Source organism: Falco peregrinus, chromosome 7 (assembly GCF_023634155.1).
Source record: "Falco peregrinus isolate bFalPer1 chromosome 7, bFalPer1.pri, whole genome shotgun sequence".
NCBI classification, from domain to species: Eukaryota; Metazoa; Chordata; class Aves; order Falconiformes; family Falconidae; genus Falco; species Falco peregrinus.
In genome coordinates this window covers 59,592,086-59,736,264 of record NC_073727.1, presented here as the reverse complement: position 1 = coordinate 59,736,264, position 144,179 = coordinate 59,592,086, and the positions used below count along the sequence as shown (strand labels likewise).

Here is a 144,179-nt window from a genome sequence, read left to right as displayed (position 1 = left end):
TGGAGGAATAGAGGAAAAGCTGTCAATCTGTTTCAACACCTTTGGCTTTTAATGGTTCAAATGTGTCTTTTAAGATCTTTAAAACTGGCACAGGCACAGCCTTTTCATTGCATGTTTGCATCACACACAGCATAAGAAGAGTGTCTTTGAAGCACCATGACGTCTGCAACTCTTGCTGGAGCAGTGCAAGATCAAGCCTGGGCCTGAGCCAGCCATGCCTGTACCAGAAGTGTGGGTACAGTGTCTATGTAAGTGAGAGCCCCTGCCCAGAGACCTGGCTTGCTCGGGACAAGAGCCATCAGGGAGTTCGGGCTCCAGTGCAGACTAACTTGACAAGAGAGACTTCAGGTGAGGTTTCACAGCTGCTCTGTGTTAGTCGACCCTGGTGCTGATGGGCTAATCCTGCTCTCTCCCTACCCCGCCTTCTTCCCACCCAATCCCTTGTGCCAGTGCCTCTATGATATAACCTACATTCCTTGTTTCAAAATTTGTTCTCACTTAAAATAAATATAAAATATAAAAAGTAATTTCAATTTCTTAGCCTTTGCAAATGCAAACCCATGGAGCCAAATGCATTATTCCTAACTGACACCACTATGGTTGATAGCAAGTAGGAGCCAAAAGGGCCCATGGTATTGCTGTTTTTAGGTGAAGTCTGGCTTATTTAAATTGATCTAATGTGGTCAAATTCTACATTTCTTTAGCTTCTGCAATTTCAGGGTCTTTGGCTTATATTCATAAGATCTAATTTCAGTAGACTGTGTAAATCATTGTTTTACACAAGTAACCATTCAGACATTTCCCAAAGCAGCTGTATCAGAACTCTTTTAGTTTTTACATGATTTTATCTAGAAAGATGGAGGATATCTCTTCCAATATATCTTGTATCCAAATCTTTAATGGAAGAGCATTAGTTTACATCCCAAAATAATTCATAATTGAAAATGAACACTGCCTGCAGCATGCCACCCTAGTTAGCCCAATTTATGGCAATACTCCCTAAATTGTGCTGAAGATTTATACAGTACAAACATACACCAACTGAAAAATACTGGAAAAGGTGGAATTTTTAAGGTCATTTCACCAAGAAAATATTTCAATATCACTCTTTAATTGCAAACTACTATGGTTTTCCAAATCAATAACCTTTAATTTAAAGATCCTTAAGTATGCTGTTGTCAGATGGGGCAAGTGATTCTACAGGCGCTGGGCTCTCCAATGTTTATTGTTTCAGCAGTGGGCAGAAAGAGGGTTATAAGCAGGTTAGGCAGGATTCTGACTATTGAATCCTCCTATAAATCTGAATCTAAAAGAGCATATTCCAGAGCAAGGGAGCCTTGTCTGTGTTGAGAAGGTCAGTCACTTGTAGTTGATCTCATTGTTCTTCTGCTCTTGAAATACAACCTGCTCAGTGCTTCCACTCCAGCTGGGCTGAATCAGGGTCAGGGCACTCTTTAATCCTTCACCCAAACCAGCTTACAAACACACAGATTTAGCTGCAGTGCCTTCTGGTTGTGTAGTTTTCAGTCTTCAAGAAAACAACACCTTTAGGGAATTTTAGGGATTCTCCTGAAAAAGTCACACGTTCCCAGGATGTATGTGAAGCTGCTATTATTTCTCTGAGACGCCTGGGTTAGGGGGGAGCTCAGTTGGATTAGAAGCCATTTACATTGTTGCAGCAAGGGCATTTTTTATACCTGTGAGCTTAACATTACTGGCATTTCATTTTTCTCTTAATCAGCTTTCAGTGGAGTTGATCTTGACTTAAAACAGGGGATGACCTCTCAAGGTCATACCCTTTTTGTCATCTGAAAAGCATTAATCATAGGCCATTCTAGGACTTTTGTTTTTTTTTCTTTTTCCTCAACTGGCAGGCTTCGTGTCTGAGAGCAGAGTTTCAGATTTGCCCTGTTAGTACTTTCTATTATGGAATTTTTTTTGCTTTACAATTACTTCTATACAGATTATATTCTTCTGCCCATGAGTATAAGATTTCAACTTCTTCCAGTTTAAAATCGGTGTTGGCAAGCTGATTGTTCTGAACAGTAAACAAAAATTGCTACCAGGCCACCATTCTTAAAAGCAGTAATGAGAAAGTTATACAGTGATTTTCACCTAGGTCTCACGGAAATTGCCACCCCCTTTTGCAAAATTATATGCTTCCAAAAGCACAGACGTGACTAAAGCTGGCTCGATAATTTCTTCCAGTGATGTGCATATACTAACTATAATACATTTTAACTCAAATGTGCATGTCTCCAACTTCCAGACATTGGTTCTTGTCCCTTCCTTCCTCCTAGATTGAAGGGTTATTTAATACCCATTATGTTCTCCCTGTGAAAGTACTGTGATTGTGATCAAGGGCAAAACTATATCATGCTGGCAGAGGCATCCAAGGCATCTGAGCAGTCTCAGTTTATACTAACCAGCAGAAAGGGAAGTGTAGAGAGGTGCAGTACAGAGACACCAGAGCTGATTGCATGCTGAAGAGCCTGAATCCAGAGAACAGTGTAGTTGCATTTGCAGGCAGGCTACAATTAGAGGTAATTATCAGCACTTTTACCATGCTGAGACCTCACATTAGGTTGCTCCTTCACTTTGATCCCTAGGTCTTTTTCAGACTTCTGTTTATGAAAAGATCCAGATCATCTTGCCTCATTGCTTTATCCTGATTTACTATTTTACCAGGTTGGGGTTTCCCCCCGCCCCTGTTTAATTACAACTGTTATCATAAGTGATTTATTATTTACTTTCAAAAATAATCAGTGAAGTCGTTGAATTGTATCACGTCTGCTACTGATCCCCATGAAACTCCATTATAAGTATGTTCAGCTGTTGATAATTTCCTGGAGACAATCTCTTTTAAGATCTATCACTTAACCAGTTCTTAATTCATAAAACATTTGCTTTATTAATAGTATATGATGCCAATGTTTAAATCAGAACATCCTGTGCTGCTAAATTCAAATATTTTACAAAAATCAGATTACTGAAACAAGCTTGCAATTTCATCAAAGAATAAAGTGAGATTTCTTTGACATGATCTGCTTTTCATAAAACTGTGTTGTCTGGAATTAATTTTATTTCTATCCTTTAATTATTTTTCAGCTGATTCTCTTCCCAGCTTTTCTGTTATATTTTCTGGAACAGATATGAGATTAATTGACCTACACTTACTCCAGTCATCTTGTCAGACTTTTTGGAATATTGGCACACTGTAAGTTCACTGCCACTCTGATGGAATTTTCCTGGTATTCCAGAATTCAACAAAAATGAGGATTAAACATTTCCTAGAGCAATCTGTGTGCAAACCATCTTTGTCCACTGAATTAAAAATGTTTAATTCTACTTAAAGTTGTTTTGTATTTCCCTGAGATGAAGACAAGCCAGAAAGAAATTTGCTGTTCTCACATGGTAGAAGTACATCATCTGTATTTTGTTTCCAGGAACCCAGCTATTTTATGGATTTTAACTATTCTATGTCTTGTAATAAGAATATGAGGATCTGTTTCTGACATCAGGAGAATTACCTGTCAACATACTTTTCTCCCAATATACATTAAAAACCTACATTTTATCATGCTGATATTTCCCCTCAATATTTTTAGTTTCTCACATCCTCTTTTCTGTATTTCTTTTTTAACTTCCAAGTTCCGTGCATAGGTATTTCTACATGTTGTATATCATTATGGGTTTCATTTCTTGAGTGTTGATTTATTTCTTAAAGTAACCAGGCTTTATTTTAATAAACAATTTAGAGACTTGGATGTGAATCATTGGAAGGTTTAGGTAGGTAGCAAATATATGTTAAAGCAAAACCTACTGTCAGCATAGCTTTCCTGTCCAATCCCTCCTCTCCATCAGGTTTTCCAAACTGGTTTTGCCTTACTAAACTGAGACTTTCTGAAGACATTTTGAAGTAATTAATAAATAGAAAATAATTAATATTTGAGATACACCTTCGTTTTTATATATATATATAAATATAGACAAATTGCAATCAAAGGTCTTTAAACAGCGCATTTCCAGTCTAACACCACTCTTACCTTTATCCATCACTTAACCCCTCCTGTTACACTTTTGTGGAAGCTTGAAAGCATGGAAAGAATCTCCACTTGTTACTGAAGAAATTTAGCAGCAAAGCTGACTTTTATGATCACAGCAGCCTCTGTCCTGAAGAACAAAATGAAGTTGTCCCCACTTCAGTGGAAGTGTCCCTCCTAGTTTCTCTGCTGTTCTAAAAATTAAATCACTTTGCAAATACATTTGCTGTGACTGACTATACAGCCAATTTGGAAAAGGTTTAACAACTTCATATGTAAAGGACCATTGAACGAGTGTCCCTAGAGAAGGAAAAACCTGATTTCTCATTGGAAAGGCCAGCCTGCATGCAAAGGCAGGCTTTCCACTGAGTATCCTTCAGGTTTCCGCCAAAGCCAGTTAGTAGGGTAATTTGCAAAATATTACAGCGATTCATAAGATGCTTAAATGAACTCATTACCTCTTCTACAAGCATGTCACAAGCTTTGCAACACTCCTGCAAGACAGATTTTTTTTCTGTCTTTTACGGTAGTTTTTAGCTAAAGGAAAACTGGGATTCAAGTGAACAGTTCAAGATGATACACGAAACATGCAGCAGAGCTAGGATTTGAACACTGTTCTCCAAAAGCTTAGAGACATTAACCCATGGGCTGAGCTCCCTTTCTGTAAAACTACAGCTGTTCTTTGACTGAACAAGGAATTTGCTTCCTGTGCAGTCAATTCACTCCCCAGCAGCTCTCAGATTTACTTTCTTCCAGTTCTGTTATACAACTTATTAGCTTCTAAATCTGAACAGCAGATAAAGAAATGGGCAGCTCTGGAATGAGGCTTATGACAAAATGAATTATGATATTGCCAGATAGCCCACTAAACTGTTATCAGTCTAAAATAACAATAAGCTTACAATAAGCTATATTCTCATCTTCATCTGTCATTGTTCTAGTTAGGTTGTTTATTTAAGCCTCATAAGCTAATTACTGAAATTCATTGTTCTCATTAGTGCCATTTGTCACAAAAAAAAAAAAAAAGTTTTCCTGCCAGAGTTGGAAAACTCCCACAGTATGCAGTTGGCTCCAGCACTTCGCTCATTTTTGCAAGCTTAGGCCAGCACAGAACATCTTTGTTTTGCAGTTGTCAAGGCTCTGAGCAGTTGTTGGGGTCTCTGCACACAGCCCATTTGCCATCACTTATGAACAATAGAAAATATATTGACAGCAACATGGGTATAATTCCCAGATGAGATTACTAAAGGTAATTTTTCAGGAAATGGAAGTGCTGCGAATTGATGTTAGCATAAAGGTTTAGAGGAAGAGAACACAAACAAGCAGGCTTTTCTGTGACAAACATCGTTCTTGTCTTGTGATAAACTTGTAACTAGATGCTGCCAAAGGAGTTTGCAGGAATTACAGTTTGCATTCCTGGCCATCTCATTCCAGTTCATTGGCCCGACTCTTTTTCCCACAGTGCATCTATATTCATGACTGCCTTTTTATATGAAATTGTTTATCCCAGAAGCTCCCCCTCTACTTAATTGAAAATATGGGAAAAGTAAGGATCCTTGTTAGCATTTCATCAGTACCATCCTCAGGCTCTAGTGTTTGACTTTTCAGTAGTAAGCCAACTTTTACTACAGAATGTGGACATGGTCAGATAAAATTTCAGTTGGAAGTGCAATTTTTATTTGCATAGCAGGTGCACTGAAAATATGTGGTGTAAACCCTTGGAAATAAGATTGGAGTGCATGTCATTTTTTTGTGTGTGACATGACTGAAAAAGTGTGTACTTGTTCTTGTACACAATTTGAGAACTGCCTCGTAAAAAAATCTGCCTTTTCAGGATGACATCAAAGTTTTCTAAACTTTCTGAATTTCAAAAGCTTTAAGACATGGGCATTTAGGCAGCCAAACCACATGTGAGAACCTGTTTCTAAAATACTGAGTTGTTACATCCCCCACGTTTGCACACAAAAATGACCTGGCATCTCTATTTGACAAGTCTGTAATCTTTATTTTTCTGAAGCTACATTTTGTCCTCTTCGCTTTGTCCATAAATTATTAAACACACTGCATCTTATACACAAGCAGAAGTAACCACTCAAATTACCTAACATGAAACCATAACATGGTTGATTCAAAGTTTATTTTAATGAGGCTTGAGGAATTGATTTGGGTAGGAAGAACTTTAAAGTAAAACTTTACCTTAAGCCAACAGGAAGGCAAGGAAAGGGAAAGAGGAGGGAAGAGATACAGAAGTCTGTTGCAGTTTCTGTTTCATTTTACACTTCTGCCCCTTATCACAGAACAAGCAGTGCATGGGGATTAAGAGTCAGAAAACCAGGTTTAATCCACAGTCCTGCCAACTTGCTGTTGTCTGCCCATGTCCCTGCCCAGTTACTTCAGCTTCAGCTGTTTCTTCCCCTGAGATTTGTCCATCTAAGTTATGGCCACTACTCTCTTCAGCAGTGTTTGGCACAGAATTAGTCCTGAATCCTACTCAATAGCATCGTGGCATCCAGTAGGTCGTGTACATGCTATTTAATGTTCAGTATGTAAAATTACACCTTGATCCTACCTGAAAAAGGGAAGGTGCCTGTGCCAGTTATTCCACACTGACAGATTGTACCTAAAATGCCATTTTTTATGAGATGACCAGCATCAAAGCATCAGCAATGTAAATACAGACTAAAAGTATGAAGCAAACTACCCTTTTTACCTCTCCTCTTCGTCCCTTCCTTCCGCCTCCACCTAGAGATTAGTAGTAGAAACAGTTTCTTACTTTCTATTCCTCAGACCCTTTCTTTTTCAGATCACAGGTCATAAACAACACCTTTCTTTCCTGACTTTTTTTTTTCTTCTGCTATAGTGAATAACCTGACCAGTTCTAACAGTGACATTCCTTCCTGACATCATGATGAATCATGAATTGCTTAGGTACAAATGACACTGAGTCAATTTAGAGGGGAGAATCCAGAGAACCTACTAGTTTCTTTCATTTTGTAAACGAGGCCAGCCCTTTTAGCATTTGAATAAAATATATTAGAAAAATCAATTAGTAACCAGTTTCAATTGAGTATACCTGCAGAATGTGCTTTTATTTCCTTTGTCCAAAAAACCCACCACTGAATATGTTACCACTGAAGTATGTTGCTGAGCTATTGTTATTTCAAAGAGCTGAGAGACATGGAGGTAGATTTCTTCAATATTACGGACTGAAATCCTAAATTCAGAGGATCAAGGGGACAGTGGCATTTATTTCAATGGCACTGAGATTTCACCTTCTGTAGCAAACTCAGCAATTCTCTTTGCTCGCAGAGTACTTAGATCAAGCCTCTAGGACACTGCAGACACCAAAGCATTTTCTTCTTCAGAAGTTTTTCAAAAAGCCCTTTTGATTTGGATGTGTCTGTAGAGTAGATTCCACCAGGGCAGGAAGGTCACCCCTTCTTCCTTCCTGGAGGTCAGGGGAATGTGAAAAAGAGGATCACCTGAGCACATGCAAGTCTCCTTCAGTAATGAACCACGTCTGTTGCTAAGTAAGCGTAACAATTATATTACATCCACGTGCAGCTTTTTATATCTGAATTAACTGAATAGCATGAATGTATTATTTGATTAATTTTACATGTATATATATAAAATTTCAATTTCTTGGGCTAGGCTTCCTGAGTTTCAGTATTTTATGTTGAATAGTTTTTTGTTGTGACATGGAAACAACGTTGGCACCAGTAAATTGAATGTGGGCCACGTTGTTCTCTGTCACTGAGAGAACATTGCACTCATTGTGAATGCCCAAACGGAGGACATTCATCCAAAGTTCCTGCTGGAAAGGGTATTCACCCCATGATAGCTTCTGAACCATTTCTGAGGCGTTTGGAGTAGGGAGGTTGGCCCCAGTTAAAGACATGTCAAGGATCCTCCTAACAATTTAACAGCACAGATGATGATGTTCCAGTCACTGGGGTCGTTAAGTGGAGCTATTCAAAGCACAGTAATATACAACACAGTTGAACAGCTGCAGGATGAGGACTCAGAAGAGCACACCCCCAGTGAGGCCATCCAGCAGTACCCTTGCTGATGTCCTCTGCCATCACCTGCAGGATTTGAAGGTGCTAGCATACGGGGAGGAGGAGAATAGAGTACCTATGATAGGTGCACCACTAAAGCCAGTCAAGTGACTAATTTAAGTGGTTCTGTGACTGAGTAAGAAGTTGACAGCTAATCTCTGACTGTAGGATGGGATGTGGTGTATTTAGCACTCAGAGCTAATTTCATAATCGAACCAAGCAGGTGCAAATCCTCTGCAGTTCTCTCTTCTGAGCTAATTCCTTGACCCTTGATTAATAAGACTTCATGAAAATTAGGCAAGCTTAGAGCATCAGCACAAACTGAAAATGCAATCTAGTCTCAAATCATGTGAATTAGCATCTTATCTACATTTCCTGCTTTTTACAAGTGCCGGTATTTAGCTTACCACACTGACTTCAGAGTGTCAGTGTATTTCACAATGCAATTAGTCATTCCCAAGTGAAGTATTGTAATGGATTCTTTTTTGGTCTCCGTTGGTGATAAAGGTAATGGATGTTTTTGTCAAGCAAATGGACTTCCTCTAAATATCTGCTTCTCCACATCACTGCCTCTGAAGTAAATGGTGAGATGTATTTCTATAAATAGACAAGTAGCTGGCAAGAGAGGGAAAAAAGGAGAAGGGAAAAAAAGAGTGGGGAATCATATATTTCCTGACATTGCAACTTTCATGACGGTTTAATTACCACAAACGTACATTCTTGAACCACCCTTATCTTAGGGAGCATTGCAGGAAGCAGAGAATAATTTGGATGTTAACAGATACTGCTTAAAATACAAAAGGAAAATGAATCAAATGCCCCCATACAGTGTCTGTGGTTTCATTCTGGGGGAACTGATGTTCTCAGAAAAGGCTGAAGTAGCACCTCGGTACTAAGAGCTGTGGCTTACAGCAAGAACTGATATACTAATTTCCAGCAGCTGGTCTGCACTTGAAAAACAGAGCAAGCAAAGCCTGAGAAAAGCAATCAGTCAGCTGCATTTGTCACAACTCTATGAAGTCTTCAGTTATGGATATCATTAACTGAATAACAGTTTCCCTGCATGCAGTGAGGGGCAACAAGCCAAGACCAGGGGTAGAGTTACCTCAAAAAACACCATTGAGTGCCAGGTTTTAGGGCCTTCCTCTTCATAACGCTTCCTTTTGCCACCTAGAAAATACCCGCTGGCCAAAGAAACATCCTGGATCGCATTAAAATCCCATCACATCCGAATGCTCTGGGAAGAATTTTTTCCTCACGGAAACCAAAACTGCTGATTCCTTGGCTTTTCGCCAGCTCTACAATGTAAGAGAACAGAAATGCCTGGCATTTTGCCAAGAGCATGCACATGATTTTGGGAAGTACACGAGTAGCCATCAGAGGTAGAAAAATATTATCATTTATCTGTCAATAGTGGCCTTTCCCTTCTTGACATCCACCCGCAGACCTTAAAAGGAGAAATTTTGGTATTCTGAGATTTTCAGGAAACTGAAAGATAATAGGTACCTCCCTGGATACCTCAGGGATTCCTGGTGGGCTGCTGTAGTTCTGCTTTTCTATTTAGCTGATTTTATGAAACAAGAGCATGCATCACACATGATGGAATATGTTCCACTATATTCACCAGTCCTGCCAGATCTATAAATTAAATCAAGGGCTTCTAGAACTATACCTAGAGGAGAAATATTTCAGAAAAGTCTAATGATGCTTTCCCTATATTGTGTTAAAGCCCTCCATGCTGTTGCCCTTCGGTGACATATAAAAATGTGACCAAGTCCTTTGCATATCCCAAGGCATACTTTCAATAGCCAAAAGATAACTAACCTGCAGCCAAACTTCAGTCTTCTGAAATTTCTCAGCATTCTCAGTATGTTATAGCTTTACTCCTAGAGCCTGCCTTAAAATCTAGGGTGCTACTGTCATGCACTTGTAGTATACTGCAGAATTTTATATTAAAGATGGATAAAGAGGTCCATATTTTAAATAATAATTAGGAAATGAATCTGAATAAAAAGATAGGTTAATATAAAATAGGATTTTATTATAATCTGAGATGAAAGGATTGATTAGATTCCATAAGGGTATGACATAGCTCTGAAAAAAACATTAACTGTTGTGTTTCCATTTCCTAGTAACTTAGGTAAAGTGCCTGAGCAGTTGGAGGACTTTAAGAACCTACTGGTTAAAGTAGGCCATTTGATTTGAGCCGAAGGATGACAGCTTCAAGGTTTCCCTTCTTCCACAGGTGAAGAGCACTACAAATTAAATGTGAGGGGCCAGCTAACATCTCTGTGAGTCTATGGTCATCATGTGGGACTGTGTCTCATTGCCTGCTTCTTGGCAAAAAGAATGCAGAGTTCACATCCAGGGTGGACACAGCTTGACTTCACTAGCATCTCACACGTTTGATCTGGTGTTAGAACAGCCCTTAATCTACAAAACAGATATTTCCTTTTTAGAATTTTTTTCCCCCCTCTAGTATGTTAGACTTCACAAGTGTGTCAGCATTTCTTCCCCTGCTGCTGGAGGAGATGGGCATAGAGAAAGGATGGCAACTTGCTTGGCTCTTCTCAAGAGCACAAATGCCTCCTTGGCATTTTCTATTTAATGAAAATAAAGTAACGTTATTTAAAATTCATAGCCTTAGCTGGTGTTTTGTTAACGTGATCTTATTGATTGTGATGGCTGCTGCTCCCAGTTTATTTCAAATGCGGGCTGGGCTGTCATCAAAAAATCACTTAACTTGCGAATCTCCTTTCTCAATTGGATACTGTGTTCTACTTTATCATGGTAAATTATAGTCCACCTATTTTGAATAAGATTTTGTAACACTTTTTCAACAATGTTCAAGTTTAGGTACCTAATCTATTCTACTTATCCAGATCCACTCTGTATTGGTAAAATATACAGGTGCTGCCAAAGAGTACCTATAAAAAATCCTTAAAAATAGCTGGCATGAATGTCTCTCTTCAGAGATGCCTGCCTTTCTCCATAGAGGGTGATCCTCTAGGCAATTAACAAAGACAGGAGAATCTGGAGTTTATGGAGACAGGAAAACCACTTCACTGATAAAAGGAGGTTGCACCAAGTTTGTTCAGATGACTGGAGTTAGTTTAGGGATGAAACGTGTTTGTTCCAAAACCAACTCACTGGCTTCACTAGCCAACACTGGGAAACTGGAGGTGGTGTTTTTGCAAAAAGATGACAAATAAAGGAGTTGCAGACAATTTTTTCCCCTCATAAATGAAGAGAGCTCTCTATGCAACCTTTACTGATTCACAGCTGCATTGCGATAGCTCAAAGCACTCCGAGATTGGAAGGGGCGTGAATGTGGAGGACTTGCACAGCACAGCACCAGCACTGGAATGGCACAAGCAGAGTTTGCCAAGCAAGAGTCAGGGACCTCATACATCTGTTCCTCAGAGCTTAGCAGGCCAGCTGAAATGGAGAGAGATTAGCTCAAATGAAACGGAAGATGAAAAGTCTGGCGAAATTGCCATAAGTAAAGTAAAGAGTGATTCCTGGAGAGACAAGCAACTCCATCTGCAGCAGAACTAATGAAGCTTGGGGGGTTTTATGGATTTGTGTCTTGTGGTCAGATTCTCTGGTGTGAGTACCAATTAAAACTTTTCCTGTGGTTGGGACAGACATAATAGCTGTCTTCTGTGTGAATTCTCTAGTGGGTGGAGAGCCTGCTGCAACCTTGTGATCAGAGAAGGTCTGACTCAATTAGACCACTAATGACATCTCTCTTCCCTGTTCAGCCACCTATTCCTACAAAACTGGATATTTAATTCCTACTAACTTCTGTTATACTGGGTTGAAACTAATTAAGTGATTATGAATTACTGGGAATGTAGATGGACATGATGGCAGACCTATGTGCACAGACTCCTGTGTATGCACAAATGGAGTGTAATCTCATATTGCTCACTCTCCAGGGAGCATCATATGCTGCAAAATGTATGTATATGGACCTATGGTATCATCTCCTTGGTAATGTTGGCTTGTTATTTAAATAATAGAAGCTGAAACATTCTTTCTGTGATGGTTCACGCTACAAGGTGATGATGTTTACTAAGATGACAGTGGGTGCAGAAGTGTTCTTCAAGACACATGCTTTTTGGCTTAACAAGTATCAGTACAGGCTAGTGGGTAGATCTCTGTGTGGGACAAAGGAAACATGAAATCTAAATTTATGCTTTATTTGGAAAAGCAGCTTAGCTACAATTCCTATTTGTAAGAGGAAAATAGTGTTCCTTTCCACCCACATTGTTATCCTCTTTTATTCCACATCACATTTTCATGGACTGACACCTCTTAAGCTGAGGAATGCCTACCTTTTTGATGATGATGGTGATGACTGCTGATTGTTGACTGTCCTACTTGTGTGACCAGGGAGCAGCTATTTCAGGTAACAGCACTTTCATTTTTGGAAAGCAGAAGTCACCTTCAAGAGAAAGTCCACAGCTCTAATGTAAAGGTCTGCAAAATCTGAATGAATTTTCCTGACACTCAGTTCTTGGCACTGGAACAAGTGGACCAGTTCTCGGAGCTACTTACTTAGCTTCTATTTTTAGTAAACTTTAGAGTGACAATAAAATAGGAAAGATGGTTTTATATTTGGCATTACCTTGGCTTCATTTCCTGGCTTGTCGCAGACTTTCTGTGTGACTTGAAATCTTGAACCATTTTTCACCCTGTAAAATTCTTTACTAACAGGGTCATTGTAAATTACTACTCCTTTCTCTTTTTAGGTATAGAGGTACTAAAGCACAAAAGCCTATGTACATCTACATGAACACTAAATTAATGTAGTTCCAGAGCTACTTAGTAATTCAGAGACAGGACAAACAGCTGAATTCAGAAAACAGGCTAACTTTTTATAGATTACAGAAAACTACTTGCAGGATTCTTATTTTGATCCATAATTTTAACAAAAACAAACCCCCCACAAACTAGTTCTTTTTATCTTTTTTCTTCCTTTTTTTTTCCTTCAAAAATCTTCCCCTAGCTAGAGGTTTATACACTAAATAGAACACTTTGGTTAGGGCAATTATTCCACATTGTGTCAAGTTACTATATTAATTATAATGCATTCCTTCAGAACCATTGGCCCAGACTTATTGCTGTGGATTTTGTTGTAATAAGACTCAGAACAGGACCATTTCTATGGTCCAGTCAAAATGGTGATCCCACCTGCTTGCTGTCAGAGCTGGAATATAGACTAAAACCAACTCTTCCCAGATGTCAGCTGAGAATTGCCATATACTTCTGGATCTCATTCTTCAGAAAAGTTATGCCAAGGACACCCCCACTTGGTCAAGGAAAGAAATGGAGTCAGAGAAAGATTACCACATCTGAAATGTATTGCACAAAACCTTACTATTCTGTGCTTATTTTTTTGGAAAACTGTTGTCCATGAATGTCAGCATGAGCAAAATTCTACAGGTTATGGAGGGAGAAAATGAAGTTACAAATACCATTTTTCAGCTTTTTTGTGTTGCTCATTGAAAAATTTTCACACAATCCCTATGTTTCAGATTTTAGTGTAAATACTCAAGGTAGCTTGCCTGGCATCAGCAGTCAGGCCTTTACAACATCCCTAATAACAAAGTAGTTTCATTTGTACTAAGGAACACCAGTTTTCTTAAATAATAATCCTAGCACTAGATATGGAATTCCTGTGCTTATAGGAACTATACCATACTGCACACATTTATTATTGAATTCTTTACATATGACTGTTTATGTTGCCATTTTTTAATTCACAATTAAATCTTACTTTCCAGAATCTAATGGAAAGTACAATATCCATAAACCGTTTCAATCCTCATTGAAATTCCCTATGAGATTTTCAGTGTTACTTTGATGCTTGGACTGTAGCTTGGTCAGATCCCATTGGGAAGTTAAAGCCAACAGCCTGGTATAGAAACCAAAGAATTGAAAAAGTAATGGAAATTAAGCATATGACCAGACTTAGAATCTTATGAAGGAGATATATATATATACACATTATATATATATATGATATTATATTTTTTTTTCTACCGCTCCTTTTAAAAGAAATGTTTCTACCACTCCTTTCAGAAGAACTTTTAAGTTAAAGCTGGGTAAAGCAATGGTGTTTCTACCCTGTCTAAGTAATAAGCCCAGGCGCATCCGTTGAAAGAATGTTGTGAATTTGAGGAATTTTTTTTCTTTTTTTTAGCAAGATTTGTACAGCATTGAAGACTCCCAGAGAGGGGCCGCCTACATACAGCTGTGCACAAAACACATCAACACAAACGTTTTTCCTGCAGCCACTCTCAACTTTCCAAGAAGAGCAGAAAAGATAATTAAGACCTCTTTTATTTACTGTAGACAATCAACTTATAATCATCCCTAATTCGGCTTCCAACAAGATGTTTGGTTCCAGTCCAGAAGTTCTTAATTAGCCTATATAGCCATCGATTTCAAGGGGAGTTTTATCTGAGTCAGGATTTTGAATGAGGTCATGAGAAGGGAGCCTCGAGGAAGCAAACGGAGCCTCACCCTTGCCAGGTGTGTGAGTGAAGTTGCAAGGAGCTTCTCTAGTCTCTGTAATCTTTTTGGTCCCCTGTAGGGAAAAGGCTGTATTTTTAGTGTGGTACTACAGGAATTTAGAAGCATCCAGATATGGTTAAATGTGCTTTAGGAAAGGAAAAGATCCCAGAAAAAAAAACCAAGAAAAAAATGTAGGGAAAAGAAATTCACAGTAAATTTCAGGAACAGCAAAGCTTTAGAAATATGAAATGGGGAGGCTGAACTTGGCAATTGGTTTCTGTGAAAAAAAAAAAAAAAAAAAAAAAAAAAAAAAAAGAAAAGCTTGTGGCAGGAGACTGGGAGGAAAATGTGAGCAGGATGTGAAGATCAGTGCCGGCAAGGAGCTGAGGCTGGACAGAGAATCAAAGGTCAAACCAGCTGCCTGGGAGAGGGCTTTGGGAGGTCTCTGGCCAAACTTCTGGCTCAGGCACAAAAAAGAAACTTGGCCTGAGAACTGGCGGGTCTGTAAAAGTGCAGACAATAAAATGAGAAAAAAGGATGACTTTACAGAGAGAATGGGGTGACATGTGCTGCTCTGGGAAGACAAGGACTGAGATGCTGTAAAAAACATGGTGTAGTCCTTTCAGATGTCCCATCTGTCCACACACACACACCACACACACACACCAAATTTAAAGCCACATAGCATGTGGATAATTGGAGTATTTATCAACAAAACCATATAGTTTTCTTAAAACTGATGTATTAGTTTTCTGAAACAGCTCAAGAATTTTGGACACAACTTTCTATGCCCATGCACAGAATTCCACGCACAAAGCAGATGCTTGGCTTAAAAATAATAGCCCAGAAAATAGGGAAAGTTCTAAACAACTGAAAATGGATTCCTGTATGCAGTAATGCCTATAACCTTAATAAGATACAGGTCCCCCCTAAGCTTTAGATTAAGAATTGAAAGATTTTGCAGACTGTGTGCACGTAACAGTAGGTAGATGATGAAGTCCAGTAAATGTAATTGTAGCAATCGATAGGTATGTATTGGCTTTGTAATTACCTTCCTATTAAAGCTAAATTAGCTAAGGTATATTTCAGGCACTTTTTATAATTCAAAGGACTGCCAATAATTCTTATCTTATTGAAAAAAAGATTACTCCTTATTAGAAAGGACGTAAAGCAAACCTGAAAATCTTTATCCATGGGGTTTGTCTCACATCTCATGGACTGCTCTGCAGAACTGTGAACTATTAAGAGTAATAATTATTGATAATTTTTTGTCCTGACACACCCCAACATATGTTTTAATGTTGGTATTGCTCATGGATCATGTCTCACTCCTTTAGGACATGTCAGTTCAGCACCCAGCAGACCTATCCAGCATTCCTAGCATACCTTCAGTCAAGCCCGGTGAGCCGATATCCATAAAAAGCCACTTAAGCTGACAGAAAGGGTACAATACCCTGGTTTCAAATGCCTACTTTTAAAAATCTGCTTCATAAAACTCATTTGCGCTTGGGCCACCCAGCTCTGTTGTTCTTTTAGCTGCTTCCCCTGGAGCCGTTACCAGAGGGTCTGAGGGGGCAGAAGGCAGCAGTTAAAACTTCTCACACACGAATGTTAACTCATAAACCACCTGTGGGGGGAAGAGTCTGCCTTTGCACGTGTCCTTCTTACACATTCTGTGCGTGCTACAGTTTTCTTCTGTACAGCCCAGTTTTATCAGGATTATGTGGTTTACATTCTGCATAGCTCTATGTGGATCCATACCTCTCTGCAGGAGTGTTGCTCACAGATTTGCTGTACCAGCCAGAGGCCAGGGTAGGATCTGACATTTTTTTCTTACTTAGATGTGATTCACAACGAAATCCCAAGGACAGAACAACCCCTGGCTGCCACAGGCTTAAACTCCTGGGAAAATCATACCTGTCCAAGGTGGAAGTCCTTTCCAAGGCACAATCCCTGCCTGAGACTTTTTAAAGGAGCTAAAGAAAACTGAGGGCTCTGACATGTGACCAAGCTATTGAGGGCTCTGACACACGATCAAGTTATTGAATATTAATGAGTTACCATGCATCAGCTGAACCACAGCAGCTCCTGCGTACTTACTCATAGCCCCTTGCTAATGCCAATGATAACATAAAAGCAATACGTTTTTCACTGAGGTCTGGTGTCACTCATTTTATCTACATTTGCTACAAAATAAAGCACACACACAGAGCTAGCTACTGCCACTCAGCTGACATGCGGTACATCATTAGACTACTGTCACAGGGGATATAGGGAAATCAGTAGTCAGGTTCATCAAAGTTGCTCATGCACTTCTGTAAAGCCATGTCAAATGTCAGTATGGTAGAAAAAGCACTAGCAAATATCTTCTGACTTAAAAAGAGACATCCTTCAACTGTCAGGAGAAGTGATATGCTGAGCGCTACTCTGAATTTGCCTGTACAGTGGCTCTGTTACTAAACTCTCCCTCCACCCTAGGAGCTTGTACCTCACCCCAAAAGACCTTATTTCTCACCAGAACTCCTTTGCATGGCCACCATGCTTCTGATAAGAGGATGAAGAGCTGGTTTGCAGACCACTGCAGCCCCATCTCAGTATGATATCTCAGTCTGGTCCTTTCTTATGACTATGTAGCACAGCTCAGCTTTTAAATAATATTTTTTCAAGTTTATGCACAATAACAAGCCTTATAGGTTGTTGAGAAAAGTGGCCTTTCTGACTTTGGACGTTGGGGGTTTTTTTTGGGTTTTGGGGTTTTTTTTTTGCTAATGCAGAAAATGGTGCATAAGGTCTACCCACAAGGGATGTTTTGTGTTTAGATAATACCAGCAAGTTGGAGGTGGTGGTGTAAGAACACTATTAGGCAATTAGTATTTTGCGTGATTACACGGGGCAGAACCCACTGAACACAGAAGTTTCTACGAGCCACCAGGTGTAGCAGTGTAAGACATGCTGGATTGCTGCTATCAAAATTCCTTCCCTGAAGTATATGGTTCAAGTACGGTACTTCAACATGACTTAAAGTTATTTATATTTGTTTCTTTTTTGATACTGTGCAGTTTATTTAATACAATTCAGCCTCAGTATTCTAAGTGAATTGAGTATTCCTATGGGCCTGCACCCAAGAGAGATAAAATCTCATCTTGAGCTTAATTCAAGCTAGCAGCATGCAAACACAACACCATGTGCTTCTGTGATGCCTGTGCATCTAGACCTCCTGTGCACAAATCCCAAAAATTTCCTTTGGTAGGGTTATTTTATGATGAGATAACTTTCAGTGTAGAAAACTCTTTGCAAGGCTTATTCCCTACTTCCTGTAAAAGCTGATTTAAGAAAAAAAAAAAGCAGATTCCCTTATTATAGATGCATCATTAGCATTCTGGCAACCTTACTGATGGTTTCCCATTAAAATCTGAATTTTCCAATGGCTTGTAAATGGACATTCTAAGGTGGGATTTCAAAAAGCATGTCAATAAGTGAATTTTGCACGAACCAAAGTCACTGGGAAAACTCCAGAAAGAGTAGAGTTACAGCAAAGCTAGCAGATTTTCGGGGGTTGTTGGTGGTGGTGGTGGTAGGAATCAATCCTAAGAATCACTAACCAAGAAGTCCTTTGCCATTGTTACTGCAAAATGACTTCACTAAGTGAGACAACTCTGTTTTGACTGGTGAAGAAATGATATTAAGAGGTGAATGTCAATGTGTGCTTCTTTTCATACCATTTACATTCCAGTACTGATGTACGTACCATACCATACTGATGATAGACAGGAGTAATATCTATTGAAAACATTATTTGATTTTATTTCCAGGACTCAGCCCTCTGAGAACTTTATGTCTTTCCATGTAAGATAGATCAAGACCTCCTATGAAGGCATGATTTTTGCCAATAGCTTTCACTTTTAGTACATCGGTATATCAAAGGACTTTTTGCAGCCTCACTTTCTGTCCCCTGCTCATGTGTGTTTCTTGGAGCTGTGGATCCCAGGAGCACAAAGGAGCCCTGCAACTGTCATGCCTGACAGGCAGTTCTAAGGACCTGTCTCTAGTGGCTGCTTCTAGGCGGAAACACTGACCATGCCCACAGCATGTGGTGGCATTCCCACCGCCCTTACATCTTGTCAAGGATGTCCAGCTCCCTCCATGAACTACATATGGAATAGGAATGCATGGTATTCCTGTGATCAGAGGGCCTAAAATTCTGTGCCCCCTTTTTTTTGTTTTTGTTTTGTTTTGTTTTCTCTTTTGAACTAAAGAGTGTTTATACTTAAAAATTAAACCATGCCAAACCCTGTTCCTTGGCCTCCCAGGTCAACTGGCATGAGCTGACCGCATCCACAGTACTAAGCTCTTAGACTCATAGAATCATAGAATAGTTTGCATTAGAAGGGATCTTAAAAGGTCATCTAGTTCAATCACCCTGCAACGAGCAGGGACATCTTCCACTAGATCAGGTTGCTCAGAGCCCCATCCAACCTGACCTCGAATGTTTCCACAGATGGGGCACCTACCACCTCTCTGGGCAACCTGTTGCAGTGTTTCATCACCCTCATAGTAAGACATTTCTTCCTTATATCTAATCCAAGACCACATTCCTTTATCTTAAAACCACTACCCCTTGTCCTATTGCTACAGGCCCTACTAAAAAGTCTGTCCCCGTCTTTTTTACAAGCCCCCTTTAGGTACTGGAAGGCTACTATAAAGTCTACCCAGAGTCTTCTCTTCTCCAGGCTGAACAACCCCAGCTCTCACCCCTTCCTCACAGGACAGCTGTTCCAGCCCTCTGATCACTTTTGTGGCCCTCCTTCAGACCCACTCCAATAAGTCCATGTCCTTCTCACGTTGGGGCCCCAGAGCTGGATGCAGTACTCCAGGTGGCATCTCACGAGAGTGGGGCAGAGGGGGAGAATCACTTCCCTCAGCCTGCTGGTCACGCTTCTTTGCTTCTTTTGATGCAGCCCAGGACACAGTTGGCTTTCACTGCTGCAAACGCACATTGCTGGCTCACGTCCAGTTTTTCATTCACCAGTACCCCCAAGTTTTTCTCTGCAGGGCTGCACTCAGCCTGTTAATCATCAGCCTGTATTGATACCACGCGTTGCCCTGACACATGTGCAGGACCTTGCACTTGACCTTGTTGAATCTCATGAGGTTCACACAGGCCCACCTCTCAAGCTTGTCCAGGTCCCTCTGAATGCCATCCCATCCCTCAGGCATGTCAACCACACCACCCAGCCTGGTGTTGTCTGCAAACTTGCTGAGGGTCCAGTCGATCCCACTGTCTATGTCGTTGATGAATATATTAAACAGTACTGGTCCCAGTACAGACTCCTGAGGGACGCCACTCATCACCACTCTTGGTGCTTCCAGAACAGGTTGCTTGTGTTCAAATTGCAACTGGGACAAGGTGTTCTTGCAGAATCAAAGATGCTTCTGACAGACTCAGGTCTAACTGAACTTCAGCACTCAGACAGAGCTCCTGATGGTTTAGTACATGCCTAATTTTCAACTTTTTTCAAGTTTACCATCTGCTTGACAGACAACAAACCCCCAGCACATTGTTATTTATCTGCGTCACTATGGTATATGTCTCGTCTGCTAACAAGTTAAGAGAGAAGAAAAAGGCCTAAACCGGTTACTAAGGCAGAGGTCAGCATTTATGCAACTACAGCTCCTCCATAACACTGAGCTTTGATTCTCCAAGGCTGAGAGACTCTATTTTTTAATTAAGATTCCCAAGATAAAGATAAAGTTGCCAAGCTTTTAGCGTTAAACATCAGGTAAGTGGGAAAATCGCATGCCCTAGGAAAAAAAGATGCTGTGAGGCAGAGTGGGTTTGTTTTTTTTTTAAAGAAGCAAGATAAAAGCGCTCAGTAAAAGTAATAAATGTAAAGAGGGATGTAACAGGGAGACTACACGTGCCACGTAGCGAGGCAGTGACATCCATTTCTCAGAAAGGGACCATTTGCTGTAGGTTGAGAGGCTTAAAAGTTGCCCCCTCCTAACCTTGCGGGAGGTTCCGTGCAGCTTTTCGCAGCCCGGGATTTCGGCGATTTTACCGAACGGCGGGCGCTGGCCTGGCGCCCCCCCGGCTGCGTGCGGGAAGGGCCCGGGCCGGCCGGCGGGGAGGCGACAGGCGACGCCGGGCTCGCCCTCCGGGGCTGCCGGAGCGCCCGGCAGTGAGGGACGGGCGGGCACCGCCGCGGCCCCCGGGCCTCCCCTGCACCGCCCGTCACCCCGGGCCGCCCCCCGCCGTGCCGTGCCACCGCGCTGGCCTCCTGCTGCGGGGGGGGGGGGGGGAAGGGGGCGAGTGGGGGGAGGGGGCGGGCGCAGACCGGCCGAGGGCTGCGGCCGGAGCGGTGGCGCGGCCCGGCGGGGCCCTGCATGGGGGCTGCGCTGCTGCCGGGGGCTGCGCTGCTGCCGGGGGCTGCGCTGCGACGTACCGCACGCTGTGTGTGAGCCGCACCGGCCTGCCTGTGCGTGGCTTTGCTCTGTGTGTGCGTGTGTCATTGCGCTCTGCGTGTGACGTTGCTCTGTGTGTGACGTTGTTCTGCGTGTGACGTTGCTCTGTGTGTGTGTGACATAGCTCTGCATGTGGCATTGCGCTGTGTGGCATCACTGTGCATGGCATTGCTCTCTGTGTGTGTGACATTGCACGTGTGACGTTCTGCGTGTGTGACGTCACTGTGGAATGTTGCGCTGCATATGCATGATGTCACTGCATGTGCATGGCATCACTGCGTGTGTGTGGTGGTGCTCTGTGTATGTGACATTGCTGTGCATGTGACATCGCTGTGTGTAGCATCGCTCTGTGTGTGGCATCACTCAGTGTGCATGGTATTGCTCTGTGTGTGTGACGTTCTGTGTGTGTGTGACATCACTCTGCGTGTGTGTGATGTCACTCTGCATGTGCGTGGCATCACTCCATGTGTGCGTGGCGTTGCTCTGCGTGTGACATAGCTCTGCATGTGTGACATTGCTCTGTGTGTGCGCGACGTTGCTCTGTGTGTGCATGGCATCACTCTGTGTGTGCATGGCATCACTCTGTGTGTGTGGCATCACTGTATGTGTGACATTGCTCTGAGTGTGATATCGCTCTGCACGTGACATCACCGTGCGTGTGCGTGGCATCACTCTGTGTATGTGTGGCACCACTGTGTTTGCGTGACATCGCTCTGCGTGTGACGTCGCTCTGTGTGCGACATTGCTCTGTGTGCGTGATGTGGCTCTGCATGTGTGACTTTGCTCTGTGTGTGCGTGACGTCACTCTGCATGTGCGCGGCATCACTCTGTGTGTGCATGGCATTGCTCTGTGGGTGTGTGACATTGCTCTGTGTGTGATGTTGCTGCCTGGGTATCACAGTGCTCTTGTGTGTGTGTGTGGCCAGGGCACCCGAGCCTGGGGACCTTTCAGTGATCCTTGTTCTGAGTCATGGCCACCATCACCCCCATCATGCTTTTAGTCACCTGAGGCACTGAATGCCCTGCTCAGTACTCTGTGCTTTGTGGTCGTAATTACCATCAGATGTGAGCACTGCACAAATGTTATGGAATACATCCCTCAAGGCTCCCAGAGGGAGGTATTTAGAGAGAAACAGCAGCACAAGAGGTGCATTCCTCCTGCTCCATCCTTCCCTGGACGGCTGAATTCAGCCCTTCACAAGTCTCCACTCTGGAGGATTTTAGCCTGTGCACATGGTGCTTGTCCAAAAAGATAAAATGATCGAACCTGCTTGGCAGGTCAAGACTTTTTGGTATAGTTGCTTCTATATGTGGAAACACCCATTATGCAACTTCACAGCAGCTTGTTTAGCTCTCAAGTGGCATACACATTTAACTCAATCTCTTCCCTCAAAATTGTCTGAAGTCTAAGATGCTCTACAGTATCTAAAGTCCTCTGTGCTTCAAACTCTTACCAATAAAAAAAAAATCAAGCTTTAAAACTTCTGGTAGCATAGCAGTAGAGCTGCTTCGTAAGCTAAAAAACTGATCTCTGATTAGAAAGCAGGAAATTCCCTGCAGTTTAACCTGGATTTTTTCACTCACTTTCCATTATATTTCAGATAATGAGACAAGAAGGATCACGAAGGATTAAGTGCAAACATTATAAAAGAGATAATAGTGTAATTAATTGGGCTGGGTAGGGGATAAGGCATAAATAAAGAATAAGTGATCTTTAAAAAGAGCTCAATTTAATGGAGGGTTATGTGTACAAAATTTAGAATATTTATATCTGTCATCATTAACACAGCTTTAGAAATATCACATCCATGGCCTTTTCTATGCATCAGCACAAGGGTGTGCTCTCCCTGCAAACACAATTATTTAGCATAGCTAATTTTAACGCTGTTTTTTCTTTTTTTTTTTCCCCCGTCTTCAGGGATGAATCAGAGAGGACTAAATTTTTGTCTTCGATGTGCACGTACAGTCAAGTTGTCGTCTCTGTAGATGATGATTCAGAGACATAAAAAGAAGCTGGGGGAAGCAATGAGACTGTCTGAGCTTGCTCCTGATAGACCTTGATTGATGTCCCCCGTATTCCCTGCGTTACTAGTCAATACACAAAACCTAATACTTCAGTGAAACACAGCAACACAGATTAATATACAGGCCTTTGAGTCCACAGTGTTACGAAGCTGACAGTTTTATAAATTCAGACTTCAGGTGAGCAATGAAGAATGCATGCCATTAAGCTGAATAATACTACTATGACGCTGAACGAGAAAGCATTAATATAAATGACAGCTAGATGGACTAGAAATGCAACAAGATAGAAATTTGAAGTGAACTGTTGAGACATTTGAAGGTAAAAAGGTAAACCTGACTGTCAGCTTTTGGATTGTTTTGCTTCTTAAGACTGGCAATTTCCTGACCTCACAAAACACAAAGACCTGTTCTTACTAATTTCGTGGTGCACTTCATGTTGCTGATTAACAGATTTTATTTAGGTTTTTGTCAGCACATAAATAGGTAATTTAAAAAGCAGAACAGTAAAGCCATTTTAGGCAGTGATGCTTCTATTTTTAATTAAAAAAATCTAGATTTGATACAATGTTAGAGAGACCTTCAAAAAATTCAAGCTCTGTTTGGCATTGATTATCAAATGTTACCCTTCTAATTGAATACTCCAGCTGCAAGCTGTATGGACTTATCTAAAAAACAAACCGACACAACCCTCCCCCCCCGCCCCCCCCCCCCCCCCCCCCCCCGATTCATTTATTTCTATAACTTGCAATGGATGACTTCAGATTGCTAGTAAGGTTTGTGCCAGCTTTCAAACCATTGCTGGCATTTCCACCACGCTGTTAGATGAAATTGGTTGATGCAAACACTCTCTTCTGCTCAATTTAAGGCATGAACTGGTGGTATTTACAAAAATTTTCTGTGATACTTTACATAAAGTGGAATTGAATTAATAAATGCTTTAAACATTTTGTATTTTACTATGATTAATAAATAGAGAGGATTTTGAGACCCAGGCAAAGTTCTCTGTTACCTTACAGGTTCCCCTCCCGCGTCCCCCTTGAACTTGTTCATTTTCTGGTGCTGCAATTTCTGCATTCCTGAGACCAGCTTTCATAAGGCTGTAGGGGTGGTGGAGCAACTTGTTTGCAAGCACAGAAGTTTTGCTTTGAAATTACAGGTGATCTTGACATTTCTAGCAGGCAGAACTTCCCCTTGTATAAAGCTGCTGGACTCAGTCCAAAGAATTTGGCTTGGATGAATGAATACAGCTGAACAGAAATCCTGGGAATACTTCTCTTCACTATGCCTCAGAGAGGCACTGCTGGGCATAGTCAAAATCTTGAATTAAAATTAAAAACCTGCTTGCTTTGTCATACATGTGTTTCTGATTATTTTAATGAAACTATTCACATAGGGAAATTGTGCAACATTTATCCCATTTTCCGAGGAACACTACTGTATTATGTAACATAATGCCATTCATGTCTGGCTATCTGCACTGATAAAAGTTAGCTGTGTCACAAGATTCATTTTAAATTGCCCCGATAATATGTTTCCATAAATTATAGTATCTGATCTTTCTATATACACTCCCTGTCCATGTGTTGAAACTTCAACTTGTTCCCTACTGTTCTTTCTAATGAAAAACATCGCTATGAGCAATTTTCTAAACGCATATATTAATTTGGGATTACTGAGATTGCCTAATGAGGTTATAATTCTCAATCAAATATTTCTGACAGAGAACATACAGTACAGAATTTGGAAAACATCTTTATCTCATGATGAAACCAACTTACACCAGGTTTTGTCAGAAATATTCCCAAGAAAGCTTTCACAGTTCTGCAAGAAATTATCCTGCCCAGTGCTAATAAAACAGAACTAGTTCAGGTTGCTGCTGACAGCAAAAAACTTGTCAATTGTTTCACCCTATCAGGCTCCCACGCTCGGAAATTATTACAAGCAACTGCTAGGAACAAGAAAATGAATATGGAAAAAAGTGGAGAATTTTCTTTCCTCTGATTACTTTTGGCACTTTGGGATAATCATCCTAAACCCAGTCATCTGGGTGAAACTGCCTCCAGTGGAGCACCTCTCAACACAGAGGTAAAAAATTAGGTTTGGTTTTCTATGAATTCTAATTTTTTACAGGACTTCTGGATTATGTTTTATTATGCAACACAGAAACAGTAGGGCTTTAAAAGGGGAAAATTATTTTTCTCAAATTATTCTGAAAGATGTTGTATACCAGTGTGCTTTACTAAGTGATGTTCACAGGCAGGAGGAGTTCAGCTCACTGGAGGGAAGGTGGGTGCTCCTAGTTTTTGGTTTCGTGTTCTGGCAGGCTTTTTTTTTTTTTTTTTCCGGTTCCTGTTTGAGATGCCGCAGCTCTGGTCAGGCTGATACAAATGTTTTCTTAAGGTGAATAGCTACATCTTCCTACTTTTGCTGGGAAATCAGGGAAGATGCTGAGCCTTTTACCACCATGTCCTCCTGATTGTGGTAAACATCATTGCAATAAAGATGTGTATACCAAAGCTCTGACTAGCATTAAATGTCAATTAATTTGGCCCTTTCCTAGTCATAATGTCTGTACTAAATAGAGCCAAAGCATGAAGTCAAAAAAAAGTTAACTGATCATCCTCAGGTTATGTCAAATTCAAGAACCTGTGTGGCCCAAGAGGAATGGATCTGTAAGGCAAAACTCTTGGTGCTGACATGATGTCCCCTGTATACCTATTTTGGAGGTTTTACTTAAGGCCAGATCTCCTCTGGTGACACAAAGTGAATGCTCATTAGCAACTAGAGCTGTGAAGGGGACTTGTGGAGCACATCTCCTGGTTTAGTGTCAGGGGAAAGGGGTAGCTTCGTGTGGTCCAAGACAGCTCCACCCATGGGCAAGAGTTGCTTCAAAAACTCCATTTCCCTGATCTAAATTAAAAAGCATAATGCTAACACCCCCAAATATATTGCTTAATTATTACTATGGAGCCTGCTACATATGGATGGAAACTCTGCCATGTCACTCGCCCTCAGCTTAAATCCAGCCATGAGCTACAGTGTTTGCAAAAAAAGTTACAGCCATCCTGTCCCCGCTGCACACACATCTCATTTGCAAGAGAAAGAGATGGTAAATGCAACTCAGATAAATTTCCTCCATTCAATCTGCAGATTGGATATTAAGGAAGTGGGAAATACATGTTAGATGACCTCAAGCTATGTTTATGCTTGAAAATAAAACATGCCAAAGATCATAGCTTGGTTCACACCCACACATGTAAGTTCTCTCCCCTCCAAACCCAAGGTCTCCTCAGGTCAAAGCCTTGCTTTCTTGTAGTAAAATCACGTCTCTCTCATCCACTTCCTTTTTTGTTTGTTTGTTTTGTTTATGCTAATGTTTTTAATTTGAAAATTGGATTAAAAATTCTGTCAGAGCCAGATAAATCCTCCCTTAAAAGAGTGGCACTATCGTGCTACTACAGCTTTTTCATGGGAATGACAAAACTTCCTGAATTTATTGTACACACTGGCAAAGACTGGTGGAATAGGAGATGATGCAGGAATGAGATTGCTGTTTGGGAACTTGGTGCAGTGTCCCTATCCCTCATTTTACCATTCTTACTCTGAGGACCAGACCACAGAGCATGCAAGCACACCTTAAGTCTGCAGCACTTCACACTTGACCTCAGAGACCAATGCATCTAAAACCCTCCACACTTTGCACAAACCTGGTACAACTAAATCCCATCCTGCAGATTCTGTATAATTTGCAAATTGCCTTGCTTTCCTGGCACTGATGAAGCTGCTGCTGATGCCCAGGGGTCCCAGCCATCATCACTTCTAGTGCTGGCAGTTCTGTAGGTGCTGTGGTATCTCTCTTAGGTAAAAATTGCCTTTTATCCTCAGCTCACAAAAATCTTCCTGGTCTTCTACTAATTTTGCTTTTTTTTGTTTGTTTGTTTGTTTTATAACTGAACACCAAAAATAGGAGCCTGTGTTTCTACACAGACCATGTAGCTAAACAAGGTTCAAGCATAAACTGCTAGTATTTTGCCTCAGAATGCAGTGCTTCGTAAGACCAAGACACAGCATCCTTGAAGACTGATGAAGGAATATATTCCTCGTATTTGGTACAGACAATTTCTTGATTTAAAATATCTGCACCTATAAAACTCGTGTCCATGGATACTCTAAAATTGCACATCTAATACTTGTCCACATCAGGAGCATTAATTCCAGACAGCAGTGAAGGCTTAAGAACTACCCCTTTAGTCTAACATCTGGATGTACAGGGGGATGTATTTCTTTCAAATCCATTGTCTAGTGGAGACCTTACAGACTATCAGCTTAGCATGAACATGGCTGTATACAAAAACTTGTCTATAAAAATGAAAAAAACTGCCACACCCCAACCTAAAAATCCACATTAATCCAAAATAATTAATTTAAATGATTCTCACAAAGGAAAAAACATTATTTAATCATCAGCAGTTCACTGACAGAAGGAAGGTATGCATCAAAAGATTTGCAAAGGCCTTTCTTAATGCCCAGTGTTCTTCAATATATAAGTCACTGACAATGGGCTAGAGAATACTTTCAATACATTTGTAGATAATACCAATGTGGGAAGGACTGAGAATGCAACAAAAAGACTCAGGTACAGCTTGCTACTGAAAAATGGTCCGATTTCCCTCAGCCACAATCATTCATGTAGCAGTTGGAACTAATGTAACCAAAAAAACCCCTAAATGATCAGTTTTCAACTGCATATTGCAGACTGTGAAGTGAGATGACACCTGGTTCCGAACAAGGAATAGGGAATAGGGTGGGAATGTGTAAGCAGAGCTGGGGGTTGAGGGGGAGCTGCCCTTTTCAGCCACAGGCATTGTGAAGAGACCCTGCAATTGCACCCTGGTAATACACTGAAGGCCAGAAATAGAGTTCAAAGTAATCTTGACAAATGGGAAATTCAATGAAAATAGGATTAAATAGGATAGGAGCAAAGAACTGTACTTAAGTAATATAAATGGCCATTGTAGGTGGATTACAAGATTGCAGTTTCCCCTTTGAATTTTCTTTCCCTGCTGACTTCTGAGTGCACCATCTTGTTCCTGTGCCTCTGTGCTAGCTATGAGAATTTTGGGATGCCTTTCCAGTTTGGTTATGATTAAGTATTAGGGCAAACCAGAGAGAAGGCTGTTCTACAAGTCAGTGAGCTGATATTCAACCTGCTGCCAATGCTTACTGAAGATAACACCTGTATTAATCCCTCTGTCGTACAACTGTTTCAGCTACAGCCTCCAGCTTCTGTCTTTTCAAACAAGGCAGGAGACAAAACAAACAAAAAATCTGCTCCCATAAGCAAAAATCACAACTTAAATAATACAGTTAGAAGGCTTCATGTCTCTCATGGTGTATATCCGCAGCTAAACCCAACACTGAGGTCTTTACTCAGTCTTCAAGTAGTCCTCACTCAGGTGGAAACCTTGTTGGAAGGGTTCAGCACACCAGAGCTCTCAGCTGCCTTCTCTTATATTTAGGCTACATATTAATTTGCTTTTATAGACATGCACCCCAAAGATGTACCTGTGCCCTTCTACTTCAATGGGGTACAAGGCCTATATAGTTTCCTATATTGTCCTCGTTATCTTTCCACTATGAATAGAGCAATACTACATATATCTAACAGGTGAGATGTCTTTTCTAAAGCTTTTACGAGAAGATAATTTATTTTCCTAGCATTTAGATTAAAGGAAAGCCTTTTTTCCCCCTCGCCTCGAAGAATTACCTTCTGGTGTCATTTAAGCTAATGGAATTACACTAGAATATAAACAATATGCAAAAGAAAAGTCTCAGGCTCCTAAGCCATGTTTACATAGGCGTCTGAGTGAAGAAACCCTTTTTCTGAGCTGCACACACATCATTCTCCGTGGAGCGTGGTTTATATAAAGCTGTATGGTTCCCTTTTCCAACTCACTCAGAGACCTTTTTGTGTTTTTGCTGCTCCCCCCGCCATGTCGCCCCCTCTCCCAGCCCATTTTTCTTTTTATTCTTACTGCTGCTGTGTCCTGCTTCCTTCTTTGGCCTCTTTGCAGGATGCAGCAGAGCTCAGACTCCTGCCTCTCAGCACATGAACACTCTCTCTCTCTCTTAAACCAGCCTTAAACCAGGAGCTACTCTAAACAGATCTGAGACCCTCAGCTTCCAGCAGCAAAGCGAACTGCAGGGTGGGGAAGTCCATGGCTCAGCATTTAGCCTGTGTCAGCCATAAATCACACACCCTGGTTTTACTCCACAGGCATATATTAAAAAAAAACCAAAACAAACAACAACAAAACAAACAAACCACAAATGCGTAATACAGGATTCAAGTTTGCTTGTAAAACATTGTTCTCAACAGCTGATGCTGAAAAGAGAGAAGGGTCTTTTCTTCCCCAGGTAAAATCAAGGAGCCATAGAACTGAGATAATGGTTCACAAAATTCAGCTGTTGTTTGGCACCCATGATCATTAAATGCATCATTATAACTATTATATTTTCTTTTGTTCTTTTCTTACTTATTTTGACTATCTGCTGGTAATAATTACATAGCAGCAATAAGAGAGGGAGAGCAACGTTCTACCCACTTTCAATTATGCTACACTTCACCTTTCTCAGATTGTATTAATTATAATTCATGGCTTTAGCAAACCACTCTTACAGTTAAAGGGCACTTAAACAAGGAAGAAAAACAAATGTAATCTCTGACTCCAGTGTACTCATGCAAGCCCTCTTACCTCAGTGGTTAAATGATCTAGCCTTCCAAAATTATCCCTGTTCCATGACCTGGTAAACACAGGCAAAAAGGTGGCTCTCCTAGTGAGAGCCAGCACAAAAATATCTCATCCCTTTATTCCCATTGAAGCTTTAAAAATATTATTGTTAGAATGTTAGTGTTTTGCCTTAATGTTCACAAACTTCTATCAGGATAAATTCTTACATTTGAAATCAATTATGGTGTTTCAGCAGGGGAGGAGAAGTGACATGTAAGTCCCTCATATTTTAGATGGAATGGCAGTTTGTATTTCATCAGCTGGCTACAGTTTTACACACCACTGAACATTTTCCTTAATACCAATGAACACATTTTGGTGTCTGTTTAAAGGAATATATATATATTCCTTTATATGTATACACAATAGGTATGGTGTAATACAAAACAAATGGCTGCTGAACCATTTTTCTTCCCCACCCAACATCTCTGTCTTCTTGAACCAGTTACCCAGAGGAAGATTTGAAGTGCCTACATAAAAAGGCCACATCACTACTAAAAATTGAACAGGTCTAGCCTCTGGCTGGTGGGCTGACTGGCACCATCTGGCTACAACCATACGCTTATTCTTTCTCTGCCTCCAAACCAGCACTGTCACAACTGACAGAGCAAAGGCTCGAGATGCAGGTGGACCTTCTCTGGTACTGGGGCATGGGGCGGGACTGAGGCATGCCAGGCACCCAGATACCTGGCGGCCACCCCCCTGCCCTGGCTCCATACAGTTGTACAGCTGGAGTCTCTGTGTTCAACACGGGGCTTTTATTCACCCTCTAACAGATTTATCTAGACTACGTTTCTTTGGCTACTTATAGGCGATCAGCGTGGGGAAGTATCAAAAGCCTCACAGAGACAAATAACTTGGTATTGCTGCTTCTCCTCTGCTACTTCTTCCTGTTAAGGAAACTATACTGCTTGACATGGGCTGTCATGGCCCGGTACCTAACCGGGCTCTTATGTTCACATCCCTTCCAGCTTTCTAAGAGCAGGCACTTGCCTGACCTCCTTCCCTTTAGAACTAACCACATACAACTACAGTCTGTGCTGAGCCAGTTCATCAGCTACCTTATGATGAAGTTCATCAGACCCACCCTATGCCAAAATACTGAATTTAGCTGAGGTTGGGGCACTGAAGCACAAACCCGATATTTAAGGATACACTTGCAACATACCTACTGCTTGCTATGGGATAACGGTGAAAAAACACTGGCTAACAAACCCAGCAGCAAGTTGCACTGCAAGCCCCTAGCCATTTGTATTTGCCTCTCATGTTCTGATTTCACTGCTTAAAGGGCAAGGAAAGTTTGCTGAATGGAAAGACCTTGGAGTCTACAATATCAAACAGCAGAGTGACCTCAAAGGAAAACATATTTCATTAAAAAGAAAAAAAAGTTTCCTTGCAAATCCAGCTTGTTTTACCCACCCAGATCTGTCTTCTTGCTGCCTCTGTGGTAACACATGTTTTATATGAATCTATATTAAGATGAATTTTAACCTACAAATAACTAGATACAGCTATGCAGTAGGAGGGAATTCCTACAAGATGATGTAAAGTTTTTTAAGCAGTAAAATTAAAAATAGCATATAAAACCTGACCAGTAGGTTTGGATCTGAACCAAGGCAACACATTTGGGAAACATTATCAAGTTTATCAGGGCTAACATATCACAGAAAATCTGCTTCTGTTTATATACCATTTATTATTCATTTTTGACATTTCCCTTTTTTCTTCAACCTTTTTTACCCCTGAGCAAATATATGTTAGACTTGGCTGAAATGTGAGATAACAGACTGGTCTTTTAATTTTCTTTCCCTGTAAGACAAAAGCAGATCTGACTAGAAAGAAAAAAAAAAAAAAAAGTTCTATGAAATATAAGTACAGGGAAAAACGTTGCCAGAGTAGCACTAGTAATAAAGGAGAAATCTGCCTCACAATGAAAACCAAGAAAAGTTAAAATGCCTAATAAGATTAACTTAAGGACCAAATTCTGTCCTTCCTTATGCTGTTTTGCATTTCATGATGTATAAATAGTACATTACAGACTTATGCCTCACGCAACACACTGTATCTGGGATAAAAAGCTATTTTCTATGTCTAGGACACCTATATTAATAAGGTTATGCCAGAAGAGAATTTTTTGCCCATGGTTATCAGAATGTCTGCAGGTCAAAACACTTTATGGTAACCAAGTCTGACTCAGGGGAAAATACAAACAATGAAAGCAAATTCAGTCTTGGTAAATGATCCAGTCCCTCTGTTTTACTCAGATAAATCCTCACTCATATCATCACAATAGACATGAAATGAGAAAGAGCTGTAACTTTACTTGCTTTTGATCTGTCTTCCAAATAAAGGTAATCATTAAAAGTCGGTTTAAACCTAGTCCAAAGACTAAATCCAAAAACCCCAAGATTCATGCAGTCTTGCATACTTACATACTGAATGCAGTTCAAGTAGAAGGTCAACTTTGAATTATTTTGTTAGTTGTTTGCCCGTCAGTAGTTTGTTACTTTCTTCAATGGATTCAAATGCAAACTATCAACATCTTTGAAAGCTGTTATTGAACAGTGGCTTATTCTGATGCTGAGATTTCCAGCTGAGGTGAATGTTTATTATTCTTTGATTGGGTGAGCAAAACTTTTGGAGTGGTTTCAGGAGCAGATCCTTCCTCTGCGTGTTCTAGAGTTTCTAGAATCCACACTTAGACCCCATCCTATCAGCAAACACTCCTTGTATCTCAAATACACAATAACGGGCATAAAATGGTGAGGACATTTACTCTGAAAAGCAAGCAACCCCCCAGAATGTAATAATATAAATATATATTCTTTACTGTTGATTTATTCTTCAATTTTAGTAAATGCTGCAGTTTTGTTAAGTAGAGACTTTTTTTAGAATCTATGTGATGAAACAGCTCAGTGATATTATCAGTTGTTGCATACTGTTGCTGATGTAAATGCTTTCAAGTAACTATTGAATATTTCCAATTGAACAATTATTTATGGTAATAAAAGGTAACTGTGAACATTCTTGTAATTACAATGTACAGTAAGTTTGCAGATTCACACCCAGATGTTACTAAGGAAACTTTGGGTAACTCTCCACGACTGTGGCAGAGCATGAAACTCATGTTTTGGCAAGTAAATGTAAGCTAACATGTCTTAAAACATGGTATTTAGAGCATGTTTATTCAAAGTGGATACAGAGGAAGACCAGAAAGAGTAAGTCAAAAGGAGACCCTAGTAACCCAGTAAGGTTGAACTGCTGAACCCTGTTGTGGCAATTAGCATCACTGGTGATGCTGTCAGGTAGCTGAGTGTTACTAGACAGAAAAGATGATTTTTTAGCATATGTGAAGAAAAATTTACAACTTTTCATAATGAAGAGGTTTTGTTTGGTTGGGTTTTTTTGTTTATTTGTTTGTTTTCAGCTTGGCAATTTGAAGGTAATGACTTGAACAGGCTTTGAATCAGATCCTCAAAGATAAACTAAATGAGACTGAAACCCAAGTAATTTATTCTGTACTGCTGCTTGCATTGCCCGTCTTTTGATGTTGCAAAAATCTCAGTCCAGGATAGTACTAGACACTGCTCAAAGCAAAAACCTGCAGATACTGGGAACACTTAGATGCTTAGTTGCCTCTCCAAGATGAGTGTAAGAGATGGCATTTTACCCAAGGTAACAACCCAGGATCTCCACAGTCCACAGTGGAGAGACAGAGGCATTTCTGGGGGTGATTCATTCCACCCTAATATGTAAGTTGAAGAAAGAATGATAGTTTTTAGTGATCTGTCTCTCTGTACTCTTTGGAGGACTGCACATAGGAGGACATAATTTGCTACCTGAGGCAAAGCCCATGGCTGTTGCAAATTGTGTCCCTTGAAATGTCAAATGAAAATTAAGATTGTAAGACCTGCCACCTGTATTTTTAAGATGTCTGTGGCAGGTAGGACTCAAAAGTCTATGCTTCAAACAACATAACAGGTCAAGATGAACAAAGCTGTGGAAGAATTAATCTACTTCAAAGGGAGGCAAAAATATATTTTTTAATTTTGGAAAGAGATGATAAAAAAATTAATTAATGCTATTAAAAAGAAGGTGAGAGGATGTCATTTTAGCAGCTCTGATACCAGTACCTTGATCATTAATTACTTTCATTCTCCTTTCAAGAACAGGGAGGTAAATGACCCGTCACTGCAAAGTCTAGAATGCTATCCTTCATCTTCATGCCTCTTGACCCATGAAGTCAATAAAAGATGTCTCAGAGAATTCTTCCAGCAGAAGTTTCTAATACAACTGTGACACAATTGAATGAACACCCCAGGAGAAATGAAATTCACAAATACACACAAAATCCCAGACTGATTTCCCACATGAGGCCAAACGTGCTATTTCATGGGCCTTCTGCTTCACACCACTACTACCTGGCATAAAAATAATCTGAATTAAACTGAAGCCTGTACGTCTCAGAGCTAAAAACTACTAATGTTTGCTTGTTAGTCTTTATTGGCTGATTTTTATTAAGTATGGCATTTCAAATTGCTCTTGGGGTCAGACAGGACTTTTTTTTAAAAAAAAAACCCCAAACTTATTCAACATGAACAGTGATCAGTGGCTTGGCCACCTGTGTCAAACTCTACCAAAACTGTTCTGTCTTTTCTGAGTTCAGTTACACTGTGCCTCTTGATTCAAACCAGCATACTCATGTAATATCTGTAACAGTAACCCTCCCAGTTTCTATTTGGAAAATACCTATAATAAGGAGGACTACTGATCCTTGTTTGAAAAATAATCTTGTCTCAGAAATAGTATTTTTCAACAAAATAACTTATTTTCAGATAGCATGCATTTGAGTACTTTGCTGAATTCATTTAACCTAATTTAATTAATTTAAAAATCTGGCCAATTCTACCATGAATGACAAAAATAAAGAAAAAAAATTGGTCTTATTTGCATATCCCAATTAAAGTAATTATAGGTGTACAACATACAAACAGAGTAGCAGGTCTCCATGTGAATGTGAAACCACTGAACAAAAGGAATCTTCATTAGGTTTTTAAGCTTTCAAATTTAATAAAGCAAATGTCACTTTGACAAGCTGTGTAAAACAAATGTGGCACTCACCCTGCTGTTTTAAAACACAGCTAAGTCAGTGGTTACAAATAATCTTTTATTGTATAAATTTCATAGATATTATTATGAATGTATACCAGGGTATGCATAATCCAAAATTAATCAGAACATGCATATTTCATTTGATACACGTAACAAAAATCTCTACAAAATCCTTCAATTATGTTGGCTAGACAACACAACTTTTTTTTCTCTAAACTAAAAAAAAAAATCAGATGTAATACTTGATTCTGTCTTACACTGACATATTCAGTATCTCAGTAACTAGGACCATGTAGACCTGTTTGGCGAAGTTCGTCTAAGAAACCTAGTTCAAGTCCACTGTACGGAATCTTGTTTGGGAAGGTTTCTATTAAAGAGCCTTTGAGCTCTGATGCTGCATGCTATTTAAGACCGAGTTGAATAGTTAAAATGCCTATAATTAATCACAGCCTTGAGTACAATACAAAAAAAAAAAAAAAAAAGGGAAAAGAAAAAGACAGGAAATGAATTTCAGTATATTTTTTCCCAGCCACCCTAAACTAAATCAAACACAAAAGATCATGGAATTACCCTATTTCATTGTCACACATTTCTTTACTGTAAGTTTATAAAGACGCAAACAGGAACTGTATAGAAAATGCTAGTGAAAAAAATTAAAATCATATAAAACCATAGCATTTGATTTAGAAATATATCTGAAATTGTCAAATATTAATAAAGTTGAAAACCCAGTACGCGACCACTTTTTTCAACAACCTTCTCAGAAATGTTAACAAAATGAGGTTCAGTTCCCATCCCGCTGAATTCACTGGGAAGACTCCATTTACAAGAGCAGAAGGTAGGTGTAGGCTGCACACAGGTGAGCTAAGGTGAGCCAGCCTGCACTCCCTGACACTCTATGTTAACGGATAAAGCCGAGCATCAAAGAGCAGAAGTTACAGCCTGAGGTGCACCGTCAGGCAGCAAGCAGGGTGGAAACTGAAGCTCCACACAGTGTTGTGCTGCTGCCACAGACAGGGAGGCAAGGTTAGTAAGAGCCCTTCAGCCTCCTCCTACCATGACATCCTAAAATCGTGTCTGTAAAGAGACAAGTTTCTTCATTTTGGGTAGAATCCTTTCCTGGTCAAAGCCCTTCAGAAGTTCTCTGTCCATCTAACATGATCTGATCTTCAAACGTTGTCACGTCATATAACCACAGGACAAGGGAGTTACTGACCTGCACAACGAGGGCATCCATGTCAAGCCTTGTGTTTTGCCCTCTTTACATTATGGAAGATCTAAACCAGTTGAAGTTGATCATCTTCCACTGTCCTCTTCTAACTTCTTTGTGTATCTAGACAAAATAGGCAAACTCTTCCACAATTTTCAAGGCAGTAAGAGAACAGCTGTTTGACGCATCACTAAAATCCATGGAAAAATTCTTCAAAGCCTAGGACGTCACTGACATGGATGCAGAATCAGAATGAGAAAAATCATGAGCTGAGCTGTAACAGCAATTTTGATCCAAGGCAGATACAAATATTCTAACCTTTAAGTTCTCTCAGCCATTTCAAAATGTCATATTTAACTGTCCACAGCCCAAATATCCAAGACAAGAGAATTATATTAATTCCAGCTGGACACCAAATTAAGATCTGCTGAAAAATTATGATATCTTTTCCTCTTAAACTAGGGATTAGCACTTGGTTGGTCTACTTTTTAACCACATACTTCCAGATTTTCTACAATGCCTACTGCACTGTTCATTTTAGTTTTAATTTCAAAGCAGTCAAGCGCCAGAGATCTCTGCAAGATTATCATGTTACATCATTGATCTGCACTAGCAGAAGACTCAATTTGCTCAGTAATAAGCAACTGAGGTCAAAGGCCGTGACTGAGAAAAGACGTAGAGTATTGTTTACACCTGTGTCAATCAGAAACAGCTCCATTGAAATCAATTGAGTTACATTTGTCTCAAATCATTCTGTGTTTGCAGAATTTGGATTATGTGGTAGTCAGGAATTCACCTTCATTAGTCTGTATCAGGAAGCACTGCAGACTACAAAGTTAAAATACTCAATCTGCTATAGCAGCTTTTTAACTAAAAAGAGTTTTATTCTCTTATTGGCAAATCAAATTCACGTCACTGTTTCAGCTCACTGGCTTCCATTGTGTTATCTAACCTGTTTCATGATACAAATTCATAGATTCTGTAATTTTGCATTACAGAATTCATCCGATGTAAGAGAACAGTAATTAGTGTCATTTTTTTTCAAAAACAAAATAACTCTTCCAATTATTTGCAACTTTTAGCAAACTTTTGGATATGCAAGATTTTATATTTCTTCACTTTTGATGTTCATAGAATCACACACTTCTGAAAGTCTTAGAACATGCCATTTTAAAAGCACATTCCTGACTATACAGCCACAAAATCAGGCAAGATTTAATTTGGCAATCTTAATTTGGCTTGTTCAGGGATCTGGTTGGAAGAACTGCATGGGATACAGACCTGGACAGAAGAGGAGCCCAGGAGAGCTGCCTTACTTTCAAGGATGACCTCCTCCAAGCTCACGAATGGTCCTTCCTGATAAGCACGAAAGCAAGCAAAGATGGCAGGAGGCCTGTGTGGATGAACACAGAACTCCTGACTACACTCAGGCACAAAGAGGCAGTGTGCAGTAAGAAAGACCAGGGACAGGAGACCCAAGAGGAATATAAAGGCACCGTCTGAGCATGCATTGTTGGGTTTAGGAAAGCCAAAGCCCTTCTGAAGTTAAATCTGGTGAAGGATGTGAAGGCCAACAAAAAGGGCTTCTACAGATACATTGGCAGCAACAGAAAACGCGTGCCTACTGCTAAATGGGGTGTGAGACCTGGTACAAAGAATGCAGAAAGAGCCAAGGAACTCGGTGCCGCCTTTGCCTCCAACTTTAATGGTAAGGTTATTCAGGAATCCCAGGCTCCTGAAAGCAGAAAGTCTGGAGCAAGGAAGACTTACTCTTGCCAGAGAAGGATCAGGTTAGGGAATATTTAAACAAACTGGACACATACAAGTCTATGGGTCCTGAAGGGATGCACCACAAATGCTGAGAGCATTTGTGAGACCTTGACAGCCTGAGAACTGGACAGACAAGAATCTCAACTGGTTTTGGCCAAAACAAGATGTAGCATGAAAAAATGATGCAGTATATCCCAAATGTGCATCCACCTAACTGGCACTGTATTTTTTAGGAATATATTGATTCTCAAGAAGTAAATGGGTGAGGGGGTAAAGGAATAATTTCATATGAAGAATTTATATCCTACTTTGTTTCATTTAGAGTAAATGTAAGGATGCAAGTCATGTTATATACTACTCATGTCTTCCAGTTTAAATTTATCTGAAATACAACACAGAAAGCAACACAGAGAAGATGTTTTGTTGCTTTGTAAATTTTAGCAGACATGGAAAACAATACATAATTTATTTGAGTGATGTGGTCTATTACATACCAGTAAATATAATCTTAGTAATTATCCTTTGTGACAGCCACTTAGTAGCAGCAGAATGTTTAGGAGTCATATATTATGTTTCAAAACCATTCACTTGTTTGCAGCAGAAAATTCTAGTCTTTCAAATTTATACCACCTTAAAATAGTATTTTCTTCCACCACAAAACAAGCAAATTTTTTAGGGCTGTTCTGACCCAAAGTAGTCACGCTCACATTCTGAAATGTTGTCTTTATGAGGCTTAAATATTTATCATATTACAAACATGTATTCTTACATTATGGTGAGCCAAAATAAGAAGAAACACTGATGAAATGGAAATCAATAACTTTGACCATCAGTCTACACAGCTCTTCTGAGAGCAATTAATTTGTACTTATCTAAAGATTAACTGAATCATCCTTTGGTGGCCTTACTGATTATAAATGCAATTTGAGATGGCCACCACAGCCTAGGATGATTAATGTGAAGATACAAAAGTCATAGAAGGGAATTCATGCCCTCTACTCTGTATAGCAGTATCAACAATTTCCCATGGTCAAGATGGCAGACAAGTGCCAAGAATTGCCAGAAAAAACCAAATTGTTTAAGTGACATAAGGTTATATTGCTGTGGCATACAAGTAAAACATTTTAAATGCTTTTAAAAACTATAAACTAGAAACATAAAGGTGAGCCTACTATATCTCAGATCCAAAACTTTAAATGAGATATTTCTCAACCTGTTTATGTTGTCTCTAAATATAGACAGTTCCAATGCTTGCTGTACCAAACTTTTTATTATTTCAAACAAACTTCTGTACAAAAACATCAAAGCAGGCAAAGAAATTCAGTGACTTTGGCAAACAGCACATGACAACTCACAGAATGCTTTAAGGTTTACATTTTTATTATACAAGTGACAAATAGCTTTCCTCTGGGCTACTTAAAGATAAGACTTCATTGTTTGACAAATAATTGCAGGTAAGCATGTATTAACTTCAGTTACCAAAGCTCAACAGAAAGACCTGCCATCCACCTAGATTCACCTAACTGGAAGTGACTATGAACAAAGCAGGATTTTCCCTAATAAACACTTTTAAATGTCCCCCCATTAAAAATGGAGCCTGTAAACAGTGGATTTACTACTGTGAAAAAGCAGTGTGATCAATGCTTCCAGAAAAAGAAAAAAAAACCCTAGCATGATTTCTAATTCTGTTCCTGACAACATACAGATCTGCTGCTACAACTGCAGATGTGTGACATGAACACTGGAGCTGCGAAGCTGTCCAGTATCACGACACATGTAACATTGGTGCCTATGTGTTCAGATCAGGCTGGAGAAACCTCATTCTGCTCAGAAATAAACTCTAAAGCAAGCCCGACTCCAAAGAACTGATGATATTAATACCGTTTAAGAACCGAGTTCAATGACTCAATTTGTCACAGTGCAGCCGAGCTTCAGCAGACCAAATGCATCTTCAAAGACTTCAGGTAATGTTTTTAGAAGTGATATGCATGAAAATTCCAGTGAAAGCACACAAACCCTGATTTAAGTACACAGGAATAAGCAAATACAGATCTGAATCTGTGCACAAGCACTAGAGTTTTCACACATACATGCAAGCAAAGTACACTAAATCAAACACATTTTCAGAACATGACCTCTGCAAGAATATGTACAGCAACTGCAGACCACTCCGAAGACACACTTAACAAAGCATGAGCACTTTGCTGCTTTTGGCAATGTATTTCTATTCCATTTATTGGAAAAATGGCTAGAAAGTAAGAACAAACAACTCAGCAAGGAACTCAACTCCTTGAAGAACCAATCCCATCTCAAAAAACAATGAAGAGCAGTCAGCTGATAAATATTTCTGTGTTGACTCTGAATCACCTAATGAATAATACCAGAACAGCTCAGCTCTTAAAACTTATTTATATCATCCCTAGTCTGATGAGGCCAATTTGACACTAGGGAAGTCTGCTGCTGCAGAAGTGTTGTGCTTTATACTAGTATCAGCAAAACAATTACTTACCAGGAAGAGATATCCAAGAGATAATGTTCATCATGATATATTTATGCTGACAAACCCTTTTGAGTTAAGTCAAGGCATTAGCATTTTGTCTTTACTTTCTAAATCTAACAAAATTTTACAGAACTTTCAAAATCTACTAGTGGTCTTAAAACATATTTTCTGTTTACTTACACTGAATCTCAAAAAGGATATTAATTTCCTCAATTGTTGAAAGGTACAGGTTAAACTTAATAGAAAAGGTAAAATTACCTCTTTGCAATAAATTTTTGAATGTCAGCCAGCACATAATCCTTAAAATTTTGTGGATCTCCACTTTACAGGAAAGACAACATATTTTATGAAAGTGATGAACATTCAGGTATTCTCCTATTCATACAAGTTTGATGAGATTCTAAAACTGGCTAAAAAACTGACTGTGCACATGTCCTTAAAGCTTATCCAATGACTTTTCTCTTACATTAACTTTCTCCTTCTTTGAAGTTCCTTTTCTGTGGCACGTTTGACATTTCAGTTTATTTGATTTCCATTTTGTCTTCACTACTACTTACTTCTTTGATAGAAGATTTTTAAGGATTAAAATGCACAGATAAATTGTCATAGCTGAAGTATCTAAGTAAAAAAAGTATTTTAAAAGTCAGAAGATAAAGGCTAGCATAAAAACTTACGCTGCGCTATACAAAGTCAGTCAGGTTATGAACAGATTCATGTACTTTAGCAATGTGAAGAAAATGGTTATGTAAATAACACACAAGTATTAACATCAAACTGTATTAAATTATGTAAACATACACATCTTCTGTGATCAATACAAACATCTACTTGTCCCAGGATACTACTGCAGCATAGCTCGGATTTGTTTTGAAGTAGATTCATCATTCAGGTGTTTTGTAGTGAACCTAGAAATTACAAGTTAAAACAGTATTTTATAAAATGAACAAGAAAAGTCTGAAAACTTCAGTACCTGTTTTGAAATCACTGCAGTACAATTCCACAGAGGAGGAACTTATATGTTCCTCTGTCACTGATCACTGGAATTAACTGCTAATAGTCTGGTGCTCTTTATCTTCTAAATGCGCCTTGCAATAAATTACTCCCTCTTAATAGGCGGAGAATTGTGGTTAAATCCTGGCTAAATCCTGTTTGCTATCCGTCTACGACATCGTCATAATTTTGGGCTGAAATTATTTTTTTTCCCAATTAAAAGCCTTGAAAGAAGTAAAATCAAGGAAATACATAAGAAATATGGTAAATGTTAAAAGAACTTAGGAATCTAGACTTAATTTTGGCATAATCTATAAGCCTAATTTTAAGCAGCTTCCTTAAATATCCTGGGAGTACAGAAGAGCTTTAGTGTGTTTTTTTCCATGTAAGCCCAAACACTCTCCACTGCTTATATTCAAAGGGAGCTTGATTATCATGGAAGCTGAACATATACCTAATACCTGCAGGATTTAACTCCACACCAGTTTTAATTCAAAAGACATGATAAGCAAATATGGAGGTGCAGTTCTCACTCTCCCCAAGCATTCACTAGCTAGAGAATTCAATACAATACAGCTCTGAAAAACTTGGTAGTGACTCCCTTCTCAGCTTCAGAGAAGCGTCAGACCATTGCATCTTGTTTCCCAAGACAGCACCTTAAACACTTAGCTAAAGGACTGGGATTTAGGCTGTTGTTTTCTTGAAGTTGTATAATTTAGCAAAAAAAAAAAAAAAAAAAGAAAGTGTAATTAGAAGGGAAAGAGAGAAGGGAAGTATTAAGGGTCTGAGAAGTAAATTCTACTTTTTGCTTTTGAAATGTTGTAGTTTCTAGGGTATTTTATGCAACAAAGCTTAGATACATTTTTTACTTTTGATGTATTATTTACCTTTTAAATTGCTAAGTTTTAGGTGATAAACAAGTGTCTCTGAAGAAGGACGTTGTAATTTCCAATATTAATAGTCATTGTTTATCAAAGTGAAATGGAATTGAAAGAAATTAATATAACTTAAGAAAACTCCAGGTGATGAAGGCAAACCTAAAAGGACAATCTTCTTAATAAATCAAAGCTTCTATGGTGAAAAGTCTATAAAGAAATTGGAAGAAAAACAAAGAGGAATTTGTTAAAGCTGATTCAAACAATTATTCCACACATACCTGAGAGCATTCAGAAGTCCTTCCACAGTGTCAGGTGGCTGTTCCTTTAAAACTTTTATGCATCCCTTCATCTGGGAACAGAAGCATGCCACTATTGAACAACAATATATGAACTGCACTAGCTGAAAACAAGGAAAAATTTCACCATAGGCAGGTTTTTTTCCTACTGAGTGTTAATGCTGCTTTATATGACACAATAAAAGCATTACAACTTATTAAATATTACCTTAAGGTAAAAACCTAACTTTCGAGAAAGTAACATCTACTTTAATGCTTGTAGATAGTAAACTCAATATTAAGTGTATATATTTTAACTTGCACATGATTTCTCCAATTACAACTTAAAAAATACCAAGAACAGCTAATATAAACTAAAAAAAAAAAAAGATATTCTGGAAGAGAGTTCCATGTCACTGCTGTTCGCAACTATCAGAAGTTTCAACTCTGACTTATTTTAATGCTTGCACACAAGGAAGTAATTTTCAGTGTTCATTTTTTAGTTGTAAAACTAACTGGTGTTAACTTATGATTTGTTTCATAATTAGTGTTTACAAATTTAATCTATGATAAGAATAACACCATGTAGATTTTAAATACTATACTGAATTAACATCTTTGTGGAGGCTATAAAAAACAGGCTGAAACAAAAGGGGAAATGAAGCAAAGAAAGCAGAGGTAGAACTCATTTGACCCATTATACAGACTCCCTATCCAGTCAACAGAGAGAAATAAGAAATTCCTCTAACCTGTTCAGAGTATACTTTCATATGTAATGAAACATCCTCCAGAAGTACCTATTTCTTCCCACTGCTATGAAGACATCTAAAAGCTATCCAAAGATTAGTTTAGATTAATCCCATCTTATTTGAAGTGACAGATAAAGACATGGCAGAGTCAAGATTTGAACCTTCTAATTTTCCAAGTGACATTACAGTGCTAAATCTACATTCCAGTATTTTCTTTGCAGCTGAAGAGCAACTGCCCTATTATGGAAATGGATGATGAAATATTTAACTGAAGTCACGGTCCATGTATTTGCCAATAAAAATTATTTGGAAAATGTAGTTCAGCCTCCTGCCCAAGGACTAGTCCAACAGTCACCGGTCACTGCTCAGCTAGCTAATTTCTACCTTGACCATAAAACTAGCTTTGCAAATTGCAGAATTCTCAGGGTAGCAGCACATGTTTTGAAGTGACACAGTTACTTTTCCTGAACTAGAGAAACTCAAGACTATATTCACATAATTCAGTACAGTACATCATATCAAATCAGATAAACTCAAAGGGGATAAAAATTCAAACCATTCTTTTCAATTTTTGTTTGAATCCAAATCCCTAAAACAGTCAAAAAACAGAGGCTGTTAGGATGTCTAAGCTAGGAACAGCTTGAAATAGTGTCTCCAGTCTTGAAAAAGTAAGGAAAGGCTAATTTGTTCCACTGTCCCTCCCTGAAATTCTCTTAAAATGGCTCCGAAGAAATGAGTAGTTTGGAGAAAATAATTTTTTATCAAGTAAAACAAAATCACCACCTGAAATATTAGATTTTTACATTAGAATAAAGATTTGGGACCATATACTCATTTTTAAAAACTGAGTCACACATCTCCTGCCTCCCATTTACATCTAAGCTAACTTTCCTGTAAGATTACAGGGCTTTAGAGTAAGTGTGAGAAACAAAGCACTCAGATTGTATATTTGGTTCTATCAAAATTTTACTTGTGTACTTGTGTTGTCTCTGTAGGCAAGAGACTGAATTAGCAGTCAGGAAGTCTGCATTCAATTCCCAGGCTCTTTCTGCTGCACAACCTTGAGCAAATCAATCTACCTCTTTGTGATGTACCTTTCCCTCTATAAAACAGAGTCAAAGAGGAGATGTGGTAAAATACTGTATCTGCAGATGAAAAATGCTAACAAAGGTGCAGTATCATGGAGCACAATTTTTTATATAAACATGTATATTTTCTTTTCTTTTGAAGTAGCCTTCCTTGTAACGGGAAAGATCTAGCATCTTTTTTCATGAATAACAGCTTATTTCTGCTGAAAGATGTGGCGCATGAGATTTAGGTTTGTAAAAACACGTAGCAAAACTAAGTACTTTTTTGTGTGTGCTTGCAGTACCTCAGATGAAAAAATGTTGATTTCCCTGTGACTGGTCACGTCAAAGCTAAACAGAAGGCTCATTATCGACATCACAACAACATTTCAGTTCTGCTAATTCAGAGCTCAGACAAAGCAGAGAAATGTCAAATACCTGCTTATTTACAACAGAACTACTGCCAAAGATGAGCATTTTAGCATAAATAAATTACATGATTAATGAAAAATTATGACCACAGCACTTATTCCAGGGTAGGTGTAATACAAAATTATTTTAGTGTAACCATACAGGTGGAAGGAAAGCAGAGCTAACAAAGAAAAATTAGTAACTGTCTGGAAGAAAATACGAGGAAAAAAGGACTTATCCTTATTTTAATTTCAAACAAGATGACATTACTGAAGTACACAGGTGAAGATACACTCTAAATTTTGCCGTTTAAAAGTGATTAAAATTATTTATATAAAGTCATAAGCTTGTGCTGAAAAAAAGCTGCAAACTAGTATTCCCAAACCTACAGAGTATTAAAGAAAAGTCACTCTTACATCAATCTTTGATGTCTTTGAGAAAGCTCCCACAGGATGAACGTGATCATACAGAATAATAACTCCCACCATTACTCGCATGCAGAACATGAGAGTCTCTTCACTGGTGAATCTACTCCTGTACTCTCTGGAAAACAGAACAAAATAAATAAACAGTCTTTACTTTTTACTGGAAAATTTTGCAAACTGGACTACAAGCGCATGAAATCTGAACTAAAGTTGTAGTTTAAGGTTTTAAAGATCTCTGAATTGCATAAATCCTTGTCAATTTAGAAGAATGGTTCGAAAGCAAAGAAAGATATCTAAACGCCTTCTAATACCCCCTTTCACAATTCAGATATTCACTTCAGTAAAATGCCTATCATGATGGCTTCGTAGAAGACTTCCACAGGTTCATGAAATATGATGGAGACTGATCATACTTCTGTTTAATACTAGAAACACAACATATTGGGACCTTTAAAGGAAAGCTACTCTTCTTGCTTAAAATCCTACTTTGAAAAAGTGACGTAGGATCTAATTTTGGCAGCTAGTAAGTTCAGGGCTTCACCTAGGTGGATCATAGTCACTGCACCCTCTCTCTCTTCTAAACCCATAGGCAACCTGAAGGACCCAGGTTCACTGAACATCTAAAATGCAGAGGCCTATTAGATAGGACTGGACTGAACTAACTCCAAAGAATTTTTCTTTGACTTTTCAATTGCAAAATAAGAATACTGATGGCACAGTTAAGACAGACACTATCTCCTCTAATCCCTGAAACCATGGTCAGGCAATGAAAAATTAATTACAGAAGAGAAGAAACCCCATTTACAGTACAGAAAAACAAAAAATTACAGTACAGTAAACCCGAAAAACAGACATTATCACAATTTTCCTAACAAATACTGAGTAAATAATATATTGTATTGTTGTATACTGTCATTCACTGATTTTCAATATAAAAAATTATTTTTCACTTAAACATACCTTTAAAATACTAAAATCTGTATTATACTGCCTCTCAGTTTATAACAACTTTAACTTTTACTCTTACACAGCATCATAACATGAACAGATTTAAAGGCCACAGACATTTTGATGGGAAAATGCTTGACTATCCCTTAATTAGAAATATCAGATAATCTTCTGGTAGATGACTCACAACATTCTGTTTCTCTACTGCCAAAAAATGAGCTGACACATAAGGTTACTCTTCAATTATTACTTTGTATGTCTCAAGATTGTGAGATGAGTCCCAACACCTACCTACACTTCTCCAGAATTTTCATAAACAAACACAATAACCTCAGGAATTCAACACTTTACAGGGAATGATTCAAAGACAGGAAGACTACCTTGACTCTAATCTTGTAAGTGTTTTCCACTCAAAGAGGCATCTAACCTAAAATATACTCAACTAAATGCATAGCTAAACAATAGCAACCCACTGTCTTGCACATTTTTCATACAGCTGAACTTTCTCATATCCAAAGTAAGATGGCTGCATCCAAAAAAGACCTACTGAAATGACTGTCAAAATAGTCCCTGTGCATCATTTCCAAAAGTGCTACTTGGAAGAGCTAATATTTTGCACCTGTGTGGGCTGATAATTGAGCAGCACGGGCAAACAAGAGGCAGTTGTTGGCCTATGGCCTTGGTTAGACGAGACACAGGCACTGAAGCCTGTAAGTGCATAAGATTACATTTATATTTTAACCTTTTGTTGAAATGCAGGCTGACCATGTAAGCTCTTCCTAACAAAACTCAATGCTGATTCATTAAAAATATCGTAAGGTGGTTAAAATAAGAGGCAAGGCTTTCCAATACCAGGTCATGCTTTGTATACAAAAGTGGTAACTTAAGGCAAACATACAGGAATTCATTTGGAAAAGCTGTGTTTATCCTAGGTAACCACTTAAAATACAACACACATTCTCTCATACAAGAAAAACAAGATTTAAGGGAAAACTTACGGTGTTTCCAACATGACTTTACATACACTAGCCATAGTACTTAGACAGTCCGTTGTATTTTCAATTGGTAACGTTTTGTTCTAGAAAGGTAAAAAACAGTCAACATTCAGTAAACTTATCTTGTAAAATTAAGATCAAGAATGTCTGTGTTAGACCTTTTCTCCCCCGCTACCTACTTCTGATACAAAATGTGTAGTTGCATTACTGAGCGTTTTCAGCATTGGTGTGGCTTCTGCATAGAACAGGGACATCCTATTGGCCATTTCATTGTTTACTTCATTCTCAATGTCTAGCTGATGAAAACACAAGAAAAAAATAAGTCAGTAAAATTCTTTTAAAATCTTGTTGGCAGCCAAAAAAAGATACAGTACATGATCATGTCAGCAAGCAGATTGTTGCATGAACAGTTCCACTCTAATCACTTAATCTGGACTGCTGATTAACTCTCAGTGTGAAGGAGAGAACACAACGGCTAGCGAATCAAAGGAAAAAACATTACCATAAATGGTATAAATGCATACTAATAAATACCTCAGTGTGAACAGTAAATCAGATTTTATTTACTTACATGCATGTTATTTATTCTGTTGCGACTTATTGTCCGCCTGTAATAGCTGAAGTCATTCTGAATTGCTGGGTTCCTCATCTTCAAGGAAGACAAACAGGAAATAATCAGTTTCAGTTCAAAATATACGTGAAAAAAAAAATCAACATGGATTAGAAGACTCTATTAACCTTAAGTTCATCAAAACGAAGAGTAAAATGTAAGATTTCAGCAAACTCTTTCGCTAGAGCCTGTTCCCGTTCCAGGTGCTGAGTTGGAGTATAAGGTGGGCATGTCAAGGACTCCAATAAGCTCTGCAGGGCTTTCTCTGAATAAAAATCAGAAGTACAAACTCTATTCAGTCCACATTATGATAACAATTTTAAGTATCTAAATATACTTTGTTCAAAGGGAAGGAACCCTTCAAACATGCAGACCCCTAACAGAAATGCTTTTTCTTACTATTCTAAGGTGAGAAACATTAGTGAAAGACATCTGCCTCTTTAGGCGCTCTGCCATTTTCTCTCTATTTTGTATCATTGAGCTTTTTTCCCTTTTTATCACCCTTTACCTGGGGTCTTTATCAAAAATTCTAGAGAAAGTGTTTTTCTTGCATTCAACTCTTTCATCTTCCCCAATTAGCTATCAGCTCAGTATAGAGATTATTCTGGCATCTCTGTTACTGAAAGTGTACTCTTAGACATTGATAAGAATGTAATTCAGCTCCCGTAGCTATAATTACTAGCCTCACTCAAAAAGTGAAAGACATACTTAGCAGGAAGTTGTAGAAGAATCCCCTCGCACTGGGAGCTTTCCCGCGTCATATATACATTTTTGCACACCGGTTCTCTTTCAGAGTTCTAATTCAAGGAACAATTACATCATTTTGGGGGTTTGTAAGGATGACAAATCAGTGTAAAATATGCCCAACTTCGGATTTTCACCCTGTGAGAAAGTACACTGATATACTTCTCCCCCTTTTATCCTTCATTTTAAAAAGTCTCAAAAAATTATTGGTCTGCATTCCTTTTAAATCTCTGAAGGATCCAAATTACAAAAAAGAAATTTCATTAGTACAATATGGACCACTGAAAAGCAGAAGAGTGGCAGGCACCAGAGTAAACCTTTATACAGTTTTATCATGTTCTTTGCTTGTACTACTCCATTTAGCTAATACAGATTTATTTAAAGCGGCAAACTAAAAAACTATGATAATTTGGAAATTAAATTAAGACTAAAAACATGCTTTGATAAACATAATTGCTGCTAAATGTCTGTTGATATTAAACAGAAAGAATAATAAACCTTTAAGAGTCTGTGGGAAAAGAAACTTCCTATTTCTTTAAATATAAAAAGTAGCCTAATAAACAGACATACCAAATCAGGGCTCACCTAATCTGAGTGAAAACTCGTAGAAGCGCTTCAGCCTTACGACCAGAGGACATACTGAATTCCATGCTTTTTCTTGTAACTGGATATCATTGGGATTTTGTATTGCCTGAAATGAAAACATTACTGTAAAGAACTGTGATATGCAAATATCAAGCAAAAGGTAGTCTGGAATTTTTCTACTATACTATTTTAGAAAGTATGTACTGTAAAACACAGAATAATCATGCAAAATTACATTGCACAGGAGTAGGGAACTAGTTAGTCAACCCCCCCCCTCCCACGTAGTAGGAAATTAGTAAGTAAAAAAAATACCATGTTTTCTACCATCCCTCTCCCCCATAACATACTGATTTAAAATTATTCGTTCCAGTGCACCACTGACATACAGAAATGTTTTCACATATTCTCTGGGGAACAAAACTATTGTAGAAGCATCAGGTAAGACCTTTTGCATGACTGCTGGTTGCAGAAATAGTCTTTTTTTTTTTTTTTTTTTTTACAGTTTTGATGCTTTTGAAATCTTCCAACATATTCAGGTTCTTAAATAACCAACAGCTCATGTGAACAGTAACTGCGACACTGCTGCAGGAAAAGGTTTAGTCAGCTGAGAAAAAAATTAAGTTACAGTTCAGAATTGTACTTTGGGACCAGTTTCATAGAATAAGATGCATCTGAAGTAGATTTAAGGTTATACTTTACTATGGTTCATTATTTCACTTTCACAGAAGAAAAACTATTTTCAACTTTTTGTATAGTTTATTTCTGACATGTGAGTATTATTTCTTCTGTGTCCTCAACTTTGACTTACACCACGATATATATGTAATGGTGTTACTTGAAGTGAAAAGTAATTACTAATAGTAAACGTAAAAGAAGTTCCAACAGCCATCTTTTAATGGTTTCACATTAGAGCTTTATATTCAATGTTACACATAATCTGTAATGTATTTTCTAAATACAATTTTAATGAAAATTTTTGTATCATTTCATAGAAAGTGCTTGGATACAGAAGAGAAGCAAGGAACACATTTGAGTTTTGCTTGATTTTGCTTCCCAGGAACTGTCATTAACAAACATACATCTCTAATTTCTTGTCCAGCTCCTTTGTAAGCCTGAAGGTCTGCAAGCATACTTTCCGAGTCCTGTAAAACTGCACTGATCTGATTCCATACCTCCCTTTCTCCATCTGTGGGCTGTGCATCTAAGAAACAGAAACGCAAAATATACAAAGTCAAAAGGTAGCTGAAGTACAAAGGGCAAGATTTCAACGTTCTCAACATTATATCCAGCTTGATTATGTGTAGCTCCATTCTGATGTGTTTGTTTTTTTTTTTTTTTTAAATACACAATTATACTGCACTGCCATTCTGCTAGCATCCAAGTTTCTGCTTTTTATAGCAAGGAAGAAAAAACAGTACAGTTTTTGTATGCTTTAGCTCATAATGCCTCTTCTCAAAACACAGCATTTTAAAGTGAAGCAGTATCGTAAAGTAATATTATTAGAAAATAGGATAATGCATCAGTCCCTCAGTAAAAATGTCCCCCTCCTTCATGAGCTCCACAGCTCAATTACGAAGAATTGTTCACTTTTCTTGCAGCTTGGGGATAAAATCAGGCCTTTCAGTGGATGGAGCAGAGGGATATTAAGCCACTTTTACTTTCCTCCAGGCTTCCTTAACCAGGGTAATTTATTTCTCCTTTTGTAAATAGAAGAAATGTAACAGATACAGTACACTGTTAAACATTTTTCTTATGTATGTTAGAGATCAGTCCTGCTACCAAAATGAATTCAGCTCTGTCAATGATCAGTTTTCAGAGTGGGAGTTGACCTGTAGACCTTTATTGTTCAGAGAAATGGCATTTGGAAGTAGATCAATTTTCCCATTCAAATCCCATCCGATGGGATCTTCACAGAAGTGTGACACCAGGGAATGGTGTTATCCTTGTAACATCAACACATTAGACAAGGTAGAGATCTTCTGCCTTCTTTTGCTTTAGAACACAAAGACAACTGGAACTGACTAAAGACGGGTTAACCTATATATAGAATTGTAGTTGGTATTTGCAGAAATAATTACATTGTCCCAGCAGATTCCTACAGGGACACAAAATTTTTTGTTTTTCTTAAATTTATATTAGCTTGTGAAGATAGAATTTATTTTTTTTTTTAATGGAAGAAAAAAACAACTTGGAAGGTGAATCTTAGGACTTAAGGACTACTTGTTTCAATTTAAAGCAGTGAGATGCCTTTGGTTCAAAACTCACCAATTAGGAAGAGCTACTGTATAAATCTCTACATTAATAGGCAAAAAAAAAAATTTAAAATAATTTTTCTATTTAATCTTCTCACTCTCCTTAAGAAATGAGACAGAGTTTTCTACCCATGTATCAGTACAGGGTTCGTTTACCCACCCCCCACTAGAAACAAATGAACTGGTTCACCTTGAGGAGTATGGAAAGAGCAGGCATTCTCCCCATGATGTTTCAGGTTAGAATAATTTGTTTGCATGTGTCAAGTTGTCTACGGACCTTGCACGGATGAGACACAAATGGCTGAGCTTTACATGTCTGTAGGTCTGAAACAACAAATTTTTCCATATTCTTATGTCACCCTGAGCCCCATGAGACTGGGCACATGAAAAAACACCTATTTGACTTTCCTTTTATTCTGGAAGTTTTCCCCAATCTTTTTAAAACACATAACAAGTGAAAATAAAAATAAGATGGGCTTACTCAGCTGGGTTTTGTATCCAAAATACTTGACATACTATCCTTCAAAAAGCAAGGAAAAGTAGCACCAAAGGGAAAAGCTATCCTAAATAGGACAATCCCAGATGGGACACAGCTGTTGAACTAACCTATCAGTCACATTAAGTTTTACAGTGTTACCGACTGGTTCTTTCCCCAAGCTGCAAGAAATCTCAGGTATACACTGTAAGGGGTCTGTCACCTTGTGATAAAGAAACAAAACAGTAAATGCTTCGGAGTTTAACTAAGAAAGTGGTAATCTTGCTAAACAGTTACATATCATAGACCAACAGAGTAGGGGGAAGGTAGGAGTCACCTATAAATCAATATCTGTATTTTAATAGTTAAATAGAAATTAATTAAAATAACATTTTCAGTTAATATTAAGACACAAAAGCAAGTAAGTAATTTATTAGTGCAGTTCATGAGTGTAAAATTTGTATGTTCAGGTCACCTGGAAGCATGGGTTGGTCAACAAGGTACTCCTATGTTACTTTTTACAATGTATTTGCTTTAAAAATTAGCCTCTAATAGAAATGTAAAAACTATAGACTGCTCAGCACTTTGGGACTTTAAAATGGCCTTTAGTATTGTTAGCCTTTTCCAGATTTTCCTAATTCATCTTTTGGAAGCTGGGGGAAGGCTGAATATTTGAAACCTATTGAGCTTTCTGTAGTGTCCCAGCACCTGGGGATGTAGGAGTTGGAGGAAAGTAGGTGGGTAGAAGAGGGAAAGAAAGGTAAAGGAGAGGAAGAGGGCTGCAAAGGCTACAGAGCAACAGGCTTAGCTTGCATTTGCAGAAGCAGTTTATATTTATGCTGAAAGTGTTTAGCTTAAAAATAAAGGTAGGGAGGATGATTCAGGCTTTTTTTAAAAAACAACATGCATCTTACTTATGAAATATATGTTATGCAAACAGATGTTCTGATAAGACCATGGCCATGTTTCAAAAGGGATTTTACGTCAAGATCTTGCCAAAGATGGTCAGCTAAAGTAACTGCAATCACTCACTTTGAAAAAGATTTCATATTGCTGTCAACAACAACAACAATAATAATAGCAACAACAACTAAAAGGAATACAGACTTCTTCATGACAGATTGTGGCTTTTAAAATTGGTTTTCTACTCCAACAATACCACAGTTTGTTTCTCTGTTCTGTGTAAAAAAAAAGCCAACTCTGAATCACAACGTAGGATCACTGCTGGGCAGTGCTTACCTCTTGCCCCCATACCCCCAGAGAACCAGCATGCGCTTAAGCTATTTGAGCCCACTTATAAATAAAACCATAGCCACTGACTAATCCACACTGAATGCAAGCCCCCTCAATAATAAGTCACCATAATCACCCGATTTACAGCATTTCAAGCCTGAGTTTTCGGAGTACGCGTGATTAGCATTCAGAGTACGCTGTCTTTAGTAAGATGAAATAGGAAACGCTTTCACTTTCCTTTGCCCAAATGTTTCTAATGTGAACCCTAAACCTGACAACTAAATGAATCCTCTATCAAATCAATTCAAGAGTCAGACCAGGCTTGACTCTTCCATATATTCTACCAGCAAATCTTCATTTAGAAAGCAAAAAATTTAGCTCTGGAGAGAAATGTCATTTCATTGGCTCCATCAGAAATAACCAGGATATGGCAATTCATCTATTCCATCAACAAATGCTGCTTCTCATGTTTACACATGATCTATTCCACGTTATGGCTGGGGCTTCAGACTTCATTAAAAAAAAGGGGAAAGCTGGACTGATTACAGTCCATTTGTGGATGCATTACATATTTCAGATGCATGGTGGGGTGTGCAGATGGAATCATTATTATTTTCTTAGAAAAATATCTGTCATTCATTTAAAAAAAACCCTCACAGCGCAAAGTATCTCTCATTCTTCACCAAGTGTGCACTAGAAAAAACATAGAAACTGCTATGTAGGTAAGACATCAGTACTCATATGACAAGACTAAATATGAAAAGGCTATGAAAACTTTACCAATACAAAATCAAGTGTAACAATATCCCAGTAATTAATCTTTATGAAGTGGTAAGACAATACTAAAAAGCGCTTCTATCCCACACACCTTTGCTTAATCTGAAATGCAGACCAAAGCACAGAACTTTATTCTACCTTCAAACTGATCGCAGGTTAAGAGGATTCCCGCTGAAGCTGTTTAGTGCTTGCACTTCAGTGAATATGGAATCATATTTGTCAAAAAAATCATCATACCCTCCTGGCCTTACAGTCTAGCAAAAGAATAGCGAATAAAACAAGATGTCTTGCAGGCTCTGTCTTCAGCTTTTCTTGTCCTGTCCGCTGCTGATGGCGGCCAGTAATTCCACCAGCCACCGACGGCAAGTTACAGAGCAGTACATATATTTTACCGTACAATGCTAAAGTCGTGTCTCAGGTTTGTCATCATGACAATGATTTTTCCCATTCCAATCTGGGACAAAGTTAGACGAAAAGCTAGTTTTATGTCCTTAGAAAAGATAAAAGGCATTATAACCACAGTGAATAATGCATTTTAGAGGGTATCAGAACCTGCTATACTCCATAGACTAAAAACAATTGTATTCGGTAGAAACAGCACCCTATCCAGTGTACACTGGATTTCTGAATTTCATCCTTTCTAAACTAGCTAGAACAAAGTGAAGCTCCCTAAAGTGTAAATACTTGCTATGGGCATGGTGCTGTGCCAGGGATATCAGTGCCAGGTATGGCAGACACAGGGTGGACAGCCTCTCTCTGACTGAGCCGTAGCTTCTCGCCCAGGGCACTCTGCAGTGGGAGACAAGAGTTTAACCTCCCACAGGCTGGATACACATTACATCTCCAGCCTTGCCGCCTGTGGAGAGAGGTTATTAATTAATATCCTATTAAGCAAAAGGTGGGCAGTTGCTCAGCTGCCAGACATGTTCTAATAATTGACACTTTTAATCATACATGAACAACAATAACTGCAAATTTCATGAATCTTTGCAGTACTGGTGGTGGTAGTGAATCCTAGAAAGTAAGTCCCTCATTCTTAGGGGGGATGAGGGGGATTAAGTCAGGATCAGGTAATGAGCCCACCTACCTAACATTTAGGAAAAAAGGGAACCTGCTCAGGTTAAGGTTAGAGAATTTGGTCTTACAAAAGGTATTTGTTTCTGAGGAGAGGATGGGACTGAAGGTGTCACTTAAGGACGCTTCCTCCCAATAATCTATAAGCTTTAGTCCTTTAGATCCAAAACAAACTGTTGTTACCCCAACCTTCGAATTATTTCCAAGAATTTATGTGGAATTATTTGTTTACTTTGCCTGGCAGCAGTAATTTGACAATAGGTTTTCCACAACAAAGAACACTTGTAAGCTGCTATGGAGAGAGCCTCAAATACCCAGAATTCATTTACCTGTGACTAATTTAAACAAGGTCAACATCTAAAGAACAACAAGGTCAACATCTAAAGAACAAAACTGTTCTTGAACTGACAAAATCCATTTCAAGAGAATTTGCCCTATGGGCTCGTGAAATCCTGAAATCCAGACTCTTAAGACTTGCCATGTACTCATTCTTCCTAACTTTATTTTCAAGTTGAGAGCCAAGAAGGAATTAAGGTAAAGTAAGTGGTATATAATCAAATCCAATATGAAGCAGTTTGATTAAGAATACCCCCACCAAGATACACCAAAATACAGTACACTTTCTGGGAATGAAGAGAATCTCATTTATGTAAACCTTTCAGTAGACGCTAAAAGAAAGTAATTTGGATGAATGCCTATAGGTTGTATTTCACCTCAAAGAAAAGACTTTTTCACCTGCATAGGAAAACACTATTCTCTGTATCACTTGCTGAAGTTACCATAGTTACCATTTGTCCCTGTTTGCTTTCAAGGCCGGACTGAATGCATCTTCAAATCGCTTCTCCTTGCACAGATCCAGAGTAACTGCCTCACTCTAAAATGATTACCAGGGAGCATACAGAACTGCTTTTGTTACACAACATTAACTGAAATCAACGCTGGATTCACCTTTTTTCAAGTATGACCATATTGTTACGAAACTAGGTTGTCAGTTTGGAATGAAGAATAGTGCCAGTAAATGGTGTCAAAAGAATTGCAACTGATGATACAGATAGCTGCAGGAACTGGGGGGGAAAAAGAGATTATTTGAACAATTTTTATTGTAGCCTAAACTTTTCTATAAACTAGCTAATAAAAAAATGCCACCCCCATGCCCCGCTCCCCCCCCCCCCCCCCCCGAAAAAAAAGGCACAATTTGACCAAAAAAATCGTAACTTTAAATTAGGTGAGAAAACTTCATTATTCTAACTGTCCCTGCTTCTACTTGCCCATTTTTCAAGACCTCAACAATTGCAGAGAAGAGATGTATTGGAGGGACTAAGGCTAAATATGAAAAAATCAGGTTGGTGAAAAATATGTAAGAGAAAGGTGAGCATGCAACTGATGGAAAGTAACTTGCAATTAAGTATAGTTTAAAACAAGCTAATAAAAAATCATGGATGTTTTCAAACGATGCAGTACAAGACTGTCCTCCTCAAATTTTTCATCAAAACAGAATACTGCCCTGGATAATAAGAACTGACAAGAAAATAAATTTGTTTTTGTTGCATGGAACAACCCTATCAAATGTGTATTAATCAAGGATAATAAGGGAAAACAATAAAATCAAAACCTACTGTGCTGATCTTACTCTGTAGCTTCATGACTGACCTAAGATACCTAAATCTGTACAACTGCTTGCCATCCTCTCCCATTTCTGTTCCTATTCATGTGCTGCTGCTGGGGCTCTTCCAACCTTGTTATCACCCACATCACCCTCACCTGACTGGAAAAGTACTTAGGTGGTGGAGAAAGGTAAGGTGGTAGTTTGGTGGTGGTGTTTTTTTTTTTTTAACAGCTAGTTTGTAGCAAGTTCAGTTTCCCACATAGCTATCATTCACAATGGGTGCAATCGTGTGTTTGTACATTTCAATTCTAGCATAAGGAATTGAGACTATGTGGCAAAGCATCACCCATAGATGACCCCTTTTGGAGCAGCACAAATTACATCAACTGTCAAATGAAGTTAACACCTTAATGTTCTTTTCGCATTTCCTTTATATAAACACTTGTATTCCTTTTTGGCCAACATCAGCCCATAAAGCCTCTGATATGTGAGGCATGGAGACAGACTATATCTGTTCTACTCCTGTGTACGAGGAAAAAGGCTGTTTCCGGTTTTTTAAGCAATATTTGTGTGGCACATTATACACATAGCAGGAAGAAGTATGTCACACACTCTCCTTTCCTTTCAGGTACAATAAATACCAAATGAGTAGCAGGAGGGGAAAAAAAAAAAAAAAAGCCAGGGCAGGAGTAGCCGAAAACTCCATAAACATTTTGGAAGTAGCGCTGACAGACCTGAGATTTCGCTTACAGCTAATGAAAACCTGCACAAAACCTAGAAAGCAATATGCTGCTGCAAATCATGAAATACATCAACTCAACACACCCCTCATCCTCTGAATGGCTGACTGTAATGACTATTTTAGTCCACGAACTCAAACTGAGAACTTAGGCCACAAAGTCACACGTCCAGTGAGCATGCAAGCAGGCTCTTACCTACGCCCACTAAGACTGCCCTTTGACACTACACAATGGTTAATTAAAGGAGACCACAGCATGCAACTACAGGTGTCTTCAGTGACATCCTTTCACCACAATACAGATTTCATGCCACAGAACTCTCCAGGACTTTATTTCACAAGCAAAATATTTTAAACAGTCACTCCAGAGTATCAAACTCATGGAAATTTGGAGATGATAGTTTTGTTTCTCTCTGGGTAGATGTGCCTGCCTAGCATGCCCATGTGCTTGCACTAACCACTGGTCACCTCCTGTGGGAGAAGGTGCTCCGGCCCATTCAGTTCTTGGCAATGTACCTTTGGAAAAAAATCCAACCTTTGCTGCCAAGGCAATAAAACAACTATTTTCTCCTCTTGCCACCACCTCCACTCCACCAAGGCTTCCCACTGCCAGACCACCTGTTTCCCACCAAGTCTGCAGCCTGGGTCAGAATTACTTTCTTACCATCCAGGTCATGATTGGGCTGATTAAACCTGGAAGCTCAGAGCAGCTGAAAACATTCGTAATAGCTTGGCAAAGCCACAGAGCGCTACTGAAGCCTAAGAGAAAGTCTGACAGAAAAAAAAATTACTTTGTGGTTTGGATGAAGGTTTGACATCACGGCTATACAATAAATTCTCAAATTATATAGTTAGAAGAGAAAAAGGAATAACGGCTTGCCATACCTTCTCCTAAACCAAAACTAACCAATAAACTTTTTTTCATCATTTAAAACTGATCCTTCATAATGAGGTAAATAAGATCTAGATGAGAAGACTGAGATATTTGCAAAGTTGCAGTCATAGACTCTAGCTTTCATCCAAGAAAGCATGTCCGAACAATTTCATGAGATTTAAGTATATGTTTGAATGACTTTTTGAATCAGTGCTTCAGACTGTGTACATGCACACAGTCTCATATATCAGTAACTTTATTTCCAGAAAAATAATTTAGGAATAAATGATTCAAGAAAACTATTTCAAGGGGATAAAATGTGTGTCTAATCACCTGCAATTCTCTCTTAAGCTATGTTTCAAAACAAAGTTATTTTAAAAACACTGGCTTCTCTCAAAACTTGTTTGTTGGATTTTTTTTTTTTTTAGATTAAAGGTATTAAGAGACAAAACATCACACGCTTTTAGGATTTTAAATAAAAAGCATTTCACGTAATTAGTGAAGTAAGATTAAACCCATTATTTAAGGATTTGATGACCAGTTCTCAAGACAATGTCTAGAAGTACATGCAGGGAAACTAACCAGCAAAAGGGAAATAGCTTTGAATCAGATATAGATGTGACAAGGGAATTAGAATGTGAAACGCTGTTTTGCAAACCAATAACCATGCAATTAAGAGAAATGCAATCAAGCACATACACTTTGACCACTTCACAACTTTTTAGAAACTGCAATAATCTGTTAAATCATCACTGAACCAGGCAAAAATAGTGCCACCTCCACTGCTTATATTTCTTCAGCTTCTTATTTCTAACATGTATTTCCATTCCAAGAAGCATAGAGAAATATTTTAGTAATCCTGATTCATTAAATAAAGGTAAGGTCAAGTTCATTCACATGTAAACTTAACAACAGGGTAAGGTTTTACTTGCTTAACTATCTTTCTGCCCCCTTCTCTGCTCAGAATGAATTTAACTAATTTTATATGGCTTTATAAATATCAAAATGCAATATTCAACTGAAGTGTAATTTGATTTGTTTGCAAATCCCTTTTGAATTGCTTTATGATGCATAAGCGCATGCAGTTCATTAGGAAATAATAAGCAAAGAACGCAAGCCAGGCAAGAAGCTTTGCTCACTTTCAAAGTCAAGGAAAAAATTTGGCCCCTGATCAAGCTCTGTGCAAGTGAGTACTTTTAAAAGATTTCCCATTTGGTTCCTGAAAAATAGAAAAGGAAGAGAAAAGGAGTCCTGAGTGAACAAAGGATTTTAGAGACAAGGACTTGGACAGACTGGTTGTACTGGAAACCACACACCGCAAGCAATCAGATTTTAAAAGTTTTTCCTCAGTTTGCTGTTAAGTTAGGGAAAAGATTCTCTCATTGTCTTGTAATTGTTTGAACTTACTTTCAAAATCCAGGAAAAAATGTGGATAGTTTTCAATTTCCCTGGTAAGGACCTTAAGAAGATTACCCATCCCAGCAAACCTAGTAAATGCAACAAAATCGTAAACAGTTATATTCGTAAACTTAGAATACTACAACTAAAGGCTTGACAGAGTCTGTATCATATATTAAACATTTTGGCAATTTCTGGACCATGAGAAACATTTTGATGGTCAATGTTGTCATACTTATGCATGGGGACAGAGAGAGTAAGACCTTGGATAAACACAGAAGTAATTCCATTTGAACAAATTAGAATTTAAACACCAGTATAACATCACAGAGTACAAACAGAAATTTATGAGTTTATTTGCTTAGCCAAAGAAACAAACTCAGAACTGTATCTGCATTTTTAATTCCTGTAGATTACCGGACTTGAGATTACTGAATACCATTGCAGAGAAAAAAATGAGGTTTTAATCCTTGGTTTGGAAACTTTAGCATAAATTAATTTTATTTCATGAATCTAACACAATTTAAGGAAAAAAGAAAAACTAATTGTTTCTAATCAGTAAGCTGTTTTAAAATATTACCATGAAAATCTGTCAGAAAGAAAGCTAAAAAAATTGCTCTTTTTAGCTTTCAAAAATTTATGCATCTGGGGGTAGGGCTTGGGGGGGGAAGAGGTTCAAACTATCTTATCTGTTATTCCTATCTTTATCGTCTTTAAAAACCTTTAGATTTCAAGTTACTAAAAACTCCCAAAAGGAAAAGTGACCAACTCTCAAAAAAGCAAGTCTCTACGGAAGACAAGAAGGAAGGAGATTTGAAGAAAAGTTTAGCAGTACAGTCCTTAGGAAGATACATTATTCTAAAACTATGTAAAAGTATAGCTTTCTTGGGCAAACTTACAACTTTTTCTCAGAAGAGAGAAAAATTAAATCATGAAAAGCACATATAAGGTTAAAGAGGTCTGCCTGGAGGGATGTAGAAAACTGTAATTTTAAACTCAGATTGAAAACTGATTTTTGCCACAAAGATAAATATTCTCAGTACTCTAAACCATGGCTCTTGGGGCTTACATCTGATGCTCATCTGTTTTTCAGTTTAACTCTTTTCCCACTTAAGAAATCAGACCACAAAAAAATTATTCTAAGTATGTACATGGCTGATACTCCATATGAGGAGACAAGTTTTTTTTCAAATTCTACCCCAAGCATTCCAGAAGAAAAAGTATCATCAACCCTAACTTCTACATGCATGTAAGGGATATATTTCTGTAGCAGGAAAAACTAGGAAGGTAATGTAAGGCCTGGAGATTTCAAAGCAGTCATAGTCATTCCATAAAAAGATATAAATTTAACCAGTAATCTGTTTAGAACATACAGCTTCATGTAAACCAGGTTTTTGTTAGACAAATGGCTTTGTTTCGCATTAAATATTTCAAAATCTTCTCTCCAGAACAATTCCAGTGAGCAGACTGTCAAGCCCTTTACAATTAGCAACATATCGCATATACAATATCAAAACATGAAGAAATACTATTATTCATAAAGCTACATCGGTTTCTATGCAGGAAAAAAAATCACTTTACAGTTCTACTTTCAGAAGAAGAGCTACACTGTATGAACAGAGTCTGACTTTTGAGTAGCCTACAAAGGGGAAAAACATGCAAACAGAGCAAAACAGGTTTTATACAGCATTAAAACTTGTATCTTCAATAATTTAACATTTTCATCACACTGGTATAATACATTTATCAACATCAGATAAAAGGGACAAGCTAATGTGCACACACTTATTTTCCTTTTCATAAACTTGAAAGAAACCATTTATATCATTATGAAATACTATCACAATCTAAATTACTGACTCAGTCTGCATTCTTCACCTTCAAGCCGTATCTTACCTCATTGCCTTCAATCTTCAGAGAATATCCGACCATTTCTTCTACTGCCAAGTTAGCAGTGCATCCAGAGACTAGTTTAGTTGATAGCATGCTTTGAACAGTGAGGAAGCCTTTTTGCCAAAAACCTGAGGATATGCTCCCTCATCTGCATTGAGTAGCTTGAGGTCATGTGCCCAGGCTCTGGTTTCTGATCCTTCTTACAGAAGTACAGCACATTAAGTCTCTGGAGATTTCTGAGTATTTTTCCTAAACTTTTAATTATATTTCTAAGCTTGTTTTTAATTTTAATCTCCTCTGTTTCAACCCTGTGTTGAAACTGATTCAGCTATTTAGGTCACAAGTATGAAGTAAGAACCCTGCTACGAAATTTATACACATTTTCATGGTCAGCCTGCATTTTCCAGGGATCTTGAAGGCACTGGTTTGACACCATCTATTTCCGATGTACATCAACCCATAAAATAGTGATCGTCAACAGAAAGTAAACATCAACATCTAGAAGATATGGGTCAGGCAACTGCTAAACATGCTTCACTTCTCTATGATTTGAAATAATTTCTTTATGGTTTCCTGAAAAACAAAACTAAAAGCAAGGTCTAGTTCCAAGAAACTTTCACTTTAAACTATAACTCATCATTCAACACAAAGTTTTTAACTCCATATTAAAAGGCCAACCTTCACCTTAATGGAAGTGCTAACAAACACAATTCCTTGGCCGAAACTGAATTATTTTATTCTGTATAGTTTGCTGCTTCCCAGTACCTGCATCTTCCAAAATGTCCTTCCCTGAAAACTCTAATAAAGTATTCCAAACTTCAGGAACAGCAAGTCACTTCCAGGATAATTTTAAATGAGATTTCAAAGTAAATAATGACATAAATTCTGAGCAGGTCAGTATACATACTGTGGTTGCAACAGGAATGCAAATGAACAGCTGATGCACAGAAGCAAATCAGAAAGGTTTAACTTAAGAGCATAAAATTCCATTTCATTAAGCTGGAAAGCATTTCATTTTACTTACTGTAAAATCAGTTTAAATGTTGAAATAAGACTAAATGCATATATAAAAATATTGCTGTTGCAGCACTCCTAAATGATAGCAGCTCCTCTTTAGTGTCTAAATCCCTTAAAATTCCAACTTTTAGCAGTATGCTTCAAAAATGGTGACATGTTGACATGACAATGATGTTTGTATTTTCACGTTTTCTACTGTCTTCCAAACCGTTAAAGCTTATCCTAAGACATTACATAAGCACATAGAAAATACCTTCTGAGCTACTGTTGACAGTTTAAAGCGCATTACTGATTTTTGATGCCCAACATTCAATTAGTGGCACACAGACATAATAAACTGTAAAAACAGTACTGAACAAGAAAGTATATTTAGCATTTTGCATTTTATATACCATTACCTAACAGCTTATTTAAAAATGTTGAACACTGAACAAAATAACAGAGGCTGGTTTTCTAACACATCACTTGGTTCATCAAATTTCATTAATTTAATTTTGACATTCTGGAGGCATTATCTAGAACGGGAAAATAAATTCTTTCTCCCTCACTAAACCAATCAGTTTATTCTTGAATTGTGATAAATAAAAAAACTACCCCCCACAAAACAAATCAAAATGCAACTTTCAAATCTGCCATGGAATTTATACACGTATCCTAAAAATACACTAAAATATACATTTATTATATACTGAAATCCAGTTCTGAAAATTTAGTAAATGTCCACAAATTGGGTATTATCAACTAAATATTGCATGTCCAAAGCTAAGCATCATGTTATTTAAATCTTGTTTAAAATCTTTGTTTGCACAATGTTATAAGCGATTCCATAATTTTGAAGTGTGGAGTTTCATATTATTTTTAAATGACAGCTACAGTACTATATAAATTGCTAGAGAAATACTAATTTATTTCTTCTTCCTTTGCAGAACTCATTTAATCGGTACCAGCTCAAAACCATCAGCAGCACTGTAACTAAACTGAAGGTATTACATACAGACAAAGCCTTTAAACCTTGTGTTAGTGAAAAAGGACACATTCACCAGCTCAACACTCTGCTGCTCATCGGTGCTCCCTTGCCCGATACTATATCCTAAATTTGCCTGCTTACATAAACATGACTCTAAAAGGCTTTTGTCAAAACCAGCTGGATCAGCAAATACCTACTGCTTAAACTCATTAAGATCATCCTAACGAAGTGGGGCTGGGAGTGTTCTCATGAGCAGCTCCACTGGGAGTTTCAGGAGAAACAGAAGCTGCCATGTTCAGGAGTGGCAATGAAATATTAGGACCAGTAACTTCTAAAGGCACACCTACATGGGTGGAGACGGCATCCAGTCCGCAGTCTGAGGGAACTGGACTCCATTAAGCATATTGGCATCATTAAAGCAGTGGAACTGACCTTACTGCATGAATAATTAACTGTGGTTTCAAAAAACCCAGCAGCATCTGAATTCAAGACCTCTCAGATCAGAAGCATGATTCCCGATCATTGTGATTTGGAGGAAAAGGATATCAGGAGTCGTCAACATGGATGGTGAAACCATGCCTGACCAACCTGATAGCCTTCCACGATGGAATGACTGACTGGCTGGTTAATGAGCAGAGAATGGTGGATGTTATGTACCTTGCCTTCAGCAAGGCTTCTGACATTGTCTGCCACAGCATCCTCATAGGTAAGCTCAAAAAACCTGAGTTAGATGAATGGACAGCAAGGTGGATTGAGAAGTGGCTGAACGGCAGAGCTCAAAGGGTAGCTCAGGATCTAGCTGGAGGTCTGTAGTTAGTAGTGTTCCCCAGGAGTCTGTACTGGGTCCAGTCCTGTTCAACTGGCTCATCAAGACTCTTGGATGCAGGCACAGAGTGCACCCTCAGCGAGTTTGCCGATGATACAGAACTGGGAGGAGCGGCTGAGACCCCAGAAGGCTGCGCTGTTGGTCAGCGAGACCTGGACAGGCTGGAGAGCTGGGTGAAGCAGAACCTGATGAAGTTCAACAAAGGCAAGTCTAGGGTCCTGCACCTGGGGGGAACAACCCCACGCACCAGCACAGGCTGGGGCTGACCTGCCGAAAGGCAGCTCTGTGGGGAAGGACCTGGGAGTGCTGGTGGACAGCAAGTTGCCAATGAGTAACACAGTGTTGCTATGTAAGGAAAAAAAAAGCAAAAATAGCCATACATTTGTGTTTAAGATGCTAACTCCAAAAAAACCTCAGAGATATTCACAGTGAAGTACCTACAGTATTATCTAGCAAGGCACAGATGAAGGAAAAACACACCCAGGTTCTTTTCAGAGCACAAGCTATATTCAGAAAAAAATCAATTATCCCTGATGTGCCCTCGAAACACTGTATTTATAAGATTTTCATAACATAAGTAACCTACATAACAAAAGTCACCAAGAAGCAACCTCCACAGAAAGAAAATCTAGTGCCATGCATTCCTTACTCAGGTGAAGCATAAACAAAGAAAACCCCAACAAAACTCAAACCCAAAAATCAGATGTGAAGTAGTGAAAATTGGAATAGAAGAAAGTTGCTGAAGGTGAAAGTAACCCAAGATAAAAGAATCATTCCTGCTTTGAAAAATTATTTTATTACAATTCCTAGATAAGCAACACTTCAAGCCAAAAGATTTTGCTGTTATCTGATATACAGATTGCAGGACACAATCAAAACTTGAAAAAAAAAAAAAAAAGTGAGGCAAGTCAAAGGGAGTTAATAAATGGTTTGTAAAGATAAATATATTTTTCACTAATCATAAAATGTTGAAAGAGCTGGCCAACAATATTAGTACCCATAGCCCCAAGGATTAAGAGCTTGTCTTATGGTTTCACTAAAATCAAAAGATTAAAAAAAAAAAAAAAAAAAAAAAAAAAAAAGGATTACCTTAAATGAACTTGTAACTTACTGAAGGGGGGGATTTTCCTATAGGCCACCCCTCACACCTGAACATACTTTGACCAGAATTCCTATATATTTTCAAAGACAATGGCATAATGTCAGAAGAGACATCATGAAAGGATGAAAACCAGGCAACCAAAATATCTGGATTCTGAGTCATAGGTCATAAAAAAAAAAAAGACAACACAACAAAAAAACCCAACAGAACAACAACCCCTTAAAAATTGTAGAATGGAAGCCAATTATGTAATTAGAATAAAATTATATTTCAAATTAAGAAAACGTTGTTGCACTTTGATCCTTCCACCTGAGTATATAGTAATTACAGCAACCTAGTTTGTATATGGCATAGGATGCACAGATGCTTATACACAAAACAGGGACACAATTTGCCTATACACAATAAATGGAGCCTCTATCAATTGACGCCAAGTAAGCAAAATGGGGGACTAATGTTTACGAAACTGATATACAGGAGAGAGATACCCTTAACATAAACAGAACAGGTTTGGCTAGTTTTAAGTGTTTATTCATTCATAACAAAACCACTTCATTTTTTACCAGGTGGATTTTGACTTAGTTCTTCCAAACTCCTATAGAGAAAAGCAGCCACATCATCATCATTCTCTTAAAAGTTTCCTTATCCTTGCCTTCTCTCACCAAAATCACAGTGAAAAATAAATGACCTTAGAACACATTCAATTTTGGAAATCTATGGATTTGGGCATTTGAAAAGGTATCTGGTTTCAACATTTGTGAATATAATAAATGAAAAATCTATTCTAGATCATACACATCCTTAGATAAAGAATCAAGAGACAGAAAAAAATGTTGCTGGTCCTTCCTGTCTGTTAATAACTGCCAATTACTCAGCCTTCTGACTATGCCACACACAGTATTTTGTATTATACTCCCAGAAAATCCAATGCAAGTGTCGGAAAAAGCAAGATGAAAACCATGATATTCTAGTTCTTTGTGCAACTATGGTAAAGACTTTCCTAAGCATGATTTTATTTTCAAGTTATTTCTAGTGCCAGTTGCTAACAGGAATAAGTCTTTGCATGTTAACTTTATTCTTCATCTATTTTACTTCTCTTATCCGATACAGAAATGCCAAAACAGTACATCTAATCTCAGTCAAGCCAGACATAAATCTTGCAGCGACTGGATTTCTTACTGCATATTTGCTAGTGATCTGCTCTGAATGTGTCAGTATGTAGGACATAATGTGTTTTGCTGGCTAAATTTGTATTTATGGTTTTGGAGGGTAATAATCTATTTGATATGTACCTGAAGAAGTCTCTACAAGTCCTCTTTTCTGGAAAAAGGCAGGGAAAAACAGTATCTTAAAATACTAAGCAGCAAATTAATTCTGATCAAAAAACCATACTGACATTAGTGGAACTAAGCTGTGGCTGACTACTTGTATCAGTAGTTCAAGATTTGAGGAATTAAAGATGAAATGTGGAACTCTGTAGGGATTAGCTGCTCTTAGTTTACACACTTCTGTTTAACATAACAGTGGTCTTATTAAATATCTTACTACATAAAATAAGAAAACTTGCTGACCAATTTGCATTATGATGCTGTTGATGGAAATACCAAGAGTTCTACTAGGAAAAAAACCCCATAAAACCACTGTAAACAGACTGGACAATAATATACACTTTTTTTTTTTTTAATTTAAAATTTCAGAAAAAGGTAAAAGAAAAACTTTCTGTGTGTCTCTGGATGAGGGTGAAGGAGGAAAGAACAGGTACCACCCCAAGACAGCAATGTGACAGACCATCTAATACCTAGAAAGGAGTAAAGAAGGTTTTGCTTAACTATGGAGGCATCCGAGTAAGAGAACTGGGCAAGAAGCTTCAGGAGCGTTAATTAACCATGTATCTATCTGTACAAGCTCCTGGAGTGATAACTGATCTTTCTAGAATACAGAGGAGTGTGCCAGAGGAATGGCTATTTCAGACTTGTTTGATACTTATAGGGAGAATTAACTGAATATATGGATGGAAACATAGAAGTTAATTAAAACCAGCAAAGGTTACTAAACAAGGAGAAAACAGCAAACTAAATATGATGATTTCAAAAAAAGCAGTTTCAGTAATCTCAGGTATCTTGAAAAATAGGTCTCTTGGTAAGCTGATTTATGGGATAAGGAACTGCAGGGAACTCAACAGTTAAGAAAACACACAACAGGTTATTCCAATAGACAAAACAAACAAAATGGAGACTTTGAAGTGAATATGCCTACGCCTATACAGGCATACAGAAACATTGAAGAACTACATAAAGGAGGGAACTTTGACAAATAACTGCAGATGAGAAAAGAGAAAATGCTATTTAATACCATAAATTTGCTGCAACACTGAAAATCTGAAAAAGTAGTTGCCAGTGGTTTACTGCCAAAAAAAGGAGGATGGTATGTTTAAACAGTATCTAGTAGCTGTTGTATAGATCCAGTTTTGTTCAATAGTTTTAATTAGTGACAGACAGAGAATAACAAAATACCCTTTTAAAAATACGCACTAAGCTAGAAGGGAACTAAAATATTCTGGAAAACAGGATCATAATTCAAAATCACTTTGATAAACTGGAGATACTATCCTTAAGAAATTCAGTAAATACAAATGTAAAATACTTTGCTCGAAGGAAAAAAATAAATTCAAATCAATCCCACAAATGCAGATGGACTGGTAAGCAGAAAGGCTGATGAAAAAAGTACTTAATCATTATACTGGACTATAAATTAAACATAAAGCAGGTTATAAAGTTGCTAAACTCCAGATTTTTTCAAAGATTGCTCTCACAGTCCAGTTATGGCATGAGGGGACTGAACATTGAATAAGAACAGCTTTTCTCCAAAACACTAATTTGTAATTATGCAGCAGTAACAGAAAAGTATAGATTCCAGTAAAACATCTCCCTTTTCCTTAATTAGCTTTGTGTCATTTTTTAATCCCTTCTGATATTAGCTTATTAAATTCCTATTCTTTCACATTAAACACTCAGTTCATTAAAACATACAGGGGTGGGCGGGGTTCACGGCATTTTTCTGCAAAATAGCCTGTCTTGAAAATTGCGTTTAGTTAACAGACAAGCACATTAGTCCTCTTAATGATGTAAACATAAAGAGAGTCTTAATTTTGCATTGCGGCCAATACTTTAAGAAGTACATTCCCTAGTAAATCTATTTTCAAATCGTATGGTTTTACTTACACAAAATGCCAAACAAGCTTTTGTGCCCCACAACATGAGCTGCTAAAAACTTATTGCAACTTTTTTCGTTATGTTAACAAGTCTGCTGTTGCTGAAGATGACAAATAAGGAAGGAGTACTGTGGATGGTGCTGAATCAAAACCATCCTTTTAATTAAAAAATTAAGACTTCTTGTAAGCTACATGGAAATTAAAATAGCACACTGACCCTGATGGATTCTGCAGTAATTAACTTAAAGCGCTACTGGAAGCTATTCCTAATTTAGCGACGAATCCCGCACAGTAACTTTTTATTAAGACAATAAAAATGATGCACAGTAGTGACTTCGTACCCTACCCCTACTTCGCCATAAAAAGAAATATAAAAAATTCTATTTTCAGCCGACTGGCAGATCGGCGTGGCGATTCCTCGAAGCCCGCCGGCGGCCCCGCTTGCTGCCCGCCCCGCCACAGCGCGCGCGAGCCCGGCGCGGCCCGTCACACGGGGGGGGGGGGCGGGGCGGGGCGGGGCGGGGTTCCCGCCAAGGCCCGCGCGCGGGGCAGGGGCGCCCCCTGCTGCCGCGGCCACCACGGCGGCCACCACGGCGGCCACCGGCTGCTGCCCGAGGGCAAGCCGGGCGGGCTGGGGGCGGGGGGACACACACAGAGCAACAGGGAAGCGCTCGCTCCAAGCAGAAACCGGTGAGCACGTTGGAAACGGTTTGTTACCGTTAGGCCTCGGCGCCCGGCCGCCGCTGTGTCGCACTGTCCCCTGGTAGCCGTGTGAGGGGCATCGCAAAAGTTCTGCCAGGTCGGGCCGTTCACGCAGGTCGCTCAGCCACCAGGCGCCTGCACCGCCGGGGCTTCGGCAGCGACTGCAGCTCACGGATCGGCAGGGGCCCTTCTCTGCTCCTCCATTTCAAACCAAAGCCAAACTAACCTAGGTTGTATGTTCCTAACCCCCTTTCAGAACAAGTGCAATTATTTTAAAAAAACTATACTGCCTTCCCTTTCCTCCCACTGGAACTCAGAATTTAGTTTAAAAGTAACTGTGACTGCCTCTAAAATGATGACAACTAACATTTCTGCTTGAATGCGAAACAGCATTCAAAGAGGTGACCAGGCTCAGCAGACAGTGACGTCCCGAGGCTGGCGCGTGTTCTCAGCAGGGCATCCCAGCCTGGCACCAACACGTGCCACACCAGCCCCGGGCAGCAGCCCTGCCTTCTCCGTGTGAACAGAAACACCGTTTTCATTTACCCTTATTTAAAAAGTTTCAATTAGCATTATTTATTTTTAAGTTAAAAACCACACTAACAGCTGAGAAAGAAGAAATCTGCTTTTCCTTTCATTGTCTTTGACTAAAAAACAGATGCATGGGATGAGGTACACCAACTTTAAAATGCCAGTTATCTGCAATCAAAAAAGAGACAAGGTAGTTACATCCAAGATTTTCTTACTGCCTTTGCTGAAAACTGTCCAAAAGGCAAACCATGCCGTTTAAAACTAGACACCATAGAAAAGCCACTATTACTTAGGTTTAGAGCAAAATTTAATAGGTTTTATTTTTGCATTAGATCTAAGAACCTTGTTTCATTTTCAACTAACCCACCATTCACACTTAAGAGGTGATGTAAGTCACATGCAAAAGAAATACACCCTTGTAAAGGCAATATTCGTTAGTTTCTGAGAAAATTTCAAATTATATACAACTATTTAAATAATTAATTTGAAAATATTTTCAGAACCTTGTTGGAAAACTTAAATTGTATAAAAGCTACACATGCAACACACACAAATGCACATAATGTACACATATATACATGTGCACACAGAGTTGCAAATGCGCGTATTTAACCAAGAACTGAGAATTAGTTGCTTGTTACAGGAAAAAAGTAGATACATCAAGATTAAAACTGTAAAAAAAAATCAAGATTATAATAATTTACTTAACCAACACTTTCTGCCTGCTGACTCAAAGCCATCTACCTACTCTAGGTACCTGGAAATGCAAGCATTGTACAACAGCACAGCATACAGAGGTATGGGGAGGAAGAATGCCTGTGTGATTTCAGCACTCAAGAGTCGTGAAATTGAAGTTCCTCTTAGCTCAGGATTTAGATCATGGGTGTTCTCTGAAAGACGGGATGCAGCAGAAAACCCCCCTCAATTACTCCCAATTTCATGATAAACAAATGAAAGATACTAACATTATTTTTCAGAAAATCTCTAAGCCAACAAAAGCCTTTGTATTATCTTTCAGTCTTCGTCTTTAATACAACCAGCCTATAATACAGCACTGAAACATGCCTGGAAATGGGATTTGTGTTTTCTTCCTTCTCCTTTGAGCCAACCACTATTTTAGTTACAATTTATTCAACTGACTTACTAAACTGAAAACTTCAGAAAAGCCTGAGAAATTAAGTAAAAAAAATGCTCAGTGATTGAAGATTATTAGGGTTGATGGGAAGTAATGGAAATTTACTTAGGGGAAAAAAGTTCAAAGAACGCTGTTTAAAGACTGAAAAGGTATGGAAAGACCTAAATCAATTTATGTTACAAGACTGCAAAAAACCTTTTCCATGAAAAACCCATTAAATTGCAAAAAATAGTATTGTTTTATTATAGAACAGATTTTTTTAATACACTGATATTAGAAGAATATATACACAGAATATGTATGCATTGGTCTCAGATAAAGTTTGAATTTTTATATATTTAAAGTTTACACCAAGTTATTAACACTTAGCACATTAAGATATTAACACAAACTACTTGGCAAAGAAGAGTGTTTATGAAAAGAATACATTAAAGAAGCAATAGCTGTAAATGACACTGCTGGAACAGACATTTGGTGTCTCTCTCACTTTTCTGATCTTCCAAAGCAGAATTATTTGAAGTCTACAAAAGCAGACCAACTAAAGAGGGATACAGTCCAGTACTATACTCCCCTTTGTGTATGCCCTCCACACCATCATCCAAGAAAAGGCACTAACAACTTTCAATCAGGTCCTCTTCAATTCAATTCTTGAAGAATCTGCTCGTTCTAGTTCAGTTTGCCCAGCCACCAACCTTCCAACCGTAAGAGGCAAAACAAAGCATTGCCTAAAACACCAGAATTATCACCATACTACCAATTACATTTCATCAACCTAAAGAACCAGTGCAAAAGTCCAAGTCTGTTTAATCTTTCCAAACACATTAAGTATGCAAATAAGATGATCCTGGTTTTCCTGTAAGTTTAAAATTCTGTCATAAATGATTCCTACATTTTAATACACTTCATCCAGAAACTGAATTGGCTATAATTAACTTCCCAAAATGGGGATGATAATAAAAGGTCCTTTGAAAACACACTCTGATCAGCATATTCTAGTCAGGAGGAAAACTCGGATATAAATCAAGATAGCCTGATTTGGTTTTGAAAAAAGGGCTGCAGTTAAAGCTGTTATCCACTAAGTGGCATTATCAACTCAAACACCTACATTTGACAAAAAATAATCATAGTACAGTGTATTTCACATCCTACAAATTGATGAGATAAAATTAATCATCCAAATAAAATGTATTTGTTTGTCATAAATTTAAACATCATTCCAAACATTCAAAACCAGCATTACCAATTTACTTTTCATATCAAGACATGCATAAATACTTAGCACGATGGTCAGGTTGGCAATATAACTGTCTTAATAGACCTATTAAACGAAGTAGCCAAAATATTGGAGTAATAGGAGCTCAAATTTAACATATAAAGCTATAACAAGGTATTTTAGAAGTAGCTGGGGTTTCAGAAGTGTTGTACATCAACAATTCTAGTATTTCCTGTTGAAAAGTGTAAAAGTACAAAAGTCACACCAGACATTTACTTTACTTTAGCTACAATGCTTTAAAAAAAGTAAATCTAATAATTAGATAAACTGATGATATCTGATGCTAAAGAGTATTAAAAAAAATATAGTAATTGGAAAGTAAAAGAAGTATTAGGTTTCACTAATTATTTAAAGATTAATTTTCAAAAATATACTTAATGATTAATGACTGTAAACAGTTTTAAAAGAAACCTTTACTGGAAAAAAGCATTCAGGAACAGTATAAACATCACCAAAAAATACTAGAACAGAACTCTCATTTTAAAAGTTTTTCTCCCCCTATTCCTATTGTTTGTCTCTCGTCTTTCATCACTGTCAATTTGTTCATACATAAAAGCTACTGACAAGAAAAGGGGGGAAAAATATCAGTATTACTACATACAAAAGAATATAGGAAAATGAAATGAGCAACTATTTCTGTCTCTGCCTCCTCAAAGCATGTATTTTAAGCTTGTGAAACATTCTATACATGCATTCAAAATTCTGAACATACTTCAATGCTACAAGGATCAAGACATGCCTTTTTTCTTTTTTAAAGTGATCTTTTTTCCCTCACTGGCCACGGAGGAATTGCATTAGGACATAGTCCTTTTTCCCTACATCCGCCTACGACAAACATTTGCTGCAAGTCAGCGACTCCAAAACCAAATTGTTTACAATTAACTCAAAAAGCCATTAAAAAAATTGTTTCTTTGTTCCAGTTGGAAAGAGAGACAGCCAGATGTGTGGCTTGTTGATCTTGCTCTTTTCTGACCTCTGAGTGTAGGAATAACTGCAGCTGAGGAAGGAAGTCAGCAAGTTGTGTTAATGAAGGTGAACACTAAAAAAAAAAAGTTTGCAATTTTTCTTCATGGAAGAAAAATCTCTTTGGAAGAGTTTTTTTTTATTAAAAAAAGAAGGTAATACATAGCCTTACTTTTTGCTATTGGTGAAAAATTAGAGCCTTTGTTTCAGAAGTGAGTAGTCTGCGTCTTTTGCTACTTTTGAAAAATTCTACCCTTAATTTCAAGAACTTCATGAAGTTTCATGGCAAACACCTCTTCATTAACACCTGCTGGGAACACATCCTCCTCTGAGGATGCAAAATTCAGGAAAAGCATTTTAATTTTAGGCTCTGACTGAGTCACAGTCTACCATTACAGACCAAAATCAGGCCTAAAGCTGAATTCCAGATTAGGAGTGTGCCCACTTCTTTGTAAAACACATCTGGCCAACAACGCAAGGCAGCGAACAACAGCTGCCACAGTACTTCACATTTCTCCTTGAAACACATTTATGCACTGTATCTGTAAAACACCTGGCAATGAATTAACTAGTAATCTGTGTTGAAAACCTGATTACATACTGGTACTCGCAACAATACAATACAGAACACACCCATACAAGATATTCCACGAGCATAAAAAAGAATCTCTCAAAGACTGCACAGTAACAGACGTGAAATATTATCATCTGAACTTCGAATTATTTTCTAAAAAATGTTTCAAATGCATTCTGAAGTTCCATGACCACACTGCTCTTCATTTTATCAAAGAGGCTGAGAAGTTAATAAAAGTTATCATGGCCTTAGGTGGTCCCTAAGGACACATTTGTGTGTGAAGTACAAATTCACTCTAGAGATTCAGCTTTAGATGTTAATTCTGGCACCTAACCATCAATCCAGACTCCTTACAGTTAGTGAAGCTTCCCAAATGTACTTCAGGCATCCAGCCTAGCTGTCTGAATTAGGTTACATATTTGCTGATGCTCTCCCTGCATTGCTAACTTCATCTTAGTAGCTCACACTAGTTTTGGTAGAAAATGATGCCTAATTCTTGTCAGCCAGTCACTATTTTGAAAATATACTTATTATCCGAAGACCTGAGTATCAACATCATCATAGCTCATCTTTCAGCTTACGCTTGCCATCATATTATATAAGAAACCTTCCTATGTATTGTTAGAAAACAGGAAACTGACAATGAAAACTCTTCCCACCCCACGATCTCCTGCCCCCTAATGTTTTTTAAATTACCTTAATAGATCATCATACGCATGCATATGTACACAGAAAACCATTTCTCCAAACAGTAATAGAAATACTTAATCTGGTAAGAAAATTCAAATTCTGGAGAACTGAAACAGTATTTCATGTCAATGCTTTTTGAAACAGTTGTAAGGGATACTGGACATTTTAAAAACAGCCTATGAGATTCAATCCTCTTTGCACCAAGAAATGAAAAACCTTATCACGTAAGACTTCCAGCACAGCTCATGCAGCTCACAGCTATGAGCACAAAAAAACTTCTGCTGCATTAGTATTTAGAAATTATTATTGGCTTGTTACTGTCATATTAAGATTTGATTTTCAGAACCTTTTCTTTTGGAAAAAAATTGTTTAAGATGCTTCTACAGTTCTTATTTTGTTATAGTCTTCTGAAAGAGTCAATCTTTAAGGTCATTGAAGGCATATTTAACGGCATCATTTTCAAACAATAGTATGTCAGTATCTGCAAAAGGTCTCTAACAGCAAACAGAACTTCAAAAAATCTATCAGGTAAAATAAATTACTGAAAAATCTTTCCTACCAGTTGTAGTTCCTACCAGTTTATTATTTCTTACCAATGGAATTACTAAAAGCAGTGAACTACACTGTAGAGGTATTAACTTTCTATGGGCTACATTTAAATAAATAAATAAATAAATAAATAAATAAATAAATAAAATTAATAAATAAATAATATAGCAAATCTCTTATTTCCTCACTTCACCCTCCCTGTTTCTCATCATTTCCTGTTTCTTCTGTTAGTGTTCATCTCCATTCCTACCATTTTTCCTTTTATTCTTCCTTTTTACTCTACTTCTCCTGCCTCTTAAGATCTCCCTTCAGCTCCCCTCACTCCCTGACCTCGCCTCCCCCCCCCCCCCCCCCCCCCCCCCCCCGGGTGGATAAGCCCATGCAGAGCATTATTTTTCAGATCCCCTCCTCTCCAGCTCAGAAAGATTGCCCTTCATTTAAAAATTAGAATGCACCTTAAATTTTAGTTGAAATGCTATCTTTATAGAATTTAATAGGTATGTCATATACATAATTCCTATTTTAAATTCTATATGACTGTAACAAAATAGAAGTCTGGAAGGCCTTTTACAAGAAAAAATAAATTGTAATAAAATAGACAAAGTGGCTTTACTGGTTAAGTATACAGTCCTTGTAGAAAAGAGTAATGTCCTACACTGCAGAGATTGTCAAAGCTATGATTATAGTCTTTAACCTTGCTAAGTCTCTCCTTCCTCACCTCACATCCACCTCCTCCCTTGGACCTCAGTTTGTTCACTCACCCGGTGAAATGGAACAGGAACATCACTGTCTTTCAACTATGCCAGTTCCACATCCACAAGAATCCTTTGTGGCCTTAACCTGATCTCTGCACCTTCGAAACTCCTCTGCAGGCAGCTGTATTTTTTTTTGGAACAAACATCCACATGATTAACACATTTACTTTGATAGACTGCCACTGAGATCCCTGGGTTCACCTGGCTACTGCAAACCTGCTTTGATAGAAAGCCAGTCAGGCTGCTGCCATGTTGGGCATGTTTTTACCTGCAACAAACTCAAGTTTTTGTGGTTGTTGGATGCCTCTGACGGCAGCTGAATTAATGACAGCATTCACTGTTACTAAAGCAGCGTTAGCTTAAAGAGTCCTCTCCATACTCGATGGTTTCCATCTCTCCAAGAAACCAGTGGGTGAAAGCCACCATCTCACATGGCCTTACTTCCCACAATAAATTAAAATATTATTCCTTTTTGGATTTTAAGTGTTACATGCTGCAACCGCCCAGCTCCAACATCATGGCCACTTCACATTTCCCAAGTCCAGGAAGGGCTGGCAAATAACAGCATGTTTGGGTCAGAACTGCTAGAACAAGTGTCAGTGACTTGTAGCCCTGGAGCCCCAGCACTGTGCTGGCCACAGCTTGGCCACATGTGAAGTATGACACCAAGATCTCCCTTCTGTCCCCTGTAACAGGGCTATGAAGATGATGAGGTGACTGGAGCTTCTCCCTTATGAGGAAAGGCTGAGAGAGCTGGGCCTGTTTAGCCTGGAGAAGACTAAGAGTGGATTTTCTCCATGTCTACAAATACCTTAAGGGCAAGTTCCAAGGGGACAGGCCCAGGCTGTTTTCAGTGGTGCCCAGTGACAGGACAAGGGGCAATGGGCACAAACTGCAACACAAGAAGTTCCATCTGAATATGAGGAAGAACTTCTTTACCTTGAGGGTGACAGAGCGCCAGCACAGGCTGCCCAGAGAGGCTGTGGAGTCTCCTGCTCTGGAGACACTGAAAACCCGCCTGGATGTGACTGTGCAACCTGCTGTAGCTGAGCCTGCTTTAGCAGGGGGTTGGACTAGATGATCTCCCGAGGTCCCTTCCAACCTTGACCATTCTGTGATAATTTATGCAATAAACATGAGTAATGAAACTGGCACGGCCTCTAGTATTTCACTAAGAAGGTAACCTTCAGTGACAAATTCTTTTGTAATTACACCTACAGATCAAAACCTTCTAGCTCTTCTTTATCACCTTCTGCTTCCTCCTCAGATATGGAAGTCCACAGCTGTTTACTTAGTTTCTTAGTCTTAGTCTTCCTCATGTACCAAATCTTTTCTTAGAACGCAGAGAAGTGAGATGTTTAAAGCCAAAATCCAATTTGTTGCTGCAAGTACTGGCACCAATTTCCTTGCATCGACACTAGTACCTGTTTGAGTCCACAGTGAGCTGACACAGAGGTCTGAACTGAAAACTAATCCTCCAGAAAGACTTTGCAATCCTGTAGAATTCCAGCTGCAAACGCCCTAAACCAGCACATTCAGGATGAGTACAAGTATTAATGCAAGAGAAGGGGCAGACTCAACTGAACTACCACTTTTGACTGGCAACAAATTAATCAAACAACTACGCATCCAATCATAAAAATAAATCCCATACGTAGATGGACCATGCAGAGCTGCAGGTGTGGTTTCCCTCCAGGAATATAAAAATTCAGCAGAACTGAACTGTTATTATTTAAAACCTCAAAATAACATTGGATTCACTCAATGTAAGACATATACACTCTGTACAAAGTAAAAGTCCAGCATATTGCACTTCTTAGCTTTCCCACAATTAATGTATAAAAGAAAGGGGGTACTTAACACAAACACTTGGTTAGGTCTTACCTAGAAATACAGTGGTTCCAATTCACATTCAAAAATCCAAAGAGGTGTTGCTAAACATTCAATGTCCGTCTGTCACGAAAAACATTCAAGATTACATTTGGGATCACTATGCTTTTCCTTCTCTGAAGTTTCAGGTGAAATTTTCTAGCTTAAAAAGGAAATGTCCATGGAAAATGGAAATCATTCTTTTCAAAGTGAAATTTGTAATGTCCAAAAATTTCTGAAGTAATACCATTCACAAATGCTGCTGGGTTGAAATGATCAGGTACTTTAACTAAATTTTATCCCATATAATTCTGCAGAACACATTCAATTTAATATGGATTTTAAAATAAGCTGTTGCCAAGACTGGTACAGACAAAGGAAAATTATGTTCACTGGTACCGGTATGCATTATTTTAAGAATTAAAAGAAATAATAATGAAATAATGAAAATGAAAATATATTTCTGAAATATTTAGTTATTTATTATAAAGGCTATATTTATTTAAAACAGTATTTACATTGAAAGAAGTCTGATTGAAGTGCTTCTAAGTTTAGAAATGGATTTTCCAGTCTTTTGAAATTACTGAAATAAAGAATGTAATTTAAATGCCTAACAGCAATAATTTCATTCTGCAAGTGGGGGGTGGGGGACTGAAAGAAAAACAAGGGAACCAGGTCCTTCACAAGTATCTAAAGGGACAGCTATTCTTATGCTACTTTTCAACTCTCTATAAATAAAATAATTTAGAAAGATACAAGTTTGCTCCCAGAACAAAAGTGAAGTCCACTAAAAAAAAGAACTCTGCTACAGAAAAGCTTGGAAGTGAACTTCCATTTCAAGCATAACCTCAAAAATACTAATATAACTCCACAAACACTCTTCCCAAATATTCTGGTTCACTGTCCTCACGACTATGAGAAATAAAGGTCAAGTCACCAGGTCCATAAATCAGCTGAATTAAGTTTTGGCTTTGAAAAACACATGGTTGTGTTTCTGCAGTTTTATTTATAAAGATATGACTAAAAACTGGTTCTAAGCTAATGATGGATTTTCAATAATTTAATTCAAAAATAGTATGACTGCTTGATCGCTGCCTAAAGAGGAATTATCTTTTGAAACTCAGGAGCGGTGCACTGCAGATTTTTTTTCTTCCCTTCTAAAAATATATTCCTTACTGCAAATTATAACAATTCATTATAAAAGCAGATTAAATTAAATCAGAATGTAACACTAATTTCCCAAGTAGAGCACCCACATAGGGAACTAATTAGGAATAGCTCCTCTGTGTAAACAAACCTTTGTACCAATTAGTAGCTGGTCAAGACAGGGAACTCCCTTTCTCTAGGGAGGGAAAAAAAAATATCTATTTTCAGCATTTCTTTATTTTGCTGCTGGCTGCAAATTCTCTCCAGTTCTGTAGCAATACAGGGTGTTTAAACATTAAATTTCATAGCATTTGATGGGAACCTGATCAAGATTTAGTGGTGGGGGCGCAAGGAAAGCAGTAGAAGGCCTAAAACCCCCACAGACCTAGGACTTCAAAAGGGATGAGAACAAATCCCGTTTTCTGCCTAAGCCAATTCTGTCCCCAGGGTCTACACAGACCAGAACAGTAACAGTGAAATGATTCAAAACAAACAGTGGAGTAAATTAAAAAAGTACATGGGAAGAAGAATTTTCAGTTGTTGTTCTATAATAAGAAAAGCAAACAAATAAAAACCTCAAGGCACAAATATTATGCTCAGATAGCATTTTGAAAGTGTCGGTTAGGTGCAACAGTAAAACTACGTAACAGGATGCCATTCAAGGGAGGCTGAGTCTTCATTTATCATTTATGGTAATTGCAACTGCTAGACAGCTGGTCTGTGCAAGACAGAAAGTACTGGAGTTGACTCTTACCTTGTTTAAGATGATCCAGAGCCTTCCCAGTACTTAGACAGAGGATGCAGTCTGTGGAAATTTAAAATTTGTTTAAAAGCACTGTTAGTAATGAAAGTCTTTTAATTACTAAGTAAAAATCAGAAAAGTTACTTAAACGCCTTCAAAGCATCGCAATACCCCTTTTTTAAAAAAAAAGCAATGAGTACTGCTGAAAGGTATCTGCTGCTGTGCATTACACCCAGAGTAAAAGGCCAATTATTCGCACAGCACAGCACATCAGGATAGTGAACCACCGTTACCGTTTAGGATGGTTAACTCTGGAGACCAATGCAGAAAGAAATGCATAAGAAAGAAGCCAAGAAGGAGGCATCCAAGAACAGGCAAAGCAGGAACACCTCAGGACAGGAGAAGGACTGGAAGCACCTCACAGAACCCAGAAAACCACTTTTTCCTATGGAGCGGTGATACAGTTAAGACAGTTTCTGAACCTCCAGCCCTACTGGGTTGCAAAAACCAGCTCTAGATACCACTGTTTTCTACAGCATTTACTGGTTGAAGATAAATGAAAATATGACCTCTTCCCTCTTGACCCAACAACAACAAAAATGGCAAGTCTGAAAGACGCAGGAACACCAACACTAATTAAATGAGCATCTGTGAGAAAGTTTCAAAGAGGGTATCCCACTTATCAACCACATTAACTCCCAAGCCACTAAGCGTTTAGGTATTTTCCAAGCTTCATGTAATTAAGGTTGACTGGAAAGAGTGGTTAAGTAACAACACAGCAAGATTCATGTTAAACAGAAACCAAAGCAGATTTACTACCAGAAATGGCAGAAAGTGAAGTCAGTAGAACAGAATGGATGAAAATTATGAGGAAGCATTACAGATGGGAAGAAGAGACTGGAAAGAACAGAAATGGAAACACTGCAGGTAAAGAAAGAGAACTGTGAAATTTAGAGGATTGTGATAAATAAAAAAGATGGAATTTAGATTTGAAAGGACAAGTCTAGCACAGACTATGCTGAAATAACATCAGCTGGCCTTGGAGGAATGTCACAACATGAAAAAAGACCTTATGTCAGTTTGAGAAAGGGCAGGAAAGTATTTGTTAGCTGAATACCTTAAGTACATTAGTCAATCAATTAAATATCTCGTACCAAGGCAGATACCTGCAGAACTGTGTTTATTTGAGCCATGACCCAATTAATTTCTTTCATCCACTTCAGAAGGAGTTCATCAATGTTAAAAGATCAAGTTTTAGTCACTGAAGCCACAGGCAACACAGTTTAATTGAACTCACAATCCATTATCACAAGAAAGAAAACAGAAGTAAAAGAGCTTAGTAACGGAAAAAAGGTACTAAATTTCCACTTCTTTCTGGAAGTATTAAAAGGAAACGTAACGACAAAAATCATAATCTGAGAGTGAACAACTACTTCATTTCCTTCCAATGCAATGGGATATATCTCAGCAAATTCTATGGAAGTATTTAAACAGAAATGTTTTTCAGGAAAAATTAATCAATTCTAGAACAAAACTTAAAGGTTAAATTATGGCAAAAAACTTCCAGAAACCTTTAAATTAATTGCAAGTGGGAAAGAAAAAAATTCAGGCTACAACTCTATGGAATAAAAAGAAGAGACTGCTATAGAAAATGAAACAGGACAGAAGTTGTGAAATAGATGCAAGAACAGAAGATAAAACATATTTGATAGAAAATTTAGAATGTGTGTGTTGCAAAACAAAAGAATTGGACTGTTTAAAAAACCTGTATGTTCATCAGAGCACATAACTCTAGTGAGTCAATTAAAAATCTTGAGATCTAACACAGACCAAAAGAAAGGTAAATGAGAAGTTTCTTGAAGGATATTCATAGTTTCACTATTTTTAAGTTAGACCAGTTTGTTCTGTTACATAACTTGGCTTATTTGGAGAAAATTAAGAGTGCTGGCAACAATAAGCTCTCATGTAACAGGTGCAAAATATATTTAAAAAAAAGCTTACAGACTGTGGCTTGGAAACAGACTATAGCACAGTTACTTTGGAAGCTGAAACACACTCTATATAGAAAAACTAAATTTTGGAAACAAAATCCCAGCAACTATCAAGGAGTATCTCCTGTTCAGCTGAATCATGAAATCACAAAAAACTCTGCAACTTACACAGAATAACTATCCTAAGCACAACTGAAGTAGTATAGCTAGAACTGAAGCAGATTTTTAATAAAATACATATTACATTCTGGAATTCTGCTTTTAACCTTTTTAAAATTTTATCCCAAATATCCAAATTTCTTCCAATCTAAACCAAAATCCAACTAAAACAATCTCAAATGGAATGTAAAACCAATGTCAGTCCAATTAATAGAGTTAATACAATGAACAGGTATGAAATGGACATTAAAAAAAAAAACAAACAAAAAAAAAACCTACTATGAAAAAATGCCAGGAAGTACTTCTTGTTCCACAAACAATAACTGTGTGGAACAGGCTTCAAGGCAAGTTCACTGAAGTAAGGCATTTGGACTGAGAGAGATGCCATCAAGTGAGAAAGCAAACGCCATGGGAGAGAGAGGATAAACTTATCTGATGAAAAGAGCTTCAGATTTCCAGTTTTGGGTCTTTAAAAAGGAATATCCCTTTAGAAGTGGAGATAAACAGTCCAAGACTGGTATCAGAGTCTTCCACAGAAAAGCCAGGGGGAAGGAAGAGGGACAACGCTTCAACATGTTTATAAATAACTAGATATCGAGATACTCCTTACAGCACACTGACATAAACACTGCGAAGAAATATGTTTATAAGCAACTGCTCTTCTCCTCAGGAGAATTCATTGGGGTAGAAAGGAAAGCGGTCATTTCTTAAACATCAGCGTGGTAAAAATGGACAGAAATAAGCAGACACTGGAAACTTTAGCAAAAATCTCAATGCTGCTTTAAGGGAAGGATGGCAACAAGGAGGCAAACCATCATATTAATGCAGAAGAGAAAATTCTCTTTTACTGTTTCAGTAATGTCCAGTAAGTCAATTTATCCCTGGTTAAAATGTATTTATACAATGAAACACAGAAGTTAGTTTGGTACCCTCAGTGTAGTAGCCTGGGGGACCTGCTGGGAGTAAAGCTTATTATCCACCCAGGGATTTGAAAAGTCATAGTCCACAACCCATTTGACTTAAAGCAAAACACAGCTGCTACTTTGAAAGTTTCCTGCTGTGTAAGAAATAATTAAGGCTGTATGATCCGTATTCAACAAAGCATAAATAGCAAAGATTGTAAATTAATTCTACTTGCAAATAAAGAGTTAAGTAAAGTTGCATTACAGAATGGACTACATAATGTAGTTCAAAGGCAAAGCAGAAGAGTTAAGTAACATGAAGTGTGCATGAGAGGCCAGACTCTGAATCCTAACTACAACAACGTTATTTCCTGTTTTAGAAGTCCTTTACTCAAAAGTAAAAAGTACATGTTCCAAAATTAAGTGATAAATCTATGTTTTGCTTTAAGATACTAATACTAATTAAAAAAAAAAAAGGGGAGCAGCAGCAGAACACACTTGTCAATGTATGTACTGAAAAAGTACAGGCTCATTATTTAATATTTATATTAAATATAAATATTCTATTTAAATATTATGCAGAAAGATGTGAGACATGTTGATAGTAATACAGGTAATAAATAAAAATAACCAGGCAGCTCATCCTTAGAACCTCCTGACCTGAACTTTGATTCTCTCCCCATGCAACCCTCAAACCACAAATCACATCAGGAATTCCCAGCCCAGGAATGGTATTTGGCCCGTCACTGTCCATGTGGGGATCGGGAGCTCAGTTTCTGATTGCTGGACTATTTCCAGGTGGAGGGATATGTGGCCAGCTCACCAGGAAGCCTATGCTATTCCTCAACTACTATATAGAAGAGATGGTGAAACAGACTGAAGCACTCAACAGACTAGAGTCAACTCATACAGTTGTCTGTTGGACCAGACCCTGTTAAGTCATTAGGATGCTAATAGCTTTAACACTGCTTGAAAAAAAAACCCACAACAAAACAATAAAAATAAACAAAAAAAACCCCAACAAAACCCCCCACTCACACACAAAACCCCACGAACCCACACCCTACAGTTTTTGATAAATTTAAAGTTAGATTTGCACTTCCTTGACAGGAGGCAATCAGACAATTAGAACAGGGCCAAAACATCTGCTTGAGACAGGAATTTCCCAGGGAAAACGTAAAGATCATGCCAAGTCAGGTCTGTGCTAGCAGGTTGCTACTGCTCCTTCAGTTGACAGAAGGCAAAGCCCAGGACAGGGGTAAGTTTTACACTACTGCCAGAATATACATGCTCTGGTTGAGGACACTGTAGATGATATCTGCTTACATTTAATTTATTAACTTTGATTTAAAATGTCAGGCCATAATTCTTCATACTTGTTTTGGTGGGGGTTTGTTTGTTTGTTTGTTTTTTCTTTAAACCTGCACTTTCAAATTGGCAAATTACACCTATGTATTCCCTGGGGCTTTTCTTATAAAAACAACATGAAACTCGGATTTTTTATGATTTTAAGTTGCTCTGGATTATTTCTCCAGCTTTCCAGACCCAGCTTCTCACTTTCAGGTTTGATTGATAGATTTTTTTCTCTTAACCTCTAAGCACACAAAGACAATCCTGCCATTGCCTTCCCGAAGAAGCTGCTGAATCCCAGCTTCCTGGAAAGCAGATCTGTGGCCGCATGTGTGTCAGAAAATAAAACAGACCAGAGCACATAGCCATGCTCTGGGCTTGGAACCAGTAAGCACGGTACAGCTCATGGCTGTACAAATAAAATCCTGTCACTCCAAAACAGCCTGGCCAAATCCAAATAGCCTTTTGGAAATGGTCCATCATCTCTCCTAACCCCAGAACTGCGTTTGGGCATTATCTGGCAGTGTTAGTTGGCACAGGACAAAACTGTGTCACAAGAGTACCGAAAATGTAACAGTACAGTCGCATGCCATATCCATTCCTTATTTAGTTCCTACTATAAACATGCATCACAATTATAGTACCCAGTTGCTTCTGGAGAACATCATTTTTAGAAGTTAATTCTGTAACTGGCCAGCACATTTCAGAACCAAATAAACGTGTAACAGTTGAGCACTTGTGTTTCCACATGTATTATATGCAGCATACATGAAAATCTGCACTCTCTAGGTTTTGGAGTTTTTTAATGTGTTCAGACAGACTGAAAATTAGCATCTGACTTCTTAATTTCAGCAAGCCTGCACTGCTGCAACAGAACATTGGTCCTCTCAGCTCCTCTAAAGCGGGCATAGGTCTACTGACAGCATCCTAACGCGCAGCAGCTGAGACGCTGCTTCTTCAAACTTCACCCACATCAGGGTGGTGGGCAAGGAAGAAATTCAGTTAACAAGATCAGCAATTCAGGAACACATCTGTGTTCTTTAAAAAATTCTTAAACTTACATATGTTGTCACAATTTTGTTTCTTTCTTCCAAGTCAGAAATCCCAACTTACTTTAAAAAAATTCATGCAAACCTTCACCTAAAACATCTACCCTTGTTCTGCACGAAAAAAAACCCATAAGCAAGAAGTCTTTGTAAACATAATAGAGGCATGTAAAATTTTTCCAAAGGAAAATACACCTACCATGGTGCAAATCTGGATGCAAATATTATCCTTAGCAAGAGTCAGTGCTTAAAACTTTATGTATAGATATAAGTGATTATCCAATGTCACAGTGTACTAAAAAAAATTAGTTTTGTCAGTACAAAAACATACACACCTTTACAGAACTGCTTACCTACAGATCACACATGCATCTCCATTCTCAACGCTGCTTCCCTTGAAGTAGTCTTAAAAATGTAACGACGCTGTGTATTGGGTTTGCACAGCAAGGTTGGGTAGCCGGGGGCTACAGGGGTGGCTTCTGTGAGATGACGCCAGAAACTTCCCCCATGATGATGGAGCCAGCGCCAGCCGGCTGCAGGATGGACCCACCGCTGGCTGGCAGCGCCCCTGGGACGGCAGATTTCAGAAAGGAAAAAATATCTGCGCAACTTTTAGAGTATGTGAGAAACGCCTCTGCAGCCCCCAGGGCAGGGCAGGAGGAGGCCGGGGGGCTCCAGGCGCCGCGGCAGAGGCTCCCCCCAGCCCGCGGCGCAGCCCCCGGCGGGGCAGGCTGTGCCCCCAGCCCACGGAGCCCCCGGGGGGCAGCTCCCCCCCCGCAGCCCGGCAGGGCCCCACGCCGGGGCAGGGGGTGCCCGAGGGAGGCTGTGACCCGCGGGCAGCCCGCGCTGGAGCAGCTCCGGGCAGGGCCCGTGGCCCCGCGGGGAGAGGAGCCCGGGCCGGGGCCGGGCTGCGGGCAGGGCCGGTGCCCCCGCGGGGACCCGCGCCGGGGCCGGCCGGGCCTGAGGGGCTGCGCCCCGCGGGGGGACCCCCGGCGGGGCCGGGCGTGGGGAACTGCAGCCCGGCAGGGCCCCAGGCTGGGGCAGCCCGTGGAGGGCCCCCTGCCCTGGCAGGGCCCCGCGCTGGGGCAGGGCAGGGTGTGAGGAGCCTCCCCCGGAGGGGCAGGAGCGGCAGGGACAGCGCGGGAGGGACTGACCCAGCCCCGGGCCCGCCCTGCGCCGCGGCCGGGAGGGAGAGAAAACCAGGGGTGAGGTTGAGCCGGGAAGAAAGGAGGGGTAGGGGGAAGGTGGTTTTAATATTTCTTCCTACTTCTCATTATCTTACTCCGATTTGATTGGCAATAAATTAATTTCCCCAAGTTGAGCCTGTTTGCCCTTGCTGAGCCATCTCTCCCTGTCCTCACACCAACCCATGAGCCTCTCTCGTGTTTTCTCTCCCCTGTCCGGCAGAGAAGGGGAGTGGCAGGGTGGCTTGATAGGAACCTGGCATCCAGCCAAGGTCAACCCACCACAGCACAGACAAAACTGCCCATCATTTTATAAAACCTTGACAAACCATTTGTAACTGTTGGAATATTGGCTGCCAATCTGGTCCAGTGAGTCTACCATCTGCTTCAGCCTAATAGTCCCAGATGATGAACAGCCACACCCTAATTTACCTGGCAATACTTTAATCATAGCGCCTTCAATGACAGGTACAATTTCTGTCTTTCAAAAAGATGAAAAGATGACACATCTACCCCAACACTGACATCCACACTCAACTGAAGACAGTCACTCCAATTAAACAGAAAACTCACTATCAAGATCCTCAAAGAAAAACAACCAAAAAGCCTCCCACATATGTGAAGTAACAAATTTATTAAATCCCAGCTATGATAATACTGCTGGCATGAGACAGACATCTGTTTCTTACAGATCTTGGCGTACATCCTAGTTCTGATATAGAAAAATAAAATTAAAAAAAAATAGCCTGAAAGTAAAAGAAAAAAGTGACTTTAGATCCAGAATTAGTATGGTCCTTTTGCTCTGTTCCCAGGATACCTATACTGACAGTAGAAAAGGATGCTGATAGAAAATGACTGCTCATTACTGAAATCTTCATTTTCTCCAGCTCCCTTAGAACTCCTTGACAAAATTCTTCATTTCATAAGAAGGTAAAAGTTTGGGTCAAAGATCTCCACTCTTCACAGCTGTCAAAGAAAAAAAGTCTGGTTTCTACAGGTAGATCCATTCGGCTGTGGTTTCTAAAACATCTGGTGTTGGACTGAGCAAGGAAAGAGACAGCTGATTTACGTGCCCCCATACCAAATCATTTCACAGCATCAGTAACTAAAGGGAACATACAAGGCTGACTAAACCCAAGCTGATCAATACTGTGCATCATTGACGGCTTTGAATGCACGCACATACAGGACATCAGCTGGCAGCACTGTTGAAGCTGACAGTTTGAGACTGCCCTGATGCTAGCTGCACACTCTGATGATGAACCAGGAGCCCATTAAACACCACCTAGTAACCCATGGCAGAAGCTGGGTGGAACTTAGAGCTGTTACCATCTTAGCTCTATGTAGAAAATGTGACCCAGATCAGTGGGAGGGCTATGCTTTTTGTCAGAATATGTCAAAGGAAGTTGGGCAACTCTTGCTAAATTTACCATACACTGCAAGTCAATGTAAGACTGCACAGCAAGTGGGCTTAAGGACTTCTTGAGCCACAGAAAGGCATCATGATATCCAGATTTGATTTCTGGGCAAGTTTTCTGAGAATCACCGGAATGGTCTGTTTTCTGAAAAACTGGAAATGAAACTGTTAACAGTGCAAAATTAAGTATTCAACTTTGGCATGCCCACCTACTGTCACTGCCCAAGATGGGACAATACCACAGACAGTCATTCTTCAACCACCGGCAGGAAAGTGTCTGCAGGTTTGGGGGATGGCTTAATCCCCGAGAACTGTGTTTTTTATCTTCTTTCCAAACCCATCTATATCCAACTTCCCTTCAAAATGTCTCATCCCTAGAGGGAGGGGGGGGGGGGAAGTTATTGGAAGAATGAAGCTGAAGGAAATGCTACCACATACTCTGCTAGTAATACCACATTAAACACAGAAAGCAGAATGTCTTGTACCATGTACAAGAAACAGAGCTACCTGAATAACCTCACCCTGTAATCCTGTTCTTCTGATTCTCTCTAAAGTGAGTCATATATAATTGTCACCAAGTGTTTCATGCTGAACTTGTCACTAGAAAATGTATTAAAAACTGAAGGATAGAAGGCATGTAATATATTTGCATTTGCTTATCTACCATCTCCTATCTTTGTGTGAATGTCCTATCAATAGTATGTGAGACTCTTTGGGAAACAACTGTAGTGACAGTATGATGCAGAGCAGCCATTAAAATTATAGTACTTTCTGCTGCACAAGTTTCCACACATGTACCACAGCACCCCAGTGCCCACCAGCTCACTCCACCTTCCTTTCCTTCAGCAGCTCTACAAGACAGTCAGGGAAAGTAACTAATGATCTGACTTACTAGATTTGGTGCTTTTTTGAGAGAACTGTGTAAATTTCATTAGCTCAGTGCTAGGGAAAGGTAAATAACATACAGAATTCCTTATGTATCAGGCAAAAAAGAAATAAAAGCCTTGTTCTTTTATCAATAGAAAGAAAAAAATCATTGTTTCTGCCTCAATAATGATATTAAGAGTTAAAAGCCTAAATCATAAGGACTCCTACCCATGAATCGCTAAGGAATTAAGGAATTATCCATCTCCTCTCCATGCACATTGATGGGATCAAGAACCTGTAAGAACTCCCACCTCCTGCCCAAGCACAGGCAAGAGGGTGCATCAGCCAGACCATCACTGTGTACACAGAGCCACACACAGCACACCTGCACACGTCTTCTGTGGAGTCAGGGAACGTACCTGGTGGCCTTACAGGTACCTATCATTGATTCAGAACCACCTTGCTTTCCCTCGGCTGTTTCTGTGCAGTCATTCTGAGTTTGTTTGAATACTGCAACTTAATATTTGACTGCTTTGTTTCAGAGTGATCCTGAAAACAACTGAATTCCATTACAGAGTTATGCTTGCTGGGTCATAGCCCACGCATTAGGAGTTAAAATACAGATAAGCATTTTCAGGGTCAGAGTCTCTGTCCTTAAAACATTTTTTTTTTTTTTTTTTTAAGGAAGGAAACAGTCTGCCCTGATTATCAGATCATTATCAGGTCAGATCAAATGGCCAAAACAGCAGAATTCAGTAAGGAGTTCAGAACAATCCCATCCATTTTTGAAGTCTAACATTGCTCTTACACAGAAAATGGAATCTGTTAAATAGATATATTTCTTATTGTTAAAGATACCATTTGTTCCTTGGAAGCTTTGAAGTATTACCAAAGCGTATTTAATTCTCTTTTGACAAATGTTATTTCCGTATAAACATGTAGAAACAGAAATATAAACATGTATTTCTTTAAAAAGTAGTATTTTAATCTGTAGGTGTCCCTTTGCCTTATGAATAAATTAGAAGACAGTGAATAACAGCGACCGCGAAAGTACAAACACTTTATTACGACTGTGGTGACTCAGACTGCCAGGATTTGGCAGCCCACAGTGTTCCTCAGCAGCAGAACAAAAGGGGATTTTTTTTGGTGGATTTACTTTTAGTTCAGTAAAGGACAACATGATACTGTCTGTGCCATAATGAATCAAAATCTCAGTAAAACAAAAGCGCAATTAGTCAGATCCCAATCATTTTTTGTCTCACAGTATAAAAATGGACAAGCAGATTATCTATACCTTTAAGGCCTCTAATATGTGTGCTCTGTCCCTGTCCTTCAGGGAAAAAAAAGTAAAGTAGTAACATCATCTTGTTGCAGAAATACCAGTAAGTTCTATAGGCAACATATTCCCAGAACACTTCAAGATCAAGAAATATTTTCTATTTTCCTCCTGAATACAAGAGATGTTGATACAAAATTCTAAGTGGATTTTTTAACACCCTCTCTAATTAAAAACATAAGTCCTGTAGACCTAAGTATCACGCTCTAACAAAATCTCTCAAGTATTCACAGCATGAAACACATTTTGAGACTCGTTTTCCAGCATCCCCATCATGATCTCATTTGGAACAGCAAACCGTCCCCGCAGTAATTGGTATTGCAGAGCTCTGCTGCAGCACAGCCTTGTGAGAGGGTGAGGGAAGTGTTCCAGTCCTATGGGGCATTTATGCTTTAATAATAAAAACACAGGAAAAACGATTACATAATATCAGCTCCCATTTCCTCTGCCACCATCAATTATTAGGGAGATGATTACAGACTAATTTCCAGAAGCTTCTAAAGATGCCGAAGACCATCATGATATCTTTATCTGAAGCAGTCAGTCACCAACAGTCTTACAGATGATCCTTGAAGCAAAACACAATTAAAGAGCAATACAGCACGAGGAGTCAGACCACGTATATGTGGGTGGGAGAAAGTATAACCAAGACAAAATTAGACTGTTCCTGGAAATAAAACATAACAAATTTAACAATCTAGCCTTCCAAAAACTAAACAGGTTTGAACAACTCTGAGGAATACTATAATTTTTTCCCCTCATCACTGCCTTCCTCAATCAATTTCCACAGTATTAAAGGAACCCTCTCTGAAAAATTAGGACCAGCAAATAATCTGTAACAAATATGTACGACTGTACATCTCTCACAAAGGCTATTTAAACACAATTCTGGAATCATTTTACTGGAGACAGGATCACATGGATCAGTTACCAGAGAGAATTTTCCTTCTTCAAAACCAATTCAGCTCCGTAAGTGCCACCATCACTCAGCATTTCCATACCAGCTAACAACCAACAGTAATGAATTTTTGCCCCACAGCTCCACACTGCTATTAATATGTATGAGAGAAACCAGAAAACGAACTTTCTCCCCCTCTTCCCAGAAAGCTATTAACTCAAGCTAACCTTTCAGACTTAATCTGAGGCAGCTGCAAAATGAAAATTGTAATGATCAAGCTAGGTATCAAATACACTCACAATAAAGAAAATAAAACAGAAAGCACGTTTTCTTTAAAATGTCTTTGGGAAACAAAGAAAACAACCTCTTCCTCCCACTTCTCAGTCTAACCACATTCAGCCTAAACAGCAATAGTCTTAGGGCACTACTAGTTCAGTTGCAGAGGCAAATAGTGTTGAGCTGTCTTAAAATATCCCACCTTCCCAGCAGGTGCTAGTCCGAGCATGACATGGGTCTTCTGACCATCTTGCATGTGCTAGCCAAGCATTGATGCAGTAGATGTTGTGAAGCATCTCAACAAGGACAAGATGCTTGTGTTGGACCTGGTTTGATTCAGTTGTCCAAGTTGTGCACTAACCCCAAAATGAAGACTTTCTCCTGAAGGGAACCTCAGTCTTGCCAAACTCCAGCCTTTCTCCCCCCAAAAATCTACACTTGTCTTAGATTTACTAGTCCATGTGAGACTAGAAGCACAAAGTGGACTCTCAGAATTTTGAGCACAGCTACAATAAACTCGTGTATATAATGGAAATTAAGATAACTGGGATAGCAAGCAGGAAGCCATCTAACTTAACAGGAAACAAAATTGTGAAGGCTGTACCCTAAAAGTCACCTACTATAAGCTCAAGAGGCACCCATGTCATTAAAAAGGGTTGGAAAACCCTCAGGCCTCCCCAGGAGCAAGATACAAAGTAATCCCTTTCACAAGCTGATGAGGAAAGGAATCACGCCATTCTGAAGTTTTGGATGAGAAGGCAGAAGCATGCCCCCAAGCACCTTCGAGCAATTTAAAAGCATCCGGAAAGCAAACACAGAGGAAGTAAAAGTGGGTGGCAGGCTCTTTCCAGGTTGAAAGGCATGCCAGGCTAGTGCCCTAACCCACTGACTACAGTCTGCCCTAGATTATTCCTGCTGAAACTATGGAATGGGAAAATACGTACTGGGTGAAAGAATGAAACACCCACAGAAATCCTGATTTCCCTGCCCTGAATGCCTTAATCACAGGGCAGGAGTCACTCTCCCCCTTAGCCTAATTAATTTTTTTTTTTTTCAAAGTAACACAGCTGCAGGTGAAATAAAGGACAGTTTATGACAAGCTGCTTGTTGCACTCTCCCGGGAAGAGAGAGATGTGAGCTCAAGTTGCTTCAGGCTGAAAAGACGACAGAGGAACAAGCTTCACACTTCATGCAGTAAGAGATTCAGTAAGATGCAGTAAGAGATGTAACTAATACACCACCAAATATATGGTGAAGAGGGAGAGAGAAAAATCATTGCAAATGCTTCTTCCTCAAGTTTGAGAAAATAGCTTACGCTTACTTATTTCCCAGCAAAGCAAGCTTTTCAAATCCTGAGGGAACATTCCCATCTCAGGGTGCCATAGGCAGTTAGGCAGGAGAGAGATGCCATTCCCCACAACAGTCACGGTGGTAACAGCTCCGGATGGATGTAGAAATGAAGCTCTGTGCAACTAATTTTCTTCACAGCAAAAAATACAACCGTGTGCTTTCAGACATGAGTTTTAAGAACATCAACCTTAGCTTTGAGGCATCTAATTGTAAAATAGGCCACTCAAATAATTTATGAATTCAGGCTGCAATACAACAGGGAGAAGGTTTCCCCCCCCCCAGTCCCATAAATTATATATAAAAGAAGCTTCTAACAACTACTTAAATATTAAGTTAAACCTATGTTTATCAGAGAGATATAGGAGAGTACAGAATGGCTTTTATCTAAAATGTCAGTGTAAGTCTCCATACCCCCTTAAAAACACTGAACCACCTCCATAGCGTTATTAAATTGCACGAACTCCAATGCCTAGATAGGACTCAGTCATCCAGAACTCACCACAAACACGGGACCAAACTCAAGATCCCAGTATGCTCCATGCCATAATCTAGACATGACATTTCCAATGCCACAGCAATGCTCTTTGACAGGTCTGAGAGACATATGTTCATGAATCACATTTATTAACTTAAGATTTTAACCAAACTAGACCAGCATCTGTGACAGGCACACTAACGCCACAGTTTGCGCTGCTACTGGAACCTTCAAAATAAACTTTGCACATTTTACGAACTTCACAAATTCGTTACACAGATTTACTCATAAATAAGCTTCAGACTTATGCATTAGCTTCACCTTTTGCACTGCTGGTCATCCAACCATGATGTTAAAAGTCAACCTGTCCATTGCCACTCCAAACAGCCCTACAGAAGCATTATCACGGACACAAAAAAAAAGGATAAAATGCACGAAGAAGTCCATAGAGTAGTGGTTTTCTAGTCTGTTGACATGTTCATAAACTAGACAAGAATATTTCAGCCATTAACATGCAAAAGTAACCACTCCTCAATTAAGGTAAGCCTGAGTGATATTTAACCTAATGTCAACAAGAAGATACCAACCAGGAGATTACTTCTAAGCATTTAAAATCCACAATATTTTCAAGCACCTGTGTGTCAGTGGTGCAGTGGGTCACATCTGTCCTAAAAGGTATTTGTCCTGTATCTGTTACCGTTATTTTTCGTGTAGAAGCGACTACTGCTACCAGTTTAAATCAAGAACTTGTACCAAGAAGTATATAAATACAGAAAATAAGACACACTTTCATTTCAATTGCAAGTGTGAATTGGAATTCTGTGAAAATAGCAGAATGGTAAATTCAGAGCTTCACAATAATAGAACCTGTGCATTTCACATCATTCACATCACTCTCATCATCATTCACACATGAGTGCATAGCAGCTTCTATTACAATTTTAATTTAAACAACAAAATTCAAATTTATGACTGTGTTTTCTGCAACTCCCAAGCTGCACCATACATTAAATATTTTAATTCATGCCTCTCAAACTGTTTTCTCTGATTTAATGTTACTGTTTTGCATTTCTAGATAACATTAGTAGAAAGAATCCTAGAAGAATGATTGATAATATTGAAACAGTTCCAAATACATATTAAATTCAGTACAGATGAAACACTAAGAGGTTTCCTTCAAATCAACATATATTATTAGTATGCATATTCCGCTGGCCACTGATGTTATAGGTCACATTGACATAACTCAGTTTGTATTCAGGGATTTAATAGGAAACCTAATGATGTCTGGATTGCACACAGGTTTTGGATGTAGAATACTATTTTTCTGTTTTGTATAAAATGTGAACTGAATGATAAGTTCATGTGCTACTGCATGCATTATGCATCTAGTGCTAAAGAATGCCAGTGATTCTACAGAAGTCTTTTATAGTTTCTCTAAAAACTCTAATTAAAAAGGACATTTGGAAATACATATAAATATGATCAATTAAAGTGGTCTTATTCATAGTATCTGTACACCTATAAAATATGATTTCTGTTAAAAGTATGTGAACTGTTAATTGTCTAAATATAATCTTGAATTTTTGACACACATTTTAAGCTCTCGTTTTGTATAACACATAACATTTGGAAATCTGCAACATACTGCACATGCAAATACTCAATGTCTTTGTGAGACGACCATATTGCTGAGGACAAGATATTTCAGCCTGACAAAACACTGTCAAAAAATGATGTCATGAAGACAAGCGAAGCACACTAACAATGAATTATCTTCCCTGCACTGTAAAATTCACTAATAGACTCGCTATTATGGCAAAATGACATCTGCTGACAGTAACTATGCAGTAGTATCCAAGATGATCACCATTTTTCCTTTGTAAATTAACCAAGTATTTTTTATTCTAATTACTAGCATACATTGTCTTTTTAATCATTTGTGGTTTGTTTATTTTCTGTTTTTAATAAAGAACAAGTTCACAGAAAAAACAAAAGTGTCGCTGCAAAAACAGCAGAGAAGGGTAGTGAAAAAGTACAGAGCACGATACAATAAAATATTGGGCAGTCATTAAGAAACTGTATAAATCCCCCAGAGAACCTCACTTACACTTGCCATAGTTTACATTTAAGTGAAACCTTAAAGAACAGACAGACTATACTATAGTGGTTCGAACTGAAGCCAAAGAATTTTATTCTTCGTCACTACTTTATGCTTTTTATGAATTTAAGTCAAACCCTTCATGCTGTTCCCATAATCTGTAATTTCATTTCCGTAAAACATTTTTTTTTTTAAAGGCTACCCTCGGAAAGCTGAATTCATGAATAGTAAGGCTTTATCATTAGTTTTTAATTTGGGGTGGGGGGTGGGGGGGGGTAGGGGTATTACAGGCGAGTAGACAGGAGACAGACACAAGAAATTACAAAGTTTACTCCTTAAAAAAAAATACAGTACATTGCTGATGTATAAGTCTTCCTTATACGTTGTAAAAATACAAAAGTTAACAGAGAAAAGGGAAGTATGAGCTTGGTTCTTCCTGGTGTAATCTGAGTTGGGGTATTTTTGTAGAGCAGTGCTGAGCATGTTAAATTCTTTGCCCACAAGGCAACCTCATGTCACGACAGCGTTTCATTCCAGATTTCCCCACCTAAGAGTTCAGAGCCAAAGCCGTTCCCATTTTTTTCTGGCCTTGCAGATGGTGACAACAGGAGAAGCAAAGCAAAACCATCCCTGTCCCCCCTTGAACTTACCCTTTCCCTTACACACATACACTGCCTTTAGGAGCCAGTAAACAACAATGAGGGTGCAAAGATGGGCTGTATGGCAACCAAAGAATACCAGGAATAGCCTGGAAACATACCCGCACCACCACCCTCGCACGTTAGCAGCAATACCACCGAAAGCATGGGAAGTTAAAAGTCTTGCTGCGTTGCCAGTGGATTATGGAGTATTCGATTTTACACAGTGGCATCATGCATTGCCGAGACCTTAGCATAACAAAACCCAGATAAATAAAATTAAAGCTAAACGGTCTGGAAATTAAATTACGGGAAAAAAAATAATAGGAAAAATAGATGCAAAGCATGGTGTCTGTTCACTGTAACACACCCCAACACAGACAGCGATTTGAACGAGATGAAAGCAGTATTACAGATCGGGTTTTTCATCTCGTGTCCAGGTACATCCCTCTGGAAGCACCACGTTTATAGCGCCCTGTGTCCAACAACGACCACCAGCTGGAACGGAAAGTTTTCGGTATTACCAAAGTTGTGAGCTTAATCCCCCCCTCTCCCCCTACTACAGCACCGGAGCACCTACTCCAGCAAGGCACCCGGGACGTGTTCGACCGACCTCCTCGGCCAGTGCTAGAGTTCAGCCAGGCTTCCCTGGCGCGGCTGCAGGCGGAGACAGGTCCCCTCGGCTCCGGCAACCACGACCCGGTGGTTCCCAGCGGGCAGGGCCTGTGCCCGGGGGCAGCGTCCCCCCGGGCTGGGGCAAGGCCAGCCGGGGGAGACCCACCGGGGCCCGCACCGCAACCGCTGCCCTTCCAAAGGCAGCCGGCAGCCGAGGCGAAGCGAGCCCTGCCGGCGCTCACCGCCGCGGCGCTGCCGGAGCCGACACCGCTCTGGGGCCGACGCCTCCCCGGGCAACAGTTGGCTGTGCCCCCCGGCCTCCCTCCGCCACCGCCTGCCCGCGCCGGCCCCGCCGCCAGCCCCGCCGCCAGCCCGCCCCCGCGGGGCACCGGGCCGCCCGGGGAGGGGTGAGCCCGCATCACGGAGTGGGCACAAAGGCGGCTGCGAGGGCTCAGCGCGGCGGGGCGGACCGCGGGGGAGAGGGGAGCCCTCCCGCGGCAGAACGCCCAGGGGCTGCGGAGCCCCGTCCCCGCCCCGCTGCCGGCGCGGTCGGTGCGTGGGGCGCTGTGGGCACGACCGGCAGATGCGGCTCAGCCCGCCCGGCCCCGCACAGCCCCCGGGAGGGCACCCGGCCTCGCCCCGCGTCCCCCCACCCCGCCCCGCCCCGCGCTTACCTGAGCCGCCCGTCGCCGCTCGCCGCTGCACTGACCCACGTCCATCCCCCGCGCCTCAGACACCGCCGGCTGCGCTGCGCGGCCCGGCCCGGCCCAGCGCCACGCTCGGGCCCGCCCCGCGGTGGCTGCGTGCGGCTCCTACCGGCGGCCGGCCCCGGGCGGAGGGCGCGGCTCCCTCGGACCCGCCCCCCGGCGCCGCGGGCTGGGGCCGGGGGGGCGAGGTGCCCTCCGACGGCCGCGGGGGCAGGAGCGGGCGGGGCGGGGATCGCGGGGCGGTGGCGAGGGGGGGGGGCAGGAGCAGTGCGGCTCCGAACAAGGGAAGCGGGGAGAGGAGGCGGCGGGGTAGCGGGGTCCGGCGCCTCCGCGCAGCGCGCAGGCGGGGACCCTCGGGCTCCCCAAAGCGCGCAGCTCCTGCCCGCGCTGCTCCCCGCGCCCGGGGGCTCGTCACTGACCCAGGTCCGCCCCGTTCCGCCGCGATCCCGGCCCCGATCCCGGCCGCTGGGCTGGTGTTCTTCGGGGGAGGGGGGGCCGGGACTGCGTGTGTTCAAACGCTGGCGTTCAGCGGGGCTGCGGATGCGTTTTTTGTTTCTGGCTTTGCAGCAGGCAGCACTTCCTCCAGACGTCAAAAGCAGATCTGAGCCCCTTCACGGCTCGTGAAAATACTTGGTACTTCCTCTTGCTGCTGCGAGGGTTAAGTAAGGTTAAAGTTGCAAAGAGCGCTACGAAGCGCTTGGTTTCCCCCTTCCCCAAAAGCCGGGCTGTGAGTCATTTACAGGAAGACAGAAAGAAGGGGGAGGGTGGGGGGAAGGGAAAAAAACCCAACAACCTACAAGGAACAATATTGGAAGTACCGCATGGAAATATCTGGTTATTTATTCATACCGGAGTTTTGCTTGCCGAGCTCTTTAAATGTGAGAAGCCGTGATGCTGACCACAAAGCCATTACAGCACCGTGCCAGTGAACCTGAGAGTTTGCAGCAGTGGTTTGCTGGGGGCAGATGCGTGGCAGAAAGGGCCTGTGCACACCCAGAGGTGTGATTCTCATGAATACGGCAGGTTTTGAAGCGCTGTGAAGCCGAGTGGTTTGATAGAGCTGCAAGTGCATAGGGTACGCTGCTGACTTGACCCTCTGGCCCGACGCGGCTGCTGAGCACGTGTCCCACAGCAGCATCGCTTGCACGCTTTAACTTCTTGCCTTTACCCAGGCTGTATCCAGATGTCCTTGAATTGTTCTTCTTTGGTCTGAAAATTCCAAATTTTCTAGTTAGAAAATAATTCAAGTGACATACTTAGTCTATTAAAAGGCTTGGTGTCTGTTGCTGTAGCACATGTTTTATATAGCTACCCTTGCAGCACCCAGCTTACTAGAACCAAGCTGCTGGCTTGCAATTTTTGTTCGAGTCTCCAAGTACCTTTTAAAAGAAGTAAATAGGGTTGCTTCACTTTCAAGCAGGAGGAACAGTCACATGGAAAACTTGAACCAGGAAAGAGAACTGAACCTCAGGTTCCCAGCTAGTGGCTTAATGTCCCCTTTTATTTATTTTTCTGGGACATGCCTTCTGACTGCTGTATAACGGACATGTCTTCAAGTGGATGCTTTTACAAAAAAAAAAGAGGCAGCTGTCACCCATCATTTGGAAGTATTCTGTCTCTATTAGTGCATGTTATGTATGCTCTCAGACTGTCTGTAATGAATGCATCGGGGACTTAGCCAGAAGAATATTTTGATTCTGGATATGCATAGTATTTAAGAGTTAGAAAAGTCCAACTTTTTTTGCTGCCAAAACAAAGGGACTGTTATGTATTGATGAAATGAACTACGGAGCATCTGCATAGCTTTAGCATCACATACTGCTGTAAGAGCGAAGTTGAACAGCCTGTAGGGGGAATGGCAGGCGAGTGATAGATTTCAGATTCTCAGCTTTGGACAATGACGTTAGAGACCAGGAAATAATTGTTTAACCGGCTACTTGCATATTAGCCAAGCCACAGTAACTGTCTGTGTGAAGCTGTTGTCCCAGTGCTGGGCAGATACAAATTCAGTTTGAGGCACATCGGTAGGGTTCAGATTACTCAATAAAGTCATCTCTCATCACTTGGATTCTGTGAGGAATCTCACATAGCACCCAGTTTTTGCTTTGAAGAGGTGCAAAATTCCCATAAAGTTCTGTCACATTTCTACCAGCCCCATCCCAGTACTTCAAACACCCTAAACTTTCCCAGATTAAAGGATGTGCTTGCATTTACACAGGTGAACTGTGCCTCTAAACTTAGGTGTACAGACACCTGCATGTTTTTAGACATAAATTAGGTGTCTAATCTCCCCATAAAGCCAGGAGTAGGGTCCAGGCCTGGTACTTTCATCAGGTTGTCTCACACATCGCAAGCAGCAGGTAGATGCCTATTATCAGTTCTCTGGTGAGCAACACAATGGATCAGCCACTGAGAGGCTGTGTTATCACAGTTCAAAGTATACCCAGGCTCTGTTCATCCAGGCTCTGATACACAGACAGGGTGATCAGAAACTTTCAGGGCTTTTTCAGAAGTGAGTATCTTGCTTTTTTTTCTACTGTTCTTCCAGAAGCATCAGATCTCCGGTAGGTCCTGTGACCCACAGAGGTAGCTCAGGTAGCTCAGAATGCCCATTGCTGCACAAGTGAATCTGTCTTCACTACAGTGGAAACGTAGACACCTAGCTGAAGACACCTGCATACAGACATTTGAAATTTAGGAGTCTGAATCTCACACTGAATCCCATCCAAATCCATTTGCAATCTCACATCTCAGGGGAATCTAACACATTTTATTTCATAGTTATGGCAATGTATGCACAACCAGTTGCCATGGCTCAGCTGGGACATAGCAGCATAACAGCAATCTCCTGATTTTTTAGATGCTGGCCTTATAACATCTGTTTTAATTGGAATGGTGACATAGAGCTGCTTTTTTTTTTTTTTTTTTTTTTTTCTTCTACAGAAATGGTTCATAAGTCATCTACAATGTTGGCAAATGCTCGAATTTTTATCTACCTGGAACAGATTTGTCTAGTCTTTTGTAAAGTATGGTGCCTTGCAAGTCTTGAAACTAATGGTTTTATGCAGAATTGCACTAACAATCATCTGGATGCAACCAGCAGTCTCAGAACAGATGGGAACATGAGTTTTCAGCTTTTGATGTTTAACTTGCTAAGCAGAACTAATGTATTTATCTTTCAGTTTTCTCAAGTATTACATGTAGGAGTTGATTTGTGGAATAAAAGGACATCTTTCTTAATGCTCATTTTAGCTCTGTGCAGAAAAAATGAAGAAGGTTAATACAAAGAGCATTCCCAGGAAAATAAAGGTTTAGAGCCCAGTTCAGAGATTACCAAATTCAAAAGAAAGTGTCTTCAATTTCAGTGGTCATTGAATCAGCTCCTTAATCATCTCCTCAGTATGGAAGTACTTTATTTTTGTGTTTAACACTGAAAAAAAGGATAATGCTAATATATTCTATGAAAGAAATTGTATGAATATTCAACATGATCTTGTCATCACTTGCATAATTCATGGTACTGATATTGTTTGGAATTGTAGCTCTTCATCACTTGTGAAGATGAACCTCAGTGCTACTTTGGCATTTAGGGACATAATTTTCTTCTCAGTTATACCACTAAGAATTAAGAGTAAAGCTAGTAACTTTTGAGACGTGACAAACAAAGAGAGGAGAGGGAAGAGTTAGTCTATCGTTTCACAGCTCTGAATTGTGTCTGAAATTGTTTCCTATGAAAGAATTGTGCTGTTGTGACTTTGTCAGTATTTTTATTTCCTCTCAAAGAACCAACCGTTAGTAAGGGGGCCGAGAAACCTTCTGCATCTCAATTTCTGTAGATGACTTCAGCTTGAAGGGCTTGCTTTCTCAGCATACACTGAGTCTTTATTGCAGTAAACCCCCAGTTTATTTCTTGTATCCACTGATGCATGACGCTGGGAGAAGCACTGGCAGCCAGCCCTTGGCTGTCAAAGGACCAACCATGGCAGATTAGAGCAGCTACACCACTCACCAAAAATACAGGAGTCTCAACTGAATACAGCTGGAATTCTGACCTGTGTTTATCTACCTGTTTGGAAATCATTATATAAGAAATATAGTCCCCTTTAAAATACATGTACGTACCATGAATGGCACACAATAAAAATGTATTTATTTCATACATTAATTATCTTCATTAGGCACTCAATGCAGACTCATTTTCGTTGTCAATCTTACACAAATTAAACAACTTTACTCACGAAAGTGATATAATTAAGCTTCTGGTATAGGCTTTGAAAGATATCAATATGCATGCACACATCTTAAAAACAGTCAAGATTTATAAAATATATTGCTTAGAATAAAAATAAAAATAAATTATATATTTTATATTTTTAGCAAGTCAGAATAATATACATGAGCTAAGGGGACTTTGGCTATGTAATTGTATAGGAATGTGGTTAGACCCTACGACTTTTTTTGAGTATGGTTCTCAACTTTAACTACCTTATCCACATATACATAGGCAAAGCATAGTAATGGTGTTCCTATACACTGATAGATGCTTGTTGGTAATGCTGTAGCACTGAAAATCATAAAACCAAGTAACAGGAAACTTACTTTTTGAACTCACAAGTTTATCAAGAAGCAAGCATAGAATAGTTATTCATTCTGTATGCTGCTTCTGCAATGAAACTTCAGGGTATTTTAGTGGAATTACATTGCACTAAAACTAGTTCAGATTTGCTTGAAATAATATTCCTATTGCAAACCAAATAGTAATAATTTCAGTTGCTCAGTGGTTATGTATTGTTTCATTTATCACTATTAATGTTAATAAGAAATTGTCTAAGTACCAAACTATTTTAAACTGGTCGGCATAAACCCATTTTCATTTGCATCTAGCAAGATGTATCCTGGCAACCGTATATTTTTGGATTCGTAACAATTTATTCTATTCATTTAATGCAAATGAGGTAACCAATACTGCAAGGATCATGAGAATTCAAGATGGATAACTTCCATCATTCAGAGCTGTAGATAGATGACTAGGAAGCTATGTGAGTCATAATTCTTTTTTAAGTAATCTATTAAACATTTCCTTCAATATGTCTATCCAGCTAAAATGTTCATCTGACATGATTCATATACTTTTACTCCAAAATGGAAAGCAATAGCAACCTGAGCTGTGTCCTGTGAAGTAATGGTTATCGCACACCACAGCCCTATTTCTGCTTTGTTATTTTTTGAGTCGAAAATCTTGCATTTTTCCCCAAACTCACACAGAACTTGTGGAGGGAAGAGCAGAGGCTCCAAAAATTGACCGAATCTATGTGTGCTGACTTGATAAGCTCATAAGCTAACACAGTCTCTACAGCAAACACTAGGTTTAAGTGATATATATGGGGATTCTATTACATAGTGGGAGGATATAATTGAAAGGACATTTTTCACAAATCTGTCTTCTGATTTTGATGGGTATGTGTGAATGATTTGTTTGCATTTGCTATAGAAGGTTTACAGAAACCTGCATATCTTCAGTATACTCTTATTATTACCAAAACCTTTTCTGTTTGTTTTGAGAAGATCTAAGGAGTTCCGCTGTGACAAAGCTCTGTTTATAGAAATGTACAGCATATAATACCCTCATAAGTGCAGAAGGTTTATAAAAATAATGCATTCCTTTTTTTTTTTTTTTTTTTTCCCCACTTGTGCTTTTCAAGAGCTTGCAGCCTGGATCAAAATCACTGAACCTGAATACTATTAACAGCCAGGCCTATATAGTTCCTTCTAAATCAACAGTAAATGAAACTTTCTGTAGCAGCATAGCTGGTAGACTGAACCAGAACCCTACCAGCTAGTCCTCAGTGAACATGATAGCTATTGTTCTTCCACTCTAAGGCAATAATCTTCCACTGCGGACCAGCATGACTCAATTATACCCATAATAAATTAAAATAGGGCAACTGAAATGGTCCTTAGTCACTTTTGCTGTCCTTATATCAGAGTTAAAGCATGCATGCAGCAGGAGTGGTTGAACAGTTTCTGAAGCAACTCCCAAGCCACTGAAGTTTTCAGGTGGCCTAGGGCCTCTTTTTTCATTTACCTTCATACATGGTACTGACCAACACAATATTCAGAAAGTGCTTCATGAGATAACCAGTAGAGCCTTCTCTGAGTTACAACAGGCTCTGTCAGAGAAGAGGAGGACATAGCTGATGAAAATGGAAGTTTCAGCCATCTAATTTTGACCTGGAAGTCAGTGAACTTAAGTTTGACTGAAATCTTTGTAGAGAGTTAAAAGGTCAGGACTAAAATTTGAAGATAGATGAGGTGATGAACAGTTGTTACAGGAAATTACACAAGTGTGTTAAAGCAATAGTTGGATTGCTAAATTAGATTCTTAGCTCTGGTAACAGGAAAAGGCAGAGTTTGAATTGCCCATACAATCTCAGTGTGGATCCCAATACATCTACGTTATGATATTTTTGCAAACTCCATATACACGAATGCCTGATGTTTATAAATCAACACACATAGCCTCTGACTCAGCCAGAAAGCAGGGTAGGTGCCCAACTGGACTACAGAAAAGGTATCTTAAAATCTTGATTCTGCTATTTCCTAATTCTTGAAATTTTAACTTTGCAGCTTTAAATACTGTATTTAACATATACTTTATGTATGCAGCACAATTGTTTAAGAAATATATTAAACCAAATAAGATCTAATAACCTGTCTTGCATAGGCTGTTTGGAAAGGATTTGCAGCATCCAGGCTCTCCTTTGTAGGAGCATTAAATTGTGAACGGATGTTATCTTCTCAGTTCTGTTGTATTGGTAAAGGACACTACCACTCCCAGCTGTTTGTCAACTTCTTATTGTCTCCAAAGATTTGCTGGGATGATTTGCTAATATAGTAAAAATCAGACAGGTTAGATTAAACAGTTTTAGCAGCAGGTCTTTCCTGGTTCACTTTGTTTTGACTGAGCCATATTATGATATGCTCACCCTGTCAACTCTGCAAGAAGACATGAGTAAATGCAACAAGTTCCGGCACAAGGTGGAGAGAGATGGTCAGGTTGTTCCTGGAGTGCTCATCTGCTTAGCACCCAGCTAACTTAAGGAATTCAAAACGGGGTTCTCCTACAATTATTTGGCTCTTCTGATATAGCAAAAAAATGAAAGCACACACTATAAGTTTTATTAAAGTCACTCAGATTTCTCTGTTGTGTGATGTGTCAATCAAAACAAATCTCAGGATATATAAAAATCACTAGGTGTAAACCTAATGATTTTTTCCAGCAGGGTTCTTTTTCCTCTTTACCCATGTTTCACAACTTGCGGAGGACCTATACTACATGACCAGCTCCTCTGTTTTCTTTTCAGTTTTTGTTTGAGAACAAGGAGGATAAATACGTTTAAAATAGTCTTACATATTTTAGTCATCTGACAAAAGCACCACATTCAATTAATTTTTTTCCCCACCTAAAATCTGAAAAATAAGAATGGTACCTCTTTAAAAAGAAGTGCTTCTTTCTTTTTGTCAAAAGGTCAAAGAAAATGTAAGAGCACTGTTAAAGACTGCATTTGTGATGGTGCCAACATGAAAACAACTCCTTTACAATCTAGGCATTCCAAGCTTCGACTATCATTTGTCTAGTTTGTAATACAAACAGCACAGCAATAGAAGTGTTAGGAACATTGAGGTAATGCTTTCCTCAGTTCCCGAAAGTGCATTATTCTTTTTCTGTCTTATTAGAGTTAGAGCGATTGTAGCCCAAATACTACCCTCCTGCTAGATGGTGTTAAAACTACTGAAAAAAAAAGGTAAATGTCCTTATTATTGGAAAACTCTCTGGGCCTTTTCTGGCATCTGAACTAGGAAAGCTAAACACATTCTCTTGAGTTCTCTACATAACCTTACAACTCTTCTTGCAAGTATGGAGTCTGTATGTAAATGAAATAAAATATTGCTAATCTGAAAGATAAATGCAGAGGTAATTAAGAAAAGGCAATAGTCAGCAGTCAGGCAGATGTTTATAATGAACAGTAATTAATGCCAAGGCAACTATAAGGACAAATGGAAAGTTCATTTATATGGCTGGAAAAAGATCTATTTCCACAATAAACTGAACAATCATAGGATCACAAGATCATAAAAAAAATTATGTTGGAAGGGACCTCAGGCAGTTTCTAGTCCAACCTCCTGCTCAAAGCAGGGTCAGCTGTGAGATCAGACCATGTTATCTGGGGTTTATCCAGCTGGGTTTTGAAACCCCCTAAGAATGGAAAATGCACAACCTCTCTGGGCAAGCTGTTCTACGGCTTACTGTCCTCATGTTGAAAAGTCTTTTCCTTACATCCAGTTTGAACTCCAATGTACATGCATTATATCTCCTCCTTCTGCCATACATCACTCCAAAAAGCCTGGGCGTTAGAAAGCTGCTGTTAGTTCCCCCCTAACAGCAATATACAATAGACAGTAAATCTTTGCCTCGTTTTTCCCATCAGTTGTTATAAACAGTAAATAAATACCTTATTCCATCTACCCAATAATTTCATCTTTCCTAATCCCTTGTCCCCCTCCCTGTTATGTCTTTTGGGATTCATTCACCCCAAAGCCCCCAAAGCCATCTTCCATCATGATGTTGCCTTGAGGTTTTATTCTAGGGAGAGGAGCTCCTCACTTAGCAGTGGTGGCAAGAAGTTTCTAGGAGTCAGAGAGCATCTTGTTGCATTGGCATTGCTTCTTGCAACAGCCCTAGTTAGACATCCTGCAGATCTACCTCGTACAGTTATTTCAGCTTTGTCACTGTGATGCAAGACAAAGTATTTCTCTGACAACGTATGCAGTCTTTTCTAGTTCATTAATAGGTGGCAAAGGAATGTTGTTTCTCCTATGGCAAAAATTATGTTTATTCAGTTGTTAGAAGGAACAACAGAGCATTGAATTGTAGAACAATTAATTTTGCATAAAATTAATAGCACTCATAAAAACCTTATCATCAGCTTCTTATAGATCTAATAGGAGTGAAGCATATTCTCTGCTTTAAGCCTTTCAGTGCATTTTCTACATTTCTTTGCTTATGAGATGGCTTACTGCTGCTGGCGTCGCTTTTAAAAGGAGCTGTAAGACTGGGCTGAGAGCTGTGTCTCAGTGCAGCCTTAACAAGAAAATGTCTAACTGTGCCACAGCTTCCATCAGGATGAAGTCAGAAGAAAACCATAGATGAAGACTGAAAAAGCATTAAAATTTTTCCTGGATAAGGCAGCCTCTATGTCTCAAAGACGTCAGAGGAGAAAACAAAAATACCTTTTCTTGCCATCATTGCAAAGTCAAATCATAAGCAGATCTGTCTGCATCAGAGAGTCTGAAACTCAGTTAAAATCTGAAAAAAAAGTGTGACTTAGGTGGATGCTGTTCTTCCTAGTACTGCATGCAGAGCAGAAAGGAGCTGCTCAGTCTTTTGCTGACGTTCAAGAGGAGGGAATACATTTCCTTTCTTTGTGTTTTATTTGTGTGACTAATGATTACAGATGATACTTTCTTTACCTGAAAGTTCAGCAGTAATATGGAAAGCCACGCAATGAACATCACGTAATGTACCATTAGAGTTTTTCTTTCCTAAGCATTAGTTTGTACCACATTTTGTACTGAACTGTACTAACTTCTTGCCACCAAGTAAAGCACAGTATAAAGAGGAGGCTTAGTGCAAAACAGTCAGTGAGGTAATTAGTGTTTTATTAAAACGAGCAGGTTCAATTCATGCAGTACCAAGTAAACGTTTCCAGCTCTGCTTCCCTGATAATCTTTACTATTAATTGAGCACATCTAGCTTGCAGTTTGCTGAATAGCACAAAGATGACGACATGGGCCATGCTGCCACACACAGCTTACAGTCCATTGATTACCCTACAGCAAATGGAGAAAAAAGAGAGAAGGTTAAAAGTTGTATTTTAACCTCTTAATGGCCGTGGAACCTACTGACTTTAGGGTCTGGTTCAGGGTTTCAGTGTCTGAAAGTCAGCAGCTTTCAGATCTCTTAAAGGGTTCCTCTCTCTGCAAGGGTAACTGCCGTGTGAAGCTCAACAAGAAGCAGCACAGATATGCATATTCAGTTCTGGGTACAATAGCTCCATTCTCACTGTCAGGTCAACAGTCAAGTTCAGTGTAACTCCTCCTTCTGTTTCTGAATCAGGACTTTATGAAGATGCTGAGGATTTTTAATAAAGCAACTTTGCTGTGAAACAAATCTGCCCTTCGTGACAGGTCTTTGCTAAAGCAGCACCACTGTGGAGCTTGTTAAGTCAAAATTTTAAAGTTCAAAGGCAGCATCAGGTTTCAGTAGGCGTCTCTCCTCATCTGCTTTTCACAGCAATATAATTTGTTACCACCCATATTTTTATTACCCAAGCAACGCCTACATGCTCTTGCTGTTGTAACACTCAGTCTATTTTAGTAACTAGTGAACCATACACACATTTTTTCTCAAAAGCTAAAACTTCAGATCTTTAAACTGATTGTCAGCCTGTTTGTACCTAAATTCAGTTGCACTCTGATTTCTAATCAGTGGCAAGCTCTTCCGTAAGCCTGGAAATGGTCATTTTCAGTGATCCATGTCACTGTGCAAAATTAAATTCATGCACCACAGAGCAGAGAAGAATATTATTCCATGATTCTCAATTCAGTCATTCATATGAGCTGACTTATGGACAAATTTTGCTTCATAGAATATAATTTTTCATGTAGGTAAATTCCATCCTTTTAAATTCTAGTGTTATAGCCTTTGCAAAAGAACTGTTGCTGGTGATTATAATCTTGAGTGAAATCAGCATCCAAAATATTTCATTTTTAGAACAAAAAATGCAAAGTATGCCATTTCTGGTAACACTCTAATAAACAGCTTTCCCCCCATTATTGTTATAAAAACCCTAAAAACCCTTAAAATATCTTTGCACCAATTCATGGGAATTTGTCTGGTTTTATAGTAATTTCCATGCTTTGAGTTGCAACCATGTGGAGCTCAGTTTTTAAGGGCAGGGGGTTGTAGTAGTAGTAAGTGCATGGAAAATGATTTCCTTTAAATGACTTGTTCTTGTGGTGCCCACCTGTAGGCAGTGTCAGTCAGCCCTGCAGTTCCCCCGTGATTCAAATCCAGCCACTGGCTTGAGTGTGGTATTTCTAACTCTGTGACCGGGTCTGTGGGTCCATCTTTTGAGGATTTATGAATGCAAACTTACTTCTTTCCTTCTTTATCCCACAGTAATCCTATAGATTGCTGTTGCGGATCGTTGCCTGATCTCCCTGGATATTTTTCTACTGACTGGGAATCCTTCTTCAGTCAATGCCAGAATGAAGCGTCACCTGTAATTAAAAGGTTTTAGAAAACAGTTTTGAAGACAGCCACGCCTCTCAGAGTGTAGTGTGCAGTGGGTGAAAAAATAAAATATATATAAAAAAGTGTTTTTTCCTAACAATTTCTTATTAAACCAAATAATTCAATACCATATTCTGGGATCAATTTCATATTTGACCAGTGGACTCAATGGGAGCTGGATGGGTGTATCTGAGGTAAGAATCTAACTGATATTTTTTCCAGGGTAAACTCAGTCATAATTTTTTTTTTTGTTATTGTTGTTTTTTTGTCAAAGTTTCCATTTTCTGTGCAGGAAGTTTTTACCAAAAGAATTATTGTGCTTGAAATGGTATGCGGCATATCGTGCAAGGTGACAGTAGAGTAAATAGGATGCCTGTTAACGAAAGTGAATTTCCTTCTACACAATCATTACTTTTGTCATGTTAACTTTCCACATCCTGTAAATATGAACCTCAGCTCAAGCAGGAAACACATGTGCGCACATTCTTGTCATTGAAAAAAATGATAGAAGGCAAAATTAGTTGGCACTGAACTTCTAGACTGCAGTTCGTGAAAAGTCACAATCATACCAAGAGGAGTTTTATATAAAAACCATGAAGCATGAAGTTGTAAAGTAAGAGCTGAAAGTGAACAGTTATATTTATTAGATTTTCTTAAATAAACCTGAGCATTCTGATTTCCTTTCCTTCAGGCTGAAGCCTTTTCTTGTGTATTTAATAGAACCTAAAAATACCCTAATAATGAGAATTCATCTTTAAAGTCTTACAAGGTTTATAATACTCTCTCTACATAGTCCTATAGCTGTCAAGGGCCAGTTTAGGTCAGCAGAAGCTGATATAGCTCAAACTGCTTGTGAAATACTTGCATGTGTCAAGTAACCTGTGTTCATGTATATATGGAAATATTAGGACTATTTTAAAGAGCAACAAACCCCCATCACTTCACAAAAAATTGTTCTCAAGGGAGACTTTATATACCTCGCACAGAAAACCATTGCACAGATTGAGTTTTAATGAAGTTTGGGAGTGGAACTTCAGGGAGCCAAGGGAGAATCTGCTGAGGAGTATCTCCAATAGCTGTAATTACAGGGAGACTATCTGCATGCAGTAAGGAAAAGTGTGACTCTTCATCCTTGTTTTCCCATTCACAGCTGGATGCACTAGGACTGTGCTGTGCTATGTGCATAGTGAGGTATAATGGCTGTGATGGCCTGGATAAGTTGCTAAGAACAGCAGTAATGGGCTGGGAATATTGATGTAGATATAGCAGCAATACATGTCATGAAGGAAAGAGAAAAAAGGAATCTTACAAAGTATTAGACAAAAATGAAACATGGTTATAGAAATTTACCTTTCTATAGTGTCTGTCATCTCAAAACTCTTAGCTGATGCTTGTAGTGATGAATGCAGGTTGTGGTAATTGGGGCTGAGGCTGAAATTTGATGGCTCAATCTGAAAGCAGTTCTCAAAATCCCTACTGTGTTTCACAGATAGCTCAATATTTCATCAGTAGTGTTTCCTATGGCCTTGATTTGAGCCTTTGCTTAAAATTGCTGCCATTTTAGAGCAAGCATCTACACCCTTATTTCATAAATTAAGACCATTCTAGGAAACAGAAATAGGTCCTCTGCTTCAGCTGTGTGAGGGGCACAACTGTCAACACATTCCTGATGCACACCGAGGACAAGGCACAAGAGCAGAGCTCTACCTGCCAGCCTGGCTGCTCCTTGTGGTCAAAGCTGCCCTTGGAGGTCCCCTGCAAACGATGTGGAGCACTGGGCTTCTCCCATTCATTTTCTGCAGAAGATACCTTGGGAAGGGCTGAGAATTTCTGCGTTTCAAATGATGTGTCAGGAAGCAGCTGGGTGCCAGGCAGGGGCAGCAGTGTGGAGAGCTGAGGGTGTCCTCATCCCCCAGCACAGGTCCCCAGTGCCAGAGCCCAGGGTGGGGACTGGGCTCAGTCACAGCCCCTGCCATGGTGCAGCAGGACCAAGGACTGCAAAATTCAGTCCTGTTATAATTATTTTATAACTCTATGCCTGTAAGAAATATGAATATTATTGGAAACTGGGATATCCTAGGCTTGAGCAAGAAATTTTCTAAGAAAAGGAAAGCTTCTAAATTCTGTCTTTGCATTGGTTATGTCAGAAAATAGTAATAAGTTTTCTTGATAGTTATTTAGAACTCTAATGTCCCTTTTTAGTACAGGTCTGTTCTGAATCTTCATCAGCGGCTGGTGTTTCTGGCAGCCCTGCAATTTCTGTTGGAGCATTTAATCATCTTTTGCCTTCAGATATCCCTATGAGGCACCACAGGCACTCAAATGTAACATGGGATCTATCACAAGTCCAGTGTTTGTAGAAACTTGTAAACGTACAGATTGATTCTTGATCAAGCCTTGTATGGCTTTTCTTCTTTATAGGCACACACTTTGAGTTAGCTTTTGTTTATAAGCATGCTAAAAGAAAAGTAACAAAGTGTAGGGGGCTGGTGTCCCATGAGAGAGATCGCTTGAGAGAAGGCTTCACTGTTCAAAGAAATGGCAAATATGGGTCTTGACAGCTTCTACATAACCAGTTCTAAAAAGCCCTTACAAAAGATCTAGTGAAATAGGATCTTCTTTATAAAAATAAATAAATTATTACACATACTAAAGTGCTGATTGTAGGAAGTGACACAAGGAACCTTAAATCTTTGTGCCATAGTCAATGAGTATAGCCCTTAAGAGTCATTGCACGTCTTTAAAATGTAGCTTTTTTTCCCCTTTTTTTCTTTTTCCTTTTTTTTTTACTGGGATGCCTTGTAACAAAGTCAGACCACTTATGGTAGCAAGCTTAGGCTGCAGGAGGTATTCATTCCAATTGCGACAATATTTGTAATAGAACATTCCTGGGAGGTCTACTGGCTTATTTCAAGATGATTTTTTTTTATAAAGGCTGTCTTTAATTTGAATACTTGTTTAATGTTGTGTTTGCCCCCCCCCCCCCTTTGTTTTTTTGTGGAAAATCTAGGTGCAAAATTCAAGACAGTAAAAGCATTTACAATATTAATAACTTTTCCAGAGATACAATAATGATAGATGATACAGAATGCATGGAGGTACAACAGAAAAAACATGTTACAGTAATCACTAATGTGCCTTAAAAGTCGAGCCAAAAAAAAAGCCCTTAAGCCACATAAAATCACTTCTAATAAAGATTCACACCTCCCTGACAACTGCAAAATGCAGGTTATTTTCTCTCTCTCTTTCTTTCTATGAAACTTCATTTTCTGGTGCTCTCCTTTTTTAATTCATGTGAAATAGCAAGGTGTTAAACATAAATTTTATCCATTACTATGATGTCCAACTGTTGCAAGTTCCATGTTTAGGGGATGGGGAACAGAACCAGGTCACCCAATTGGGAGCTGCCAAAGAGAGCAGTCTTCTCATTATAAAGGCATATAAGCAAAGATAAACAGTACTGCCACAAAGGCTTATAAAACACAGTTTTAAAGTAAATATAGGAACACATGTATTTATGTAATATTTAGATTCTAAAGTTTTCTGTCATCCTTCATCTGACTAACTTATAGATGCTTCACAGTCCTCTGGCTAAGGATATGTGTGTACCTCCTTCAATATTAAATCTTCAAGCTGCACAAAAGCTGGTACTTAGCTGAACTTCTGACCTGCCTTTGAAGGATATTCAGGTTCAGTCCTCCATGTCTTTTCCTTCTTTATGGCTTTCTTGGTCCTCAGTTCCATCAGGAAGGTGTTTTGACTTTCCTGTCATCACATGGTTGTTCAGCCCCTTGAGTTTTAGAAACATGATGTGCTTTTGTTATGGTCATATGTAATTATTAGCTGCCTAGTAGTAAACATGTGGCATTTTCTTGACACTGAAGCCAGTTTGACAGTGAAGCCTACTCATCTTCCTCATTCCTGATTTCTACTCCTTTTTCTCCTTCTGTTTGCTGGACTTTCAGATTATGCCAGTTATTTTTAATTCCCATAATTTCACTAATCTGCTACAATGCAGTTTCTCAAGGAATTGTATTTGCATAACTGAAGATTTGATGAATTGGTGCAAGGGGATTCTTTTATGCTCAACCAAGCATTTAGTGAAACATTCACTCGTGTGAGACCTTATTCAACTCTCAGTCGTTGTTTAGAGGATATAGTAAATTTAAGTTTAGGACTCCTAACAGCAGATCAAAGTATAATGAACACATGATAATAGTAATTTTTTCTAGTATAAAGCAACTGCATAAGTTCAAGTCTCTTTTAATGATCAATTTATGTGAGGCATGGACCTTGCAGTGGTAGGTTTTATGCATAGCAATTTATTGTCTATTTGATCCACTTCATGCTGTATCAAATGCTTGCTGTTCTGCCATGTTCAGCATAAAGATGGCACAAAGACATAAAACCAACAGAAATTTTGTGTCATATGTTCAAGGCTAACTCTGTGAAAGCATGATTATCTACTTGTTTTTAATCCCAACCAGTTTAAAATTCTTGGGTGATCAAAAAATTCTTGGTTAGGTATTGATAACGATATACGTATTTTCTCAGTGGGGAACTCTTCATATGTTGAGACTTACAAATAATAAGAACATGTGAATCAACGATCATACTTTGTACAAATACATAAGTAGAATTAATCTTTTTGACTTCTGACAACCCCAGACACTATGGTAACTAGTCACTTCAGAAGAAATATAACTCCTCCCTTCAACTCTGTCCTTAAGGGATACCATATTACATGATTAATCTGACCTAACTTTAGATGTCTACACCTGAGCTAGCCATAGAGACAATAAAGAGAAATGGTCATGTGATTCATCTGACCTATTTTAGCCACATACTTTAGGATGAGTTTAATTGCAGTCTAGAAATGTGTCATAGTCTCCTTGACTATAAAATTAGCCTATGAGACCTGATCAGATGAAGGCATCTGAAACAGGACAGAAGAATACTATTTAAACTATCTGAAATCAGAGACCAAACTATGTAAGAGATTCCACAAAGGAAGGGGGGAAAAAACCCCCAAACAGATTGGATCCTAAAGCTACTCAGTGCCAGGAAGAATGACAGGTGTTGGGTGTTTGCAGAGCCATTTTTGTGTTGTAAAGGGATCCATGAACACAAAATATCCTCTGTTCACTTGTGCACACAAAAGCATCCACTGCTTTTTGAGATGCCTTGGGTATTTGAAAGAATTGGAGAGGCTTGTAAAATATGACATAGGTGATCCAGGCCATTTTGGAGTGGCAGGTAGGGACCAGGTCAAACAGACATATCAAACAATCCTAGATGCCATTGTGTGGGCAATAACATCAGCTCTCTGCTGTCCTTGTGAAAAGATATCTAGGGTGGGATTCAGCTCCAGATGGAGACATCTACGCTTAGGTTTCTACCTGTAGGAGTCTGTGCGTGTGCTTGGTGTCTAAAGGTCTTGTATTCAACAAAACTTACAGCTTGATATTCCCCTGCATATAGGTAGGTCATGGTGTATAAGATGCCCCAAAGCATCATACCTTGCCCCCAACAACTACTACAAAAGACAAGTCTTCCAGGTCCTATGACATTTCTTAAATAGCAGCAGATATCAGTTTTTGCAATGATTGAGTTGAGCTGAGGATGTCCAAATCTGGATTTGAATTCCATTCCTATATTGTGCCACTCAGTAACTGTAAACAAGAAATAATATTTTTTAAAAACTAAGCAATCATCTAAAGTAAAATGTATTTTTAGAATTATTCAACAAGACTATCCAGGTCAGAGAAGATTATCAATGAAAGACTTTATCAAGTAAGGTAAATGCACGGAATCTTCTCCAGGTTCCTGTCCAACATAACTAGTTCGTATCATTCTGTTTATAAGTTTACGTATTAATTTGTATCAATTACACATTGACCTCAAATGTTACCAGGTCAGAATGTTGTTGCTATACATCTACTTTGGCATGTTTAATGAATAAATGAATCTCCCATGTCTTCATTAGCATCAACTTTATTATCATGACCAAATTCACACCTTTTTAATGTGGCATTTGGACTGTTACTGTCTTCTCTATAGTTTGTGTTAATAGAATGATGTTTCTGTTCTGTAAAATTCGATCATTTCTAGCAGAATTATTCAATCATTTTGAAACGCTTCTAGTGACGTTAAAAACAGAATATAAAAATGCAAAAAAATTCAATTTTCGTGTCCCATAAAAATACTCGTTTGTTTCTAATCTCCAAAATATTATTTTCCCATTTTAAAATATTATCTCATGTTGCCAGTACATTTTTTGATGAATGTCATGAGTTACCAGAAAGATTTCAATCTAATTTGTTACACGTTTTATAACACCTGGAATACAGGTAACGTACTTCATGTTTGCATGTGGCAGTTTAGAAGTCTGCTTCTAATGGAAAGATTAAAGATTTTTTTTACATACTTCAACCCAAGTTATTTCTAGGTTTGGTTTATGCTCAAGAGGCATGCATTTATTACTATTTTATTTATAACTTTTAGTGTCATACAGATCACAAGAATTGGAAAAAAATGCATATTTTACATAGCAGTACAACACAACTGAATACCCCATAATCCAGAGATTTCTACATTCTGTCATCACTGACATCTGAAAAATATTGACAGGTGACTATTACATGTGAAGACCTTGTCCACACAGTAATTTTGAGCTTTAGTCAGAACTCTGAATATAAATAATTCCTAGATAATATTCTCATGTGAATAGCAAAAAATAATCAGCTTTATGAAGGTCATAAGCCCATGACAATATTTATTCCCCTACTTACTGTGATAATAAAACAATCACTGAATAAAGGTTCAGATCTGGCTTGAAATTTATGCACATTCGAGGCAATTTACTCTGTGTTAGTGCAAGTGCATATTATAGATCTTGTTGCTTAGAGACATGACAAGACCGGACTATCTGCAGAATAGGAGCTCACTACAAACATATTTCAGGTTCCTGAGCCAATTTTCCAAACACTATGTCTGTTTTATCCCCCTTCTTGTTTCTTCACCCTTCCCAGAAAATACATAAAGATCCAAGCTGAGAAACCCTTTGCCAAGATTCACCTGTATTATTAATTTCCTGACCTGAATAGGTTAAAATACCCCAAATCGCTCCTCCTACTCCCCCTTTTTTTTCTTCTTTCCTTTTCCATGAATGCTGCTAAAATAATGGCTGCAAAGCTTTTTTTTTCCTGTAGTAGACATGAATGGACCTTTGATCAATGGAGTCAAAGCTTTAAGACTGACTATCCCAGCGCACTTCACCATGGCGGACTGTGGTGTGGACGTCAATCTCTTTTCCCAAGTAACGACAATAGGACAAGAGGAAACAGCCTCAAGTTGTGAAGCTTAGATTGGATACCAGGAAAAAATTTCTTTACCAAAAAGGTTGTCAAGCATTGGAACAGACTGCCCAGGGAAGTGGTTGAGTCACCATCGCTGGAGGTATGTTACAGATGGGTAGATGTGGCGCTCAAGGACATGGTTTAGTGGTTGACTTGGCAGTGCTAGATTAATGGTCGGACTCCATGGTCTTAAAAGTCTTTTCCATCCTAAATGATTCTATGGTTCTATTAAGAAGAGGATGGAAAATGTTTTAAATGAAAAAAAAATATTTTTTTGAAAGGCTTCTTGCAATGCTTATAAAATTTGATGTTTCTTTGTTGAGGTAATATTGCTGTACACACACATATATTTTGTATCTAAACATTTTCTTTTCTTGCATGTTGCAAATACAGAAACGCAAAAAATAATGGGATATTTAAATAATCCAAAAAGGGATATTTTTCATAGATTCCTTGAAATTCATCAGGGAGTTTCCTATTATCTTTGACTTTATGTGAAGAAACAGATCTACTTGTGATGAGGGGCAACTCAAAACTCAGAGATGGTTCTAGGCCTGTCCTGGGCCTGTCTTTCAAAGATATGCCTCAAAAATATTGTAGTTAGATGTTGTCCCACAAGTAAGAAAGTTTCCCCTCATCTGTATCGATATAAGACAGGCTGTATATTAATTGCATGACATGCTCCCCAGCAGGAATTTGAGACTGCCAATGAGACAAAAGTGTAAGGGCCTACACTTTCCCAGTGAATTCAGTGGGAATGAATGCCTTCCTTTATGTGCCTTTGGGAAGAACATGTTCCCTAAGGAATGCAAAGAAGGGTAGGACATGCCCTGCCAGGTAAAAATGATCTTGACATTCATGCAGGAATGTGGAGAAGAAAGCTACCTGAGCTTTATGGAGCAACCCACTAATAGAAGGGCTGTAAACTTTTAGGTCTGAATGAGCATCAACTTAAGTTTCAACCAGCAAAACTAAGTGCATTGGGTGTGCCTGAGAAGTTCGTTTGATCCTCCTTTCTCCCAACATGAAACAAATTCCTGTTGCCCAGGATCAAAACATGGTACTTTGTGTCATGCTGTTGTTCTGGGAAGCTTGGATAAAATTATTCTCAGGGCTGCGAATAATGTTAATACACACATTCTGCACAAATGTGTAAGTGTCCACGTTATAGAACTACTTTCTTTTGCAAAATACTTTCTCTGACTGTAGAAATCAAGCGTAGATGAATTTTATCTTCCAAAGAAAAGAAATGGTTGAGAAATGCTGTGAGGATAAGTATTATTTCCTGAATCTGAAGACTTGCAATGAAAGTTTAAGTACTAGGTAATCATATTGATGAGCTCTTGCTTAATCAGAACTAGACTAGCTGTCTTAACTTCCAGCCCCTGTCTGCCTGCTGAGAACATTAGGGCAGACGTGTCATTCCTTAATGAGTTCTACCCTACTGCTATCGAATCTCCTATTTAGCCTACTTATTTTATATTTCATGTTAATTTATTACTATTCACTTTATTTTTTGTAAGCCTGCATATGCACCCACTACTTTTTATCATCTCTGTTAACCTATTTCTTGTTTTGGGACACAGAATAAATTCAGTGGCATAAAACAGTGCCATCTTGTGGCGTTGTACAGCTATTTCCTGATTTTTCAGTAGGATCATAAAGTCAACATTTTCAGGAGTGTTAATTCTTGTGATATAATAAACAACCCTAATTTTAAGGTCTTCAGGAACATTTTTGAGATCTTTTATTTCACTTTTGACAAAATTTTTCCTGTTGTTAAATAAAAAGAATAAACCCCTACCTTTTCTAAAAGACATTTCAGGATTTGACGCAAGCAACTGTCTAATCATGCTATGAATATACTGTGTTAAAAGGGTAGCTTGACAAGTTGTCCTGATAAAATTGGGCTTCATGGAAAATAGTCTTTGAAATGGATAATGAGTATCCTGGACACCAACATACTGTAGACAAAGCACTGACTATCTGAATTACCGAAATCGTTTCAAGAACCTATCTACTGCTATGCCCATCTACCCTAGCTGGCTATTCCCGCCCCCCCCACCCCCAGAACTGTGGAATTAACAGATTTTCCCTTTTTTTACTCTGTGTTGCTCATAATGGGAACGTTAGCACTTGGGGAGGAGGAATCTGATTCACTGTTCATGAGTATGATACGCACTCAAAATAAATTAAAGGATTAGAAGGAGGGCCTCCTCTTGACTTCTGCTCTCTGCTTGACCTTGAGTTAGAAAAAGTAGCATGAGATTGTCAAAAGCACTTGGCCTTGACCTAGTTCTCCTCTAATTAAATCATTCCCAAAACTCCTACTCATTAAGAGGTCATTTAAGCCATCGCTGCAGACTTTAAATTAGTTCTGTTGCTTATTTATGCTTCAATTCCTCCCCTCTGCATAATGGATGTAATAATTACCTGCTCCATAGGAGTTCTACAAAGCTTCATTAGTGCTGGATAAAACTACAGAAGTGCCAAGTGGCGTGTGCTGCTACTGCAGTTACACTTGCTGTGCATCTGCCCACGTGACATTTTGCTGTACAGCCCAGAGGAGGAATTTTCTAGCTTACAGAATTTCATTAAATATTATCTTAAGAATAAATAACATGGCTTACTGCCACAGCACTCTCCAAACTATCAAGCTGCAACAAGGTCTTTTACCACCTCATACCAGCATACCCTTCATACAGTCCCTCTGCTGCCTTCGCTTCACCTCATCTAGGGCACATGTTCTCTCTTCTCTTGCTTCTTCTCTCAGCTTCTTCCTTGGCTGCTCTCTCTTCATTGGCTCTCAACCACTAAACTTAACCAGCCACAGCTGCACCTTATCTACATCGGCCAACCCGCCGCCCCTGAAGCCAGCCCACAGTTGTATATTATCAATGCTAATTAACCCAGCTTCATTCCTCTACACCTTACATGATATGATTACTAATTAAATAATAACTGCAGTTAACTACAGTTTTTCTCTGAAAATTCAGTTACAATCCAACACAACAACATTGCAATTATATCACAACCAACAGTACCCACTGGTGTTTGGTTTATATGCAACCAATTTTTATGTAATGCAGTGAAACCTAAAAATGTACTGGACTTTATTAGTAAGACCACAGCCAGCAGGAAGACGGATATTCAGTGTCTATTCAGTGTAGCACTTGTAAGACTGCTTCTAAATTACTATGTCAAATTTTGTCCTCCTTAGTACAAATAAGACAATGATAAATTGAAATGAGTACAGCAGAGGGCCATCAAGACAATCAGGGGGTGGTACACATGACATGAAGACAGTTGCAGAGAGGTGGGTTTGCTCAGCCTGGAGAAGAGTAAGCAAATTCCTTTTTTCAACTATTTAGTGAGTGTTTATAGAGAAAATGGAACCAGATTCTACTTGGAAGTGCACAGCCCCCAATGCTAGGGGCAATGGGCACAAGGTGCAGACAGTTAAAATTCCAATTAACTAGTAGGGCAAAGCCAATTACTGTAAGGGGGGTAATGAAACACTGGAATGTGTTGCCCAGAGATGCTGTAGGATCTCCAGCCTTAGATACAAGATTTGGTTTGACAAAGCCCTGTGTAACCTCATGGTTTCAAAGTTGGATTCAACTTTGTGGTTGGCTCTACTCTGAGTGGGGAGTTGGACCACACGACTTCCAAAGATCCGTTTCAACTTAAATTATGCCGCAACTCTGGTTCTGCCTCAGTAAATGTGTTTTAACATTAACAGAAATTACAAGAATGTTCTTCTCAGACACTAAGAACATTGGCTCGTTCCATTTTTCCATAAATCTTAATATAATGTAAATATAATAATATAAAACTTCTATCACAGTGGCAATAGTACTGTGCCATCTGGAACATGCTAATAATGCTACTGCTGCTGATTGCATTTTTTGAGTATCAGTGGCATAAAATGATTTCCCACTTCTTTATTCTGTCCCCCAGCAATGTATTTCTTCGCTTATAAACCCTTAATATTATAATTTGGAATGCTAAAATAGTCCCACTAGGACTAAGGGGAAAAAACCCTCTCAATTTTTTCATTGCAGAAAGCAAAGCCTCTAAGGAAATTAAAAGGATGTTTTAGGACAAAAATATTTCAGCATTCATGATGACTCTTGCTCTACCCTTGGTAGATACATTTTATTATCTAGAGTCCTCTGTTCTTCATATATTTCAGTAAAAGTAGAAGGAATTTATTTACTGTAAGCATTGTAGACTGCATATTCCATTTGGTCTACATATCCCACGCTACCAAAGGAAAAATAAAAAATAAAAACTTTCCTGAAGTTAGTTTTGTTTCACACGTCTTTCATGGAGTAAATGGCTTGAATTTTGGGGCAAGTGTACAGAACCCCTATCAAATGTTCCAGACAGGCCCTGTTTTGCTCCCTCCTTCTGCACAGCTTTGTCCTGCCTTTGCCCTCAGCAGCAGCTCCGTTCCGCCTCGATTTGCAGAGAGAAATCAGGGTGTTTGTAACAAAGAAAAGGCAATTGCGGAAGGGAGCCTTCTTTCCTAATCTTATTTCCTCTTCAAGAAATATCTTGATCAAGGCTACTTTTGTGCTTAAATACATTTGGTACAGTTCTCTTTGTAACTGTGTTCAGCTCCACACAGGTAATAATTGTATGTTAGTGACTGAGCAAGATAATAAAAATATATTGCCATATTTTCCAAATGATTTGCATGAAATGCCTGTCATAAAACTAATTTTTACAAAATTAATGTAAAAAATCCTTAAGGAGCAGCTAATAAAGACCAGTGTTGACACTTCACTGTTGCAGTTTACATGCACAGAGTTGGTAAGACATCTAAAGTAGGTGTCTTGGGGATTACAAAACGAGAGGAGATTGTGTTTTCCTCATACAAGTCTAATAATCTCTAACAGGGAAGTATCAAAGTCTGTGAAACCAGACCTTTTGGAGGGGTTTGGAGACCTTTGGTTGGGATTTCCTAAGGAGCAAGTATGCCAGTGTATGGCTGCTTCATTACAAGGCAGGATAATAGGCCTAAAACAATTGTGGAAGGTTAAAAAACTATTTCTACATCTGTCTTCTAACACCAAGTAAACACGAGGCTGATAATTAGAATTAGAGCTTGTCCTTCTACAGGCGTGTTCTGGACAGTGCTTGCCTGGTGGAAAGAGCAGATTAGCGCCTGCCACACAAGCATGCAGCTGTAGCACTGACCACTAATTTATTTTAGCACTTCAATGACAGTGTGCAATCTGTTGACATACTGAGCTTCTTATATGCATTTAGAAATAAATGATAAAACATATGTCAGTAGCATACGTTTTATCGGAATTGGGAAGATATCTATATCGAAAAACGTGTTGTCCTTTTATGTGGGGCAAGACCTGCCTCACTCAGCTTGTGTGTGTGAATAACCTGTTCTTCACCCTGGGGGTGGGTGTCGGTGCAAGCGGGCACCATCCAGCAGGTGGTGCTCAGTACTAACAGAAAAGAAATTAAAAAAAAAAAAAAAAAAAAAAGGGAAGCAGCAGGGAATGCTTTTTTTTGGGGGGGTGGGGTGGGGTTGTTTTGTTTACATTTTCCTGTGACTAACAGCTATTTTGGTGTCATTTTTTTGTGATTTATCACCCTGTAGCTAATATTTTAATGCCGTTCACAAGTGATCATAATGAGCTTTAGGTGGTGGATAGGTGAGGTGGTGTTGATTAGCTGCTGACAGATATTCTGCAAGCTTCTTAATGGCATTGTGTGGGATTCAAACTGCTTTGAGACTCCTCTAAACCAGACACCATCATAAAGTGAGTAGAAATGACAGTTAATTGCTGTGGATGAGCACCAGTTTTTTAAAGAGAAATTCTGCACATCCTTTAGAGATCTAGTCCTAGTACAGACCATTCACTATACTACGTTACATAATATTTAGCATAACAGTAAAAGCTTTTAAATGCTTGAAGTCAGGGTATTGATTATAAAAATACTGAAAGTAAGTCAAGTATTGTCCATATTTACAAGTGACTTGGTTCCCAGTCAAATTAGCTATTATAAAGGAAAGCCAGATTAGTCTCAGATACTTGTTTTGCCTTTGTACAAGAAAAAAGAGCCTTGAGGGCTGTTGTCAATGGGATCTGACAATGACTTGGAAACTGCCTAGCAGATTTTTCAGAGGCTGGACCTGTGACATCTCCACCCTAAGGGACAGTGCAGAGCCACTGTCAGCCAGCAGTGCTGCAGAGTCCATGTAGAGGACACAGACTGGCTTTTCATCATCTCTAAAGACCGTGTTGGAAGTTGTGTCCTTGCTGGCAAACACAGTGAAAGCTACTTGCTGCTGCCCTGGTGCAGAAATACCAGGATGCTTCCTCAGGGACGGTCATTCCTTAGTGCACTGCTCTCCTCTCCCGTGGAGGATCTAACTTCATGCTTCATTTTGACCTTTTAAAGACATCACTGTGTTGACATTTGGTCCTCTTTCTTTTTCTCCTCCATCAATGCAGAAAATAACTGTTATAATCCCAGGCCCAGAGAGAGATGAGAGGCAGATGCCTGAAGTTACTGATAATAAAACAACAGCTACTGAATCCTCTCCCTTCAGAAATCAGGTTAATCTCAGATCTCGCTACATTTAAAATTCAAGAAATCTTTATTCTGGTCTGTATCCAGACTCAAAGATGGATGTGTAAATAGCAGAAACAGAATAAAAAAATGATTTCTTTTTCTTTCTTTTACTAAATAAAAATCTTCTGAAGTTAGAGACAGCTATACTGCTCCTCCTGCCTTACATAAGGTTAGGAGCGAGTGCAGAATCCTTATGACAGCTGTGTGCTTTAAAAATGTTGCGAGTCCCTAGGGCAAAAGCACCAGGTATAGCAGATCTATTGCTGTGTTCCAAAGCAATCGTATAATGCCATAAGGTAAATTAACCTATGTAAGCCCCCCAAATCCATCTACTCTCAGCAAATTCACTGGTGGCATATAAAACCTGGTAGAAAAATGTACCATTGTAAAAGCCTGTAGAAGATTAGGATTTTTGACAAATTTGTCATTGACAATATGCTTTTATTTGCTAAGCAGTAGTTTTTCTCCTTTGTAATATACATATACATATGCATATGTACTTTTCAAACAAAAAGAAATAATAAGAGTTTCAAGAATGACATCAATAATTTATATTGTGCTGAGGTAATTTGCTGTCTCTTAAAGGCCAGTTCTAAGAAATATTTCACTGGTAGGAGTGGATAATAACAGTTTATTTATTTATTTATTTATTTTAGGGGGGTGATGGTGGAGGAGTAAGAGCAAAGACTAAATTAAACTCATTTATTTAACAAAAACCCCATGATCCTGACCTAGCTCCCTCTATGACAGACTGCACACGACCGTAAAGCATAGCACTACAGTACACATTTGATTGCCCTGTGGCCCAAAGACAAAATTTTGTGGAGTTTTTCTAGTGGTTCATAGTGCCTGCAGTACAGCTGGGAACAGCAGATGTGAGGCAGCCTGCCCACCGCCCCAGCATGAGCGAGAGTCAGGGGTGCTTGCTTGCAGATGGGGAAATGGGTGGGCCAGAGGGTACCAAATTTGGGCTAGATTTAATGATATTGCCTCTTAGAGGGTAAACTGCCTCAAGTTTATCCTAGGACTTCTCTTGGAGAGATGTTGTTGGAGATTTCCAGAAAGAGGCAGGGAAATGTACAGTGCTGCAGTGTGGGAAAATGGTCCAAGTGCTCAGCACCCTTCCCAGGATATGCTTCATTCTACAGTACAGACATATAAAGACACTGTGGAGGAGGAGGAGGCAGCTGTGGATTCAGTATCCCAATAATGAGGACAATCCACTAGAGTTGAGAAGGCATATGGGCACAGCAGCCTGCGTGATAAAAAAAGGGCAGAGCTTGCAAGACAATTTCTCCTGACTCAAACCCTCCAGACTCCATCCATAGTCAATGGAATAATGTGGTGACCCTTATGCTAGTGTGTCAAGGTGACCAGAGGTGCAATGAGTAGATGAAACAAAATTAATTAAACAGATCATATTAATCTTAAAATTAAAAGTATTCACTATAGAAGTCCTTTGGACAGTTCTGTATTGCAACATTCATTTCATATATGCAAAAAGTGGGAAATCTATCAGATGGGAACTTTTCTGCTCCCAGGATCATTCATAGCTTCTTGGAATTATGTAAAATATGACTACAGCAGAATTAAAAAATAACGCTATGGTAGAACTATGTTAGCACTTATATATGACATTACATTAAATTATATTATTAATTTAATTATAATGTCAGCATCAGGCATAGTCTTATTTAACTAGAATGAGTCTTAATAGCAATAGACTTTATTCTAAGAGTAGAGCTAAAACGTTACTTTGGGTTAAGGTAGACAGTGAGTCTAATCTGCAGCAGTTATTCCTGCATACTAATGTATTTAGCAATATCTTTTATTTTATCACTTATTCAGATTAGTCCAGAAACCAAATCAACCTAAATACAAATAGGATACTTCTATTTCAAAACAGGAATATTCAGAAAGAGTTGCTGAACGAATTTCATGTGCAGACAAACTCCCAAGAAGCCGGTGAAAAAGCAGAGTATCAAATAGTGTGCTGAAAGGAGGGGAAGAAAACATTAAATAGAAATAGAAATACAAATGTAATCTGACAGGAGGTTGAGTCTGAGTATTTATAGGTGACAGGGTACTAATGTATTATGCAAAAGGAAACAGAAAGCTGGTTTCTTTGTCTAGATCTTGCACAAAAAACTGTTTAGTAGAAGCATTGTCCTGGTTTCAGCTGAGACAGAGTTAATTCTCTTCTTAGTAGCTGGTACAGTGCCGTGTTTTGGATTTGGTGTGCGAACAATGTTGATAGCACACTGATGGTTTTTGATTCTTACTGGGTAGTGTTTGTACTAAGTCAAGGACTTTTCAGTTTCTCAGGCCCTGCAGTGAGAAGGCTGGAGGGGCACAAGAAATGGGGAGGGGACACAGCCAGGGCAGCTGACCTGAACTAGCCAAGGGGATATTCTATACCATGGGACGTCATGCTGAGTATATAAGCTGAAGGAAGAAGAAGAAAGCAGGGGACGTTTGGAGTTATGGTGTTTGTCTTCCCAAGTAACTGTTATGTGTGATGGAGCCCTGCTGTCCTGGGGATGGCTGAGCACCTGCCTGCTGGTGGGAAGTGGTGAATGAATTCCCTGTTTTGCCTTGCTTGTGTGTGTGGCTTTTGCTTTACCTATTAAATGACCTTTACCTCAACCTGAGTTTTTTCACTCTTGCCCTTCTGATTCCCTCCACCATCCCTGTGGGGAGAGTGAGTGAGCAGCTGTTCGGGGCTTAGTCACAAGCTGGGGTTAAACCACCACAAACATATTCTCTGGACAATGCTATGTTTCTTCTCCAGCTAAAATGGAGTAGCCTTAAGAGATGAAGTCCAGATCATCTTTATTATCCTGCATAATTCCTCAGGGGGCTGGAGGAAGGCCGGTGAGTGTAATTCCAGAGAAGATGTGTGCATCAGCATGGTCATTATAATGCTTTGTTCCCTTCTAGTGCTGACTTTTTCTGGCCTATCTTCAAAAATCAGTAGATCTTTTTATTAGCAAAGATGAATCTTTCAGATAATGCCTGAAGGGTTAATGCTTTATGACCTATAAGTGCAGGTAGAACTTCACAGCTGCTTGGGAGTAGAAAAGCAGGATGTTAATGCCTGAAATTGTGTGGCCAGTTACTAATGGACCAAATAAACCACACCTAAAGTAGATCTTTGTGTTTTTGCAACATAAAACTTGGTGTGTTGTAATAAACCACTTAGAAACTTAAAGTTCTCAGTGTGAGTCCACTTGTTCTTTATGTCATATGAAACATGATGTAGTTTCAGGCTCAGCTGTTGCTCTGATTCCCACAGGGTTTTAGATGGGGTAGAGAAAGTCGTCCCATCTTTTCTTCAGTCCTCCTTCTCCCTGGTGGCAATTTCTGGCAACTACTAGCACAGCTCTTGGATCTGAGTTGCTCAAGAAAGGATAGCCACTGGTTTTGATGTGAATTCACAATCCAGATAATCTGAAATCAATTTGACCCTGAACTATACTTTGGAAAAACTATCAGATTTATCCTGCTAGTACCATACAGCTATTTTTTCAAGCTATTCTGTACAGTTTTCACTTTCTTTAAAGTGAGCATCCTTTTAATGGGAAATATGAATGTTACAGCTTTTCAGCATGTTTACATCCCATATGATTAACTATGTGAAAGCATACCGTAGCATTTATAGATAACAAGTCTCATTTGTCCAGAAATGATTTATGTAGCTTGCAGATTAGAGACTGGCACTTGCTCTGCTTGGAATATTATGAGTCCAAGCACAGTAGCATGTAAATGCATTTATATTGCTTCCAAGGCTAGCAGCATAACCACTTAACAAAGCCCAGGACAACCGCCTGTGGGTAACAAACCTGTTATATCAGTAAGCTGTGTTCCTGGAAGCTGGAGTTCTCGAGGTTACAGGGAAAAGACACATGGCTCTATCCCTTGTCAGCTCCTGTTCAGAAAGATTTATTAATTTTGCCTGAACCCAGGCTCTGCAGGAGATGTGTTAACTCCTGCACATCCTCTTGTGGGTGTTATTTCTAAGAAAAAAACCCAATATTTAGGATTAATTCTACAATGTTATAGGACACATGAAGTTAGAAATACAAAAGCAAAGAAACAGTTTCTATTTTCTACAATGAAAAAACTCATGTTTTCTCAAAAAGTACTTAGCCTTAAAACTAAAATCCTTTCAATGAACAAGGTTTGATGTCTCATATAGTTACTTCTTTATGCTGCAATTATGTTTGATATAATAATCCTCAGAAACACTTTGTCATCCAGACAAGAGTAATATTTGCTATTTTTTCCTCATATATCTTACTAACTTCTATTTTTGTTACTGTTCCAGCATTAGTGTGTGGATAAACTGCAGTTTTCTAAAAACACCATGGCATGACAGATTCTTAGAATCTGACCATAATCAAACTATGCTGACCAATACATATCAAATATATATATAGTTGCTTCCCTCCAAGTGCTGCAGCTTTGAGAAATCATGTGATTACAGGAAATATCCAGCTTTCATAAAAGATGTAAGCTCTGAGCTCTCTTGTTATTGGAGAAAAGGCCTAAAAATGTGCTGAGGTGCACCTGAAGGGTGCAAACCCTAGACTAAATAAACTGACAAATACACTGCATTTTATGAGGACTACTACCACCAGATATGAATTCTGATATTTTAAGCTTCTTATGTTGGGGTCATTAGGTTTGTACTTGAGGTTGTATGTTTGGGAACATGTTATGCACAAGTATAATTTTAGGGCCAAGACAAAATGACTTAAGTCCTTGAAAAACTTATTTGTGGTAAAAAGCTTGCAGTCAACCTCACATGGCAAAGTGTGAAGCCTGGAGCTCTAGAAAGTTAACAGCCTCTACGCTCTTTGAGTCACTGAGGTTTATTGGAGTGAATTTCATAGAATTAGTCCTCTAAAATTGTTCTCTTCCTTAGCTGGTCTCTTTCCCCAGCTTACTCTTCTGTTCTTGTGCTTTGATAATTCTGTTCATAGAAGCAGTCTCATGAAGCATGCAAGAAACCTGCATATAATAAAGCTGTCTTGAGCAGTTGCTTGGTAACTCTGTATATTAAAAACATCTAATATTCAAGGGATACATGGATTACAATAATAAAAATACAGGAATACAGCAGGGAATCACTAACAGCTGTTAGAGATTTAACACACACATCCAGATGCTTGAAAAAAACATGTTGTACTAATAAGGAATGGATTATTAGCTGTTTGAGTAATTGTTTTGGATGCAGCATAATGATGAATTTTCAAAAATCTTTTGTATTTTTTAATGAATAGTCATTATAAATATGTAATAACATTATAAAATTCACAGTAATGGATTTTAAAATTATTCTCCAATAGCAAGGTTTGAGAATCTAGATATACGAAAGAAATAACAGGTTTTCCTAAAGAATTCATACATCCTATTCAGTACCTATTGCTTTGTGTTTGATTTTCTGTACAAAGATCATAGCAAATGTCTGTGCAAGGAAGGTTAAGGGGGACAATGTCTTGGAAAGTTGCAGTACTTCTGTAAGTGTGTGTGCTTGTTTTAAAAATGTGTTTTGTACTGAAACAAACTTTATTTAGTAGTGTAAACTAGGATTTATAGGATTTAATATTCATAGATAAAATCTTCCTTCCAAAACCACTAGAAAGAGTATTTGTGTTCCTCTCATACTACCTAAAAGACAATTGATTGTAGCATTTACCTGCAATGCCTGTACTGAAGCCTTACCTTATTCTGGAGCTGCTGTGGAAGCCAGCCACAGTCTGAGATGGGGTGTCAGACTGACTCTGGAAGCTGGAGGTTAGGACAGTCCCCTGAGAAGTCAAGCACTGGCTTTCTAATCCATGCTCCAAAGACTATGGAAGCACGTTTATACAAACCTGAACAGATCAGTCAGGAAAGATGTTGTATCCTGGTGGCCAAGGCATTATTGCAAATTTTAAAATAAGTCCTAAACTGGAACTAGAAATTAAACTAGTTAGTTTTTTAACTTTTTAGTTGCTACAGTAAGAAAAAGGAAGGGTAAATATTGGGTGAACGTTGTGAGTGAAATTCAGTTACCTATACAGTTATCTAGTACCATGGCTAAGGCCATCCTGTAAGGTCTGCCGCTGCAACTCTAGAAGGAAAGCCACGTGTCTTTTACAGGTCCTGTGTCATATCTGTCAGCCCCTTGTAGATGCCTTGTGGTCTTCCTAAGATACCCCAAATCCCCTAGACATCTGTGCATGCATTGTTGAATTGAGCTGGAGATGCCTGACTTTATGTTACACCTGATGGAGATCTAGGCAAATGAGCTCAGTGGAGCCAGTGTACTACTTCAGCTTTTCTAAAGCAGAAGATCTTAGGTACCCCAGGGCATCTTAAATGACATAACATGCCTGTGCTACTCGTAAGCTCCTCCTGGCTGTGCAGACAATAGCTCCATTCTGGCTGTTACTATGCTGTCCTCCAATTTCCACTGTCTGTACTGACTACATCTCTGTAACAACAACTCAGCACAAGTAGACATGTAAATTTAGGTGTTTTAAACTCAGACTGAATCATGACTGATCTGTGCATGTCCACTGGGTCAAGTACCTCATGTATCATAAGGGTGAAATATAATTCTTGAAATTCTAATAATGGCCTCATCGTGAATCAGCTTTCAGGACTTTGGCAATTTCATGTTGTGTTCCACAAAAAAGGAACACGTCAAAGGAGTTTAGGTGGATTCAGAAAGGATGAAAGTTTTCAGTAATATTTATTTGCTAGGACCTCAGTGCTACAGTCTTTCATGCAAAATAACTTTTTGTATATTTTATTAACATATTTGCAAAATTATCCAGTAGATGTTTCTTCCCTAAAGTGCATTATCTTCTGTGTTAGCATGTTTTTTAATGGTAATAACAGTACAAAAAAATATTCCTTTCCTCTTTGTAAAGACTATGCCATAGGTGATGAGACCTCATGGTTCCTAATTTTTCCCCAATTACTCTTTCCTAATTGAAGATCCAGGTTTTACAATGGGAACATAGCTTTAACCTTTACTAACACTTTTGGGGAGGGTGGGCATTGGGGAGGCTTCTGGTTTGGGTTCAGTTTTCAAAGTCTATATTATGAAATCTTACTGTCTGAATTTTTTTTTCATTTTTGTCTGTTATGATGCACACAAATTTGTTGTCAAGCACAGCCACAGAAGTGAACTGAATGAAGTCCCTAGACTCCCTCTACTAAAATCTGAGAAAGGGTGCCTTCTCTCAATGTGTTTCATCATTGTGAGTTATATGGTTCAAACAAATGGGATGATTTATATTCTGAAAATGTGTATATGTGTGGTCTCAATTCAGATGCCTAAACACAGGATGTCTAACACCATTTGGGATGTCCGACTCTGTCCAAACATCTGCATTGGGTTGACAAATACAACACATGGCTTGGCGGAGACTTGCACCCTTCTGTAGCAGCAGCTTGGGGTTTCTCTAGGCTATCTCAAGTAAACATGAATGCTTATGTTCAGACAACAGAATTAAGTCTGTTGTCTCTTTGTTTCGGATAGAGAGCAAGACATTCAAGTCAGGGAAAATAAATCCAATCAAAAGCACACAGAATCAAGTGAAATTGATGTGATGGACAGCAATGTTGTGCAGATGTGATAAAGGTTTTGTAACATGGATGACAATTCTCCATTCTGTCCTGTATCCTTTTTCCAGAATTAATTATCTGATTTTTTGGGGGGTGATAACTTGTCCTTTATTACAAAAGAAATTGTGTTACCACTGCAAACAGTGAATATTTTAAAGTACAGTATTTTGAGTTTCCTTCACAGAAATATGTCAGTAATATTGGAAATGTGGGGTGTTTTCTAAATTTCACCTCTTCTTTTTTCTGACATTTGTTAATAATCCTTTCTTTCACTATAATTCTCTGTTGATAAATAGTACAATAACAATGTCATCAGCATTAGACCTTCCATAATGCTGAATAAGATGTAATGTACTATAAAGTAAGAAATAGAGACCAAGATGGTGTGGCTGAAGGGTGAAGAAAAGACAAGAGAGAAATATAAACAATACTTAAGTACCACATGTAGTTACCCTTTTAGAGGAGAGGTGCTATGCTAATACAGAATACTAAGGCAAAAAGAAGTCACCTTAGCTGTCTGAACTGTCAGAAAGATTAAAACTCAATTACTCAAGTGAATAAGAAAATGAAGATTTTGTGTGCATTTACAGAGGCACAAAAATCTAAATATTTATAATATTCTTCTGCATGTTAACTGTTAAAATAATCTACTGCTCCATTTTGTTGCTTCTTATAGTGGAGTCTAATGCTATTATGTTTACTAGAAGTTATGCACCAGGTGCTGAGACTATATAGAAGAAAAGACAGGATTTGTTGTAACAGTACTGAATATCTATCTGGAGCTGCTAGAGCTCAAAGCACAAAGATCACAGCACATGGTGGAAGTAATTTTCCTTTATGGATCAAGTGATAAGAAATCCATCCTTGTGCAAATCATGTTGTGAAATAGATTGCTTAGATTACAATATATAGAATTGGATGTCACAGATAGGGCTTTTATTTGCTGGTCAAAACTAATTCTCATATTTTATACATCATAGCATAATACAATAATAGAAATTAGCTATTTTATATGTTTTAAATTATTACCAAATTTTAAAAAAATACCTTTACTAACTTTAGAAACTTATTAGAATCAAGGAATTCATATTATTCTAGCAATTACCATAGGTTATTCTACCTTAATAAAAAACTTTGAATATCTTTATAAAAGTATTTTCATTGAATGATTACAGAAAATGCATGATTTTATGCTCAATTTTATTTAGGAGTAGCTGAGAATGGAATTTATTCTGCTTGTGATTTTCTTTTATTGTCATATTTACAAAGTGTTTAGTTGTTCGACTGTAGTTTTTCATCAGTATGCCGTGCACAGCCATCAGTAAGTTATGGCTTGGCTATCTGCTATCAATACAGACAAAGATATTTACACTCATATATTTAATCTGACACAGAGAAGGGACATATAATTAACAGTTCATAAATCATATCATATTGCCAATCTGGTATAGCTATACCAGAACACTTTGATCTAATATGAATTTCTATGTGCACTACGTGAAATTCTGTGCCTAGCTTCCTCCTTTTCCACTAATCAATAATTGCTTTGGCAGTATGACAGATTTAGAACGATAGAATCATAGAATTGTTTAAGTTGGAAAAGACCTTTAAAATCATCAAGTCCAACTGTTAACCTAGGACTGCCAAGTCCACCACTAAACCATGTCCCTAAGCACCTAAGCACCCTACATGTCCTTTAAATACTTCCAGGGATGGTGACTCAGTCACTTCCCTGGGCAGCCTGTTCCAATGCTTGACAACCTTTTCGTTGAAAGAATAATTCCTAATATCCAATCTCAACCTCCCCTGGTGCAACGTGGTGCTTCCTCTTGTCCTATCGCTTGTTACCTGGGAGAAGACACCTACCTCCACCTGGCTACAACCTCCTTTCAGGCAGCTGTAGAGAGCGATAAGGTCTCCCCTGAGCCTCCTTTTCTCCAGGGTAAACAACCCCAGTTCCCTCAGCCGCTCCTCATAACAGTTGTACTCCAGACCCTTCAGCAGCTTTGTAGCCCTCCTTTGGAAATGCTCCAGCACCTCAAAGTCTTTCTTGGTGTGAGGTGCCCAAAACTGAACACAGGATTTAAGGTGCAGCCTCGCCAGTGCTGAGCACAAGGGGACAATCACTTCCCTTGTCCTGCTGGCCACGCTATTCCTGATACAAGCTTTCTTGGCCACCTGGGGCACACTGCTGGACCATATTCAGCCAGCTGTCAACTGCCAGGCCCTTTCCAGCCGCTCTGCCCCAAGCCTGTAGTGCTGCACAGGACTGTTGTGACCCAAGTGCAGGACCCAGCACTGAGCCTTGTTGAACCTCATATCATTGGCCTCAGCCCATTGACCCAGCCTGCCCAGATCCCTCTGCAGAGCCTTCCTGCCCTCAAGCGGATCAGCACTCCTGCCCAACTTGATGCCATCTTCAGACTTACTGAGGGTGCACTAGATTCTATTGTCCAGATCATCGCTAAAGGTATTTGTCCTGGTTTCAGCTGGGATAGAGTCAGTTTTCTTCTTTGTACTTAGCACAGTGCTGTGTTTTGGCTCTGATGTGAGAACAATGTCGATAGCACACTGATGGTTTTAGTTGTTGCTGGGTGATGTTTATACTAAATCAAGGACTTTTAGTTCCTTGGGCCCTGCCAGCCAGAGGGCTGGGGGCACACAGAAAATTGGGAGGGGACACAGCCAGGACAGGTGACCCAAACTAGCCAAAGGGATTTTTCATACCATGTGGCGTCATGCTGAGCATATGAACCGGGGGAAGAAGAAGGAAGTGGGGGGACATTTGGCATTATGGCATTTGTCCTCCCAAGTGACCATTATGCGTGACAGAGCCCTGCTTTCCTGGAGATGGCTGAACCCCTGCCTGCCCATGGGAAGTGGTGAATGAATTCCTTGCTTTGCTTTGCTTGCGTGTGCAGCTTTTGCTTTACCCCTTTTCCTCACATTTCCATTTTGTAATTATTATTATTATTGTTATTATTGTTGTTCTTATCTCTTTATTCTGTTTAAATTATTAAATTGTTCTTATCTCAGCCCTTGACTTACATTCCTTTCCTATTCTCCTCCCCATCCCTCTGAGTGAGGGGGAGTGTACAAGCGGCTGTGTGGTGCTTTGCCAGCTGGGGTTAAACCATGACAGTATTAAACAGAACTGGCCCCAACACTGAGCCCTGGAGAACACCCTGTGTGACCGGCCACCAGCTGGATGTAGCTCCATTCCCCACCACTCTTTGGGCTCAGCCATCCAGCCAGCTTTAAACCCAGCATAGAGTGCACACATCCAAGCCATGAGCAGCCAGTTTCCCCAGGATAATGCTGTGGGAGACGGTGTCAAAGACTTTACTAAGGCCCAGGTAGACAACATCCACAGCCTTTCCCTCATCCCCTAAGTGGGTCACCTTGTCATAGAATGACATCAGGTTCATCAAACAGGACCCCTGCCTTTCTAAAATCTGTGCTGGCTGGGCCTGATCATCAGGTTGTCCTGCACATGCCATGTGATGGCACTCGGGATGATCTACTCCATAACCTCCCCTGGCACTGAGGTCAGGCTGACAGACTTGTAGTTCTCCAGATCCTCCTTGTGGCCCTTCTTGCAGATGGTCATCACATTGGCTAACCTTCAGTCTTCTGGGACCTCCCTGGTTAGCCAGGGCTGATGATAAATGGTGAGCACTTCTGTCAGCTCCCTCAGTACCCTCGAGCGGATCCCATCCAGCTCCATAGACTCATGCATTTCTAAGTGGTTGTCACTGACCATTTCCTCTTGGAATATGGGAGTCTCATTCTGCTCCTCATCCATGTCTTCCATCTCAGGGAGGTATGGGTACCCTGAGAACAACTCATCTTACTATTAAAGACCAAGGCAAAGAAGGCCTGAAGTACCTCAGCTTTTTTGTCAGCCTTTGTCACTGTGTTCCTCAACGCATCCAGTAGAGGATGGAGATCACCTTAGCCCTCCTTTTGTTGCTAATGTATTTATAGAAACATTTTTTCTTGTCTTTTATAGCAGTAGCAAGATTAGGTTCTAGTTGGGCTTTGGCTCTTCTAACTTTCTCCCTGCATAACCTCATGATATCCTTGTAGTCCTCCTGAGCTGCCTGCCCCTTCCTCCAAAGGTCATAAACTGTCCTTTTTTCTCTGAGTTCCAGCCAAACTCTCTGTTCAGCCAGGATGATCTTTTTCCCTGCCAGCTCGTCCTTTGGCACATGTGGATGTCCTGCTCCTGATCCCAAGATTTGCTTCTTGAAGAATGTCCGGCCGTCCTGGAATGCTTTGCCCTTTTCAGGACAGCCTTCCAAGAGACTCTGTCAACCAGTCTCCTAAACAGGCCAAAGTCTGCCCTCTGGAAGTCCAAAATAGCAGCTCTGCTGACCCCTGTCCTTACTTCTCCAAGAATTCCTATAATTTCATGATCACTCTGCCCAAGTCAGCCTCCAGACATCACATCACCCACAAGTTCTTCTCTGTTCACAAACAACAGGTTTTCATATACTTGTAAAGGGCACTGAATAACTTGATTTCTGTTTGCATCTTCACAATTTGACACCTCGATTTTATTATCAAATTATTGAAACATTTCACAGAAAGGCTTCATTGCAAGTAGCAGTTGGATGACTCTTGTCTGTAACCCAAACTGCATATGCAGTGTTGACAGCAACAAGGATAACCCTTCGAGTTTTGCAGAATAGTTTATTTGGTACTCTTCAGATGGATGTGGACAAAGAAAGAAAAAAACCCCACAAAACATAACCCCCCAAAAATGGAAAATTCAGTGTTATGTAAGTCATGCAGGATGTTATTTCTTCTGTAGTGGAAGCTGAAGAGCTAATTTGGTATTAATTCATTGTTTCTAATCACCTTCTTTCCTTCACTAAAAAGCCATGTTCATATTTTCTTCAATACTCAGCCTAGCTGGGGTCTAACTGACCTTAAAGAATCTTGAACGTTGCTTTAAACAGCAGACAATTCTGTAGCCAACCTATAGGTTTAACCTTGATCTTCTTAGTCCTGATCATGTGCATTAATCAGAACACCATCACTATTCTTATCAGCACTATCTTAGAATTAGCTATGTCTGAAACCTGTTAAAACAGCTAATAGTTAAAAACAGAGAAAATCTTAGCATTCTGGAATCTTTGACGCCTTGTTATAACCCTTTGCTGAGCGAACTGCTGGGTAATGTACTGTAGCTTGCAAGAAACTTTTCATTTGTAGAGGAAACAGAAATCATAATTTTTTTTCATATATGCGCAGGAGAATAATTGCCTTTTATTTTAATTTCTTCTACAATGGTCTGTATATCTGTGCTATCTGAGATTGAAGATATAAGTCATTTATCAAAGACAAAGAAAAATTATAGGAAAGGAAGTAGGGCAACATTCTAGTTTGAGTGCTAATGGATAGATGCTTTCTGTAGTTTGTGACAAATTTACTGAATAATAAAAGAAATACCACTTCATGTTTCCTTGGTTACAAATATCTCTATTTAAGGCATTAGAATTTGAAAGTCAAGCACATAGTAAAAACAGGTTAATATAGTCCAGGCTGAATTTCTGAATGTCCCTTAACAACAGGGTAAAACATGTTTACCTCACTGACCTAAGTCAGTGAGTCAGTCTTCACAAATCAGAGGTCTGTGCGTTTCCATTAAGAATAAGGTGTGAGAATATAGAAACGGAGCTGCCAAGGCTTTCTGCCTTTTTGGATGTGTGTATGTTCAGATCTAGGAGTCACTACTGTTCCCAGTGGGTCCAACTTGTAATACAGTTGTTCCACTGTGCACTTTAATCAACGTCTTGCTGTAACAGAAGTAGACAAAAATATGATCACCCCCCTGTCTCAGAAAACAGGATAGTTTTGGTGTGATCAAGGAAATAGATAGCCAAATTACGAAAACAACTTGTAGATCAAGAAGTCCCACCCAAAGTGTCCAGAACAAGCATATTGTGAGCGCCAACAATACTGAAGCAAATCAGAAATCAATTGCAAATCAAAAGCCAAATGGCCTGATTATCAGTGAGGTGTTCTTGAGTCAGTCCTGCAGCTAAGGACACTGAAGAGTACTGCAATAACCAAAAGTGGCTGAAAAACAGATTCAGGGAGGAAAGTTTCACAACCATGCACCAGGATCTGGGACCATTTCTCCATCTGCTGGGGAACCCATGGAGCAGAGTAGAGCCCTGGAAAGCCTCACAACCCTTCACCAAGACTATGCATAACACAGCAGGAACCACTGCGCTCACTGCCAAGACTCCCTGCAGGGAGGGTGTCACATGGAACAAGGAGGTTGTGTAGGAGCCTCTGTGTTAATCCAGCTGGCTCCTCTCCCTCACTGCACCATCTCCACCACAGCACAGAGAAGTCAGGTGATTAATAAAACTGCACAGATCTGTGACCGAAGTACTTTAGTATGCAAATCTATTTACCCTGCACGCTGTCATTTGATTTATATATGATACATGTAAGCCGGACTTACTGGGGCAAAGGGGAGTCAGGGGAAACAGACCTACAAGAGCAACCTAGGGTAACTTGGTGAAATGGATGGTGATGCATTACTTCAATCCTTTTTGGAGCTGAATACTATTGAACAACACTAAGATTTGAATGAGGAATCTGCAAGTAAAATGTGCTGACATTGTGACTTCTTGCACTTCAAGAGGAAGATAATGTGAAGAGATCTTTTCACTGTTGCTACTTTCATTAACATGATCTGTTTGTTGGAAACTAAAATGTTTCCACTCTTTTGTATAGAAAATATTTTAATTATTTTGGTTTTAGATTAAAAAAACTTCATGGAAAAGTTTCTCAGATTCCACTTGATTTAGATAAAGTACACAATTCAGCAGGGTCAAAATGCCAAATGAATGGAAATTATTACTGTGATGGAAAACAATCTGCCTTTCACTTATCTGGCTGACCCTTTCATGTTGGCTGCAGAGTACTGAGCATTATCTCTGAGCCCCCAGTATCTTTTTGGCATTTGTAGCTTTGTGCAGAGAGTGGTAATTTGCAGTAAATCTCCTCACAGAGGGTTATATTCAGAATGACTTCTTATCTGAATGGTGCAGTGAATACTGATGATAATGTACTGAGCTTTCATGCTTGCCAATAAAAGAACAAGTATTTCATAACTTCCGTCCAAAAGATAAAGGTGAAATCAACAGGTAGGGGAAACTAAAAATAAGAAATATAGGTAAAGGATTAGTACCCAGGAAGAACTAAAAGGAAAAAAAAAAATTAGATAATTACTTAAACACAATATCCTTTTTCTCCTTACTCCCCTATTTTTCTTACGTGTTTGATGTGACAAATCAATCCACCAGCACACATATGCCTCACACCACTCTAGCTTTTGGCTTCACATACATCCAGAGGAGCAAATGTCTCCTTCTGATCCCACTAACAAGTAGATTGAATATTCCTCAGTTCTTTCAGGTCCCAGCAAGGAATGTGGTATGAGAGCAGAAGCTGCTGTAGTCCTATTCAGTTTCATCTTATAAAAAATTAGACTGCTGTTAATGAAATATTTGCGAGTCTTGTAAGAGAAGTAAAGTTTCTGTCTAGTGAACATTATTAGTCTACAAAGACATTTCCAAGAGTAGGTCTTCCCTCTCTTCATATATCTGCGCTAATAAAATATATCAGGCACATTCTTGATCATGGTGCAGTCTGTGTCCTTATAGCTGGTTTTCCTTATTCCCATAAAACAGAGGGTTCAAATCCAACCTTTCTGTTGCTCACACTTCTTGCAGGTGCTAACCCTGAAGCATGCCCAGGCATTGTCTGAGAGACCATTAGTAAGCTGGAGCCAAAAGCATGCCATAGACCATAGCAATTTAAGAGTATGGATGATTACATGGCACAGCTCAGGCCCATTCCCTGTTCAGTTTACTAGTGTAGACATAGACACAGAGAACAGCTGGGAGTGCCAGGGAACACAAAACAACATACTTTTTTGCAAAGACCATTTCACATAGGTTTTGGTACTGTTGACTATCAGGTTAAAGAACATTCGTTTAATAGAATCCTCTTTCTATAGCAAGCACCAGAACTCTGAAATTTTTGTGCTTACAGGGAAGAAAAATTTAAAGAATATAACTTGGTTAAGACAAGAAAAATGGAAAGAAGGTGATTCACATTTATTAAACATTTCACTAGAAAGAAATCTGACATGTCAGAATGGAAAATTCAAGAAGCAGCAACAAGGTCAAATATGTTTCATGTCAGAACAAAACTAGAATGATTTGTATTGCATGTTCTCTGTAGAAGATATAACTAAAATAGAAAAATTCATGCAAAAGATGACATTTTTCATTGGAAAATTATTTGGCTAAATTTTTATTAACCCTTTATTAACCCTTTTAAGAACTCTTTATCAATGTTTTCCTCCATGGTTCCACTGTATGTGTTACAGAGGGAAGGATGGGTTACCCAACAAATGGGACTGATGTTTAAACTAACTATTGAACACTTCCAACTGAAATTCTCATCATCGCTTCATTTCAGATTATTTTTGTTTTTGGGAGAAGGAAAGACAATTCTAGGCTACTGCTGTGTATGAATCCTGGTTTTGTATAGGAAATGCATCACATTTCAAATACACAGAGTGCCTCATTCAAAAGAGCTGACATCAAATTGTGCAGTATGTTGGCATAATCTTACACACATTTTACAGAACAGCTTTGCCCGTGGTGCACTGGACTGAGGAATGTCTTAAGCTTCTTTTAGATTTTGACTTTAGATGAGCCAGGAGTTCTGACATAGCCTCCAGCTTCCACAGAAGACCATCCTGCATCTCTACATGCTGACATACATACACCCAGTTGTAGTTTTTTTCACATCAGACTAAATCCTGCTCCTAACTACTAGTTCACATTAGCATAATATATATCCAGTTCCTAGAAACATCATTCATTAAACATAAAACTTGATATGAACAATTCAAACACTGTTAAACACAGACCAAGTTTGGTAATGGCTATAAAAAGAATGTAAAGATGTTTAAGATAATGCAATAATGCTATAAAAGACTTCATGTGTGTATATATACACATATATAAAATGCAAAACTTAAGAGAGATACTCAAAATAATACTTTTTTTTCCTTCTAGGATGATACATCATTTAATCTTACTTTTCTTTAACTTTCTTATTAGCTTTTACACTAAACAGCCTAAATTTAATACATCATTTCAATCAGGAAGTCTGGCACTATTGATCCCACAGCATTCTCCTGGAGAACGTGGCTGCTCATGTCTTAGATGGGTGTACTCTATGCTGGGTTAAAAGCTGGCTGGATGGCTGGGCTCAGTGAGTGGTGGGAATGGAGTTCCATCCAGCTGGTGACCGGTCACAAGTGTTGTTCTCCAGAGCTCAGTATTGGGGCCAATTCTGTTTAATATCTTTATCAGTGATCTGGACAAGGGGATTGAGTGCACTCTGTGGGAGATGGTGTCAAAGACTTCGCTAACGTCCAGGTAGACAACATCCACAGCTTCTCCCTCATCCCCTAGGTGGGTCATCTTGTTGTAGAAGAAGATCAGGTTTGTCAAGCAGGATCTGCACTTCTTAAACCCATGCTGACTGAGCCTGATCCCCTGGTGGTCCTGTATGTGCCACGTGATGGGACTTAGGATGACCTGCTCCATAACCTTCCCTGGCACCGAGGTCAGGCTGACAGGTCTGTAGTTCCCTGGATCCTCCTTATGGCCCTTCTTGTAGATGTGAGATGGAGCTGCCTATCTTAAATAAAAGTATGTAATGAAATCTCAGCATAATTACGGGTGATAATTTATTACATGTGTATTATATGCAGAATAGCTTTGCATTAAAGGTTGTATCAGAAGCTGCAGAGGCTCTTGTAAATGACTGGCTGAAATGAATTTATGAAACTCTCCAGTAGGAAAAAGCCTAATTGTATTGGAAATGCTTGGGAATTTAGGTGTTAGTTTTGAGGGGCTTATATTTATAGCTGCTACTATTTAGAATGGTACCATCTCCCCCTCCAGGTTATCACAGCTGTTATGGCTGAGGTGCACTTGCAAGGCAATTTGGAAATGATACTGTAGTGAAACCAAGCATTTCTAGGTAATGTTGTTGATGGTGAGTTGTCTCCTCTATCATCTGTGATTTCCATGATCATTTTTTATTCAAGTTTTCAGAATTCAAACCCTGATTATTTTTTTTTTTTAATCTATTCTGCTTGAAGTGATACTTAAAGAATGGTTTTGGAGAATTATTTTATATTTCTTAGAGTTCATAATATAGGGGTCCTTCTGGTTGAAAAGACCTTCAGCACCCATTCTACCCCATAACTTTTTTTTCCCTCTCTAACCCAATGTTACTGAAATGTTGTAAGATAAATTATAGCTGAGAAACATTTAAACTATTTTTTTTTTTCTTGCACATGGGAGGATAGTCAAGTTAACATCTGGCAGAGAGAATTACTTGCAAGAATGCCATATGCTTTAAACACAGACTGGATAAAATGAAGATGATGCTGGCTGACAATATTGAGCATTTTGAGGAACCTGAATAAGGGAAGATGCCCATCTCATACTGAAGTGATATTTTTCAAGAACACCCACTGTAAATCCAGGCAAAGGAGAATACAAGTGATTTCTCTCACCTTTTGTTTGCCAGAAGTTTCTAGATTTTTTCCCCGCTACAGATGCAAGCTTCCCTGTGGCTCGTTTTGCCTACGCTATTCTAAATTTCAACAACTAACAAATTGTTCCAAACTGAGTGATGAGTGCTGCCATTTCATTCCAGTAACTTTAGGACTCAGTTGACGTTTTCTGAGTGGGAAAACACAGTGAAACCATACTGAAAGCCATATTCTAGTCCCTAAAATAGCTGCACCTCTATTTCCAGATGAAGTCCAAAGTGCAGGTTATTAAGAAAATATTGCATGACTTAAGTTATTATTAGGCAGAAATACATTGGCTGCTTCTCCCTTTCAGAGATGAAACGTGTGAGTCAGAAGCAAGGGAGTTTCAGCACCAGCCTTTTACACATATACAACATATTATAACTGCATGGCAATAAACATCTAAACAATGTTTCATTCCTTGTAAGCTCCCAGGTGCTGTGTAAGGCTAGGCAAACCTGTAAATTTAATGTTTCTTCTTTTTATAAAAACTTTGTCCTTTATTGATACAAATAAAATGCAGTGAATACATTCCTAATTTCAGGACTCGATCAATTATTTAATTAATTTCCCCATGTAAAATTAATTGCCTTTTCCTAACAGCATGCTTCATGTACTTAAAATGCATTGCCCTTCAGGAAAAATATAATAAATCACAAAGGTTTAGAAACTAAACAACTCCAAGGTAACTTCCTGGTAAATATCAGAATAGCAAAACGTTATCCCAATATTATTGATGGCAATTCTTGTCCTTGAAATCTCAGCATTTTAGGCTTATTCACTGTAGGAGCCAGAAGAAATTGGCAAGTAGTTATTGTTCTTTGTCCAGTTTCCATAGCAGCAATAATAAACTGAGGGGTGTGTGTGTGTGTATTTTATTTTTTTATTTTTTCATCTTTACAAGCCTCCCTTTTCCCTTTACGATACTAGAAGTTTCTGGTGATAGTAACCCATCTGCCCCTGAAGATACAATTGCTTTGCTCCTGCCTAGGCAGAGCTGTGTTGCAACAAATACTGTTTGAGTTTTTGTAAGTTTACTCTGGAGAAGTTTCATTGCATCATAACAGTCTGATGTGACACAGTGAAGTTTACCACTTATGAAACTAAGCACCAGATTTGGAGGAACTTCTTTTTCTATGAATGGGTAAACACATTGTGAACTCCCAGTGTGTTCAGGATCTCCAAGAAACAGAACGCCATAATTATCACAACTTTCTTTTTGTCAGTTTTCTGTGTCTGTCTAGATTTTGACTCATGTCTGCATGGATGTGAGCTGACCTATAACTTCAACCTCTCTACATGTTTATTTTCATTTGATCTTGTTTTCTTTTATCAAATGAAAGGGTTTATCTTTGGTAACACAGGCACATTTCTGGGGCAAATAGCAATGTCTAATTTTGTAGTATATTTTAGCTCTAAGGCAAAATCTGTGGCATCTTTGACAGGATAAGCACCCAACCTAAGAAAATACATGAAACCCCCCTCATTCTACATGACAACTCTAGTGGTGGGAGACTGTGGTTTAGATATGTGTATACTTTTAAGGATACACGAATACTGAAAGATCACAGCACCTTCTCACCAGCTAAGCTCTCAATGCTTTTCTTTCATTTCATCAGATATTAGCCTGCGGTCTGCTGGCAGGTGCTAGCTCTGCTGTCTTAGCTGACATACAAAAGAGCCTCAATGGTGTCTTTAGCAACTTTCTGTTCAATATTTAATAGGAACTGAAGACTGCTTTGTCATGCTAGTATGAAAATGTTCTTCTAAAAAATCTCTTCAATCACTGAACAATTCTAAAAATGAACATTGGTAAATGTGATATGATTTTACTTCAATTTACTGTGAACTCAGTGGGACAATTTTGGAGATGAAGACAAATCCTTCCTGTCACCCTCTTCAAAGCAAGATTGGGAATCTCAGGAACCAAGGTGCGTTGCACATCAAAATTCAAGAATTTACTTGAGGATTAATAGCATTAATGTCAGTGAATAAAGAGAATTCTCCTCTTTGGCTAACCTTCATTCATGTTTTCCAGTTTTCATGTAGAAACTTTATTCCATGTTTAGACAGAGAAGATGCAAAAACTGAGTCTGAAATAATTTGTTTTCCAAGATAGAAAGACAATCATAAATCTTTAAATATCATGATCCCCTGACATAAGTTGCACTTCATATATATCCAGGTATAATTGAAATGGACCAGCCAACTTCTTGTGTCAAAAATGCTACCCTGTCCCTTTTTAATAATCTTCTATCCTTTTCAAATTTAAAATGATCAGGGAAAAAGTGATATTTGCAGCAGAGCTTACAGGCTTGTTTCAAATTCACAAAGTGTAGATATTGACTGCCATGTGAAATGCCATCAGGCATGTGGGATGTCCACCTTGAAATGGCCATATGGGAGACTTGTATCTTTCAACAGCAGGCCAGGTAGGACACTCTAGTGCTTCATTTGCCCATATTTAACCTGCTAAATAAACCCCTTTCTGCCATTCAATTATTTTTCTTTTTTTTTCTGTGAAGAGAGAATGCATATTCTAAGGGCAAAAAAGATCTTCAGCTTACATGTGTTCAAAAGCTCCATGTTGTGCAGCAAAGTGAATTTTCTGTTCTTTCACTTCTACAGATGTGGACTGTGATGGTATGGCACAAGAATAATAATGTTTTCTGCCTTGCTTTATGTAGTGTTTAATGAATAAACATAATATGGTCCATGGCCCAGCCACAACATCTTGTATGGCAGTCAGATCCGTCAGCACAAGGTGGAATGGAATAAAGGGACATGATCATTGAATGATTTGGATTGGAATGGACCTTAAAGGTCATCTAGTTCCAACCCCCCTGCCACGGGCAGGGACACTTTCCACTAGACCAGGTTGCTCCGAGCCCCATCCAGCCTGGCCTTCAACACTTCCAGGGATGGGGCATCCACAACTTCTTTGGGCAACCTGTGCCAGTGCCTCACCACCCTCACAGTGAAGAATTTCTTCCTAATATCTCATCTAAATGTACCCTCTTTCAGTTTAAAGCCATTTCCCCCTTGTCCTATCAGTCCCTGCCCTTGTAAAAAGTCTCTCTCCAGCTTTCTTGTAGGCCCCCTTTAGGTACTGGAAGGCTGCTATAAGGTCTCCCTGGAACCTTCTCTTCTCCAGGCTGAACAAGGCTCAGTCTGTCAGCCTGTCTTCATAAGCGAGGTGCTCCAGCCCTCTGATCATCTTTGTGGTGCCTTCTTCTGGACTCATTCCAACAGATCCATGTCCTTCTTATGCTGGGAGCCCCAGAACTGGATGCAGTACTGATGGTGGGGTCTCATGAGAATGGAGTAGAGGGGGATAATCATGTCCCTCAGCCTGCTGGTCCATACATCTTTGGATGCAGCCCAGGATACGGCTGGCTTTCTGGGCTGCAAGCGCACGATGCTGGGCCATGTCCAGCTTTTCATTCACCAATACCCCCAAGTCTTTCTCCTCAGGGCTGCTTGCAGTTCATTCTCCACCCAGCCTATGTTTGTGCTTGGGATTGGGTCAGGACCTCGCACTTGTCCTTGTTGAACTTCATGACATTCATACGGGTGCACCTCTCAAGCCTGTCAAGGTCCCTCTGGATGGCATCCCAAATGGCATCCCTTCCCTCCAGCGTACCCTCCACTGTACCACACAGCTTGTTGTCATTGGCAAACTTGCTGAGGATGCACTCAGTCCCATCGTTCATTACCAACA

At 39.2% G+C, this 144,179-nt stretch overlaps 1 protein-coding gene across 9 annotated transcripts; it reads right to left on the bottom strand.

Annotated features, from left to right (window-relative positions):
• Positions 1-39,246: 39,246 nt before the first annotated feature.
• Positions 39,247-97,415, bottom strand: CYRIA (CYFIP related Rac1 interactor A). 9 transcript variants are annotated; one of them, XM_055810122.1, is made up of 14 exons: positions 96,829-96,959; positions 79,562-79,612; positions 77,677-77,745; positions 59,614-59,693; positions 51,619-51,752; positions 50,256-50,377; positions 49,177-49,282; positions 47,976-48,112; positions 47,809-47,886; positions 47,417-47,533; positions 47,241-47,320; positions 45,286-45,412; positions 42,646-42,767; positions 39,247-41,404 (listed from the first exon to the last, which is right to left on the bottom strand). In XM_055810122.1, the coding sequence occupies exons 5-14, from the start codon at positions 51,683-51,685 to the stop codon at positions 41,341-41,343; spliced, it is 1,020 nt and encodes a 339-aa protein (XP_055666097.1). In that variant the 5' UTR covers positions 51,686-51,752; positions 59,614-59,693; positions 77,677-77,745; positions 79,562-79,612; positions 96,829-96,959; the 3' UTR covers positions 39,247-41,340. The 9 variants fall into 9 exon arrangements, with proteins under 9 accessions (XP_055666097.1, XP_055666094.1, XP_055666098.1 ...); XM_055810119.1 differs by lacking the exons at positions 51,619-51,752; positions 59,614-59,693 and adding an exon at positions 59,346-59,425; XM_055810123.1 differs by lacking the exon at positions 59,614-59,693.
• Between the last annotated feature and the right edge of the window lie 46,764 nt (positions 97,416-144,179).

Bases quoted from the DNA above. Each gene is read 5' to 3' on its own strand.
- CYRIA (XM_055810119.1), bottom strand. From the start codon at position 59,418: ATGGGAAATCTTTTAAAAGTACTCACTTGCACAGAGCTTGATCAGGGG. The intron at 50,378-59,345 runs GTGAGCAAAGCT...TCTGTTTCTTAG, and splicing joins TTTTTTCCTTGACTTTGAAA to ATGCACAGCCCACAGATGGA. The intron at 45,413-47,240 runs GTAAGTTTTCCC...TCTGTTTTCCAG, and splicing joins AAAGTCATGTTGGAAACACC to AGAGTACAGGAGTAGATTCA.